This window comes from Peromyscus leucopus, chromosome 20 (assembly GCF_004664715.2).
Source record: "Peromyscus leucopus breed LL Stock chromosome 20, UCI_PerLeu_2.1, whole genome shotgun sequence".
Taxonomy (NCBI): Eukaryota; Metazoa; Chordata; class Mammalia; order Rodentia; family Cricetidae; genus Peromyscus; species Peromyscus leucopus.
Genome location: NC_051080.1, coordinates 1374577 through 1513321, shown reverse-complemented (window position 1 = coordinate 1513321; position 138745 = coordinate 1374577). Strand labels below are relative to the sequence as shown.

The window sequence follows — 138745 nt, the reverse complement described above, 5'->3', positions numbered from 1 at the left end:
CGCGCGACCCGGCGCGGACACTTGTGGAGCCGCAGGGCTCGGCGGGCGCGGACAACCTAACGACGCCGGGGCGGCCTCCCGAGCGGGGCCAACATGGCGGCGGGCGCCTTTTGGCACAGCCCGGTTCCCTCCTCACGATGGGCGGCCCCCGAAGCGCCCATTGGCCAAGCCAGAGGCGGTGCCAGGGCTCTCTCGTCCCCCCCATTGGCCCGAGTATCTGAGGGAGAAGCCAGGTCTCCTCTCCCCATTCCAAGTTCCAGCCCTCCCCTTCTACTCGGCGTTTAATTGGATGGTAGCGCATGTCAATATGAGTCCCGTTCCGGCTCTTTTCGGGGATGGCCCAATCACAACTTTCCTAACTGCCCGCCTGAATTCTGATTGGCTTAGATCGCTTGGTCCTATCCCATTCCGGCCTATTTCTTACTCGCCTCCTAAACGGACTTTGCCCAGGCATGCCCAAGATTCTAATTGGTCGTTGTCCTGCCATTCTTATCTAAGCTCACCCTATCCCCGCCGTTCACGGAGCCCGCCTGGCGGTTCACTGGTCTCTCCCCAAGTCGATCGTCCTCACGTCCCGCCCACCCTTACTTCCTGGATCTCCCATTGGCTGCTAAAACCGAGGGGGCGGCCTTTCTGGGCGGACACCAGACACGCAACTCGGCCTTACACGCCTTAGCGAGGGACCGGGTCTTCCCATTGGGTAGGCCGCCCGCCTTTCTCCCGCAAGTCCCGCCTTTCTCCCTCCCTCATTGGGCGGGGCGGCAGATAAGGGGCGGGGACTAGGCCGGGCTTGTGGCGCGCTGCTCCCTCCTCCTTACCCCCCCCTCCCTGTCCGGTCCGGGTTCGCTTGCCTCGTCAGCGTCCGCGTTTTTCCCGGCCCCCCCCAACCCCCCCGGACAGGACCCCCTTGAGCTCGCCCCTCAGCGGCCACCATGAGCGGTAAGGAGGAGTCCACTCCGAGTCTAGGGGTGGGACGGGAGTGAGGGGGCGCGCGCGAGGGCCGACCGGGCGGTCCCCGCTGTGAGGGGGGGCGGGCGGGAGGCGGCGGCGGCGGCCTTGGTCCCGCCCGGGGCGGAGGGAAGGGAGGGAGAAGGGGCAGTGGCGGGGCCTCGGAGGAGGAGGGGGATGGGCCACCCGCCCCGGGGGAGGGGGCAGCGTGGCCTCGCCCGCCCCCTGCCCGCCCCGGCCACGGGGGACGGGCCTTACCCCCACTCCTCGGCCGGCCGCCGGAGGCTCCTCCCGCCGGGGGCTGGCGCCGCGGGGGCGGCCCGACCAGTGCAGGCCCCGCCTGGGCCAACCGCCTCTCCGGTCCGCCCTCCGGTCGCCGCCTGCCCCGGGCCCTCCCCGCACCCCCGTACGCTTCCCTTCCCCCATCTGACCCGCCCTTTCCACGCCCCTCACCCCGATACCGCCCCTTCCTCCTAGGGCCCGCCCTCCCAGACCCAGACCTGCGTGCTGAGCCTAGACCACTGTAGACCCCTACCTGTGTGCTCAGATGTCTCCCCGTCGGCACTGACGGGGTACTCCTTTCCTCTCCCTCTCTGTTTTGTTATTTTTTTACACTTGCTCTTAACCCCATCTCTCTTAATCCTAATTTTAGCACATTTTCCATCCACCCACATTGTTGGGTCTCCTCTTCCTCCCAGAATGCTTTTTTTTTTCCCTTTAGAGACAGAGTCTGTGGTACTCGTTGGCTTGGAAGTTCCTATGAAGACCAGACTTGCCTCAAGCTTTCAGTTATCCTCCTGCCTCTTCTTCCTGAGTGATGGGATTACAGAGTGTGCCATCACTAAGGGCCACTTTTTATTATTATTCCTGAGACACTGCCCTCAAGTTCCCTTTCTCAGAAGTGCTATTAGTCTTGTTTAAGACCAGGTCTCACTCTGTAGCCTAGACAGACCTAGAACTGGTCAACCACCTACCTCATCCTTCCGAGTGCTGGGATTACCAGTGTGAGTCAACATGCCCGGCTCCCGAAGCCCTTTTTGAGTGATTTCTGACTTTAATTTTGTGCATGGGAAAATAGTGACCCATCTTGGACACCATTGAGCCATGTGCCTCTCCTGCATGCCTAGGGCGCTGGCATCCCAATATGTAGCTGAAAATTACTTTGAACTTTTGGGTCTGTTAATCTCTACTTCCAAATTCTAGGATTTCAGGCCTACCACAATATCTGGCCCCATTTTCTGTAATCTGCTTTTAACCATTCTGTTAGTCATTGCTGCTTGCCAAAGCCTTATTTTTTATTTTATGTTATTTTTTTTTTGATTTTTTGAGACAGGATTTCTCTGTGTAGCTTTGCGCCTTTCCTGGGACTCACTTGGTAGTCCAGGCTGGGCCTCGAACTCACAGAGATCCACCTGCCTCTGCCTCGCGAGTGCTGGGATTAAAGGCGTTCGCCACCACCGCCCGGCAGCCAAAGCCTTATTTTAAACCTTAGGGAGGTGTTGTGTTTTTTTTCCCCCAACTTAAATTATTGTTTTATAATTATTTTTAGACCAAGATCACTCCATGGATGAAGTTACAGCCGTGGTGAAGATTGAAAAAGGTGTTGGTGGCAATAATGGGGGTAACGGTAATGGTGGTGGTGCCGCCTTTTCTCAGACTCGAAGCAGCAGCACAGGCAGTAGCAGCAGCAGTGGTGGCGGAGGAGGGCAGGTGAGTGATCAATCAAAGATGGGGAAGGTGTTGAGAGGGTGTAAATATCCTTGGAAAATTCCTTAATCAAATATACTGGGGGAAAATACCATAGAGAAGTACACACAGACAGATAGGTGATCTAGAGGGTCCCCAAACATGAAAGTTGGAACAGTACACAGAGTCAGCATTTTGTTTCTGAATTTTGCTCTTCATACACCTGCCTTGTTGCTGTCTGTCTGTTGAATACTGCCCCCTAGGCCGGCTGTTGGGTGCCACTAACTCCTTTCCTCTCTTCTGGCCAGGAATCCCAGCCATCTCCTTTGGCTCTGCTGGCAGCAACCTGCAGCAGAATTGAGTCACCCAATGAGAACAGCAACAACTCCCAGGGTCCGAGTCAGTCAGGGGGCACAGGTGAACTTGACCTCACAGCCACACAACTTTCACAGGGTGCCAATGGCTGGCAGATCATCTCTTCCTCCTCTGGGGCTACCCCTACCTCAAAGGAACAGAGTGGCAACAGTACCAATGGCAGCAATGGCAGTGAGTCTTCCAAGAATCGCACAGTCTCTGGTGGGCAGTACGTTGTGGCTGCTACCCCCAACTTACAAAACCAGCAAGTTCTGACAGGTCTACCTGGAGTAATGCCTAACATTCAGTATCAAGTAATCCCACAGTTCCAGACTGTTGATGGGCAGCAGCTGCAGTTTGCTGCCACTGGGGCCCAAGTGCAGCAGGATGGTTCTGGTCAAATACAGATCATACCGGGTGCAAACCAACAGATCATCACAAACAGAGGAAGTGGGGGCAACATAATTGCTGCTATGCCAAATCTACTCCAGCAGGCTGTCCCCCTCCAAGGCCTTGCTAATAATGTGCTCTCAGGACAGACTCAGTATGTGACCAATGTACCAGTGGCCCTGAATGGGAACATCACCTTGCTACCTGTCAACAGCGTTTCTGCAGCTACCTTGACTCCCAGCTCTCAGGCAGTCACGATCAGCAGTTCTGGATCCCAGGAGAGCGGCTCACAGCCTGTCACCTCAGGGACTGCCATCAGTTCTGCCAGCTTGGTGTCATCACAAGCTAGTTCCAGCTCCTTTTTCACCAATGCCAATAGCTACTCAACAACTACTACCACCAGCAACATGGGAATTATGAACTTTACCACCAGCGGATCATCAGGGACCAGTTCTCAAGGCCAGACACCCCAGAGGGTTGGTGGGCTACAAGGCTCTGATTCTCTCAACATCCAGCAGAACCAGACATCAGGAGGCTCCCTGCAAGGAAGTCAGCAAAAAGAGGGAGAGCAGAGTCAGCAGACACAGCAACAACAAATTCTTATTCAGCCTCAGCTAGTTCAAGGGGGACAAGCTCTTCAGGCCCTCCAAGCAGCACCATTGTCAGGGCAGACCTTCACAACTCAAGCTATTTCCCAGGAAACCCTTCAGAACCTCCAGCTTCAGGCTGTCCAAAACTCTGGTCCCATCATTATTCGGACACCAACAGTGGGACCCAATGGACAGGTCAGCTGGCAGACCCTTCAGCTGCAGAATCTTCAAGTTCAGAACCCACAAGCCCAGACAATCACCTTGGCCCCGATGCAGGGCGTTTCACTGGGGCAGACCAGCAGCAGCAATACCACCCTAACACCTATTGCCTCAGCTTCCTCCATTCCTGCTGGCACAGTCACTGTGAATGCTGCTCAACTTTCCTCCATGCCAGGCCTCCAGACCATTAACCTCAGTGCATTGGGTACTTCAGGGATCCAGGTGCACCAGCTTCCAGGCCTGCCTTTGGCTATAACAAATGCCCCAGGTAAGATATCCATTCTTTTGTATTTATTACAAACTAACTCTAATACTTCCCTGAAACTGTTGAATCTGAAGGAGGAAGTAGAGCTTTCTGAGATGTTTCCTCAAGGACTAATCAGTCAGACAAGTGTAAAATGTTTTGTTCAAGACATTTTGAGCTGATTCAATAGCAATTTTTTTCCCCAGTTGATCTGATGAGAAAGGAGCATTTCTGAGTAATGTCCTGTGGTCTCTACTTCCCAGTGTCTTGGTACCACAAAATAAAGTTTGGTAAGCTTTCTGTATAGGGTCAGGTAGTAAATATTTAGGCTTTGAGATCCACATATTCTCAGTCATATTTCATATTCTTTTGGGTTTTCCCCTTACCCAGCAGTGATAGGGATTGAAAATATAGCCTCTGACTCGCCTGCATACTAGCCTGATATATCTCCAGCCCATGGTTTGCAATTTGTTTTTCAAAAACACCCTTTTAAGAATGTAAAACTAGCCGGGCGTTGGTGGCGCACGCCTTTAATCCCAGCACTCGGGAGGCAGAGCCAGGAGGATCTCTGTGAGTTCGAGGCCAGCCTGGGCTACCAAGTGAGCTCCAGGAAAGGCGCAAAGCTACACAGAGAAACCCTGTCTCGAAAAACCAAAAAAAAAAAAAAAAAAAAAAAAAAGAATGTAAAACTGAAAGCTGGGCAGTGGAGGCGCACGCCTTTAATCCCAACACTCGGGAGGCAGAGCCAGGCGGATCTCTGTGAGTTCGAGGCCAGCCTGGGCTACCAAGTAAGCTCCAGGAAAGGCGCAAAGCTATGCAGAGAAACCCTGTCTCAAAAAACCAAAAAAAAAAAAAAGAATGTAAAACTGAGGCAGTTGGACGGTGGTGGCTTATGTCTTTAATCCCAGCATTCGGGAGGCAGAGGCAGGCAGAGCTCTTCGAGTTGGAGGCCAGCCTGGTTTACAAAGGGAGTTCCAGGACAGCCAGAGCTGTTACACAGAAAAACTGTCTCAAAAACAAACAAAAAAGAATGTAAAACTGGATCCTGGCCTGAAGGTGTTCACTTTTAATCCCAGCACTCAGGAGGGAGAGGCAGGTGGATCTTTGTGAGCTCAAAGCCAGGCTGATCTACACAGTTCCAGGGATATGTAGAGAGACCCTATCTCAAAATAAACAAACAAACAAAGATTGTAAAACTGGGATTGGAGAGAAGGATGGTTCAGCAATTAAAAGCCCTGGCTGCTGTTAACAAAGGACCTGAGTTCAATTCCTAGCATCCATGTGATGGCTGACAACTGTGACTCCAGTCCCCAGGGATCCAACTCCCCCCTCTTCTGGCCTACTTCTAGCACTGTAGAATGTGGAGTCCAGACATTCACGCAAACACTAATACACACAAAATAAAAATAAAATTTAAGCTAAATAGAATGTGAAAGACTAAAATTTGCTAAGTGGTAGAGTGCTTGTTAACATGTGTCTGAACTCTGGATTCATCTCAGGTATGTAACCCTGGAATTGGGTCAGTCCTCCTGAAGGCTGGGATCACAGGCATATGCTGCCATGACCAGTCCTACCACAGAATCAAAAATTATAAAACTACTCTGTATTTCTAGGGTTGCTTTTCTTACCTCCATTTCATTTTTTTCTTTTGGTTTTTCGAGACAGGGTTTGTCTGTGTAGCTTTGTGCCTTTCCTGGAACTCGCTCTGTAGACCAGGCTGGTCTCGGTTTTTTGTTTGTTTGTTTGTTTTCTTTATTTTGTGAGTATGGGTGTTTTGCATGCATGTCCGTGGACCACATAAGTTTGTGGTGCTCTTGGAGTCCAGAAAAGGGAGTCATCAAATACCCTGGAATTAGAGTTAGCCTGCCAGGTGGGTTCTGGGAGTCAAACCCGGTTCCTCTGGAAGATCGGCCAGTGGTTTTTTTTTTTTCTTTTGGCTGTCCTGGAACTCACCTTGAACTCATGATCTACTTGCTTCTGTCCTTTAAAGAAGAGGTTTATTTTGGCTGACAGTTTTGTGTGATTAAATGTGTTGAATATACTACATTTTGGTGGAAAAGGCATGGTAACTGGGGTAGTAACTCCTTCCTTTAGTGACAAGAGCAGGAGGCAAGCAGCCTCACATCTTGGTTCAGGAAACTAACTCAATAGCCTTCTTTTGGTCTGTGGATCTCATAGGTTCCAGATTGTGATGATTCAACTTGAACAGTTTTCTCATGGGTTGTAACTCATAATTGAGGGGAAAATTACTTAATGGATTCCAGAAAGATTTTTCTTTTCTTTCTTTCTTTTTTTTTTAAATTTTACTTATGTATATGTGTTTCTGTCTGTCTGTATGTTTATGCAGTTTGAATGGGTGGGTGTCCCAGGAAGCTGGCAGGGGTCATCAGATTCCCTAGGACTGGAATTCTAGGTATTTGTGAGCCACCTGGTGTGGGTGCTGGGATCTAAACACTGGTCCCCCAGAAAGAGCAGCCAGTGCTCTTAACCACGGAGCCATCTCCAGCCCCTAGAAATTTTCCACCAAGAAGAGTTTCTTGGTTTTTATTGTATTGTTTTGTTTTGTTTGTTCATTTGTTTGAGGCAAGATCTTACTAAGTAACCTTGGCTGTCCTGGAACTCTAGGTAGACCAGGCTGACCTTGAACTCTGCCTCCTAGTGTTGGGATTAGCAGTGCACCAGCATACCTGACTTTCCTAGTTAGTCTTTAACATCCTACCTTCTGTGCAAACTGAGTAATCATTGGCCATATAGTTATGGTGACCCATTCTTGTAATTTCACTACTTGGGAGAATCCTGAGTTCAAAGGCCAGACAGTTGCCAGGCAGTGGTAGCACATGCCTTTCTTTATTCCCAGCACTTGGGAGGCAGAGGCAGGTGAATCTCTTGAGTTTGAGGCTAGCCTTGTTTACAGTGAGTTCCAGGACAGCCAGGGTTACACAGAAAAAAATCCTGCCTCAACAACACTTCCCTGCCAAAACGAACAAAAACAAAACACACACACAATCAATCAGTCAATCAGATCAGTCAATGAAAGACTATCGGCTGCTGGCTATATTGAGGCCCTGTCTCAAAAAACAATGCAAAAAAAAAAACCTATGAAAACCAACAAAATGATTTTAGAAAGCCAAAAATCAGAACCATTAAATAAAAATGAAGCCTTTTTAGAATTTGTTATTTTACAATACATTGTGAGTCTGGTGTGTATCCTTGTCAGGGGAGGTTGAGGCAAGAGGATCAGTGCCAATTTGAGCTACATAGTGATTCCTTGTCTCCCCGCAAAGTAAGTTTTTTTTTTTGTTGTTTTTTCTTCGAGACAGGGTTTCTCTGTGTAGCTTTGGAGCCTGTCCTGGATCTCACCTTGTAGCCCAGGCTGGCCTCGAACTCACAGAGATTCACCTGGCTCTGCCTCCCGAGTGCTGGGATTAAAGGCGTGTGCCACCACCGCCTGGCCCAAAATAAGTTTTTAAAAAGTTATCATATAGATTTTGGGGAAATAGGACTCAAGGTCTTTGGGGTTTGTTTTTGTTTTGTTTGTTTTTTCGAGACAGGGTTTTTCTGTGTAGCTCTGGCTGTCCTGGAACTTCCTTTGTAGAGGAGGTTGATCTCCAACTCACAGAGCTCTGCCTGCCTCTTGCTCCTTGGTGTTGGGATTAAAAGTGTGTGCCACCACCACTTAGCAGGGCACAGCGTCTTACTCTGTAACCCAGGCTAACATCATTCATTTATATGTGTGAGCTACTAACACTTAGAACTAATTTATAATAAAATACACACAAAAAAAAAGCCGAGCAGTGGTAGCGAACACCTTTAATCCCAGCACTTCGGGAGGCAGAGGCAGGCGGATCTCTGTGAGTTCAAGGCCAGCCTGGGCTGCAGTGTGAGTTCTCGGAAACGACCCCCCCCCCCAAAAAAAAAAGAAAAGAAAAGAAAAAGCGACAGTGCTGGCACACCTTTAATCCCGGCACTGGGGAGGCAGAGGCAGGTGATCTCTGTGAGTTCGAAGCCAGTCTGGTCTACAGAGTGAATTCCAGGACAGCCAAAGCTACAGAGAGAAAACCTTGTCTTGAACAACAAAGCGAGTGAGAGACAGACAATAGACTATAGTGTTCTTCACGCTCATTCATTTAGTCTGTTTACATTTAATGTAAAAGATATTTTTAAAATGCTTGCTTAAGGTTTCTTGTTGATTTTTACTCTTTGCTTTTGTGCTGAATACACAAGCAAAGGCATAAATCTAGAACCAAGATAAACCCCATACTTCTGTGTCCCATGTTTTTCAGGCTTTGCTCCTGGTGGGTGGTAGTGAGGGAAGGGACCACCCTGTTAACTGAGGTTAGTTTCCAAAAGTGAAATGATACATAAGTCCCTAGAGTTGTTTTTTGTTTTGTTTTGACTTGTTTTTAAATAATTCATATCCTTTTTCTATTTTAATCAACTCCTTTGTCTTTTTAGCAGTAACCTTTTCTCTCATTTTGTAGTCTTAATTTTCAAATTTCTTCCCCCCCAGCCTCTGTCAAACACTGAAAACTTGCTTTCTTGGGTGTGCATGGGGGCAGCTTTGAACAATTGGGTTTGGTTGACTCCTTGGGAGTTCTAATAGAGAATGCAGGGCTGGGCTTTGGCATGAGAATAGAACAGATTATCTTGATGTCTATAATTCACTCATGAAGAAAATTTCAGGCACTAAAAATAAAAATTCTACATCTGCTAAGTTTTATTGGGGTCAGGAAAATGTTTTGTCTTACAGTTAGGTTTAATGTGATACTGGGATTGGTTTACCAGCAGTCTCACTAAAGTTGGGGTCAGATTGCCGAGACCTAATATGTTAAAAAAAAAGTTGTGTTTTCGACTAGTGCATGTGAACATTAGAAGTCATTGTTTAGATTGGAAAAATGTCTTAAAAAAATTAGCTTTTTCTGCAAAAAGTCATGAGAAATATTTCTATTTTAAGATAATATAGTTTATCAAATGAAACTATATTTCAGATTGTTTCTGAATCTTTTCCTCTAATGGTACACTTTTTTTTTGTTTGTTTGTTTTTGTTTTTTTTTTTCCGAGACAGGGTTTCTTTGTGTAGTTTTGGTGCCTGTCCTGTATCTCGGTCTGTAGACCAGTCTGGTCTCAAACTCACAGAGAGCTGCTTGCCTCTGCCTCCCGAGTGCTGGGATTAAAGGCGTGCACCACCGCCACCACCTGGCTATTAGTGCTTTTTTAATGGTGACTTCAAAGAGAAGAGTTCTTTATTTTTTTATTTTTTATTTTTTTGGTTTTTTCAAGACAGGGTTTCTCTGTGTAGCTTTGCGCCTTTCCTGGAACTCGCTTTGGAGACCAGGCTGGCCTCGAACTCACAGAGATCCGCCTGCCTCTGCCTCCCGAGTGCTGGGATTAAAGGCGTGCGCCACCACCGCCCGGCTGAGAAGAGTTCTTTAAATCTGAGTACTTTTATTGCTTCGAAACTCAGTGGAATATGAGAAGACAGTCTTTATTTCAGTTGTTCCTATTTGTTCATTCCAATAGCTTTTTCTAAATGATGACATTGTTAAGTCATGCTGTCTTATGCATGCAGTGTGGCCATTTTAACTCAAGTAACTGAGTAGGGATATGATAGCACCAGCCTTCAATCCAAAGCACTTGGGAGGCAGGAGGATTTGGAGTTTAAAATCATCTTCAGCTGAGTTGTTAGTTAGAGACCAGCCGGTTTTCAACAAGAAAACTAAACAAAACCCTGCATAGAATTTTTCCCCTTTGAAGACCAGAAAATGTTCTTTCTGGTCTCCCCTCTCCCCTTCTAGTTCCAGGGTGTTATGTAACACAGGTTGGCCTCTAGCTGTGTAGTGAGAGGCTGAACTTCAAAGCTTGATCCTACAGCCTCTACTTCTCAAGTTGCTGTGATTATGGGTGTGACCTCAACACCCAATGAAAACTGTTTCTGTGTAAAGCTTTTTCTTCTTTAAAAAAAATGATTTACTTATTTTTACTTTATGTGCACAAGTGTTTTGTGTGTCTGTGTGAGGGTGTCAGATTCCCTGGAACTGGAGAGTTGCAGGGTTGTGAGCTGCTGCGTGGGTGCTGGGAACCCAGATCCTCTAGAAGAGCTGCCACTGCTCTTAACCATGGAGCTGTCTCTTCAACCCCCTTGTAGAAAGCTTTTAAGTGAACTTGGAGAATTGGTTGCAAATCTGGATTTTAACTTGTTTTTTTACATGTGCATCCCTGTTTTTTAGGCTGGGTGGTATTACTTGTTATACAAGTTTGGATTTGCATATCTAATTTTTGTGTGCTTGCCTTCTTACCTGTATGCAAAAGAAATGATAGCTGAACTACTTTGAAGTTGTTTTTTAAAACAGGAAATTCCTAGGCAACTTTTTTAAGATTTATTTTTATTATTTTATGTGTATGAGTGTTTTGCCTGCATGTGTGCCTATGTGCTACATACGTGTTTGGAACTCACTCTGTAGACCAGGATGGCCTCTAACTCAGTGATCTGCTTCCCTTTGTCTCCTGAGTGTTGGGATTAAATGGTGCACCACCACTATCTAGCTTTGCTTTGTTTTTTTAATGTATATGTGTGTGTTTTGCCTGCGTGTATGTCTGTGCACTTACATGCCTGGTGTGCACAGAAGCCAAAAGATGTCAGATCCTTCAGAACTGGAGTTTCAGATGGTTGTGAGCTGCCATGTGGGAGTTGGGAATTGAATCCAGGTCTTCTGGAAGAGCAGCCAGTATTTCTTAACTACTGAGCCATCTCTCTTGCTTTTGACTCTTTTTGTGTTATTTTATTTCTTTCACGTAGTCCAGAATAGCCTTAAACTCACTGTGTAGCTGATATGAACTTTGTGTATGTGTTAAGTGAACCTACATTCACGTGCCTGCATGCAGAGGTCCTAACAAGACCTCAGGTGTCTTTCTCTCTGTCAGCTCTATTGCCTTGAGATAGGGTCTCTCTCTGAACCAGAAGTTCATATTTTCAGCTAAGCTGGCTGGTCATTTTATTTCTAGGATCTGTCTGCCTCTGCCCGCCTCCCTCATTGCTGGGGCTATACAAATATTATGTAGTCAGGCACAGCTGTCATATGGGTACTGGAGATTTGAACTCAGTTACTTATGTTTATATAACAATCATTCTTACCTAATGAGCTATCTTTCTAGCACCGGGACCTTAAATTTCTGATATTCTTCTATTATTTACCCAGTGCTGAGTTTATAAATGCCTACTGCTGTACCCAATTTATGCAGTACTGAGGATCAAACGCAGGACTTAATGTATGCTAGGTAAGCTCTCTGCAGACCAACCTCTGACTGCCTTTCTTATTTTTTCTCTGAGAAGCTATTGTTAACAACAAACTTACCTTATTGTTCTTAATCTGTTCCATGTGATTCTGGATATTGCCTTCAGGTCTCCTTTTCCTAATTTTTGAGGCTGTCTCATAGTCTATGGTTGAGATATAACAAAGGATGACCTTGAATTCTTGATCTGCCTGCTCCTATCTCCCAGGTATATATCTCCACAGGTTATAGGTATATATCACCACACTGAGTGTTTATTGTTGTTTTTGAGACTGATATTATGCTATAGCCCAGACTAACTTAGAACTAACTATAGCCTGTCCTGAAACTAGCTCTGTAGACCAGGCTGGCCTCAAACTCACAGAGATCCACCTGCCTCTGCCTCCTGAGTGCTGGGATTAAAGGCGTGCACCAGTACCACATGGCAAAAAAGTTTTTAAAAATAATTTTAAAAAGATTTCATATTTTTTTTTTTTTTTTTTTGGTTTTTCGAGACAGGGTTTCTCTGTGTAGTTTTGCGCCTTTCCTGGAGCTCACTTGGTAGCCCAGGCTGGCCTCGAACTCACAGAGATCCGCCTGCCTCTGCCTCCCGAGTGCTGGGATTAAAGGCGTGCGCCACCACCGCCTGGCAAGATTTCATTTTTTAAAAAACATTTTATGTATGTCTCTGTACTGTGTGCTTATGTCCACAGAAGCCATAAGAGGTTGGCAGATCCCCTAAACTAGAGTTAAAAGAGTTATGAGACACTGTGTAGGTGCTTGAAATCTAGCCTGAGTCCTCTGGAAGAAAAGTCAGTGTTCTTTTTTTTTTTTTTTTGGTTTTTCGAGACAGGGTTTCTCTGTGTAGCTTTGCGCCTTTCCTGGGACTCACTTGGTAGCCCAGGCTGGCCTCGAACTCACAGAGATCTGCCTGCCTCTGCCTCCCAAGTGCTGGGATTAAAGGTGTGCGCCACCACCGCCCAGCTTTATTTTATTTTTTAAAATGTTTTTATTTTTATTTTATGTGCATTGGTGTTTTGCTTGCCTGTATGTCTGGGTGAGGGTGATAGGCCCCCTTGGAACTGGAGTTGCAGACAACTGTGAGCTGTTATGTGGGTACTGGGAATTGAACTTGGGATCCTCTCGAAGGACAGTCAGTGCTCTTAATCACTGAGCCATCTCTCCAGCTCCTGTGAATTCAATTTTGAGGCAGGATTTTATTATGTAGCCCAGACTGGCTCCAGTGGTTATCCTCTTGCTCTGTCTCTTTAGTAATGGAAATAGTTTATTTATTATTATTGTTGTTGTTGTTATTGTTTTTTTTTTTTTTTTTAGTTTTTTTTTTTTAAGATTTATTTATTATGTATACAGTGTTCTGCCTGTATGCCAGAAGAGGGTGTCAGATCTCATTACAGATAGTTGTGAGCTACCATGTGGTTGCTGGGAATTGAACTCAGGACCTCTGCAAGAACAGCCAGTGCTCTTAACCTCTGAGCCATCTCTCCAGCCCCCTCTTTAGTTTTTTGAGACAGGATTTCTCTGTGTAGTTTTTAGAGTTGTCTTGTATCTTGCTCTGTATACTAGGCTGGTTTGTTTGTTTTGAGGCAGGGTTTCTTTGGAGCACTGGCTGTCCAGAACTTGCTATGTAGTCAAGAGTGGTCTTGAACTCACAGAGATCCCACCTACCTCTGCCTCTTGAGTGCTGGGAGTAAAGGCGTGTGTCACCACCCCTGACTTTGAGTGCTGTTGTGGTTGAGAGTGAATCGGTGCTGAACGCACACAGTAGCCAGGAGTGGTGGCTAGTGCCTGTAGTCCTAGCAGTGGGGAAGTTGAGTCAGGGTTTGCTTTGTTTTCTTTTGTTTTGTTATGACACTATCTGTGTGTCTCAGGCTGTCATTGAATTCACTATGGGACAGAGACCTCAAGACTGACCATGTTCCTGCCACTGCACTGTCGTCTTTAGTGCTGGAATTATAGGCGTTCTGCATCATGACTTGCCTTACCCTTTGATTCATGATGAATGAGAAAATTGAAGCCTTAGTTGGGAACATAACCAAAATTGAAATTAATATTTAGATTTGATGGAGAGACTTCCAAAATTCTTTCTATATTCCTAAAATTTGTGCAGGCCCTTTCTCTTTTTTCCTTTTTGTCTTCAGCCTATAGAGAAGGGTAGTATAATAGTCACAGTGACATCTAGTGGGGAAAGCCATTAACACCGTTTTACTGATTGCTTAGCTCTATGGAAAACTACCCATTTTCAGGGGCAGTTTTAAATCTCTGGGGGTGGGGTGGGGTGGGATGGGGTGGGGTGGGGGAAGAAATGATAATATACCAAAGAGATAGTTACACAGTCTAAACTTTCGGTTCTGAAGATATTTTCACTGATAAAATTTTTTAACTACATACAGAAATCACAGAAAATATAAAGGGGAGAGGGAAAACAAGGCTTCTCATCACAGTCACCAATTAAATTATGTTTGTGTGCATGTGCATGACAGGCTCTTACTTTATAGCCCAGGCTGGCCTCGGTTTCCCCTGTCGTCCTGCATCTACCTGCTGGTGCTGAGATTACAGCCATGCTCCACTATTCTGTTCCCGGTGTGAATGGTTAGAGGTTTTCTTGGATAATTGGATTTTCTTTATCTTTTTTTGGGGGTCCGGGTTTCTCTCTCTAGTCCTGGCTGTCTTGGAACTCACTTTGTAGACTAGGTGAAAAGCCCAGAGATTCACCTGCCTCTGCCTCCAAAGTGTTGGAATTAAAGGCATTCACCACCACACCTGGCCAAGGGAACCAGTTTTAAGTAGATGTAAAATACATTTAAGTCTCTGCATCACATGCATGCCTGGTGCCTATAGAGATCAGAAGACAATGTCAAATCCCCTGGAACTGGAGTTACAGACAATGGTGAGCACTGATTACATTTATCTGCTGAGCCATCTTTTCAGCTTCCACGCCCAGCTTTTTTCTTCCTAGGATGCCCAGGGTTTTCTTCTTTGCTTTTCCCAGAGCTCTGTGCTTGCTCTGCCATATATCTTCAGCCCTCTTCACATTTTGGGGTTGTGGGGAGGGGAGAGGAGGTTCTCATTAAGTTGCCCATGTTATCTTCTGATTTCTCAGGCACCCCAAATGCATGCAATACACTTATACACATAAATGGATCTAAAATAAAAATAATCTTCATCTGATAGTTTGTAGATAAGTCTGTAGGCCATTTGCTTGATTAATTGTTTGATAGGAGGACCCAGCACACTGGGGGCTGGGTCTCTCTGAGGTAGGTTGTCCTAGATGGTATAAGAAACCAGGATAAGCAAGCCTTGGAGATTAAGCCAATTCTGCCCCTTGATTCTTGCCTCAAGTTCCTGCCTTGATTTCCCTCATGATGGAGTTTAACTGAAGAGTTGTAAGATGAAATAAACTCTTTGCTTCTCAAGTTGGTTGTTTTTATGCTTATCACAGCAAGATGACAGATAGGAAACCAAAAGCCCAAGCAGAGTCTTTGGAAATCTATGGAACTAGCCTTTGGACTGGTAAAACGTTTGTCCACTGTGTAGAGGCCCTGGGCTCAGTCCCTAGAATGATGATTTGTTTTGGTTTAGTTACTGACATTTTAATATCATCATGGCTTTAGTAATTCCCAAGGTTTTGACTCTGTGATCTTCTTGGAAGGCCATGGCTTTAGCCACACTTCTTTACTTTGAAGAAACTGAAAAGATCTAACATTTATAGTTGTTCAGAAATGGATGCTAGAGGCAACAACCGGGTTTGCCCAAGACTGTCATTAAACTGTGCCTCTGGTTTCCTAGTTATTTTCATCACAGGAAGGGCAATCTTTAATTTATCTCAGTGCATAACTATACCATGTTTCAAGATTAAACTGTTCTTTTCTAAAACCGTTATTAAAGGGTGTAGGGCACAAATTCCAATATGATGGTGATGTCATGTTGGCCTTTGTATTTGACATGGTCTTACTCTTTAGCCAAGGTTAACTTGGAACTACTGTGTAAACTTAAACCTGTAGTCCTTCGGGAGTCCCTCAGGTACTTATTTGAGAGGTTAAGTCAGAAGATTGCTTGAGCCTAGGAATTCAAGGCCAACCTGGGCAAATATAGCAAGACTTTATGTCAGAATTAAAAAAAGAGATCTTGAAGAAATCTTGCCACATGAGCTAGTGACATTGTATGTAAAGGTACTTGCTGTCAAGGCTGACAGCCTGAGATCGATTCCTGAAACTCATGTGGTGGAAGAGAACTGATTTCTAAAGGTTGTCATCTGGCTTGGACAAGTATACTACACACACCGCTCATGGAAGAAAGAACCGTAAATAAAAGTTGGTACTGTGAATGTGATGTGTCAGTGAGTTTGCTTTTTGCTTTTTGTTTTCAGGACAGGGTTTCTCTGTCTAACAGTCCTGGCTGTCCTGGAACTCATTCTGTAGATCAGGCTGGCTTCAAACTCACAGAGATCCGCCTGCCTCTGTGTCCCGAGTGCTGGGATTAAAGGTGTGCGCCACGACCACCCAGCTTCAGTGAGGTTTCTAGAGCTGCTCTGTCCTACTCACTGCCTTCTCCTTTTCTTTTTATTTTAGGTGATCATGGAGCTCAGCTTGGCCTCCATGGATCTGGTGGTGATGGGATGCATGATGAGACAGCAGGTGGAGAAGAAGGAGAGAACAGCCCTGATCCCCAACCCCAAGCTGGTCGGAGGACTCGGCGGGAAGCATGTACATGCCCCTACTGTAAAGACAGTGAAGGAAGGTGAGTTCATTTTCTTGAATATAGAACTTGTTTTGTTTTTTTAATATAAATAAGTAATGGACTTAGAAGTAAGAGGAAAAGGGTACGTTTTTATTATTTAAGACAGGAGGGAGACAAGCATGGTGGCTCGCGCCTTTAGTTCTAGCACTTGGAAGGCAGAGGCAGGTTTAGTCTACAAAGTGAGTTCTGGGATAGCCAGTGCTTTACACAGAGAAACACTGTTCACAAAACAACAACAACAGAAAATCAAACAAACACAGGAGGGCTGGGTGTATAGCTCATTTGGTAAAGGGCTTACCTAGCATTTATGGAGTTCCGAGTTTGAATCCTAGCACTGCATAGTCACACATCCTGTAATCCCATGTTGTGTGACAGACTCTTCCTGGGGAGATGCAACACATACACGTACCTACTTAACCCCAGAATGTGTAGAGAGTGCATAAAGTGAGGGTTTTGACACCAGATGTATTGAGTGAGGACATGACCACTCCAGTGTTGGAATGAAAGACATGTGTAACCATGCTCAGTAGCCCTTATTTATTTATTTATTTATTTTTTTGAGACAAGGTCTCTATATAGCCCTGGCTGTTCTAGAACTTTCTATTCAGACCTGACTGACCTCGAATTCGCGGAGATACTCCTGCCCCTGTTTCCCCAGTGTTTGTATTAAAGATGTGAGACACTCCACCTAGCTCCTTTTATTTTACATATCCTTGCTTGACCTTGAATTTTTGGTTCTTGTGTCTCGGTCTCCTAAGTAGCTGAGATTATAAGGATGAACCTCCATTCCTTTCTTTCACCCTTAAGATTTAGGTCCAGAATAATGGCTTAGGTTTTTTTTGTCTGTTTGAAGTTTTTTTTTTTTTTTTTTTTTTTTTTGAGATAGGATTTCTCTATGTAGTTTTGGCTATCCTGGAACTTGTTCTTGCACATAAAAATAAATAAAAAGAGAGCAAGTGCTGTGGGATATGCTCTTGTACAAATAAAAGCTCTTGTTAATAACATGTTGATTGGCCAGTAGCCAGATAGGAAGTAGAGGTGGAGCAAACAGAAGAGGAGAAGGCTGGGAAGAGGAAGAGCAGAGTCAGGAGTCACCAGCCAGACACAGAGGAAGCAAGATGACAAGGCAGAACTGAGAAAGGAAAGGGTACCAAGCCATGTGGTTAAACATAGATAAGAATTATAGGTTAATTTAAGTGTAAGAGCTGGTTAGTAATAAGCCTGAGCTAATGGCCGAGCAGTTATAATTAATATATGCTTCTGAATGGTTATTTTATTTTATTTTTTGGTTTTTTTCCAGACAGGGTATCTCTGTAGTTTTGGTGCCTGTCCTGGATCTCGCTCTGTAGCCCAGGCTGGCCTCACGGAGATTCACCTGACTCTGCCTCCCGAGTGGTGGGATTAAAGGCGTGAGCCACCACCACTCAGCTGAAGTTTCCACGAGTGGGGGTGGGGTGGGGGGGGTGGCGAGAGGGCAAGACCCGAGAAACATTCCAGCTGCAAACAAGGGCTAGTAAGGTACAGCTTCCTGGTACGGCACTTGCGTTTCAAAAAAGTATGTAAGAGAGTCAGTGAAGTCTGGTTTGTTAGTGATACACACCTGCTACCCTCGCACTTGGAAGGTATAGGTAGAAAATTGCAAATTTGAGGCCGATTTAGTGTAAAAGCCAGTTCAAGACCAGCATGAATTAAATAAAAGAGACTGTCTCAAAAAATAAACAAAAATCTCGTGGAGCCAGGCATGATGGTGCATATCTGTAATCCCCATCACTAAAGAGGCAGAGGCAGAAGGATAACCCTAAGTTTGAGGCCAGCCTGGTCTACATAGTGAGTTCCAGAGTAAGTTGGACTACACAATGAGACCTTATCTCAAAAATAGGTAAGCAAATAAACTCACAAGTTGGAGATTAACTCAGTAGTAGAACACTTGCCTAGCATTCAGAGTCAATAAGAAATCAGAGCTAGAAATAAGAGCTGCATAGTATGACCTACTCAGATATACTATATTAGCCCTTTGCAACATCTGACCCCATCTCCTGAGTGCTGGATTGTTGTGTAGCAATATTCCCAGGAATCAAAACACTCCCTCTCTTCCCTGAAACCAGCAGTGGTTCAATATTTAACAACGCTTGCTGCTCTTGTTGAGGTCCAAAGTGGCAGCTCATAGCCATCTGTAACTCCAGTTCCATAGGATCTGGAATCCTCTTCTAGCCTCTTTGGACACAAATATTTGTATAGGCAAAACATCCATACACTAAATAAATAAATCTTAGAAAAAGATTTCAGGCTGGCTAGGAATAGCGGCACATGCCTTTAATTCAAGAAGTGGGTGGAGCTTTATGAGTTCAAGGCCTGCCTGCCTGGTCTACATAGTTCTAGTTTAGCCAGAGATTACATGTTGGGATCCTTTCTCAAAAACAAACAAACAAACAAACAAACAAAAAACTCCAACAACAACAAAAAACCCAAAACGAAACATAGTATGTGTATATAGATTTAGGTATGTAATCTGTTCCTCTTTGGCCTAGAGAAATGGAAGTAAGATGGAACTAGCTAGCCTAATGAATACCACCAAATATCTGTTGTGATGGTTTTTATAAGATTGCTTGTAGCTGGGAGGTGGTGGCTCCCATCTTTAATTCCAGCACTCAGTTGGCAGAGGCAGGTGGATCTCTGTGAATCTGAGTTCAGCCTAGTCTACACATCAAGTTCCAGGAAAGCCAGGGTAACACAGAAAACCGTGTCTTGAAAGCAAAAAAGGGAAAAATTGCCGGGCGGTGGTGGCCACGCCTTTAATCCCAGCACTGGGAGGCAGAGGCAGGCAGATCTCTGTGAGTTCAAGTCCAGCCTGGTCTCCAAAGCGAGTCCCAGGAAAGGTGCAAAGCTACACAGAGAAACCCTGTCTCAAAAAAAAAAAAAAAGGGGAAAAATTGCTTGCTTAACATCAATGAATAGAAACCCACCTCTTGTAAATTTTTTTTACTGTATCTTTAGGAAAATTACATGTTTTCACATTTTCACAGTTCTGCTATCACTCAAAAGGAGAAATATACTTATTCCAGGCGGTTTTCTCTCTCTCTTGTTTTTTCTGTGTAGCCTTGGCTGTCCTGGAATTCACTCTATAGATCAGGCTGGTCTTGAACTCAGAGATTTGCCTGCCTCTTGCCTTTGCCTCCCAAGTGCTGGGATTAAAAGTGTGTGCCCCACGACCCATCTCTTACTCAAGATGTAATATTTTATCACGAGATTTTTCTTTCCTTTAAATTTGTTTTCTTAAAGATTTACTCATTTTACTTAGTTGGGAAGCTGTGTACCATGGTACACATGTAAAAAGGTGGAAGTCACTTGAGGGAGGGGTCCAGGGATTAAGTTTACCTGCCGAGCTCTCTTGTTGGCCTCTTGAATAGCTTTTTTCTTACTAGCAGCTGTTACTAGACTGTAACAGTTCTCTAAGTCTTACTCTTCCCCTTGTAGTCACTGTATCTAGAGTCATTTAGTCTTTACAAGTCCCTTTAAAAGATCTCTTAGGAGTTTTGTCCCAAAGTAGCTCATGCTTGTAATCTGAGCATTCAGGAGACTAGGATAAGAACATTACTGAGGAATCTGGATGCAGACATCCACGGTTAGGCCCCGGGTGGAGCGCTGGGAGTCTAATTAGTGAGAAAGAGGAGGGTTTATATGAGTGAGAATTGTTGAAACCAAGGTTGGATAAAGCACAGGGACAAATAACCAAATGAATGGAAACACATGAACTATGAACCAAAGGCTGAGGGGCCCCCAACTGGATCAGGCCCTCTGAATAGATGAGACAGTCGATTGGCTTGATCTGTTTGGGAGGCATCTAGGCAGTGGTACCAGGTCCTGGGCTCGTTGCATGAGTTAGCTGTTTGAAACCTGGGACTTATGCAGGGACGCTTGGCTCAGTCTGGGAAGAGAGGACTGGACCTGCCTGGACTGAGTCTATCAGGTCGATCCCAGTCCTGGGGGAGACCTTGACCTGGAGGAGGTGGAAATGGCGGGGGTGGGCTGGGGGGAAGGAGAGGGGGGCAGGAAGGGAGAGAACAAGGGAATCTGTAGCTATTATGTAGAACTGAATAGTATTGTAAAATAAAAAAAAATAAATAAAAGAGTAAAAAAAAAAAAAACCATTACTGAGAGTTCCAGGCTACCTTGGGTACCAGTGTGAGACTCGGCCTTAAACAACAAACAAATTTTATCCCGTTAAAATCAGTGTGCGCGCGCATGCGCGCGCACACATACATACCAAAACAAAATAACTTGTCTTCTGTAGCATAGCCTGTGTTCCAGGGAAAACAGCAGAGCAGCCGGGCGGTGGTGGCACACACCTTTAATCCCAGCACTCGGGAGGCAGAGGCAGGCGGATCTCTGTGAGTTCCAGGCCACCCTGGTCTACAGAGCAAGATCCAGGACAGGCACCAAAGCTACACAGAGAAACTCTGTCTCGAAAAACCAAAACAACAACAACAAAAAACAAAAAACAGCAGAGCAGGTATTTCTTGGTGTTGTTGGTTTGCTTGTTTTTTGAGATAGTATTTTGCTGTGTATCCCTGGCTGGTCTGGTACTATGTAATTCAGTCTGGCTTCAAGCCTGTTCTTTATGCCTTTACGTTTTGAGTACTGGAATTCCACGTATGCATCACCACATCTGGCTGACTTGTAGTAGTTTTTGGTGGTGTTGAAAGAAGATCTCACTGTAACTTTGGGTGGCCTGGAACTCATTATGTACTGGGCTGGATTCAAACACACAAGAGTTCCACCTTCCTCTACATCTTGATCACCATGGTTCCCAGCCTAAGTTGTAGTTTTCAAGGAAGTTCTCTGATTTATGTGTTCTTAAGACCCCCAAAATTTCCCTCTTAGAACTCTTCTTGGTACCCACAAATGGATCATATATAAAATAAACTTGGCTTAGCAAAGACATTATAGAACTTGGCTAGCATAATTTTGAGACTTGAAGACAGACAGGATCTTGCCGTGTTACCTGGTCTGGGCTGAAGTAGTCCTCCTTTAGTCCCCCAAATAGCTAGGATTACAGACGTGTACTGTTGCACCTGTCTGTCTGTTTCATTTCTTGTAAGTTTTATCCAACCCTTTCTCCGTTAAATTTCTGATACTGTGCTTGGCAGGCAGCTCAGTGGCTAAGAGTACTTGCTATGAAAAAAGAGGACCTGAGTTCAAGTCCTTATTACCTCTCACCCTTTTGGAGGAGTAAGTAGGGCAGGGTTTCTCTGTGTAGCCCTGCCTGTCCTGCAACTTACTGTGTTGACCAGACTAGCCTAGAATTGCACCACCACAACTGGCTAGTCCCCAACTTTTTTTTCCCCCTTCAAGACAGGGTTTCTTTTATGTAGCTTTGCACCTTTCCGGGAACTCACTCTGTAGCCCAGGTTGGTCTTGAACTCACAAAGATACACGCCTGTCTCTGCCTCCCGAGTGCTGGGATTAAAGGCGTGTACCACCACTGCCTGTCTAGCCCCCATTTTTTTTTTAAAGATTTATTTATTTATTATGTATACAGAAGAGGGAGCTGTAGATGTAACCATCCGTCTTATTAAAATAAGAAACACAGAACCACAGAGATTTTTTTCCACAGGGAGCCAGATCTCATTACAGATAGTTGTGAGACATCATGTGGGTGCTGGGAATTGAACTCAGGACCTCTGGAAGAACAGTCAGTGCTTTTAACCTCTGAGCCATCTCTCCAGCCCCACTAGCCCCCATTTTTAAAAACATCTCTGAGGAAGATAATCTATAAGTTGGATTTTGGAAGCTAAGAATTACAATCAGCTGAAGATTTATCATTGATGCCAAGTGTGGTGGTGGCTCGTACCTATATAATTCCCATGCTTGGAAGATAGAAAAAAGAAGATTAGGAGATCAAAGTTAGTCTTGGCTATCTGTATAGTAAGTTTGAGGCCAGCCTGAGCTATATGAGACCCAGCCTCAAAGCTCTTTTCCGTCCCTCCCCCCCCCCCAAAAAAAAAAAAAGCGTGTACAGGGTTGGAGGGGATGCAGCTTATAACTTAGTATAACAGATCCTGGGATAGATAGATGGCTCGGTGGTTAAGAACACTGACTGCTCTTCCAGAGGACCCAGGTTCAATTCCTAGCACCCACATGGCAGCACATAACTGTAACTCCAGTTCCAGGGGATCTAAAACCCATGGCAAGACACTAATGCACATAAAATAAAATAATAAAAAGAGCTTGCCTAACCTGCTTAATCAAGGTTTCAAAGGCAGCCTGTGTTACATAAGATATTTTCAAAAAACAAACAAAACAAAACCCCAAAGAAATAGGGGGCTGCAGAGATGGCAGTAGTTAAGAACTTGCTACCTGAGTTCAGTTCCTGGCACCCACATCAGGTAGCTCATAACTGCCTATGACTCCAGCTACACGGATCTGATGCCTCTGGCTTCTTCAGGCACCTGTACTCACATGCATACACCCACACACAGACAGATATTTTCTTTCTTTTTTAAAAGGTTTATTTGTGTATGTCCCTGCAGCTAATAGTCCAGAAGAGGGCTTTAGATTCTCTGAATCTGGATGTGTGAGCTACCTGGTGTAGTTTCTTCTTCTTCTTCTTCTTTTTCTTCTTCTTCTTCTTTTTTTTTCTTTTTTTTTTTTTTTTTGGTTTTTGGAGACAGGGTTTCTCTGTGTAGCTTTGCACCTTTTCTGGGACTCGCTTTGGAGACCAGGCTGGCCTCGAACTCACAGAGATCCGCCTGGCTCTGCCTCCCGAGTGCTGGGATTAAAGGCATGCGCCACCACCGCCCGGCCAAACCTCAGTTCTCTAGAAGAGCAAAAGCATCACTGGACCATCTCTCCAGCTCCCAATGAAAATAAATGTTTTAAGCTGGGCGGTGATGGCACATGCCTTTAATCCCAGCACTCAGAAGGCGGAGCCAGAAGGATCTCTGAGTTCGAGGCCTACCTGGTCTACAGAGCGAGATCCAGGGCAGGCAGCAAAACCCTATCTTGAAAAACAAAAACAAAAACAAACAAACAAAAAAAGCGCAAGCTGGATGTTGTAGAGCACACCTTTAATCCTAGTACTTGAAGCAGAGAGCTCTCTGAGTTCCAGGATAGCCAGAACTCCACAGAGAAACCCTGTCTAAAAACAAACAAACAAAAACTACAGGGTCTAGAACAATAGCTCATTGGCTAAGAGAACTGGCTGTTCTTCCAGAGGATTGGTTTCAATTTCCAGCACCCACATGGTAGCTCACAACCATCTCTAACTCCAGTTCCAGGAGATCTCACATTTTCTTCTGACCTGCTTCGGTACCAGTCATGCTGTGGTGTACATACATATGTGCAGACAAAATACTCATAAAATAAATAAAGGTTAAAAAATGTTTTTTAAAAAAGTAAATCTTAGTGGCACACACGCTTTTTTTTTTTCCCCCAAGACATAGTTTCTCTGTGTAGCTTTGGAGCCTATCCTGGAACTCACTCTGTAGACTAGGCTGGCCTGGAACTCAGAGAGATCTGCCCGCTTCTGCCTCCCAAGTGTTGGGATTAAAGGTGGGTGGCACACACATTTAATTCCAGCACTCAGCAAACAGAGGCAGGTGAATTTGTGAGTTCAAAGGCAGCCTGGTCAACTTAATGGAGTTCCAGGACAGCCAGAGCTACATAGCGACTCTGTATCCAAAACAAACAAAAGAGTGGGTTAGGTAATGCTGCTGACGATTCTAGGTTCCTTAATGTCTGTCTCCAGAGTGATCAATCACTATGTTTTCATTCTTAGAGGCTCTGGAGATCCTGGTAAAAAGAAGCAGCACATTTGTCACATCCAAGGATGTGGCAAAGTATATGGCAAGACCTCACATCTTCGTGCACACTTGCGCTGGCATACAGGGGAGAGGCCGTTCATGTGTAACTGGTCATACTGTGGGAAGCGCTTCACACGTTCAGATGAGCTTCAGAGACATAAACGCACACATACAGGTGAGTAAGACCCAAGGAAGAGAAGAAGAGAAATAGACAAAGGGAAGAGAGGATACACCTGTGAAGTGAGTGCAAATCCTGAACAACTTACATGTGAAACTGAGTGTGTCTCAAAGAGCACTTGGATTAATCCAGAAGGTTTTAAGAAGAAGCTCCATTTTAACTGGGATTTTTTTAAAGATTTATCTATTTATTATGTATACAGTGTTCTGCCTGCATGTACACATGCATGACAGAAGAGGGCACCAAGTGTCATTACAGATGGTTGTGAGCCATCTTGTAGGTGCTAGAAATTGAACTCAAGATCTCTGGAAAAGCAGCCTGTGCTCTTAACCACTGATCCATCCCTCCAGCCCCCCTTAAGTGAGATTTTGAAGGACATATATCAACCCCATCTTTGTTCTATTTTTCGGTTAAGTTATCTTTTGCTTTTTATCTAGGTGAGAAGAAATTTGCCTGCCCTGAGTGCCCTAAGCGTTTCATGAGGAGTGATCACCTGTCAAAGCATATCAAGACCCACCAGAACAAAAAGGGAGGCCCAGGGGTTGCCCTGAGTGTGGGCACTTTGCCCCTGGACAGTGGGGCAGGTTCAGAAGGCAGTGGCACTGCCACTCCTTCAGCCCTTATTACCACCAATATGGTAGCCATGGAGGCCATCTGTCCAGAGGGTATTGCCCGTCTTGCCAACAGTGGCATCAACGTCATGCAGGTGACAGAGCTACAGTCCATTAATATCAGTGGCAATGGTTTCTGAGATTAGACACCTAGGGCCAGAGACATATGGGCCAATACTCACCAAGCCTGGGATGCAAGATAGCATGGGTCCAAGAGACATGTGGAGGAGAGAGCCATGAGGCATTAATGTGCTTGGTGGTGGGAAGAATTGGGGGAGGGTACAAGAGAAGAGATGGGATTGTGGCACCCATCTGTCACTGGTGACTCCTTGAAAGCGGAAAATATTAGTGAAAATTCTGTTGGTGCCACCCTTTGATAAGCGTTTATTTCATCCCAGGTTCTTCTTACACTTCTTACCCCAGCCTCCCCTTCCTGCGTTTCCCCTCTGAGCTCTCCCATGATGGATCCCCACCCCACCCCCAAAGCCATCATGCCTTGATAAATATATATGATCATTGAAATACTTTTTAACAAAAACAGATTCTATATTATATATATATATATAAAAATATATAGAGATGCTTTCACAGGGGTTGGCTGGGAGGAGGAAAAAGACCAGTCTGTGACCAAAAATACCTTGGTCATTTTTTTTTTTTTTTTTTTTTTAAATATTGCCTTATTTCTCAATGGCTGAGCCTTATCATGACACATCAAGCTTTTCTATAAATGTTGTCCTGGCATCCCACCAGAGTAAGCATCGATATGCTCTGCTTTTAGTTCATATATACATATATAATGTGTCTTCTTTCTTAATTTTGTTGTTTTATTTGGGATCAGCTCCTTGCGCTCCTTTCCTGACTTTTTTTTCTCCCCTTCTCTCACATGATCACTTCCTGTGTTGTTTTTGACAGTGATCCCCGGATTAGGCACTTTGGTCAATATTTTAAAGAGCTTAGTTTCAACAGCAGAATGGAGAAGCCTTGAAGTGCAGTCTGATGCTTGAAGTAGCTATGGAGGGAGTTTCCAATTACTACTGACGCAGGCACCTTCTCAGTGCTGGAGAGTCAAAATCATCTCCCTCTCTTAGTAGCTCTAAACATCAGGAGTCAGAATTCTCTCTGTGGAATTGGATAAGAGACCCTTTGAGGGAGATAATCTGGGATTGTTGTATATAAACTGTCAAAAAATGGTCAAATAGTAGGCAGCAGCTTTCAGTTGGAAAAAGATGTTCTCAGAAAAGGAAATAACTCATAGTCTCGGTTAGTGGAATTATTTGGATTTCAGTATCGTTGTCTTCCAAATAGCTTTAAGCCTTAATGTATGGGCTTCTGAGTTCACACACTGAATGGAAGTACACTTCCTCTTTTGAACATTTCTGTAGTTCCTTCCTGTTAATGTTTTAATGTTAAGGAGCATCAGCCAGTGAATCTGTTCTGACTTTTCATTCTGTAGAATGCAAAACTTGTGCCGGTGGCAAAAGAGTAGTTCTTTAAAAAATTTCCCCTTAACTCTTCCTTGTATGTACTTGGGTGGTTCCTAAGGGAAAAGGAAGCACACAATCATGGGGACTATAGCCCAGAACAAAAAGAAATCTTGTCTTACCACTGTGGATTATAGGAGAGATTGGGAGAAATTATCCTGCTTTTTCCATGGCCTGATTCCAGAAGAGACTGATCCAAAAATTATATCGGCAGGGAAACTCAGTGCATTTGACACTGAGACTTAAATGCAACCAGAATTGTCCTCAAGGCCCAGCCATTAAAGCATTGTCTCTCTTGACCTTCTGGTATCTTGTCAGAGAGCTTTTCACTGTGAGGAAGTATGGAAGTGGTTGTGTGTATGTGTGTAATCTATTAGGTTGGGGATAGGTTTTCTGTTAGCCAATATTTAAAGAGATCTGCAATAAAAAATTACCCTGATCTGATAGAGAAAGTAAACTGTTTGTGTATGACTGTGCGTGTGAATGGGTGTTTATGCCTGTATATATCTACATGCAGATGAGAACTTATATTTGAAATTGTTGGAAAATAAATTCAGATTAAAATGCCTTTCAGGCCTGTTACCTAGAAATTGGTTATAAAACTTGGGTATGTTCCTGAGGTCAGTTCTCTGCTTATGCTAAGTCAGTTACAATTATGAATGGGGTGGGGGGATATCCTAGTGCACTTTCTAAAGAAGAAACTATTTTTGTGTTTGAAAATGAAATCAACATCCAAATCTATAGCGGAGTCCTTGTTCTAAACTTTCTTTATCTTGGCTACAAATAGATTATACTATTATACATTTTATGTAAATTCCATCTAAACTAGATTCTTGGTAAGTTTGTGGTGGTACTAGTCTGAAATACAAGAGCCTTTAATTCTCTAACATTAGTCTATTCCATTTGGTCCTTTCTGTGCTGACTTAATTCTGTTATCAAGACTCAGGAAATATTTCAAGGGATTTTCCCCAGATCACGTTATTAATGTTAAAGTAAAAGTTATCCGTCCTCAGTCACCATGACACCTTTTATTCTCACAGAAAAGCAGAACTCAAACCTTGTTACTTTATGTCTATAATCATGTACTATGGCATCTCTGGAGGAAGGGGCAGGATAACTCACTGGATTGTGCAGTATTTTGCTAGATCATTTCAAGGAATAGAATCTTCTTCAGTATGAGGTGATTAGATACAAGCTGACATAATGATGCCAAGGACTATAAGCCTTTAGATAAGTTATTTGGTGTTTTCTCTCTTGGGTAAAAAGCTGATGATTTACCCTCAACATCTGCTTCATTAACATTACCATGAATTCTTTCTGCTTTTCCTATTTCCTTCTCTAGTGTCTTATTTGACCCTAAAATGGAAGCAGTTTCTGCTTCTGTCTTCCTGTCTAGGAGCCACTTGGCCTTCTTCACAGATAGTCAAAAGACTACATTCCTCCAGTCAGGGTCTCATTACTGAAAAATAACCTTTCCCCAAACTTTTGGCCATCAGAATTTAACATAATTGACCCACGCATTGATTCTGAAATTCTTTTTTTTTTTTTTCTTCTGAAATTCTTTTCATTACCTTTTTGTTGTTCAGTTTGGAATTTGTTTTCTTTTTTTGAGACAGGGTTTTATTCTGTAGCTCAGGCTAGCCTGGAACTCACTATGTAACTCAGACTGGCCTTGAATTTTGGATAATTTTTGTGCCTCCTTAGTGCTGGAATTACAGGTATATGTCACCATGTCCAGCCTTCATGATCTTTTACTTATTTTTTTTTAAATGACTATACCTTGCAGGGTGGTGGGTGACCACATCTGTAGTAATCTTGTTAGGTCTGTCTGTATAACCTTGGCTGGTCTGAACTTATTATGTCCAGGCTGACTTTGAACTCTGAAATCTACCCACCTCTGCCTTTCAAGTGCTGGGGTTACAGATGTGTGCCACCATGCCCGGCAGAAACAGTAAAGTATTCATCCCCTTTTTCTGGGTTGCCCATTCATATTCATCTGCATAATATTTTTCCTAGAAAGGACCAACCCACCCTCTTGCTTTGGGGACCTCCTAGCAGGCACTCTTTTTGGGGGTGCTATTCAAAATGCAATATAATGGATATTTCTCAGTCTGGTTTCAGAATAAATAGAACCTTTAATTGCAGAAAGTATAGACTGAAGTATGGGGTGAAGGTGTTATAATTTGGGGAGGGTTGGAGACTAAAGCTGTAAATTACTATGGCTGATTTATTTCTACTATATACATATATATTTTTTGCTTTTGTATATCCTATATAGAAAACTAAGCATTGTATTTTTTTAACAAATCTGAGGAAGCACTATGAACTGCAGGTGTTTGACTTTCAGGATATATTTTGTATTGTTAATACTTCACATTATGTGAATACTGGAAGCTGCAGATCTTTGTTAGGCCGCAATAAATTTGGATACTTTTTGAGGGGTTCTTTTGGGGGTGCTAATCAGGCCTCTGTTATACTTTGAGGGAGCCCTGGTGCTACATGATTCAAGTTTTCATTCAGTTTTAAGTGCCCTAATGCCTTTTGGACCTTGGGATTAGATCAGAGTTGGTTTAGAGATTAGGTACCAAGGAAAGGAGGATAGTGTAGCTGCCTCAGTCTTTGCCTGGTTTTGCTTTCCCGATATAAAGTTGGGTAGCCTCTTGGGGTTGTAAGGAGAAATGTTTGAAATCTCAGAGTTTCGACTTCTCTTAGAAGAGCCAATAACTTACAAGGATAACGGTAGCAGCAGTTGCTTTGGGGAGAGGAGGGTATGGCACTTTTCCAATCCCGGAAAACACTGCTTTGAAAGCTGCTGATAAAACATGGGCAGGTTATTACTTTGGTGTAGAAGACTGTTCTCTTTAGTTCCTCTCTTGGCTCTGCTCCGGGGGTACAGATCTCATCTAGGAGGATGAGTAGCCCAGCTTTGAGGTTGACCTGTTTCTTTTCTTTGTCTGCCTTCCCTAAACACCATCCCCCAGAAAGACATTAAGCAGCCTTTAGCTTGAGTTCTTACTCCCTCTTCCAGACTTGGCTCATGTGCTATAGATGGAAGACTGGGAAGGGAGAAGAGGGGCAGTCCTTGGCTCCATTCCTTCCCTGAGTCATTTCTGTTCTGACTTCCTAAACCCAAAAGGATTTCTCCACAGCACTCATCTGAGAAAGTATTTTTTTTCTCATCTGCCCCTTCCTTATCAAACAACCCAACCTTCCTTCTCTTGGCTAAGAAAATACAGGGACTCATCTGTTCTTCAGCTCCTCTAAGTCCCAGCTCATGGGGGTTGAGCGTGACGAATTGGGCTGGGGCTTCAGGTAGAGAAGACTGTTGGTACATCGGCTTGGTTGTGTGCTTTCCTATTTCTTGCCTTCAGGAATCACACTGTGCCTTCTCCACTAGGGAATTGATTCTATCTACCCAGCTTTTCTAGTAACTACGCTTAAAAAATGTGGATAGTGGCAGTTCTTCATATTTCTGATGATTCATTTCTCCCAGTAACATCCTAATAGCCCTTACCTAGCTAAAGACTAGGCATGAAGTCTGAAGAGAATATGCTGATACTGATCTGAGGAAACCAAAGGCAGCTGTCCTAGGGCCTGCTTCCCTCTCCCAAGTCTGTCATCCTAGGGCAGAGGAGTAGTGCTCCAATTTGGTGCCTAAAACAAATATATCTTTCTTAATACTGGCAATAACCAGTCTCCATACCACTGTTGCCTTTAAACCTTAAGCTGTGTTTGTTGTGGGTTCCAATCCAATTACCACCAGGGCTGTGTAGGTAAATACTTCTAAACAGTCACTCACCTGTTCTCTACCCTCACTCTCGTGTATGTACGATGTTAATATCTTGTCTTCCTGCTCCTTTTGTATCTTCCTTATCTCTCTCCCCCTAACTTTGTCCCTGGGTGTTTTGGGGAATCTCAATATCTTTTTCTCTATATCTCTATCTTAATCTCTCTGCCTTTTGTACAAAGAGTAGTTTCAATGTAGTCTGTAGCTCCTTTGTAAACCAATTAAAATTTTTTTAATAAATCATGTCTCTGGTGTATTGAGAGGGTTGGGAATGGGGAGTTTGTGGTAACTTCCTATTTTGAATTCAACAAATGTTGTAGCTATACTACATTGTGCTCCCATACATTTTAATCAGTGCATTTACTCTACACTTTAATCTTAGATGAGGTTTCATGAGCAGATCAGTGTGCTTTGACTATATAGAAATATGGGAGACTTCCAGGTTTGGTAGTTCATGCCTATAATCCCAGCACTGGTAAAGCTGAGTAGGTTGGGTTAGTGTGAATTTGAGAGGCCAGACTGGTCTACATAGGGAGTTCTAGGTCAGGTTGGAAATCTTGTCTCAAAAAATTAAAAAATGGGGTCGGGGAGTTGACAACAACGGTTAGGCTTCATAGCTCAATGATGAAGTACTTTCATACCATGCATGACGCTCTAAGTATGGTATCCAGCACCCTAAAAAGATGACTGAAAGACCATGAGGAGTAGGGGCCGCCCCAACTTTTGTGATTTTTTTTTTTCCCTGCATTTGTGTTAGGTGGGACATATGTTTGCCACAATGCATGTAGAGGTCAGAGGGCAATTAGCAGGAGTTGATTCTTTCACCATGTGGTACCAGGGCTTAGACTCATGATTAGGCTGGGCAACAGACTCAGCACAAGCCATATCTCCATCAACACCACCCTTTTGTTTTTTGAGAAGAGTAGGTCTATGTAGCATTGGCTGTTTGGAACTCACTGTGTAGACCAGGCCGAGCTGTAAGGGATAGAGATCTACCTGCCTTCTGCTGGCCACTGCCTCCTCTAGGTGCTGGTACTTAAGATTTTTTTTTTTTTTTTTTTTTTTTTTTGGTTTTTCGAGACAGGGTTTCTCTGTGTAGCTTTGCGCCTTTCCTGGAGCTCACTTGGTAGCCCAGGCTGGCCTCGAACTCACAGAGATCCGCCTGGCTCTGCCTCCCGAGTGCTGGGATTAAAGGCGTGCACCACCAACGCCCGGCCTAAGATTTATTTTTATTTTAATGTGCATGGGTGTTTTGTCTGCATGCATGTCTGTACATCACTTCATGGAGGCTGGAGGGTTAGATTTTCCTGGAACTGGAGTTTCAGATGGTTGTAAGCTGCCATGTGTGTGCTGGGAAACAAACCTGGGTCCTGTGGACCAGTAGTCAGTGCTCTTAACTGCTGGCTGAACCATCCCTCCAGTTCCCAATGTGCCCACCACTACCACCGCACCCTGCATTTTAGATAGTCTCTAGCAGAGAGGGTGGGCTTCCAACCCCATATGTAGCTCAGGATCCTGAACTTTTGTATTTTTGCTTCCACTTTTTAGTGTGAGGTTTGCAAGTATGTACCTGTGGCCCTATGTGTAGGTAGGAAAGCACACTACCAACTGAACTATATATCTACCCGCCTTTGAAATAAGCTGCTTATTTTGGAATAGTGTCTTTTAGGGGGAAAAGATAATTTTAGATTTATAGAAAAGTTGCAAAGGATTTTTAGATAGCTAAGTTCCCTCCACTTTTCTTTTTAACATAAAGTCTCTGGCCCAGGTTGGCCTTGAACTCAAGGTAATCTTCCTGCCTCTGATTCCCAAGCATTCTCATTACAGGTCTGTACGTAGAAATCCATCTAAACAACTCTGCATGTGAATGCAGGTGCTCATGTGTCGGTGCACGTGGAGGTCATAGGACAACTTTGGGTGTCCAATTCTCATCCACCTTGTTTTGAGATGTGCACATACATATTTAACAAAATGCTTGGTGGTGGTGCATGTCTTTAATCCCAGCACTTGGGAGGCAGAGGCCTGTAGATCACCAAGTTCAAGGCAAGCCTGGTCTAAAGAGCCGAGTTTCAGGATAGCCAGGGCTACACAGAGAAACTCTGTCTCGAGAAACAAAACAAAAAAATGAAAAAATGTTAATACATTTATTTAATTTTGTATGTGTGTTTGTGGGTGAGTGAATATGCCATAGTGTGAACGTGGAGATAGAGAACAACTTGTAGAAGTGTGTTCTCTTACCTGTGTATTCCCAGGGATTGAGCTGGGGTTGTCAGGCTTGGTGGCAAGTGCCTATACCTACTAAGGTATCTCAGCAGCCTGCCATAACATTTTACATTTATGTGATACTAGCCTGCATCTAGCATTAAATATGGACTGTGGGTCTTTCTGAATAGATGTTACCTCCTTAATATTCTAACCCACTGGTTTTATTTCCTCTAAACCTTTCAAAGAAGTCTTTGGTCAGCTGTTTATACTATAGTTAGCAGCTTTCTAATTATCTTTCTTATTTGATTTCTTGTACCTACCTGCTTATCAATACTTAATCATGGGTTAACTCAGTCATTTTTATTGCCTCTTGTGTAACCATTAAAATATAACATTATTTTAACATTTGGCATTATTGGAAGTTTACCCCTCTGGGTATGCATGATACCTGTGTGCAGTGAATGCACGGTACACACTCATGCTTATTTTTGGAGATAGGGTTGCTGGACCTCAGTAACTCAGCAAGACTAGATGATAGAGCTCCAGATACCCTCCTGCCTCTGCCTTTCCAGCTTTGGGATTACAAGCGCATGCCACCACATCCAGCTTTTTAACTGGGTGCTGAAGAATTTTAAGTCAGTTCCTCATGTGGTGAGCACGTTGGTGACCTGTGGTGGTAATCTAATTGTACTTAAATATTATTTTGATTGTATGTTAATAAATAAAGTTGTCCGGGGGTCAGAGCTATTAGAGCCATAGCAAGAGTGTGGTGGTGGTGGCACACGCCTTTAATCTCATAAGATCTCTGTGTGTTCAGGGTCAGAGCTATTAGAGCCATAGCAAGAGTGTGGCGGTGGTGGCACACGCCTTTAATCCCATAAGATCTCTGTGTGTTCAGGGATACAGTCAGCATTGGAGACATATACCTTTAAGACCTAGGGGGCTGTACATTCAGACAGTGACGAGGCAGTCATGTGTTTGGGTTTACAACCAATGAGAAGGCAGAACAACATACTTTAAAAAAACGAACCGACAGGAGGTAGGTCTCTCTTTTTCGCGAAGCTGGGACAGCAGAAGGAAGGGTGAGATTTAGCTCTGAGCTCTGACCTCTTGGCTTTCTCTTTTACATTGTTTCTGTGTTTCTTATTTAATAAGACGGTTGGTTACATCAACATCTGGCGCCCAACGTGACAAGAATCCATTAAAAACTGCTTGGCTTGGCGGCAGGTCCGCTTTCCCGCAAGGGCGGCAGGCGGCCCGCGGCGGCGGCGGTGGCACGCGGCGGCCGGCGGCGATCGGCTTCTTAGTCCGAGCCTGGGTCTAGTTCTGCTTGACCTCAGGCTGGACTATCGGTGAGCTGCTTGCTTAAATCCTGCTTGCTTAAAGCCGGTGCTACAAACAACTCAGAGTTGCCCTGCCGAACAGAGCCTTGCCTGTAAAGCCAACGCACGTGGTCGGAGCTTAAGGAAGCCAGACCCAAGCCTTGATTCGGCACAAGAGGGAACACGTGGCTGCATTTAAACTTTAGCCAGCTACGCTTTCTTGCTCTCTCTCTCTCTCTCTCTCTCTCTCTCTCTCTCTCTCTCTCTCTCTCTTTTTCTCTTTGGATTTACACCTGGGACACTAGGTGGCTGTTTTGAAAATCCCCTCGGATTTCTACTGTTCTACGCAGATTTGGTAAGTCATAATATATCAGATATTTTAAAGGAAACTATCTAAAAGAGAATTTTTTTCCACGTTTAAAAAAGATATGGGTTTTATGTGTACATTGGAAGAAAATTGGTTTTTGTTCGAAATTTTAGGCAGTCTGGCAATGGAACAACTATATAATATTAGTATTGGTGGAATTATGCACCTTATCACTATAATAATCCACATTTTAATATTTAAAAAGATAGTCAATTTAAGTGCCAGGATAACAGCTTTAGAAGAACTTGCTAAACCTGTAAAAATTCAGACAGAAGAAATTAACAGTGAAGTTGTTTCAAGTCGGGATCATAAGGTTGCAGAAAGAAAGCCTGTTTTCACACAGTCACCCTTAATTTATCCTGTAACCGTACAGCAGATGCCTGATCAAATGGCTACACAAAATAATTGGGCTCCAATTGAAATGTTGGATTTAAAAAGGTTTAAGGAGGCAATAGTATCTTATGGCATTCCCCATATGTAAAGCAAATGTTAAACTCTTGGTCAACATATAATAGGATAGTACCACAGGACTGGCGGGACCTGGCACAAGGTGTTCTGGAACCCAGCCAGAGACTTCAATTTCTGACTTGGTTTAAGGAGGAGGCTAAAAACATAGAAAAACAATGGAGGGATAAAGGAATACAAGTTTGCCAGGATCAGCTTATGGGCGAAGGCCAATATGCTTCAGCACAAACACAATGTTTATATGATGTCCAAACCCTAATTTTATGTCGAACGGCAGCCTTGAATGCATGGGACAAAGTTGAGGAACCAGGAAAAAAATCTGAGTCATTTACAAAGGTGAAGCAAGGCCCAAAAGAGTCTTTTACAGATTTTTTACAAAGACTGGCTTCAGCAGTAAAGAGAATGGTCTCAGATTCAGAAGCTGGTAAGGCAATAATTGAAGCTTTGGCATTTGAGAATGCGAATGCAGCATGCAAAACAATAATCAGGCCATTAAGGGCAAGATCTGCACCTATGGAAGATTGGATTAGAGAAACAATTAATGTTGAAGCTGATGAGCATGATGATACATGGGTAGGAGAAGTAATTTCAAAAGGTTTGAGGAGTGTTAGATGTTTTGGATGTGGGAAGCAAGGACATTTGAAAAGGGACTGTAGACAGGTCATTCCCAGAAACAATGTTTCTTCAAGGAACAATGGCAACAGAAGGCCCCTTCCTTCTGGAGTATGCAGAAGGTGTGGTAAGGGAAAACACTGGACCAATGAATGTAGATCAACAAAGGACAGACAGGGTAATCCTTTGCCTCAGTCTTCGGGAAACTCCCAGAGGGGCCTCGTGCAGGCCCCCAGTGCAAATCCAGTTCAAACCTTTCCTGCAGCCATAGAGGAAATGCCTGCTCTGGAGAGCGATTAAATAACCAAATGCCTATTGGAATAAATCATGCTGATCAGGATGATGAAACAGAGAGAATAGAAAATTCAGGAGAAAACATAAAGAAAATTTTTTGGCAAACTTCTATTAATGAACAAAGACCAAAATTAACAATAAAAATAAATGGTGTTTTGTTGTCTGGTCTGGTAGACACAGGTGCGGACGTTACCATAATTGCACCAGAATTTTGGCATCCAACTTGGCCTCTTCAGGAGGTAAACGTTCAACTGTTAGGAATTGGGACATTATCTCAGGTGAAACAGAGTGCAAGATGGCTCGAATGTATAGGTCCAGAAGGACAGAGAGGAAAATTAAAACCATATGTGGCTAACATAACTATGAACCTGTGGGGTCGAGACTTGTTGCAACAATGGAATACTCAGATTAACATCCCTCCAATCTCAGAAACAAATCATAAATTAGCACATGTTACTGAGAGAAATATTAGAAGATATTGTTCTAATGAGTGGTCACCAGCCATCCATATTATACAAGAACAGGGCACAATAACTGATGATCTTCCAAAGACACCAACAGCTCTACCTTTAAAATGGTTAACAGACAAGCCTGTATGGGTCCAACAATGGCCTTTAACAACAGAGAAACTCCAGGCTTTAGAAGAGCTGGTAGAAGAACAGTTAAATGCTCAGCATATTGAAGAATCAACCAGCCCTTGGAATTCTCCTGTATTTGTTATTAAAAAGAAATCTGGTAAATGGAGAATGGTAACAGACCTTAGAGCAATTAACAAAGTAATTCAGCCAATGGGCTCTCTACAATCTGGGATGCCTTTGCCTACTCTGTTACCAAAAGGATGGCCTCTCATAGTTATTGATTTAAAAGACTGTTTCTTTTCAATACCCTTACAAGAAAAAGACAAAGAAAGATTTGCTTTTACAGTGCCTACTTATAATAATTCTCAACCGGTTAAAAGATTTCAATGGAGGGTCCTCCCACAGGGAATGTTGAATAGCCCAACTCTGTGCCAATATTTTGTACAACAGCCATTGGAAGTGATACGTAAAAAATTTCCTAAATCTATAATTTATCATTATATGGACGATATTTTACTAGCTGACTCAAATGCAGATACTTTAGAAATAATATTTGAAGAAGTAAAGAAAATTTTGCCTTGCTGGGGATTACAAATTGCTCCTGAAAAGATACAAAGAGGAGATTCTATTAATTATTTAGGATATAAAATAGAGCTACAAAAAATTAGACCCCAAAAGGTGCAAATTCGGAGAGATAGACTACAGACTCTTAATGACTTTCAAAGATTATTTGGAGACATTTCTCATCTACGAACTATTGTTGGGGTAAAAAATGATGAACTGACTAATTTGTTCAGAACCTTAGAAGGTGACAAGGACTTAAATAGTCCAAGAGAATTATCACCTGAAGCTGAGAAAGAATTGGCCTTGGTAGAAAAGAAAGTGCATGAAGGACACGTGGATCGTATTGATCCAAAGCTGGATTGCATTTTGGTTATCTTACCTTCTAGGCGTTCTCCTACTGGAATATTAATGCAGAGGGAAGATATTATATTGGAATGGATATTTTTACCAAATAAACCAAATAAAAAATTAAAAACTTATGTGGAAAAAATCTCTGACTTGATTTACAAAGGAAAATTGAGACTTCGTCAATTAGCAGGCATAGACCCAGCAGAAATTGTCGTACCATTAACTAAGGAGGACATTGAAAAATTATGGACAGAGAGTGAACCTTGGCAAAGAGCTTGCAGTAATTTTTTGGGAGAAATTAACAGCAAATATCCCAAAAGCAATAGAATTGATCTTATAAAGAGAGCTGAATGGATCTTGCCTCAAATTGTACGGCAAAAACCCATATCTGGAGTTCGTACATTTTATACAGATGCCAACAAAGAAGGAAAGGCTGGTTACAAATCAGAAAATTTAAGCAAAGTGGTTCAAAGTCCGTATAACTCAGTTCAAAAATCAGAATTGTATGCTATTCTATTGGTATTAATGGATTTTTCAGAACCTCTCAACATAGTAACTGACTCTCAGTATGCTGAAAGAGTGGTGTTACATATTGAGACTGCAGAATTTATCCCTGATGCTTCAGAATTAACTTCACTATTTATTCAATTACAAGATACAATCAGGAAAAGGGATCATCCTTTATATATAACTCACATTCGATCCCATACTGGTCTGCCAGGCCCTCTAGCACAAGGCAATGATGAGATTGATAAATTATTGATAGGAAATGTGCTGGAAGCCTCAGAATTTCATAAAAAACATCACGTCAATAGTAAAGGTTTAAAAAAAGATTTTTCCATAACCTGGCAACAAGCCAAAGAAATAGTAAAGAAATGTCCTACTTGTTCCGTCTACAATCAAACGCCATTACCAGCAGGATGTAACCCAAAGGGTACTCAGAGAAATGAAATCTGGCAGATGGACGTGTTTCACTTTGCAGAATTTGGAAAACTGAAATATGTACACCACACCATTGATACTTTTTCAGGATTTCAATGGGCAACTGCTTTGAGTTCTGAAAAGGCTGATTCTGCAATCACTCATTTGCTAGAAGTTATGGCCATCATGGGTATACCTGCACAAATCAAAACTGACAATGCTCCATCATATGTCTCTGTTAAAATGAAACAGTTTTTTGCTTATTACAATATAAAGCATATTACAGGCATACCACATAATCCTACAGGTCAAGCAGTTATAGAAAGATCAAACAGAACTCTAAAGGATATGCTAAATAAACAGAAATGGGTAACAAAAACCCCCAGAAATAGACTGCATAATGCTCTTCTAACTTTGAATTTTCTGAATGCCAATGAGAAAGGAACAACAGCTGCAGAGAGACATTGGATAATAGAAAAAACTACAGAATTAAATCAGCCTATATACTTTAAGGATGTGCTGACCTCAGAATGGAAACCAGGGTATGTATTACATTGGGGACGTGGTTTTGCTTTTGTTTCTACAGGAGAAGATAAGCTGTGGGTACCATCAAAATTGATAAAGGTTCGATTTGAACAAGAGAGACCTCTTAATTAGAGGAGGTGATAGTTCATCAACCAGCATGAACATCTAATTTAAACTAACTTGTATCAATAAAACATGCCTTTTCATTTAATCAGATAATAACTTGCCAAAAAGGAACATCCCCAAAAATTAGTCTTGGGGAAAGGTTTTTATTTTTGTCTTTTAGGAAAATGAAGGTTAAGGAATCTGAAGAACACTGGACAAATGAGACAACTGAAGAAAAGGGACAAATCATCTATCCCAAGAAACAGAGTGAAACGGTGTATGGGTATATATTATCTAAAAAAATTTTATGTCTTCCTAAATGTTTGTTTCTGCTTTTCTCTAAAGATTTAACACTATTGGTCTTCTAACAGTCCCAGTTCAATTAAAATTTAAAGCTGACTTTGGAGTTGGAGAATGGCTCTCTCCTTCTTTAAAATCAAGCAGGTTGTTAAAAGGTAAATGCAAACTCCCTGTATCATGCCAGAATAAGAGCCATCTTCTGCTATGGTACAGGACAAAAGCAAAATTAATTAAGGGACTATTCTATTACTAATCTCAACTCTTTGATTCTATTCTGATTCTTTAAACTTTTCTCAAAGTATAAATTTTATATCAAAATTTACAAGATTGATATATATATATACATTTTAAACTTGTTAAGATATGAATGGTCACATAGAGTACTAACTAATTCTAGAAAAAAGGCTAGCTGCATATATATGTTTTTGTGTTCGAGTCTCTTATCAGTTTTCTGCAGGAAATCAAGGCCAGGCCTAACATCAACTGAAGTCTCCAGAAAGAAGATGGGGCCCCACAACAACAACAATTCCACGTGGACAATAATAATATCATTAAGCTGACAAACATCATCCATAGATCAGCTTTGAACTACAAGGTGCTCAGAGCAAATTTGAGATGACTAGCTGAGATGATCCAGTCTCAAAGACTACTTGAATAAGGACTTGAGATAAACCCTGAACTTTGGCATTATACACAGACTGGATAATGAAGGATATAGTTACCTCTCCTAGAATTTGACAATTAACCTAAAATCTTTCTTTCAGGATAAAGAAAACTTCGCCCATACCCAGCAGGAAGCAATTTTAAGAATACGACGCCCACATTCCAAAGAGGTGGTGTGGGGCGGGTGGTTTTTTGGTCTTTTTAATGGGTTTTGGGTCTGGGATAATTTTCAGTATTTAGGGGGGTTGGTTACAAGTTATTGTCAAGGGTTAGGAAAAAGGCTAAGCAAAGGAGATTAGATTTAAGGTTCTTGTTTAAAAAAAAAAAAAAAAAAGAAAGAAAGAAAAGAAAAAGACAATTACTAATTTTAAATACTTTACATTGGATTGGATTGTTTTATATTGTATACAAATTTGAAACTGATATTGTTAGAAAATGCTATATGTATATTTCTAATTGTATTTATTCCATCCATTTAACAATGTAATGCAAATTTCTAATCCTTGAATGTTATTATTATCAACTATTAGGATATAAAGAAATGAAAGCTAGTAGTTAGACATTATCATAGAACTTGTAGTCATATTAGATATGTTTTAAAATTGAGCAGAGATGTTTTAGACAGGTCATCTTCAAACCCTTCAGAGATCTATAGAATATGGCATTTAAAATGTTTTAATAACTTAGAAAATTTTTCTTTTTTGAGACATGTCAGCTCCTGGCAGTACTAATCTACTTCAGAGAAAATATGGGCATTGAAGAAACTGCATATGGAGTCAACTTTCCTTGTGGCAAAAGTTAGCCACTGGACAACAAAGTATCCTCGAATCAACAGGACAAAATGGACAGACAGATCACGAAACAAGGGACTACTGATTCTTGCCAAAACAAGTGTGGTTATGGCTTTATCAAAAGGCATCTTCTGAGGCCAGGACAATATGGCCCCATCCCTGAAGTGGCCTTCGCATCCGGAAAAGGTACAGTGCCCTTTTCTTCAAAGGCAGCTTAACAGGCAGAGGACCGATGGATTCTGTTGTACAATGGAACAGCAGCTGAAGGCTCATGCCTCTCAAAAGTGGACTGGCATTTAAGTAGAGGGATGTGGAGAAGAAGGGGATGCTGAGAGGAAGCCATATATACACAGCCAAGAAGAATGGACAGCTGAATTAAAAAACTGTCAACAATTTCCAGAATTTAAAATCCTGAATCATGACAGGACACTAGTGGAATTCAGGTGTTTCTGGTACGTGGACTGCTCTCACCCAATGTGAGGTTGAACTGTTGACCTTGTGTACATCCTACTTCACAAATGAGTCTGTCAGATACACTAAGCCTATAGGCTGAAGATGATGCCCAACACTGCGGAGAAACCTCAGGTGACTGCCCAGGCAGCTGGCTGTTTCTGTCAACTCACAAAATTTTTTGGAAGTTGCTTGGATGCACTTCCTGTTTTTATTTTTGTTAGCTAATATTATTCCCTTCTTGGGTCTCTGAGGGAGTTGAAGATTAGTTAGTTATGGTTGAAGATTAGTTAGTTATAGTTGAAAATTAATTAGGATAGAAAATGCATTAGATACATCTTGGATTTACCAAAATAGGATAGAAAATGGAATTATTTTCTCTGATTTGTCAAATACCTGTTTAGGTATTTATTACTTGTATATATTGTATATAGTTATTGTACTTTTGTATATAGTTTTTCTTTTGTTAGTTATAACCTTTTGCTTTTTTTTCTTTTTATTAAAATAGAAAAGGGGAAATGTGGTGGTAATCTAATTGTACTTAAATATTATTTTGATTGTATGTTAATAAATAAAGTTGTCCGGGGGTCAGAGCTATTAGAGCCATAGCAAGAGTGTGGTGGTGGTGGCACACGCCTTTAATCTCATAAGATCTCTGTGTGTTCAGGGTCAGAGCTATTAGAGCCATAGCAAGAGTGTGGCGGTGGTGGCACACGCCTTTAATCCCATAAGATCTCTGTGTGTTCAGGGATACAGTCAGCATTGGAGACATATACCTTTAAGACCTAGGGGGCTGTACATTCAGACAGTGACGAGGCAGTCATGTGTTTGGGTTTACAACCAATGAGAAGGCAGAACAACATACTTTAAAAAAACGAACCGACAGGAGGTAGGTCTCTTTTTTCGCGAAGCTGGGACAGCAGAAGGAAGGGTGAGATTTAGCTCTGAGCTCTGACCTCTTGGCTTTCTCTTTTACATTGTTTCTGTGTTTCTTATTTAATAAGACGGTTGGTTACATCAACAGTGACCAAACCATCTTCTTAGATATGTGCTCTATTTATTTATTTACTTTACTATTTTTGAGGCAAGGTCTCCCTGTATAGCCCTGCCTAGCCTGGAACTCTTTGTAGACTAGGCTATAATCAACTCTCAGAGATCTGCCTGCCTCTGCCTCCTCCCCAGTGCTGAGATTAAAGGCGAGTGCCACCACTACCCAGCCAGGTGTGTGTTTTGACAGCCTGAAAACTGAGCTTAGAGTAGTGTCATCTGTTCATTCAATAAATGTTTTTTGAGCCTTTGCTATTTATCTGGTACTAAAGCAAAGGCAAAATGCTAAGAGACAGGCCTTCCCGCCAAGGCCTTTATGGTGGGGCACGTGAGACAGATGCCACCAGTTGCTGTTTCTTCCATCTTTACCTTATTTTCAGCTTTGTGCTTCATGGAAAAAATGGAAGCTGAAATTTCTTCAAACTGACTCTCACCTCATCACAAATGTATTTTTCCACCAGTTTGCCTCATCTCGTCTTCCTAGGAAAGAAATGCTGGGTTTTTTCCCCCCTGTTTGAGGAACACCCATTTTGCTCCCATTCGACTGCTCTTTGTTCTTTGTTTTGATGATTTTTTCCTTTCATCTTCAGGCTCCCTTTGGTTCCCTCCTTAGCTTATGAGCATGTTCCTGGTCTCCCTCTCCCCCAGCCCCGTTCTGAAAAAAATCTGCTTCCTTTTCAGGTTGCTGATCTAATTATTATCATTCCCAAAGTTAGTGGAAGCAATTTGCACCCATTTTCCTCTCCTTTATTCACCTCAGACCATTTTGTTAGCACCTATCCTTTCAGGAATTTTCAGGTTACTGTCAGCCACCTGGTTGCCGCAGCAGTGACCTCTCTCTGCAGCAGTGTGCTCCTGACTGGTGACTGCTGCATCTTTAAATGTTGTGGCAGAGTGTGATGCTGATGGGTCAGTGAGGTGCCTCAGGGGTGAAGGTCCTTGCTGCTGAGCCTGACAACTTGAGTTCAGCCCCTGGGACCCACGTGGTTGAAGGAGAGAAAAGACTCCTGCAAGTGGCTTTCCGACCTCCACAAATGCAATGCATAAATAGAATGCATGTCAAACAAACAAAAAAGGCCTTTAATCCCAGCACTCAGGAGGCAGAGCCAAAAGGTCTCTGAGTTCGAGGCCAGCCTGGTCTACAATCTACACAGAAACCCTCTCAAAAAGCCAAAAAAAGCCAAAGGTTTCGGTGAGGGATGAATGTGGACATGTACACCTTAATCACAGCACTCTGGAGGCAAAGGTAGGTAGATACTTGTGAATTCAAAGCCAGCTAGGGCTACACAGTGAGACCTTGCTTCAAACAAAACAAGCCACAAGAGGCCAGGGAGACAGTAGTTAAGAATGCTTGCTGCTCTTTCCGAGGACCCAAGTGTAGTTCCTAGCATCCACATCTGGCAGCTCACAACTGCCTATAACTCCAGCTCCAGATCAGTGCCCTCTTCTGGCCTCTGAAGACCCTGCGCACAGGAGGACATACACATATAAACATAATTTAAAAATGATATCTAAGGCTACATAGTGAGGCTGTCTCTAAATAATTTTAAAAAGTAAATAAAAGCCGGGCGGTGGTGGCACACACCTTTAATCCCAGCACTTGGGAGGCAGAGGCAGGCGGATCTCTGTGAGTTTGAGGCCAGCCTGGGCTACCAAGTAAGTTCCAGGAAAGGGACAAAGCTACACAGAAACCGTGTCTCGGAAAATAAATAAATAAATAAATAAATAAATAAATAAATAAAATGTAAAAAGGGTCTGGCAAGGCAGGGCCAAGGACACCATGGGAAAACGTGAACTGACCCTGGGTTCATGTGGCTCATGAAGGCCGAATTGCCAACCAGAGAATTTGCATGGGCTCTCTGCACATGAGTTACAGTTGTGTGACTTGGTCTTGTAGGACTCCTGGCAGAGGGATGGGTGGGCAGCTGTTGCCTGCTCTTAGGACCCTTTCCTGCTGGGTTGCCTCATCCAGCCTTACAGGAGAGGAGGTGCCTAGTCTTGTTGCAACTTGATATGCCTTGGCTGACTCACACGGGAAAGGGAAGGGAGAAGGAGTGGATGAGGTGGGGACAGAGGGTGTTGGGGGGAGGAAGGAGGGTAAACTGATTGGGCTGGGGAAAAGTTAATTGGTTAATAAAGTCAAAAAGACTTTGTGTTGGCTTAAAAAAAGGGTGTGTGTGTGTGTGGCTAGATACCTTAACAAATAAAGGTGCTTTCCCCGCTGGTGACAGTTTGAAACTGGTGACAGTTTGAAACTGGGATCCAAGTGGTGGAAAGAGACCCAGCTCCTGAGGGTTGGCGTCTGACTTCCACAAGTGTGCTCACCACAACATTCAAATGGTGTAAAGAATAAATATAAGACAAGTGTGACCGGGCAGTGGGGGCACAAGCCTTTACTCCTAGCACTGAGGAGGCAGAGACAAGCAGATCTCTGTGAGTTCCAGGACAGCTGGGACTACACAAATAAACCCTCTCTCAAAAAAATAGACAAAAAAGAGAAATGTATTGGCTCCCATTTGTAATCCTGGCACTCAGGAGGCAGAGGCAGTTGGACCTCTGTTAGAAGGCAACCTGGTCTACATAGTGGTTCTCTCTCTCTCTCTCTCTCTCTCTCTCTCTCTCTCTCTCTCTCTCTCTCTCTCTCTCTGTGTGTGTGTGTCATGGTGGAAAATTAAGGAAGTCGGCCAACACTGGAAGAACAAAGTGGCACTGACACACTCTTGTGTCTTCTCCAGCCTTTCTAGGCTCCATCAGAGACATTACTTTGACACTTAAGCATTGTGTTCCATCTTAGGCCCCTTCCATCTGTCTCCCCCACCCACCCACACACCTCTGTCTGTCTCCACAGGTAAACACACCCTTACTGCCTGTGCCTCCTAAATCCTGGGTTTACTGGTGTGTGCCACCATACCTGAATGCTCATTAGCTATTTCGTACATACTGATGACCCCCAAATATTTTGTGGGGGGGGAGGGGAGTATACATGCACATGGATGTGGAGAACACAGGAGGACATCAGTTATCTTTCTCTATCACAATGCCTTATTCTCTTAGGAAAGAATCTCGCAAAGCTGGAGAGATGGCTCAGCAGTTAAAAACACTGCTGCTCTTCCAGCAGACCCAGGTTGAATTCCCAGCACCCACATGGCAGCTCTCAATTGTCTGTAACTCCAGTTACAGGGGATCTCACAACCTAACACAGGCCATCTAGACAAAACACCCATGCATATGTAATAAGTAAATCATTAAAAATAAAAGGGTCTCCCACTGACCCAGAAGCTCACCATTTCAGTTGTGCAGGGCCACTGAGCTCCCAGATTCTGCCTGAGGAAGTGGAGCTCCCACAGTGCTGGGGTTACAGATGCAAACAGCCGTGTTCAGCTTTTTACATGCATGCTGCAGATTTAAAAGTCATGCTTGCACATCTTCAGCCTGAACTTTTCTTTTGACCTGGAAGCCTCTATGCTGGACAGTTTTATCTAAGTGTTCTGTAGATAAAGGGGAAATAACCCTTTGTGTTCTCTCTTTCCTTTCTTTTTTGTTTGGTTTTGGTTTTTGGAGACAGGGTTTCTTGTAGCTTTGAAGCCTGTCCTGGATCTCTGTACACCAGGCTGGTCTCAAACTCACAGAGATTTCCCCTGCCTCTGCCTGCCTCCTGAGTGCTGGAATCAAAGGTGTGTGCCACTGTATCTAGTTTTTTTTCCTCTAAATTGTATAGGATGGCCTTGAACTCTCTGTATCCCAGCAGACCTTGAGGTTGTAATCCTCCTGCCTCAGCCAAGTAACTGAGATTACAGGCCTGTGTCACCAGCCCAGACTCTACACACTACACACACACACACACACACACACACACACACACACACGCACACGCACGCGCACATGCGCACGCGCACGCACACACATGTATATGTGTGTGTGCATGCACAGGCATGCAGGTGTCTAAGGAGGCCAGAAGAAAGTGTTGGCTCCTTTGGAGCTATAGTTACAGGTGTTTGTGAACTGGAAACTGAACTGGGATCCTCTATAAAAGCAGTAAGCACCCTTACCCAATAAGCCTAGGTTCTGTGTGTTCACAGTCACACACTGTTTTCTCTGTTAGTGCTTGGGATTCCAACTCAGGCATCAGGTTTTGTCTCTCCGGGGGAGTGGGGGTGGGAGTGGGAACTTTCTCTTTGAGACAGTGTCTCAATCTGGTCCATGATGGCCTGGGATCGACAATATAGCCCAAGATGGCCTCAGACTTGCAGCAGACTTCCATATGCTGAGCCTACAGGAATGAGCCATCACTGACTTTTGGGTTATTTCTGTCTTTGAAAGAAGTAGTGACCCAAGACTTTGGCCGAGGATATGGCCTTGCTGCTGCTTCTGGAGGAAAGGGTCTCCAGAGACATTCCAGACAAAAGAAGCTACACAGATGCCCACTTACCTGGTCTAGGAGCTGGTAAAGGAAGACACCGGGAACTAAACAGTACCCCACCTTGCTAGCACAGCCTGCAGACTTCCAGAAGGGCCCAAGGAAGAGTGTGGGTCTGTGTCTAGCCCTGTCTTTTCTCTGGCTGCTGTTCGCAGCTATTGTCTCCTTTCATGTATGCTCCCCAGGAGAAAGGCCCTCCATGAGCTGGTACCTTCACGTCTGATCTAAGATTGGTCATTCTGAGCAAAGATTTCCAGTCAGGTACCACAGGCATAGGGGCCAGGGGACCAGGGGACCAGTCCCCTTCCACCAGTTTTCTCTGAAGCCAGCTGCTCACAGGTGCAGAAATGAAATGATTACTTATGACTGGTTTCCTACTCCGGGGAAAATGATACTGCATTCCTGTCTCTATTGCAACACAAGCCACAGACCTCTTTGTTTACACAGACATGGCCTCTACACACCCTATGGGCCTCCCTTTATACCTTATAGTATTGAAGTTTAGGACATTCTGGAGTGTACTGTGATTATTAGTCATCTGAGGAGGCCCTCTTGACAGGCACCAATTCCTCCTATGTCTGCTGACTCCCTTCCTAGTTGGTAGCCTGCTGACGTTATGCTGGTACACACTTTTCAGCAATCCAAATTCAAATATTGAAATATTGTAAACAGCATATCTATTTTCTGTGACACAGTCTGTATAACCATGACTATCCTGGAACTGGCTGGCCTTGAACTCACAGAGATCCACCTGCCTCTGCCTCCTGAGTGCTGGGATTAAAGGTTTGTGCCACCATGCCCAGTATGGAATCCAGTTGCTGAAGTTTGGATTTGTTTTAAGGCAACATTGTATAATGCAGAGAAGAGAGCCCTTGCTTTGGAGTCATACATACCTAGGTTCAAATCTCAGCTCTGCTCTATTTTTAATTTTATTTTTTACATCAGAATAATCACGGACAGCTCATCTGTGCTGAATTTTCTTACCTATAAAGTGGAGATAATATCTCAGCAAAAAAAAATTAGATGACTTAAAAGTGCATACCTCTAGCTTTTCTCTATAACATAGTAAATGCTCAATAAAAGTTATCTTCTCTGGGCTGGAGAGATGGCTCAGAGGTTAAAAGCACTGGCTGTTCTTTCAGAGGTCCTGAGTTCAATTCCCAGAAACCACATGGTGGCTCACAACCATCTGTAATGAGATCTGGTGCCCTCTTCTGGCCTGCAGTCATACATGCTGTATACATAATGAATAAATAAATCTTTAAAAAAAAAAGTTATCTTCTCCATGGTAGTTTCCTTAGTGTTTGAATCCTTAGGACTGTGTGCATGAGTACTTTGTACTCGTGATGCTCGGGCTCCCTGTGTACTCCAGGCAGCTGTCCACTTCCGCTATGTTGTCTGTTTTCTTGCTTCATTATGGCAAAATACAGAACAAAATTACCATTCTAACAATTTTTTTTTTTTTTGAGACAGAGTCTCTGGCTCACCAGGCTGTCCTCAGACTCAAAGCCACCTGCTTCTGCCTCCTGAGTGCTGGAATTCTAAAAATTTTCAATTTTGTTTTGTTTTTTGAGGCGGGGTTTCTCTGTGTAACAACTCTGGCAGTCCTGGAACTCCCTTTGTAGCCCAGGCTGTCCTCAAACTCACAGAGATCCGCCTGCCTCTGCCTCCCGAGTGCTGGGATTAAAGGTGTGTGCCACCACCACTGCCTGGCTATCATTTTCAATTTTAAAGCTTTATTTTGGATGGCTGGAGAGATGGCTCAGCAGTTAGGAGCACCTGCTGTTCTTGTTTTATTTTATCTGCCCGGGTGTTTTGGCTGCACGTGTGTCTGTGCACCACATGGATGCCTGGTGTCCATGGAGGACAGAAAAGGGTGTCAGGTCTTCTGGAACTAGTTACAGTTGTGAGCTACCATGTGGGTGCTGGTAACCAAACCTGGGTCTTCTACAAAAATGGCAAGTATTTTTGACCCCAGTGCCATCTCACCAACCCTACAATGTGATTTTGTTGTTGTTACTTGTTTGTTTTTCGAGACAGGGTTTCTCTGTGTAAGCCTCTGCCTCCCGAGTGCTGGGATCAAAGGTGTGTGCCACCACCACCCAGCCTGAGATTTTTTTTTTTTAACTCTGAAAATTTTCATATCCTTTCTGATTCTCAAGTTTGGAAAATGAGATCAACTGTAGTATGGACTGTGGAGTCTTCCTCTGTTCAGAATGCTACCGATCTGGCTCCCAATAATGGATTAGGAAGGATCTTGGGCATAGTGGAGTAGCTCTAAACACTTGACCTCTGTCTGAGAAAGGCTGGAGGTCCCACACCTTCTTCCAAGGTCAGCAATGGGTAGAGATTTTGTAGTTATCACAGGGTTCTCAGCCAGGCAGCCAAGGTCCCTTCCTCCCACTCTGCAGAGAAAAGAGGAGGTGGTTGAAGAAAGGATATGAGATTGGTTCTCTGCTCCTCCCTTTCTCTCCGTTTTCTCCCCCACAGCAGCCTTCTCCCCCACAGAGCCTGGGAGAGGATGGAGGGGGCGGGGTTGGGGCTTGAGGGCTTGGAAGCCCTGGTGCCCTGCATCTGTAGGAAGCCCTGGTGCCCTGCATCTGTAGGAAGCCCTGGTGCCCTGCGTCTGTAGGAAGCCCTGGTGCCCTGCATCTGTAGGAAGCCCTGGCTGGGCTGGCTGTGATGGTTTATGCCGTCCTGCTGCCATCCTTTAGCAGGATGCTGGGGACACTGGGGCTCTGGACACTGCTTCCTGCGGTTGCACAAGGTAAGTGTCTGCAGACAGGTCTTTACACTGCCCAGTAAGGGAAAAGGCATACCTGAAGCAGCAGCTACCCATTTGGAAGAGGAAGAGGTGAGTGGGCTGGATGGATGAAGATGAAGGGCAGAGCCACATGTTCCCAGGGTGGGGATCAGACCTCAGACCTCTCCTGACCCTGTGCCTCTGCCATACTGACCCTGGCATCATAGTTTGTTACTCCTTTCGGCTGCTGTGTGTCCTGCCTTCACTTGCCCCTTCTTGACTCCCCTTTCTTCACCGTGGACTTCAGTGTCCCCAGACAGGAGGACCTGTGTGTTCTTTGAGGCTCCTGGAGTTCGGGGAAGCACAAAGACACTGGGGGAAGTGCTGGATACAAGACCAGGCCCCTCCAAGAGCATCCGCTGCCTCTATAGTCATTGCTGCTTTGCCATCTGGAATCTGACCCATGGCCGGGCACACGTGGAGATGCAAGGTGAATGGCAAAATCTGTGGTGTGTGAGAGCTAGGGTGGGGGAGAGGCATGTCCAGGGAGACAGCCAAGAGGGAGAGGGAGAAGTGGAATGTGTAGAGGAGAAAAAAAGCATGTCAGATTCAAGGGATGCCTTTGAGAGAGAAGGGATTGTTCTCGGCCCCCAAACCTCATTGCTCTCTCTCTCTCTCTCCCTTCTCTCCTTCCCCTAACCCATCCTATCAGGATGCCGGGACAGTGATGAGCCAGGCTGTGAGTCCCTGCACTGTGACCCAGTCCCCCGAGCCCATCCAAGCCCCAGCTCCACTCTCTTCACATGCTCCTGCAGCGCTGATTTCTGCAATGCCAATTACAGCCTTCTGCCTCCTTCAGGGAACCAAGGGGCTCCTGGCCCCCAGGATCCCCAGCCTACCCCAGGTAGTTGCCCTCTCCAGGATACTAGAGCCCAGAGGGGGGCAGGAGCATAGGTCAGGATGAGAACCAGGGCCAGTTCTCAGCCCACCCCCACCCAAAGTTTTCCTCCTCTTGGCCTTGGGAAGTTGGTTGCCCTGGTGACTGGGAGATAAGGGGGCTTGTGACCAGCATGGGGGTGGTTTGGAAAGAATCTCTTGGAAGAGGGGAGAGGCTCAGTGCTCACCCACATGTCTTCTTGCCTTGCTGTCCAGGTGGGCCCATCTGGATGGCACTGCTGCTGCTGGGGATGTTCCTTGTGCTGCTGCTGGGCAGCATCATCTTGGGTACTAATCTCTCCCACCCCTCGCTTGTGACAGCAAGATGCTTCCCCAAAGCCCCAAGCCTACTCTAGGCTCTGTTGACCTCCCCAGTTCTGGGATCCCCACATAGGCCCCTGGCTGCCTCCATCCTGTGCGCCTTACCCCAAGGTTCTTCTCTGCTTCAGCCCTGCTACAACGAAAGGCCTGTGGGGTGCAGAGTGGGTCAGCCCCGGAGCCAGACTCAGGAGGCGACTGCAGCGAGGACCTGCCGGAGCTGGCTGGGCTATGCTTCTCCCAGGTGCTTCAGGGAAGGAGGGTGGGCTCCTCCGGTACTCCTGGAGGTTCCGCCGGGAAGGAAGCCTGGCTCTGAGGCTAGCTCAGAGGTTCACACTCAGTGCAGTGTTTCTGCCAGGTCATCCAAGAAGGAGGTCACGCAGTCGTGTGGGCCGGGAGGCTGCAGGGTGAGATGGTGGCCATCAAGGCCTTTCCCCCAAGGGCTGTGGCCCAGTTCCGAGCTGAGAGAGCTGTGTACCAGCTGCCCGGCCTGCAGCACGATCACGTTGTGCGCTTTATCACTGCTGGCCAGGGGGGCCCTGGCCCCCTGCCCTCTGTGCCTTTACTGGTACTGGAACTGTACCCTAAGGTGAGCACCAAGAAATGTCCATGATGTGTACTGTGCCTATGTGTGGGCTCATGGAGGTGCTATGTAATAGTGACCTCACCCATGCCTACTCTCCTGCTTCATACTTTCCTTAGAGCATTTTTTCTTTCTTTCTTTTCTTTTCCTTTGTGTGTGTGTGTGTGTGTGTGTGTGTGTGTGTGACTTTTTGAGACAGTTTCTCTGTGTGTCCCTGGCTGTCCTGGAACTTACTCTGTAGAGCAGACTGGCCTCAAACTTACGAAGATCTGCCTGATCCTCTTCCTCCTGAGTGCTGGGACTAAAGGTGTGCACCACCACCACCCAGCTGGAAGTGAGCCATTGTTCAATACGTATCCAGGCATAGCTGTCCAATTCGTTCATCTGTTCCTTTAACCAATATTTATAAACAATATGGCAAGTACTGCTACATGCTTTACCCTAATTTCACAGACTTTATAGACTAATGAATGGGTCTCAGACACGGGTAAACACAAAAGGAAGTACTGAATGTCAAGTGTGCTAAGAGTGAAAGGAAAGGGCGTTGGATACTATAAGAAATAATAATCTGGGGCTGGAGAGGTGGCTCAGAGGTTAAGAGCACTGACTGCTCTTCCAAAGGTCCTGAGTTCAATTCCCAGCACCCGCATGGTGGCTCACAACCATCTGTAATGAGATCTGGCGCCCTCTTCTGGCCTGCAGCCATACATGCAGGCAGAACACTGTATACATAATAAGTAAATCTTTAAAAAAGAAAAAAAAAAAGAGTGCAAAAAAAATTTAAAAAAAGAAATAATAATACGGGCCTGGAGAGATGGCTCAGAGGTTAAGAGCACTGGCTGTCCCCTCAGAGGTCCTGAGTTCAATTCCCAGCAACCACATGATGGCTCACAGCCATCTACAATGAGATCTGGTGCCCTCTTCTGGCCTGCAGGCAGAACACTCACTGTATACATAATAAATAAATAAATCTTTAAAAAAAATAATGAAAGAAAGAAATAATAATCCGATGTGACCCGAGGGGACGGTGGGATGGCTCAGCTGTAAAGATGCTTGCTGTGCAAGCCTTGGGGACCTGAGTTCAGTCCCCACCCCACTAAGCTGTCCTCTGACCTCCACATATGCAGCATGGCCTGTGCTCCCAAAGACTCCCCCTCCTATAATAATACTAACAATAAAAAATATGTATGCAGTTGTTTCGCCTGCATGCTTGTCTGTACACCAAGTGCATGCCTGGTGCCTGTGAAAGCCAGGCGAGGGCACTGGATCCTGGGTCTGGAGCTTCAGATGAGCTGCCGTGTGGGTGCTGGGGATTAAACCCCAGTCCTCTGGAAGGGCAGGCAGTGCGTCTGCTGAGCCATTGCTCCAGCCCCTTAGATTTTTTATTTTAATAAAAAGAGAGGATGTGTGTGGCCTGAGGTAGGAAACAAACAGCGTGAAGACAAGAAAGCACTTGGGAGGCTGAAACAGGAGGACAGAAGTGAATTCCAGGCTAGCCTGGGCTACAAAACCCTGACTCAAGAAAATAAAACAAGCCTGAGTGCAGTGGTACAACCCTAAATCCCAGTATCTGGGAGTCAGAGGCAGGTCGATCTATATGAGTTCGAGGCCAGCCAAGGTTACATAGTAAGACCCTATCCAAAAACAAACAAAAAAAACAAAACAGCCCCCCTCAAAAGAAAACAAACCCCAAAAATAGTGAAGAGGAAGAGGTAGGCAAAGGCGAGGGCACCTGGAGCCTGGGTCTGTGGAAGACATTTTAAATTCTATGCACTGCTCTAGGCACTTTGAACACATTTGCATGCTTTATCTTTACAAGCATACTGTGAGGTAGAAATTACTATCCACAGATGAGAACGGGAAAGTTGTTTGCCCAAGATCTGTGACTGGAGAGTCTGGCTCCTCACTGCAGCTACTGTCTCCTGTTTATCCCCTATCTGCACTGTCCGTCCGTCTGTCTCTTTAGGTGAGACCCCTTCCCATTCCTTTGCCCTAATTGTACTTCAGCTCCTAACCTGCTACAGCGCTTAAATCCAGCGATTTCCCCCCAGATTTTATCAACCTTTACAACTCATTGTTGAGTCCTTGAGGTCTGGAAAGTTCCCTTTTTTTATTTTTTATTTTTATTTTTTGTTTATTTCTAGCCAGGCCGTGAGGACTCATGACTTTAATCCTAGCACTTGGGAGGCAGAGGCAGGTGGATTTCTGAGTTCGAGATCATGCTGGTCTACAGAGCTAGCTCCAGAACAGTCAGGGCTACACAGAGAAACCCTGTCTTTTTTGTTTGTTTGTTTGTTTTTCGAGATAGGGTTTCTCTGTATAGTCCTGGCTGTCCTGGAACTCGCTTCATAAACCAGGCTGGCCTCGAACTCACAGAGATCCATCTGCTTCTGCCTCTCAAGTGCTGGGACTAAAGGTTTGCGCCACCACCACCCAGCAAAACCCTGTCTTGAAAAACAAAAACAAAATTATTTTTATTTATGGGTTTGTGTTCCTGTCTGCATGTGGGTATGTGAAAATGAATGCGGTTACTCTCAGAGATTAAAGGTATCAGATCCCCTGGAGCTGGAGTTATAGGCAGTTAACTGACTGATGTTGGTGCTGAGTTGAACTTAGGCTCACTAAAAGACCAGTCACTCTAGCCCAAAAGTAAAATACATTTTTGTTTGTTCCTTTGAGACAGGGTCTCTCTATGTAGCCCTGGCTGTCCTGGAACTCACTCTGTAGACCAGGCTGGCCTGGAACTCACAGAGATCCACCTGACTCTGCCTCTAGAGTGCTGGAATTAAAGGCGTGTGCCACCATGTCTGTCTGAAAGTAAAATAAATGTTAAAAAGGAAAGAAAAAGACAAAAGAAAAAAAAGACAAAAGAGAGCCAGGTGTGGTGCACACCTGTAATGCCAAGAAAAAGAAAAAGAAGAAGAAAAATCCTGGCATGGTGGTTTGTGCTTGTAATCACTGTACAAAGGAGATGGAGATAGCCAAGTCTCTGGGGCTTGTTATGGCCAGCTTGGCCTATTGAGTGAGCTCCAGTTAGTAAGAGAACCTGTTTCAAAAATACATGTACAGATATACAATTCCTTCTTGTTTGCTTCGCTTCCTCCGACTGCCATGAGCACTGCAGTCATGGTTGCTTTACAGCCATGGCATTTAGTTCATTGTTATATTGAGGCCTTTATTGTACTCTCTGCTTATGTCATAATCTCACTCCTGAGGCACGGAGCTGCCTGGGCACAGTCGTGGGCACACCCGCAGAAGCTCAGCATGCCAATGAATGGCCTGTTCCCCCTTGTTCCTCCTCCGTTAGCTCTACCCCCCCATGCCTATGCAGGCCTGATACTCTAGGCGGGAGGTTTGAGGGACGCCCTGCCCTTGACTACCTTTGTCCTGAATCCTCTGAGTCACCCATGACGGTGACTCCTGAGTCAGACTGCTTGCATGTGAACTCCACCCCTGTCTCACCATTTGACCTCAAGCAAGCTTGCTCAGCACCCTCTAAAGCTCCGACTCTAACCAGGTGTGGCAGTTTGTGCCTGTAATGCTGGCACTCGGGAGGTAGAGGCAGGAGGATCACTGCAAGCTCGATGGCAGGCAGCCTCATCCTCATAGTGACTTCCATGTCAGCCAGGGTTACAGACATACATAGTGAGACCTTGCCAAGAACAAAGTGGCCGGTAGGGGTGGGGGCTGGCGGGGAGGGACCGAGGGGAAGAAGTTAGAGATGGCCCGGTGGGTAAAGGCGCTTCCACCAAACCTGAAGACCCGAGTTCAGTCCCTGGAACCCATGAGGTGAAAGGAGAGAACCAACTTCAGGACCGTGTCTTCCACCCCCTCGGCATGTAGCATGTGGGTGCCCACGTACAGACACATACACCACACGCAAATAAGAAAGTGTCCTAGTATTTTAAAGAAAGGCGAGAGGAAAAAAGAAAAAAATATCCACAAAAATCAGGGTGATCAGAATTCCTTTGCGCCGGGGTCCTCATGAGGACTATAGAAAACCCTGTTCGAAGGACCCGTGCCATAGTGAGTATTCGGTACCCCTGAATTAAGTGACACACCCCCGGCCCCCCATTGGGCCTTCCTTAAATGTAGGAGCTTCCTGCTTCAGCCTCTTGAGTGCTGAGATTACATGCACACGCTACCATGTCTGGCTAAAATTATTATTATTATTATCATTATTATTATTATTATTATTGTGTGTGTGTGTGTGTGTGTGTGTGTGTGTGTGTGTGTCTGTCTGTCTGTCTGTCTTTGTGTGCTTTCGGGCAGGGTCTCCTGTAACCCGGACTGGCTTCTCTCTGATCCTCCTCCTTCTACTTCCCAGGCGCTGGGACGGCAGGCGTACAGTAGTATCACGCTCTGCTCGAGTTGCTCTATTTTTCCTTGTCACTTTGACGGATGCGTACTCTCCTGCCTCCGCTGTCTGCAGTGTCCTGACCTGGTTCTGTCAGGGTGTCTGTCTGCTGGGGAGGTGCGGGCTGGTGCGTGGGGGGTCCGTGAGTAGATCTCTGCCTCCCGGGGGTGATCTTCCCCTAGTTCCCTGTGCTCTGCTCTCCTTGGCTTTTCTGCAGGGCTCCCTGCGTCACTACCTGACGCAGTATACCAGCGACTGGGGGAGTTCCCTGAGGATGGCTCTGTCCCTGGCTGAGGGCCTGGCGTTCCTCCATGAAGAGCGCTGGCGGGATGGTGAGTGCCCGAGCTGGCAACAGGGAGGCAGGGCAGTCAGAAGGACAGCGTCAAGGGAAACTAGAAGACCTGTGTTCCTCAAGCCTTGGATTTCTCCACAGGCCAGTATAAACCAGGCATTGCTCACCGAGACCTGAGCAGCCAGAATGTGCTCATTCGGGAAGACAGGTCATGTGCCATTGGAGACCTGGGCCTTGCCTTGGTGCTCCCTGGCCTTGCTCGGCCCCCGGCCTCAGCACCCACCCAACCCCGAGGCCCAGCTGCCATTTTGGAGGTGAGTGTTTTTTGGTAAGTGTGAGGCCTGAGATGATGATGGTGCCAATGAGCACACAACCATTGCTGTGGTAACAGCGCAGCTTTGCCAGTCGGTGGGACGTGGCTGAGTCTGTAATTGGGGGGAACCGTGGGCCCGAGCTCAGAGCTGTAGGGCCAGTTTCCATAGAGGTAATTCTTGGCATTCCACATCTTATCCTCCAGGCCGGCACCCAGAGGTACATGGCTCCAGAGCTCTTGGACAAGACTCTAGACCTACAGGACTGGGGCACGGCCCTCCAGAGAGCAGATATTTACTCCCTGGCTCTGCTCCTGTGGGAGATCCTCAGCCGCTGTTCAGATCTGAGGCCTGGTAAAGTCTCCACCCGCAGTGTCCCACCTGCCGAAGGCTGACCTCCCCCCTGGCCTGACTGTAGAAGGCTATGACTATCCCTAGTTTTTCTACCTGGGAGCCCCCTAACCAGGGCAGGTTGACATAGTGCCTATCCTTTTCCCAGACGGCAGACCACCACCTTTTCAGTTGGCCTATGAGGCAGAACTGGGCAGCAATCCCAGTGCCTGTGAGCTCTGGGCCTTGGCAGTAGAGGAGAGGAGGCGCCCCAACATCCCATCCTCCTGGAGCGACTCTGCCACAGTAAGAGGCCACAGGCTCCCCAGCTGGGGACCAGGGGAGGGGGCTGGGTATGGATTTCAAGGACTTGCCTGCTACAACCAGACCCTTCTACTCCTGTACTTGCCCTCAGTTTACCTTTCCTTTCCTGAGACACAGGCCTGCCTTCCCCCTCACTCCCCCAGTCAGCTCTTTGTTCCGTGTCCCCCTCCGGGAAGTCCTCTCTGGCTTTTCTCCCACTTGGAGCTCTGCCCTGTGACAGTGCTTCTTCCAGTACCATGGGCCCCCAAATTCAATCCAGTGCCCAGTCATTTTGTACTATACAGCTGCGTTTCTGCTGTGGACCAATTAAAGCCAGTTCTAGGTATAACAAGGTTCTAGGTGTAACAAGGTTCTAGGTATAACAAGGTTCTAGGTATAACAAGGTTCTAGGTGTAACAAGGCCAGAAGAGTTGCCTGACAGTGGAAGTGCAGAGCTCTTCACAAATGATTTCCTGAGATACCCTTTCTCCTGCTGTCCTGCCTGAAATTTCTATCATACAGATGTCTGTTGGGTTAGCCAACGGAAGCCACACTGGTTGACTGAGAGGGAGGAGAGTAACTTTCGATTAGCAAAGCGTGTAAGTTGTCAGCCTGAATTATCCTCAGAGGAAAAGGTAGACCCTTTGGAAGGTGTCCAGGGATTCTGTCATAGGGAACAAACCTCTTGGGCCTGGACTTTGGGGGATGGGCCTGGGGGTGCTCCACAAGTGGAGTGTGGAGTCGGGGTGGTGGAGCTTGGCAGGGGCTCTGTGCCGAGTGAGGCGGGTGAGAGGTGGGAGAAGTGAACACTGAAGACATCCACTCTGGGCTGGGTCAGCTCTGCCGCTCCTCTTCCCTCCAGGACCCCGGGGGGCTGAAGGAGCTCCTGGAAGACTGCTGGGATGCAGACCCAGAAGCACGGCTAACGGCTGAGTGTGTGCAGCAGCGCCTGGCAGCCCTGGCTGACCCTCAGGTGGCTTCCTCCTTCCCAGAGAGCTGTCCACAGGCCTGCACCCCTCTCTGCCCAGAAAACTGTCCTTCAGCAAGTGCCTCTCCTACTGTCCCCTGCAGGCCTCAGCAGGGCTCCTGCTACCTCGGTGCTCAGCCTGTCAGTACCAGTGTTCGTGTATAAACGAGCAGTTGGTGTGAACTCTCTATACAGCTAACATACACGTGGCGATCACATGCCCGTTGCTGTCATTCTCTGTGGGGTTATACCCATGGGGTACATATGCTCAGGAAAGAGAGTAAAGATTTCCCACTGTTGGCCTTGGGCTTGTCTCTTTTTTTTTTCTTTCTTCTTTTTCACTAATGTATGTATGTATGTATGTATGTATGCATGCATGCATGCATGTATGTATGTATGTATGTATGTATGTATGTATGTATTCTTTGGTTTTTCGAGACAGGGTTTCTCTATGTAACAGTCCTGGTTGTCCTGGAACTCATTCTGTAGACCAGGCTGGCCTCGAACTCAGAGATCTGCCTGCCTCTGCCTCCTGAGTGCTGGGATTAAAGGTATGTGCCACCACCACCCAGATTATTTATTTATTTATTTTAAGATCTCTTTATTTGTAGTATGTGTGTCTGTGAGTTTATGTGCACCACATGCATGCAGGAGCCCTTGGAGGCCAGAAGAGGGCAATCAGATCCCCTGGGACTGGAGTTACAGGTAGTTAGTTGTGAGGCACCATGTGGATGCTGGGAACAGATCCTGTGTGAAAGCAGTAATTGTTCTAAGCCCCTAAGCCATCTCTTTAGCTCTTTATTTATTATATATTTTTTGAGGCAGAGTCTTGCCTTGGCTGAACTACTACTCAATATGTAGTCCAGGCTATTCTCAAACTTGCAAATATCCTCTTGCCTCAGTATCTCAAGTATTGGGATTACAGGTTTGAGGCACTAGCATTTATGTGTGTGCGTGTGTATATATGTATACATATATACACACACATATATAATATTACATACATGCACACATACATGCACACATACATACACGCATATGTATTAGACAAGGTCTCACTATGGCTGGCCTGGAACTCACTTTGTAGACCAAGTTGACCTTGAACTTACAGAAGTCCACTGCCTCTCTCTCTCAAGTGCTAGGATTAAAGGTGTGTGCCATCATGCCAGGCACCAACATACAAACAGACACACAAAGAGCACATATAATTGCTTCAACAGCACATATACTAAAATTACAGTGATACCGAGGTCACCATGGTCTTTGTGCAAGGATGACACACGAATTTGTGAAGCATTCCATATATTTTCAAAAGGGCCTCTTTTAAAATATACAAGTTTTCCTTCAGATTCTATACATTGAGAGTAAAATTTCCAACAGGTGGTGGTGGCAGCGCATGCTTTTAATCCCAGCACTCAGGAGGTAGAGGCAGAGGCAGGTGGATCTCTGTGAGTTTGAGGCCAGCCTGGGCTACAGAGTAAGTTCAAGGACAGCCAGGGATACACAGAGAAACCCTGTCTCAAAAAAAAAAAAAAAAAAAGGTAAAATTTCCTTTTACCCTAGTGTATTAGTCATGGTTCTGTAGTGTAGCAGGACTTATAGAATGAATCCATCCATCCATCTATCCATCCATCTATCCATCCATATCTATCTATCTATCTATCTATCTATCTATCTATCTATCTATCTATCTTTATCTATATATAAAACGAGAATTTATTAGAATGACTTACAGGCTACCATCCAGCTAATCCAACAATGGCTGGCTGTGAACAGAAAGTCTAAGAATCTAGTAGTTGCTCAGTCCACAAGGCTGGATGTCTCCACTGGTCTTCAGTACACACTGGAGTCCTGAATAACTAGGCTGTAATGCCAGGAAGAAATGAACTTGCTGGCAAGGTGAGGGCAAACAGGCAAAGAGCAAAAGCTCCCTTCCTTCTTCCATGTCCTTACCTGTTTCCAGCAGGTGTGACCCAGATTCAAGGTGTGTCTTCCCACCTCAAGATCTGGATTAGACATGGATCTACCTACTTCAAATGAAGCAAAACTCTCTCATAGGTGTGCCCTCCATTTATGGATTTTAGTTAATTCCAGATGTAGTTGTTGACAACCAAGAATAGTCACCTCACCCAATAAAATGCATTTTAAATATTTATAAAAGTTCAAGATCTCGGCCGGGCGGTGGTGGCGCACGCCTTTAATCCCAGCACTTGGGAGGCAGAGCCAGGCGGATCTCTGTGAGTTCAAGGCCAGCCTGGGCTACCAAGTGAGTTCCAGGAAAAGGCGCAAAGCTACACAGAGAAACCCTGTCTCGAAAAACCAAAAAAAAAAAAAAAAAAAAAAGTTCAAGATCTCCAGGACAGGCACCAAAACTACATAGAGAAACTCTGTCTCAAAAAACAAACAAACAAATAAATAAATAAATAAAAGTTCAAGGTCACCTTGGCTTCATAATAAGATTGAGGCCATTATTGTGAGATATCCAAGGGAGTCTGCTTAAGGGGTATAGGGAGTTTATTAGAACATAAATTAGAGAAAACAACTCTTTAGACAGAATAGGCAAATCCTTGCAGGGTCCTGGAAGGTTGATGTCCAGTCCCATGCTGCTCCTGCTGCCTGAGTCAGTCAGCACCATCCAAGCCCAGATGGGAGAGAAGGGGCCAGGTGTACGGGCCCCTCAGCTTACGCTAGCCCCAAGGCCACACCCTAGGGACTTGTACTTCAAGGCCATAGGTGGAACAGGTACCCACTACAGGGCATCCTAGGCTAAGTGTAAGGTCCTGTCTCAAAAAAAAAAAAAAGTATAGAAGGGGTAAGGTGACCGGGGGAGGGGGAGGGGCTTAATGGAGAACTGAGGGCCAGGCCTTGTTGTGAAGTGCTTCATTCATTTATCATTTTACTTATGGACAGGGTCTCATGATGTAGCCCAGGGTGGCCTCAGACTCCCTGTGTAGTCAAAGATGACTTTGAACTCCTCCTGATCCTTCAGCCTTTTCCTCCACAGTGCTGGGATTACAGGCTTGGGTCACGATACCGACTTTTCTTCTTCTTCTTCTTCTTCTTCTTCTTCTTCTTCTTCTTCTTCTCCTCCTCCTCCTCCTCCTCCTCCTCCTCCTCCTCCTCCTTCTCCTTTTTCTTCTTCTTTTCTTCTTCTCCTCCTCCTTCTCTTCCTCCTCCTTCTCTCTCTTCTTTCTCCTTCTTTTTGGTGATAGCTAGATAAATCCCGTTATTTCACTATTTTTCCTTTCCTAAGCTAAACACCACTTTGTTTTCTATTTATTTATTGTGAAGCAAAAACCTCACTCTGTAGCCTGGATTGCTGTGTGGTTCAGTGGTCCAGGTTGACCTCCACTTGAGCTTCCTGCCTTGGCCTTTCAAGCGCTGGAATTACAGGTGTGAGTGTGTCAGAGGAGGATTTTCAGGAGTCTGTTCTCTCCAATCCTGTGGGTCCCGGCGATTGGACTGAGGTTGTCTGGCTTGGCAGTACATGCCTTTACCTGCTAGACCATCTTGCCAGTCCCTTTCAGGATAATCTTTAAAATCTCATTATACCATGCCTCTGCTCCGTCTGCTTCTGTTTTCCATGGCAGTTCTCTTGGCCCCTGTACACAGGAGGAAACTAGACTGGAAAAGTTCAGAAGGTGTGTAAAGTTGAATAGCTTTTAAATAATGATGAAAGGTTTTCCATGGAAAGTGTTTACGGAGGCTGGAGTGATGGCCCAGCAGTTAAGAGCAACAGTTGCTCTCCCAGAGGACCCAGGTTTAATTCCAGTACCCACATGGCAACTCACAATTCCTGTCCCAGGGGAATCTGATGCCCTCTGTTGACTAATAGAACTACTACAGTGTGGTGGCCCGCGCCTTCACTTCCAGCTCTAAGCAGAGGCAGGTGGATCTCTGTGAGTTTGAGGCCAGCGTGGTCTAGGAGTGAGTTCCAGGACAGCTAGGGATACACAGAGAAACCTCTCTCGAAAAACCAAAACAATAAAATAATTCCTTCCTCTTTCCAGGCCCTAGTAATACTCTAGTCCAGGGTCAAAACCACAGGAATTCTATTCCCAGGGCCCCTCCCGCTTTCTCTACCCAAAAACCACACCTGGAAGCGACTAACTCTCCCCATCACTCATTTCCCTCTGCCTGGAAAGGAACTGGAGGTCTTTAACCATCCGCAGAGCCAGAGGGAACCTATAAACCACCTAAACTCTCTGCCAGCCCCAGGACACCCGGGGCACCGCACCTTAGAAAAGGACCCTGCCCTGGAGCAGCAAGAAGGAAGCTCTAGTTCCTCAAACTCATAGATAAGGACACACACACACACACACACACACACACACACACACACACGCACACGTACACGCACTCCCACACGCACACACGCACAAAAGTGCAAACCGAGTTACAAAGAGTCCCCTGGCCCCAGTTAAGAGCAAAGGAGGGAATGAGGGAGGCCAGGTACCCTGTCACCTTCCCAAGACCTCCGGACCTGCTGCTGTCCTCCTTTCCAGTCTGAGTTCGCACATGAAATCTTTTACATTGCTATGGATTTTAGTTTATTGATACAAATTTAAAGTTAATTTTTGTTATACTGTATGTATATTTCTACTCTTGTTTAAGGTATTGTTTGTGCAGCTCGTTTGAAATTATAATGTATAATGAAGAAATACAGATTAATAATTAGTCTTCTATGGTAGTCAAACTTATAGTCATGTTAGTTAAGTTTTCTAGGTATACATAGATATATTTCAATTAGATAGGTAATCTTCAAACACTTCAAAAACCTACAGAATATGGCATTTAAAATGTTTTAAAAACTTAAAACTTTCTGGACAGTGAGACACGTCTGCTCCTGGCAGCACTGATTTACTTCAAAGAGAAAGATGGGCATTGAAGACACTTTATATGGAGTTTATCTTCTTCTTGGCAAAAATAGCCATTTGGGCAAGAAACTGCTCTTACCTGAACTGCTGATAATATGTTATATAAACTGGAGAAGCGGGACCCATAGGAAGGTGACCACTGAACTTTGCAAAGCAAAATGATTCTTCGGGTTCCTGCTTCACAGAGGAGACTGCCAAACATTTTACAGGACACAGGGAGAAGCCACTAAAAACCTCTAGGCCTATGTGTTGCAGAGGAACTTTGGATGACTGTCCAGGCAGCTAGCTATCTCTGTCATTTTTGATTTTTGGAAGTGTGGGAGCCCGTTCTTGGGTTCCTCATGGCTTTACCCAGCAGGTCCGAATAGAGGATGATCAGGACCACGGGCCTGAGTGCAGGTGTCTGAGATGGTCTGCACTTGGCTGTGCTGGGGGATGAGGTCTTTTGCTCCACCCCTTGTCGTCTCTATAAAATCCCTGGGCCAGAGACAGCCGGGGCCCGTTGGAATAGGTTCCAGGCCCTCTCGAGGCTATCCTTTATTTTCTATCTGTTTATCTCCGTAAGATTCTCCACTATAAATCCTTCTATCTAATATTTCCTGCTGATTGCTCAAGAAAACTCTGGTAAACTGTGGGGGTGGTGGGTAAACGCCCCACATGGAAGTTGCTTACTATGCATTTCCTGTTTACTTAGGTAATATTATATCCTTCTGGAGTTTTTGATGTAGTTGAAGACTAGATAGTTATAATTTTCCTTGGTTATGATAAAAGATAAATTAGATATGAAACTTTAGACTCACAAATATAGAACAGATGATAGAATATTTTCTTTAATTTTGCCCAAATAGACTAGATATTGTAACTATAATTCTTGCCTGTTAACTGTTCTAGTATATGTAATTTTACTACATTAAAGTTAAAACCTTCCTTTTTGATTAGACAGAAAAGGGGAAATGCTGTGGGATAATACTCTTGTACACTGGCTTAATAAAACGCTGACTGGCCAGTAGCCAGGCAGGAAGTATAGGTGGGGTGAGCAGGTTCAAGCCACATGGCTAAACATAGTTAAGAATTATGGGTTAATTTGGGCCGGGCGGTGGTGGCGCACGCCTTTAATCCCAGCACTCGGGAGGCAGAGGCAGGCGGATCTTTGTGAGTTCAAGGCCAGCCTGGGCTACCAAGTGAGTTCCAGGAAAGGCGCAAAGCTACACAGAGAAACCCTGTCTCGAAAAACAAAAGCAAAAACAAAAACAAAAACAAAAACAAACAAAAAACAAAAAACAAAAACAAAAAAAAAGAATTATGGGTTAATTTAAGTGTAAGAGCTATCCCATAATAAGCCTGAGCTAATGGCCAAGCAGTTATAAATAATATTAAGCACCTGAGTGATCATTTTATAAGTGGCTGCAGGTCCACAGGGGGCCAGGTAGGACCTATGAAACCTTCTAACTACATCTCCCCTCCCCTATAAGGTCTCATATAGCCCAGGCTAATCTTGAACTTCAAGTGTAGTAGTAGACGAAGTGACTTTGAACCCCACATCCTTCCGCCTACACCTGCTTAACCCCTGTCAGGGTTACAGGAAAGTGCCACCATGTATGGCTCCGTAACTCATCTTAGAAACATTTCCAATATGCTTAAGAAAAGTGAGCGATCCTTAAATGTTGTGTGCTGCACAGGGTTCACGCAAACCAACCAGACAACAAAGCAACCACCAATCAAGAACGGGGCAACGGCGGCGGCAATCCAGGGGCTCATGGCAGGCCGGGCAGGGAAGACAGAAGTGGAGGCATTCCAGGTGTATCCAGGATGCAAACAGACAGCGAGTGTTGCACTGGGGTTAGGGTGGAAGGGAAAGGTGGAAGGGGGCATGGTGGGTGACCTAGAGCATAATGGGGTGGCTGAGTGAGGAGAGCTGCTGTGAGTTTGAGGCCGGCTAGCCTGGGCTACAGAGTGAAACCCAATCTCAACAACAACAACAGCAAAGACAACAGAAGGAAGACCTAGGTTTTTGTTTCAAGCCACCCCACAGGTGACAGCACAATGAAGCGGCAAGGAGAGGAGTTTTGTGAGAGATGGGGCATCTGTCTTTCCCTCAAGAATGTGTCTTTGCTTTTCACAGTCTGGGGATATTGAGGCTTGGGGCTGGGACACAGCAGCACCCTACCCTCACCCCTGTCCCTGAAGGAGTTTCTTTGTGTAGCCTGGGTGATCCTAGAACTTGAACTCTGAGGTCTGCCTGCCTCTGCCTCCAGAGTAAAGGTGTGGGCCACCACTGCTCCGCTTCTCTCTGTGGTTTCAAGCAGGCTTGGCTGGCCTCAAACTCCACCAGAAGCTACCCTTGGCCTTGAATTATGACAGGCAAGTGCCACGAGACGAGGCTTGCACCGCCTTTTTTTTTTTTTAACACCTAATATACTCACTGACTTGTAACCTCAAACCAATGACAGGGACTGGAGAGATGGCTCAACAGTTAAGAGCACTTGCTTCTCATTCATAGTACCTGGGTTCAGTTCCCAACACCCAGGTAGCCGCTCACAACCATCAGCAGTTCCAGGGAATTTGGTGACCTCTTCTGACCTCCGCTGTCATCAAGCAGGCACTTGGTGCACATACATACATTCCGGCAAAATACTCATATGCATGAAAAAATAAATTAAAAAATTTTAAAATAAATCAGTAACCCAGTGAGAGTTTATCTCGGTGGTTCCGGGTCTTTGCTTGCCGCTGGCCCTGCTCGGGCTCCGCCCTAAGGAGCGTTTCTGCTGTGTTTGTGAAATACACCTGCGTGTCCGTATTTCATCACGCAATGCTTCCCCAAAAGGCTCCGCCTGGCGGCTAGAGCGACCGTTTCCTCCTAGTTTAGTTGGACCACAGCGATTGACAAGTCAGTTCTCCAATCATCACGCCGAGGGACCACATAGTTGTCAACTAGGTCACAGGGCGGTGCGGAAGCATAGAATGAATAGGGGTGACCAGGAAGTGCGAACTCAGACTGGAAAGGAGGACGGCAGCAGGTCCGGCGGTCTTGGGAAGGTGACAGGGTACCTGGCCTCCCTGATTCCCTCCTTTCCTCTTAACTGGGGCCAGGGGACTCTTTGTAACTCGGTTTGCACTTTTGTGCGTGCGTGCGTGTGTGTGTGTGTGTGTGTGTGTGTGTGTGTGTGTGTGTGTGTCCGTCCGTCCTTATCTAAGAGTTTGAGGAACTGGAGCTTCCTTCTTGCTGCTCCAGGGCGGGGTCCTTTTCTAAGGTGCGGTGCGCCGGGTGTCCTGGGGCTGGCGGAGAGTTTAGGTGGTTTATAGGTTCCCTCTGGCTCTGCGGATGGTTAAAGACCTCCAGTTCCTTTCCAGGCAGAGGGAAATGAGTGATGGGGAGAGTTAGTCGCCTCCAGGTGTGGTTTTGGGTAGAGAAAGCGGGAGGGGCCCTGGGAATAGAATTCCTGTGGTTTTGACCCTGGACTAGAGTATTACTAGGGCCTGGAAAGAGGAAGGAATTATTTATTTTATTGTTTTGGTTTTTCGCGACTAAAGGCGTGGGCCACCACACCTAGTAGTGTTCTATTAGTCAGAACCTTTGTTTTTTTTTTTTTTTGTTTGTTTGTTTGTTTGTTTTTCGAGACAGGGTTTCTCTGCGTAGCTTTGCGCCTTTCCTGGAGCTCACTTGGTAGCCCAAGCTGGCCTGGCTCTGCCTCCCGAGTGCTGGGATTAAAGGCGTGCGCTACCACCGCCGGGCTAGTCAGAACCTTTGTAAGGCAGAGGCTAGAGGGTGGGGCTCAGACTCTAGAAAGTCCTCTTCCCCTCCTGGGACCTTCAGATTTCTGCCTCTTTTCCTTCTTAGGCTGGAGCTCACTAACATCTAGACATGTGGAATCCTAATGCTGGTAAGTACCCGGGGCTCTCCTCTGCCCACCCCCGACCCCCCAGCCCATTTTGCAATGGAACAGTCAGTCAGTTTCTGTATCTACAAGCAAAAAGTTTCTCTCCCACAAGCAAAAGCGAAGTCTTGGACCACTGCTACCAAGTTTTCCCTTTCCCCAAGTGTTAATAAAAGTAGCAAGGCTGGGTGGCGGTGGCGCACGCCTTTAATCCTAGCACTGGGGAGGCAGAGCTAGGCGGATCTTTGTGAGTTCGAGGCCAGCCTGGTCTACAGCGCGAGATCCAGGACAGGCCAAAACTACTCGGAGAAACGTTATCTCGAAAAACCAAAAAAAAAAAAAAAAAAAAAGAAAAAGAAAAAGAAAAAGAAAAGCAGCAATTTTTGTTATTTGTTGACAGAGGTTTCTAATCTTTATTTGCTGGTTCTTTCTCCAGGGCCTAATCCATATCCACCCCATGCCGTGTGCCCAGGAGGTCCCAATCCCGCCTGTCCACCGCCTGTCAATCATCCTGCCTTTCCTCCTGGCCCCTGTCCTCCAGGAGTTCCCCAGGGAAACCCAGCCTTCCCTCCGTGTCGACCCCCTTATCCTGTACCTCAACCAGGATGTCCAGGATACCCACCCTCAGGTCCCTACCCTCCCCCATGCCCACCACCTGCTCCTGGCATGTGCCCTGTGAATCCTCTGGCTCCTGGCACGGTATACCCGGGAACAGTGGTAGACAAGAAAATGCGGAAGAAGATGAAGAAAGCTCATAAAAAGATGCACAAACACCACAAGCATGGAAAGGTCGGTGTCCTCTGGAGCCTGGCTGGGGAAGGAGTGTCCATCAGAGGGACTGGGGGCAGGGGCAGGGAGGGGCTCATGGTTTATGGGCGTGGGAGATGGCAATCACGTTATTTTGGCTTTTGGCGGGTGACTTTTCCTTCATGTGAAGGAATCCTTCTGAGAGGAATTTAATAATATCAAGGCATCAGATTTCTCCTGTTTTCTGAAAAGGAAAAGTGAACCATTGGAGGGTATCAGAGCCCAAAGCCCCTCCCTTCTCTGCCTGATTCTTTCCCAGACCACCCCCCCAACCCGAGCCCCTGCAGGTGTATCCTTTGGCAAGTTGGACACACCCCCTGAGGTTGTCTAATTGTCAACTGAGTCAGTCTTTTGACAAAACCACATATAATAATTAACAGAATGGTAAACATGGCCTTAGTCCCAGGGTTTCCTTTATCTCCTTCAGCATTCCCAGGATGTTGTTAGTTACCTAGGAGTTCCTTCTGTGACTCAGCCTCCAGCAAAGCCTGGGGTAAAAGGGGATTTTTAATCTTCCTTCCACGGAATGCTAATTATTATTAGGGAGGGTGGGAGTTTCCTTAAGGACCTAGGTCTCCAAGCTTCAGTTAGATTTTTATGCCCAATGTTGTGGATTGGGGCTCCAGTTCCTGATTCTAGGTCTTTGGTAGAAATGCTTGGAGTAAAGAAAGGAAAGGAGAGACTGGATGAAGGAGAGAACCTTGGAGAGTCTAAAAGTGTTTTTAGTTGGTGGAGGTATGTCTGTATGGATCCTTGGATGGGATTTCTCCAGCCATCTGCATCTTCACCTTCCCCACTTTTCCCCCTCGTGGGGCTTAGAGGTACCACATCACCCACACAGGCGCCCTGAGGTGCATAGATTCTAATTTGTGATTGTCCTTACTTGCAGCTAATAAACAGGGATTTATAAGGCAATATAAATTTTGTTTTCCAAAAGCTGTGCTATGTTTATGTATTCCATATTCCTGGCCTTGCCTAGGTGTGGATAGGGAGAAACTCCATCTGAAGAAAACATGTTCAGTTCTGTGCAGTGGTTGAGGACACTTTAATCCATTCCTGTATGCTCACTGCTGAAGGAAACCCTTGATTTTGTTGGTCATGAAGCAGGAGGGGATAAGACTCCTGCCCAAACCGGATACTTTGGGTGGAAGGGTGGGGCATCAAGAATGGCCCTTGGAGTGACCGAAGGTCGTTTGGATCTGATGCTATGTCCTTTCCCCTTGCAGCATTCTTCCTCTTCCTCCTCCTCTTCCAGCAGTGACTCTGACTGAACGCAGGGCCCGGACCCTCCTCCCCTCAAGTCTCATCAGCTCCGCCCTCCGATCAGGCTCCCGCTGTCACCTGAGGGAGCTTAGCCCTCTGCCCCCAATCCTGCCTGTGCCTCCCCCGCTCTTCAGCCCTGGCTGTCTGGGGAGAATGGGAAGAAGATTGCCATGGGCTAAGCAAAGGCTGCCCTTCTCCCTGCGGGATGTGGTCATAGTTGATGAGTCAGCAGGGTGAGACTCCTGGGCTCAGTGGTGAAGATCTGCACCCTGCGATCTTTTTCATCTTTTGTAATGCTGTACTTTTGTCATGATGGCGCGTTAGGGGATACGGTGGGGACTGTGTCCCCGGCAGTATTCCCTCTCATTGATCGCAGTAACAGCTAAGCTGCTGGGAAGTAGGGTCCCCTTACTTGATGAGCTCTTTAGAGCTCTTAGATCAAAATGTTATCTCAGATGGCTCTAAGTCCAAATAAAAGCTACTCTCCCAGCTCACCTGTGCCATTACCTTGACTGGGCTCAGGACCTTGGGTTGCTTTTGCTGCTCTTGGTCACATCCTTTGAAGTGTGTCGCTCTTTTTTTCTTCCTCTGAGAGTCTCACACCACCCAGGCTTCGCTATGTAGTCAAAGATCACCTTGATGTACTGATCCTCCTGTTTCTACCTTTGGAGTGCTGGGATCATAAGTTCGAGCCCCCACCCCCTGCTTCTGGGCTACAGTTCGGCCTGTGCCTGATGGGCAGGCACTTGGCCAACTGAGTTACATCCCCAGCTTGGTGCCATTTTAGAAAGGAGCCAGCACACAAGTGAGGACACTACACTCATCTTTTTTTTTTTTTTTTTGGATACATGCTTTCTCTATGTAGCCCTGACTGTCTTGGAACTTGTTCTGTACCACCAGGCTGGCCTCAGATTCAGAGATTTGCCTGCCTCTCTGCCTCCCCAGTGTTGGAATTATAGGTGTGTCCCACTACCGCCCAACAATAGCATGTATTTTCATTTGCTACAGAGGTTTTCTTCAAGACAGGGTCTCAGTATGTATCCATGGCTGGCCTGAACTCAACAATGTGTATACCAGGCTAAACTTGAACACACAGAGATCTACCTGTTTCTGCTTTCCAAGGCTGGGATTAAAGGGGTATGCCACCATGCCCAGATCCTAGCACTCCAAAGGTAGAAACAGGAGGATCAGTACATCAAGGTGATCTTGTTCTATAGACCAGATTCAGAGTATGCCACCATGCCCAGACTGCTACAGAGGTCTTCGATCTTCGGCTGCTCATCAACTTTAAGGGAACAATTTGTAATTCTGCTCTTGATCTACTGAATCAGGAACTTTCAAAATTATATGTATATAAATTTAATGTGTACAGGTGTTGGGTCTTCGTGTGTGTGTGTGTGTGTGTGTGTGTGTGTGTGTGTGTGTGTGTGTACCATGTGCATGCAGTTCCTCTGGCGGCCAGAAGAGGGCATGGGATTCCCCTGGAGTTACAGACCATTGTGAGTCTCTGGGAATCAAATTTAGACCCTTTGGAAGAGCAGCCTGTGCTCTTAACCACAGAGCCATCTCTCCATCACCACACTTTTTGTTTTGTTTTTGAGACAGGGTTTCTCTGTGTAGCCCTGGCTGTCTTGGAACTTGTTCTATAGACCAGATGCAGAGATTCACCTGCCTCTGCCTCCTGAGTGGTGGGATTAGAGGCTTGCATCAACTCTGGCTGGCTTAATTTTCAACAACAAAAAAGAAACAACAAAAAAATCTAGTTTATGGTCCCATGTAGCCCAGACCTCAAACTCACTCTGTAGCTAGACTGACTGACGTCTTCCTGGCCTTCCTGCATCCACTCAGGGCTGGGATTACAGATGTGTGCCAGCATGCCTGGTTTTATGGAGTGCTGGGGTCTAAGCCTAGGGCCTGTGCATGGTAGGTCAACATTCTAATAACTGGGCTACATGCTCAGCCTAGGTTGGTTGGTTTGTTTTCTTTTTGTTTAGAAAATATTTTATAGAGAAGAGAGATGGCTCAGTGGTTAAGAGCAGTGACAGATGTTCCAGAGGACCCAGGTTCAATTCCCAGGTCGTCCGGTGTCTGATCATGCCAGGATATAGAAAAAGAAGAAGAAGAAAGTATTTTATTAGTGTATTAGTCAGGGTTTGCTAGACGAACAGAACTTACAGAAAAAAATATGACATATATGGAATTTATTAGATTGGCTTATAGGCTGTGGTCCAGCTAGTCTGTAGCCCAACAGTGGCTACCTACCAACAGAAGATCCCAAGAATCCAGTAGTTGTTCAGTCCATGAGGCTGGATGGTCTTCAGTATACACCAAAATCCCTAAGAAGTAGGCTCTGATGCCAGTGAAGGAATGGACTTGACGGAGAGACCTTCCTTGTTCCATGTCCTGTCTGTAGCCTGCTACCAGAAGGTGTGGCCCAGATTAAAAGTGGATCTTTCTGCCTCAAAATATCTAGATTAGGGGCTGGAGATTTAGCTCCATGCCTAGCAAGCACAAGGCCCTGGGCTCAGTCCTCAGCTCCAGGGGAGAAAAAAAAAAAAGATCTAGATTAAAAGTGGGTCTTGCTGGGGATGGAGCTGGTAACATAAAGCTTTTATCCCAGCACTTGGGAGGCAGAGGCAGGTTGGATCTCTGAGTTTGAGGCCTTCCTGGGGCAGAAAAAAAATAAGTCTTCCCATTTCCAATGATTTAATTAAAAAAAAAAAATCCCTTATAGGTGTACCCAACTGCTTGGGTTTTAGTTAATCCCAGACATAGTAAAGTTGACAACCAATAGGCATCACATACAAGGAGCTTAAGAGAGAGAAGGCAGCCGGGCAGTGGTGGCTCACGCCTTTAATCCCAGCACTCTAGATCTCTGTGAGTTCGAGGCCAGCCTGGGCTGCAGAGTGACAGCCAGGACAGGCACCAAAACTACACAGAGAAATCCTGTCTCAAAAAAGGAAAATAAAAAGAAAAAAAAGAGAGAGAGAGAGAAGACAGTGTTCCTGTTTGGCAGGAAATGAGGCTACTTGTTTTTATTTTTCTAATGGTCTATGTCGCTCTTGGTGGTCTTGAACTCACTATGTAGGCCAGGCAGGACTCAAACAGATTGAGGGTTTCTCTGTGTAGCTTTGCGCCTTTCTTGGATCTCATTCTGTAGACCAGGCTGGCCTCGAACTCACAGAGATCTGCCTGCCTCTGCCTCCCGAGTGCTGGGATTAAAGGCGTACGCCAACAATGCCCTGCCAGGATCCAAATGTTTTTGGTCCAGGGGATTTGAAGCTAAGTCTTTATGTGTATTAGGCAGCAGACATGCTGAATACATTCCCAGGACTGTTTTTTTTTTTTTTTTTTTTTTTTTTTTTTTGGTGTGTGTGTGTGTGTGTGTTTGTTTTTTTAAACACAGCTACAGAACATTTTTTATTTTTCACTAAGACTTTCTGTTTTTGTTTTTGAGATGGGTCTATTATGTGTGTCGGGCTCTCCTGGAACTCACTATGTAGACTAGGCTGGCCTCAGTTCCTCCAGCCTCTGCCTCTGGAGTGTTGGGATTGCAGGTGTGGGACACCACCTACTGGCTCATTTTGTTTTCTTGAGAGAGGGTCTCTTTTAGGTGCTTAAGGCTGGCCCGGAACTTGCTGGGTAGCCATGCTAGCTCCAGGGTTTTGGTTTTCCTGCTTCTGCCTCCAGTCTTAGTATATAAGTAACTACTATAGTGAACGGATGTTGAAAAATTGGGAGCCACAGGCTGTATCTGGCTGAGGCGTTAGGAAGGACCACTGTCTTGTTAAAATGTCAGTCATTTCCTGAAGATTTAGATTTCCAGCCGGAACTGAAGATGTACGGTTGCCCCAGCTCTAGTCTTCCTCACTCTCTGCTGGCGTCTCCCGGTTCCGTTAGCGGCCTGGCTCCGGAAGGCGCTGGGTTTGTACCTCTGTGCCTCAGCACCTGCTTCCCACGGTGATGCAGTTCTCAAGGGTTTTCTTTCTCCTCTTTTTTTTTTTAAATTTTTATTTATTTATTTATTTATATTTATTTATTTATTTATTTATTTATTTATTTATTTATTTATTTATTTTTTCGAGACAGGGTTTCTCTGTGTAGTTTTGGTGCCTGTTCTGTTCTGGATCTCACTCTGTAGCCCAGGCTGGCCTCAAACTCGCAGAGATCCGCCTGGCTCTGCCTCCCAAGTGTTGGGATTAAAGGCGTGCGCCACTATTGCCCAGCATGTTTTCATTTTTTAAAATAAGATTTATTTCAGTTTTCAGTTTCAAATCGTGTGTGTGTGTGTGTGTGCGCGCATGAATTCAGGTGCCCTTGGAGGCCATAGGCATCAGATCCCCTAGAGTTGGAGCTACAGGTAATTGTGAATCACCTGATGTGGTTGCTGAGAATTGAACTATGATCCTCTGCAGACATAGTATGAGCTCTTAACTGCTAAGCCATCTTTAGCCTCTGAACTTGTATTTTTAGATCTTGTGAGTTTCTTATCCTTTTTCATATTCATTTAGTGTAAATCTTACTATACTTACTGTCTAGTAAGAAGACTACAGCAAGAACTTTTATTAAAACCAGCACACTGTATCCATAGGCAGGTGGATCTCTGTGAGTTTAAGGCCAGCCTGGTCTACAGAGTGAGTTCCAGGACAGCCAGGGCTACACTATCCTATCACAAAACAAACAACAAAATCAATATCAGAGTCTCTGATGGTCTTGTAGGCACAAGGCATGCAGTACACACACACACACACACACACACACACACACACACACACACACAGCTAAAGATTCATGTACATAAAAGAAAATAAAATCTTAAAAATGATACAAGATGACAATTTAGTTTTTTTTTTTATTTGTTTGTTTGTTTGTTTTTTCGAGACAGGGTTTCTCTGTGTAGCTTTGCGCCTTTCTGACAATTTAGTTTTAGGGACCATGAGTAATGGTATAAATCTTCAGTTTGCTAGCTTGTTGAAATTTTATCTATCCATAGATAAAAATATTTTGTGATTCTAGGCAAATTTATTCATTTCTGCTTTGGAGAATTTCTTGATCCACAATCAGACACTGCTATGAGGTTCTCTTTTCTCTTGCTCCCTCTCTTTATCACTTTCCCCCCCTATCTCTCTTACTTTAAATGTATTTTGTTCATGGGCCTGCATAAATTTATGTACACCCCTTGCATGCAAGTGACCTCAAAGGCCAAAAGGCATTAGATCCCCTAGAACTGAGTCACAGGTGATTTGTAGCCTGCCTGATGTCTAAGGACAGAAACTGGGACCTGTGCAAGAGCAGTAAGTACTCTTTCAAAAGAAAAAATAACACTTTTTATTATTTTGTTTGTATGGGTGTTTTGCCTGCATGTATTTCTGTGTACTGTATACATCCTTGGTGCCTACAGAGTCCAGAAAAACGTGTATGATCCTCTGATACTGTAGTTATAGATGATTATGAGCCTCCATGTGGGTGCTGGGGATGGAAACCTGGTCCTCTGGAAGAGCAGCCAATGCTTTTAACCATGGAACTGTCTTTCCATCCCATTCCCCTCTTTAAAAAATTACATTTATTTTTATTTCATTATTGTGTGTGTATGCATGCCGTGGTGCAAGTGTGGCAGTCAGTATAAGTGGTAGCTGGTTCTCTCACTCTACTGTGTAGGACACAGGAATCAAACCTAAGCCTTCAGGCTTGGCAGCAAGTATATTTACCAGCTGAGCCATATTGTCAGCCCTGTCTCCCTGTTCTGTGTCTGGGATTATACCTAGGACCTTGCATGCTTAGCAGGGTTCTTCCTCCAACCCCAGGCCTCCACCTCAAAGCCCTGATTCGGCTGTTTGATTTTTGTTTTGCCCTCTGCAATGCCGATGTCCTCATGGACAGCACTGGAGTTGTTGGACCCACCAGGTTGACTGGTCCACCTGCAAAATCTTGAGGCTGAGCTTCCAGTTTAAGTCTGACAGTAAACTTGCTCCTTAATTGACCTTTTTTTCTGGATTTTTTTTAAACATTTCCCTACTTCCTTTCTGCCCTTAACCCTTGGCCAAATGGCAAGTTTCCACCTATTTATTTATTTATTTATTTATTTATTTATTTATTTATTCTGTTTGTTTTGAGACAGGGTCTCTCCCTACAGAGCTCTGTTCTGGAACTGTAGACAAAGTTGGTCTTGAACTCACAGAGATCCACCTGCCTTTGCCTCCTGAGTGCTAGGATTAAAGGTGTGCACCACCATGCCTGGCTTTTATTTATTTGTTGTTTAATGTGCATTAGTGTTTTGCCGTGGATGTCAGGTCCCCTGGAGCTGGAATTACAGACTGTTGTGAGCTGCCCTGTGGGTGGTGGGACTTGAACCTGAGTCCTCCAAAAGAGCAGTCAGTGCTCTTAGCCACTGAGCCATCTCTCCAGCCCCTTATTTATTTTTTTTAAAAGCGGGGTTTCACTATGTAGCCCTGGCTGGCCTGGAACTCCATGTGTAGACCACACTGGCCTTGAACTCACAGATCTGCCTTCCTCTGCCTCGAAAATGCTGGGACTAAAAGCCACTTTAGAAGTGGCAAAAGCCAGGGCTGGAGAGATGGCTCAGCAGTTAAGAGCACTGACTGCAGCCTGGCGGCGGCAGCGACAGCGGCAGCGGCGGTGGCAGCAGCAGCGGCCTTGGCGCACGCCTTTAATCCCAGCACTCGGGAGGCAGAGCCAGGCGGATCTCTGTGAGTTCGAGGCCAGCCTGGTCTCCAAAGCGAGTTCCAGGAAAGGCGCAAAGCTACACAGAGAAACCCTGTCTCAAAAAACCAAAACAAACAAACAAACAAACAAACAAAAAGAGCACTGACTGCCCTTCCAGAGGTCCTGAGTTCAATTCCCAGCTACTACATGCTGGCTCACAGCCATCTATTAATGAGATTTGGTGCCCTCTTCAGGCCCGCAGGCAGAACAACATTGTATACATTAAAAAAAAAAAAATAGGGTGGGGGTTGGGCATTTAGCTCAGTGGTAGAGCGTGCTTGCCTAGCAAGCACAAACCCCTCCCCCCCCCCAAAAAAAAAAAAAAAAAAAAAGAGGAAGCATAGGGTGGCGGTAAGGGTTTGAACCTGAAATTAAAAAAAAAAAAGTTGATCTCAGTACTCGGGAGGCAGAGGTAGGCGGATCTTTGGGTTCAAGTCCAGCCTGGTCTACAGGGTGAGTTTCAGGACAGCCAGGGCTACACAGAGAAACCCTGCCTCAAAAAAAGAAAAAGATATTCAAATTTGTGTGTGTGTGTGTGTGTGTGTGTGTGTCTGTCTGTCTGGTGGTTATGCACCACACAGTAGAGTATAGGTACCCGAGGAGTCCAGAAGAGGGCGTCAGAACCCTGAAGTTGGGAGTTTCAGGGAATTGTGAGCCATCTATTGGAAACCTAACTTATTTTTGTTTGTTTTGTTTTGGTTTTTTTTCGAGACAGGGTTTCTCTGTGTAGCTTTGCACCTTTCCTGGGACTCACTCTGTAGCCCAGGCTGGCCTGGAACTCACAGAGATCCACCTGGCTCTGCCTCCCCGAGTGCTCGCGGGCCACCACCATCGGCTTTTGTTTGCTTTGTGAGAGTGGACCTCACTATGTTCCTCTGACTGTCCTCAAACTTGCTCTGTAGACCAGGCTGACTTCAAACAGATCTGCCTGCCTCTGCCTCCAGAGTGCTGAATTAAAGGCGTGTGCCTGCACTCTTGACAGATCTTTTTTTTTTTTTTTTTTTTTTTTTATTGTGTGTGTGTGTTTTGCCTGCCTTGTATGTGTATCACTTGCATGCAGTGCCTGTGGGGTCTGGAAGAGGGCACTGTATTCTATGTAATTGGAGTTATAGACAGTGTTGATTTTGGAGATGGATCCCTGATCCTGTGGAAGAACAGTCAGTGCTTTTAACTACTGAGGTATCTCTCCAGCCCTAAGGGCCAATGAGACGCCTCATCAACATCTGTCATTAAGCCAGATGTCTTGACTCTGATCTCCAGGACCCACCTGGTTGAAGGGGAACAGACTCTTCCTGAAAGTCACCCTTTGACTCCCTCATGCCTGTTGTGGTGGACACACAAACACACACACACACACACACACACTCCGTTTGTATATACACACACAAGGTAACGTTTTTTATTAAAATAATTTATCTAACTTTATTTTATGTGTATTGGTGTGAAGGGGTCAAATCGCCTGGAACTGGAGTTACAGACAGCAGTGAGCTGCCATGTGTGTGCTGGGAATTGAATCCAGATCCTCTGGAAGAGCAGCCAGTGCTCCTAACCCCTGAGCCATCTCTCCAGCCCCCCATACAGCTCTTGCAGAAGACCCAAGTTCAGTTCCCAGCTCCCACATGACAACTCACACTGATCTGTAACTCCAGTGCTGGGGCTTTGACTCCCTCCTCTGGAAGGCCCATATGTGGTAGGCAGACAAACATCCATACATATGAGTTAAAATAAACACTTAAACACATTTTAAAAAGTTTACTGCCTTTTTAAAGAAACCAGGGTAGTTGTCTTGTGGAGTGTGCAACATTATGGGTTTTCAAAAAACAAAAATAAAGCAACAACAATAAAACAGTATTGCTATGCATTCTAGGATGTCCTGGGGGTCATCATTGTCTCCCTAACTTCCCCAGCACGAGGATTATGGGCTTTCAATACTTATTGTGCTTGGCAGTAGACTTCTTCTTCTTCTTCTTCTTCTTCTTCTTCTTCTTCTTCTTCTTCTTCTTCTTCTTCTTCTTCTCCTTCTTCTTCTTTTTCTTCTTTGGAGACATGGTTTGGGCCTCCAAATCACAGATATCCCCCTGCCTCTGCCTCACAAATTCTGGGATTAAAGGCGTGTGCAATACCACTCAGCCAGAATATCTTCTTGTACTGATGTTTAACTTGTTCCTTTGTCCATGCAAATGGCTAATTAGATCTAATACTGAAATGAACTTTTTTTGGCAGGAATTTTATTCAAGACATATAGTGTAATAGTTACTTCTTGTATTTCATTAAGGATCTCACGTTATCAAAGTTGACATAATACTAGTGATGAATTTTGATTGCTTAACTTGGTTAAGGTGGTAATTTGTTAGACCTCTCCATTTAAAGTTACTTTATTGTTCAGTTTGAAAATAGTCTTTGTGGTGACATTTAGCACTACCATCACACTCTATTCCCTAAGAACATGCAAGAACATCACCCTCCTCTTCTTTTTTTCTCTTCTTTTTAAAGACAGGGTTTTTGTGTAGCCTTGGCTGTCCTGGAACTTGCTCTGCAGACCAGGCTGGCCTCGAACTCAAGAGGTCGGCCTGCCTGTGCCGCTCCAGTGCTGGGATCAAATGCGTGCACCACCACTGCCTGGTTTAAGAACATTCATCTTAAGTCCAATTCTTCATTATAATTCTTATTGCCTGACTCAGTATTCTGGGCTGCAGAATAGTGATGCTTTCATTTCTTCTGATTAAACGGGATCATTGTTTTTAGAGTAAGAAATCTGTGTGATACTCTCAGCCTGGCGGTTAGTGTTTTTAGACAACTTGATTTTCCTTTCTTTCCCTCCCACCCTTTTCCTCCTCTGTTCTTGATCCATGGTGAAGGCCACCTCAATTCCTACTTAGGCCTGAGCTTTCCCGCTCGCCCGCTAGAGGCCACTAGCTTTCTCCGCACCCCTACGCTGCCGCTCTATCATCCACTTCACCGTTGGTTACCGGCCGTTGTCTCGCTGGTGCCGACGCTGTCCAAGGAGCCGCTCTAGGCTCCGGGAAGGCCGTCCGCATTGCGTGGGGAAAGTGTGGACGACGCAGTCGACTCGCCGGCCCCCGGGGCGGTTAGCGCTTCCGGGGTCGAAGGGTGCGCGGGGTTGAAAGCGGCCCGCTCCGCCCCGTCCCCCTCCCAGACCAGCAGAGGCAGCAGCCGGAGCAGCCGCAGCCTGCGCCCTCTCCCGCCCGCCCGCCCTCCGCCCGCCCGCCCGCCCTCCGCCGCCCTCCACCCGCCCCGGGTCTCTTTCCCCTCTCCTCCTCCTCCACCCCCTCCTCCGCCCGCTCGCGGGGCCCCCCTCGCCTTCCCGCCCGCCCCTATTGTTCCGCCCCCGGCCTCCCGCCCTTCCCCTTCCCGCCCGCTCCCCTTTTCCCCTCAGTCGACTCGCGCCTCCAGGTAAGCTTAAAAATTCCCCCTCCGCCCCCGACCGTAGCTTCTGCTTCCACTCCTGTCATCTTCCTCGGAGCACTCCGGTCGTAGTCCGGAGCCTCGGCCTTTCGTACTCCCGCCTGAGCGTCCACTACTTCTCTCTTCCTGGCCGTCCATTCACGCGAGGCCCTGGCTCTGGCGCGGCCTAGTAGGCCTCGCGCAAAGCCTGCCCCCCTCCCCCCCGCCTCTTCCCGGTGGCGGCTGCGCAGGAGTCAGGGAGGGCGCGCGCGCGGCAGGGGGGGCGGCGGTGGATTTGTTGGTTGAGGGGGGTGGGGGAGGCGATGGCCGGCCTGCTGGCCGGGCGGGTGAGCGCGGCTCCCCGCGGGGGTCAGGCGCTGGCGCAGCCACACGAGGAGGCGCCTCTGGCCCGGCCCCTCCCCCTGGGTCGCAGCGCCCCCCCCTGACCGAACCGTTTATTTCCTCCCCCCTTCTAGTCAAGGGAAGGGGGGGCTTTTTCTTTTTCTTTTTTTTTCTAAAGTGGAAAATGCTTGGATGACCGGGGCGGGGGAGGGGAGTGGGGGGCTGCAGAGTTAAAGGGTAGGCGGACTCCCCGTTACCGAGTTACTCTGACGTTCTCTCGGGTAACGAATTTTGAAATTACAAAATGCCTGCCGCTATAAACCAGACCGAGCTATTTATAGAGGGGTAATTGACTGCAGGATTAGCAGCTGGATTCCCGGGATGGGGTACACTTAGCTTGACCTACTCAGGAGAGGAAGAGACAGAGGTTTCTCGGATTAGAGGGCTTGGAGTTTAAAAAAAAAATGCATCTTCGTGTTTAACTTAAATGACTTTGTAGATAGGTTTTCAGTTTTCTTGTCCCTTTGAACTTCTATTACTGTATTTGAAAAATGATTAATACATTTGAATAGGGATACGGAATTAAAGCTACCAGGTTTATACCGTATGTTTGAGGGCAAAAAAATTAGTCTTACAGACCTAATCAATCGGTAAGCATTGTTTTCCCATAAATGAGATGTTGATTTGTGGGATTTTTGGCAGCAAGTAACTGGAAGTAGGGAACTGCTGTGCTTTGGGATGCATTTATATAATCAGTTAACATCCTGAAGTAACCAGAAGACACTTACCATGTAGAGTGGTGTGACAGCTACTTTTTAAAGTTCTTTAAAAATGTTTAGGACTTGAGATGCAGAGGCAGATGGGTCTTCGAGTTTTGGAGGCCATCCTGGTGTTAATAGACAGTTCCATTCGGTCTTGAGCTACATAGTGAGAACCTGTCTCAAAAAAAGACCCCCCCCCAAAAAAAAAAACCAAAAACTTAACGTTATGGGGGATTGTGTATACACAGCAAAGTGAAAACTGGTGTTTTGAAGGGACAAAATTAAGAGAAATCATAGATACTGATTTGAAGGGATGAATACTTGACATGCTATTGGTGAAATTTCAGTACTATTGAAAACTTGAGACTCTTGAAACTATTAGTGTTTGGTGCTAAATGAGAAGGTTATTAAAAGCAAAAACATCAAATCCAAATTTTCAAAGTTGTTTCAGAGGATGAGTACACAGGCCATCCTGGTAACCTGTCACTGATTCTTAAAGCAAATATGAAGTAAAATTTTACTACTATCAGTTTCTTTTTTATTGTTGTATTTGAAAGAAAATTTGAGTTTTAAAAGATTTTGGAAGTGTGTGAGTTGCACGCCTTCAATCCCAGCACTCGGCAGGCAGAGCCAGGTGGATCTTTGTGAGTTCGTGGCCAGCCTGGTCTACAGAGGGAGATCCAGGACAGGCACCAAAACTACACAGAAACCCTGTCTCAGAAAAGAAAAGAAAAAAGTGTGTGGTAGTCATAGTTTCAAAGTCAACATTCAAGGACAAGGAACATTTCTCAAATTGATTAGAGAGAAAGAATAATGTGCAGAATCAAATTTCAAAGGAAGAATATGGAATCACATCAGTTGTGGAATGTGTCTTGTATATGCTTTTTTTCAGTGAGACTCCTGAAATGAATTATTTTTCTTGTTATTTTGTGACTGTCCCAATGTGTAGTCCTGGCAGCTGACTTGGCTCTCAATACCTTGCTCAAGGTGGCCTTGAATTTACAGCAAACTTGTCAGAACCTCGAAAGTGCTGAGATTATACAGTAATGTATTACCATACACAGATCTGAATTAAATCATTTTAAAATCATTTGGTATCATCCATCAACATTTGAGATTTAGAAATTGTCAACACTAAGGAAATTTACATATGTACTCTACCTTCACTTCCAACTGCTGCCCAGTAGGAAGCAAGTTGAATTTGCCCTCACTGTAGTAAAGTTTGTCCAGCTGTTCTTGAAACTGTTTCAAAACGTACTTAGCTGAAATACAACTTAAGCAGTTCCCTTAGAACCATTGCCAGTGGAAGGAATGAATCTTTCTCATCCCAATTATCAGTGGAAACCCTATCATTAATGAGCCTGAGCAAACTGGAAACAAAACCTTATCTGTAAGTGTTATGCAGTTGTGCTGGATGTGTTTACAAGTCTGATAGGATAACACTTAAGGAAAAAAGTCAGTTAGATAAAAGTGGAAATGTCAAAGTGAAAATCACTGGAAAAGAATTACTTTTTATTCCTCCCCCCTTATTTTGGACATTCTTACATTTCAGTTTTGGCTTTCACTCCCACCAGTGACCAAAGACTTGACCACTCAAAGTCCAGCTCCCTGTAACTACTAGACATGGATACCGGTGTGATTGAAGGTGGATTAAATGTCACTCTCACCATCAGGCTACTTATGCATGGAAAGGTATGCACCAGCTTGGAAAATTGGGTCATAGTAGCTGCTACTGGAGGGGCCAGGAAAAGCAGACAAGCATCTTGGAGCTCATCAGATTAGCACTGTGGGACATCTGGCTTTAGCACTCTCTCTAATGGAGTGTGGTAAAAAAATGGACAGCTTTTACTAGGAAGCCTCAGTGAGCAAGAAAGATTTAAGCAGTTGAAGCCAAAAAACAGTCCTCGCTGGCTGGTAAAACATTCTGATGTGTGTTGTTGTAGCCTATAATTTCAGTAAGGAAGATTTTTTGTTTTTTATTTTGGTAGTATGGGAGATTGAACTGAGGACCTCTAGGCAAACACTACCATTGAGTTATATCCTCAGGCCTTATTTTGCATATTACACAGGTGTGGTATTTAATCACTCTCATGATTCTCAACACTTTGGTAGCTTCAGTATGAAATTTTGTGCAAGGAAATGAAAAGTGCCTCCCTCCCATGAATTTTAAGATCTTTTTATTTCTTTGGGTTGGTAATTACCATAGTTAGCAGTTGGTTAGCTTAGAATTTTCTTTTCATAATGATGAACTCTGAGTTTCCTGTTACCAATACTTAGTTTTCTTCATTGCAGGAAGTTGGCAGTATCATTGGAAAGGTAAGATTGTTCCATTTCAATGCTAATTACTATTTAGTCAGTCTGGGCTGAAATAGTTGGAGCTCATGCTTGACTTTTCCTCTTACAGAAAGGAGAATCTGTTAAGAAGATGCGCGAGGAGGTAAGTTACAAGGAACATTGGGATTTGCTAACCTTGGAAAAACGCTGAAAAAGTTGTGTATGAGAGAAGCAGGGTAGAGCTCAAAGGGGGAAACATTTTTTGGTTAATTTGTAATGACAGATAGTATAATAGGAAATGAGTTTTGTGAAAAGTCCCCAAAACATAAGATACAGTAAGTTGTTTGAAGACAAGTGGATTAGTATTTCAAATTCTGTTATGTAGGCAGCTTCTTGCCTGTGTTATCTAGGACAGGCTATCCTGTACAATTTCAGTTCTTTTTATCTATTATAACTACTTGTTTCTTTCTTCTTCTTTTTTTTTATCCAGAGTGGTGCACGTATCAACATCTCAGAAGGGAATTGTCCTGAGAGAATTATCACTTTGGCTGGACCGACTAATGCCATCTTCAAAGCCTTTGCTATGATCATTGACAAACTGGAAGAGGTTTGTTGTTCTTTTAGGATTGCCTCTCCTGCCCCATATCAGACATAAAACAAAACCAAGGTCAAAAATCTTGTTAAATAATTTGGCTATACTCTCAGTTACTGCCCTTTTTTCTTTTTTCTTTTTTTTTTGTATGTATATATATATATATATTTATTTATTTATTTATTTATGTTCATTGATGTTTTGCCCAAGTTTACATCTGTTTGAGGGTGTCAGAAGCCTTGTATCTGGAGTTACAGATAGGTGTGAGCTGTCAATGTGGGCTCTGGAAATTTAACCGGAGTCCTCTGGAAGAGCAGCCAGTGCTCTTAACTGCTGAGCCATCTCTCCAGCCTCCCTTCCCCTTTGGAGGATTTTATTTTGGTATTTTTATTTATTGAGATAAGTGTCTAGTTTTGTAAGTCTGGCACTACTAGTAGTCCAAGATGCCATTCAGCACTGAGTCACCTTCCTGAGTGTTGGGATTACATAGAAATGTGTATCACCCTTTCCACCTCTGTCATTTAAATTTTCCCACTAATTGTTTTGAAGGTGTGCCTTTGCTTCCTTGAGAGGTTTACAGCTGAATGAACTTAATGTGATTTTTATTAGGGTCCTGCCAAACACCGGTACATTTTTATTTTAAACAGGCAGATACTGATAATATTGTATTAAAAGTTAGAGATAAAGCTCTAGGTTTCTTTTTTTTCCCCCCTTGGTTTTTCGAGACAGGGTTTTTTCTCTGTGTAGTTTTGGAGCCTGTCCTGGAACTCGCTCTATAGACCAGGCTGAACTCGAACTCAGAGATCCACTTGGCTCTGCCTCCTGAGTGCTGGGTTAAAGGCGTGCGCCACCACTGCCCAGCCAAGCCCTAGGTTTCTAAAAGCAAAATAAGGATTACTGATTTTGTTGGAAGGAAGTTCTTTTTCCTTACTAACCTTCAGGGGCTGAACAACTGCTATCCTAGGTCATGTGTTCAGCTTCCTCCTCCTCCTTGGCAGTAATGCCACTTCATTGTGCATTTTCTGCCATAGGCAGAAGAGTGCTGTTTGTTTGCTACTTAATGCTCCTCGAAATCTTCCCTTGCCCAGGTCAGAAATGTCGTATTTTGAACTGCAGGACCCTGTTCTGTTACTCCAGAACTTGCAGCTTAAAAGAGTGTTTAGAAATACATGCTGTTATTCTTAAAGTAATAGGCTCTTAGCTTGCTGTGGTGGTATATACCTTTTAATTCCACCAGTACTGGGAAGGCAAATGACCAGCTCTGGCTTCATATTTGAGACCCTGTGTCAAAAGAAAAAAAAAAAAGATTCTTGACTTCATAGGCTTGTATAAAAATAAGCAATATATACAGCTCATTGGTTGGTACATGTAGATTAGACAGAGAAGTGCCTTTTTAAAAAAATTTTATTTACATTTTATGCATGAGTGCTCTTCATGTATACTTGCATGCCAGAAGAGAGCTTCTGATCCTATTGTAGATGGTTGTGAGTCACTGTAGTTGCTGGGAATTGAACTCAGGACCTTTGGAAGAGCAACCAGTGACTGCTGAGATTTAGAGCCCCTGATTAGTGTCCTTTTTTTTTTTTTTTTTTTTAAAGATTTATTTATTATGCATGTATGCCTGCAGGCCAGAAGAGGACACCAGATCTCATTACAGATGTTTGTGAGCCACCATGTGGTTGCTGGGAATTGAACTCAGGACCTCTGGATTAGCAGTCAGTGCTCTTAACCACTGAACCATCTCTCCAGCCCCTGATTAGTGTCTTAACGCACTGATTTCATCAGAAAGCTAAACTGCCTCATGTACATAGTGAGGCCAGTCTGGACTACATAGTGAGACCCTGTCTTTATAGAAATTTTGAAGCTTGGTGGTGGTGGTGGTGGTGGTGCACCTTTAATCCCAGCACAGGAGGCAGAAGCAGGCTAATCTCTTGAGTTCGAGGCCAGCCTCAGAGTGAATTCCAGGACAGCCAGGGCTACACAGAGAAACTGTCTCAAAATATTTTTAAAAGTGAAAAAAAATTTTTTTTTGGGGGGGGTTGGTGAGCTGGCTCAACAGGTAAAGGCACTTGCCCCCACACCTGATAGTATTTGTTTAGTCCCTGGGACCCACATTGTGGAAGGAGAGAACCAATTTCCACAAACTGTTCTTTGACCTGCACATACACTCACTGTAAACTAAAGGTGATAACAATAGACAATCCTGTGGTTTGGGATACAGTGTATTGGGAAGCCTTTGATCAATACAGGTTTTTTGTTTTGTTTTGCTTTGTTTGTTGAATAGAACCAAAGAACTGTGCTTATTATGGACAGGTTCTTTTTTTCTTTGTTTTTGAGACAGAATTTTTTCTCTGTGTAGCCCTGGCTGTCCTGGAACTTGCTCTGTAGACCAGGCTGGCCTCAAATTCAAGAGATCCGCTTGCCTGTGTCCCCCAGCGTTGGGATTAAAGGTGTGCACCACAGTGCCTGGCAAAGCATGGACTCCTCCTATAATAATTGGTCTCTTACCAACCCCCAAATGCCATTTCAAAGCATTTTAGATATACTTGGTTTCATTGTTTTTATTTTCAATAAATAAAATGGCTGTGGGAGTAGTTGAAATCTGAGATTGGGTGTAGCTCATGGCAGAGTGTTTGGTAAGCATATAGGAGCCCTAGCTATGAAAAGAACAAAATACCTTAATCATTTTAACTTTCTAGTATTGATTTTGTAAGAAGACATTCCGTTTGCATTTGGTTGTATTGTTTCATGTATTCATATTTGATTTAATTTTGACAATTTCCCCCTCTTGCTTTTTGGGTATATGTATATGCACGTGAGTGTGATTGTGCATGCTGCGGGCCAAAGAAGGATATCCTTACAGCTTTGATATATGCTCTCACTGAACTGGAATCTTGTCAGCTTTCCAGTTTCTTGGATACTTCAGTTTCCATACCCAATGGTGGGATTACAGGCATACACAGCCATACCCAGCATTTTATGTGGGTGCTGGGGATCTGAACTGATTGGGGTCCTTATTGCTTGTACAGCAAGCTTTCTCTACCCGATGAGCCATCGCCCCAGTCCCTTTGGTTTCATGCATACTAGACAGATGCTTTCCCACTAAGTTACATTTGTAGGCCAAATGGAAGGAAGGTCTGCTTGGCTTGTTAGAAGTGTTGCTTTTCTCTGTACCCTTGTGGTAAAGAAAAACAGGGTTATGGTTGCTTCTGCAGTTCTTTTTCTGTTTTGTGTTGCTGCAAGGGATCCATACCAGGGTAAGCACTCTATCAATGACAGGTTCCTCAGTCCTGTTTGATTTGGAAAGATGGGTGAACATGTTCTGGTTTTGAGTCTCCTGCTGGCCTGTAACTCTGGCTCTTACCTTTTCTTTTGGAGTGTTGGATTATAGGCAGTGCTACCACATTGGGCTCAGAAATTGTAATCTTCACTTAGTTTGGTATAGTTATGATACATGTATGTCCCTTACAAGTCTGGGAGTGATTCTTCTATGTACTTTCAACTGTGTTTATATGCTTATTTATCTTTTTTTTTTTTACAGGACATAAGCAGCTCTATGACCAATAGCACAGCTGCCAGTAGACCCCCAGTCACCTTACGACTGGTGGTCCCTGCTAGTCAGTGTGGCTCTCTCATTGGAAAAGGGGGTTGCAAGATCAAGGAAATAAGAGAGGTTGGTGCCCCTCCCCCCATGTCTGTTAACTTTTTTTTTTTAAGTCTTGTTTGGATCTCTGAGAGCCTCCAGCCTCTGTCTCCTGAATGGGTGCGTCATCATACCCATACCAGATTGTGTTATAACTAGAAAAGGTTAGCATTTGCTATGAAGATTTAAGCTGGGCTTGGTGGTGGTTCAGGTCTGTAATCTCAGCTACATAGGAGACTGCAAGTTCAGGTCTTGTTTTTGCTGTAAAGTCCAAGGCCAGCTTACTGGGGCAATTTAGGAGAGATGATCTAAAAATTACAAGATGGAGGCAGGTATGGTGGTGCTTGCCTTTAATCCCAGCACTTGGGAATGAATCAAGGCAAAAGGGTCTGCTTGAAATTAGCATGATCTACATAATAAGTTCCAGGTCAGCCTGGGATACATGGTGAGACTCTCAGTTCAAAAAAAGTGGGATTAAAAAGGGGTGTTGGATTTGGGTCTAGTGGTATAGTAGTTGCTTAGCATGTCTGTGGCCCTAGGTTTAACCCCTGATACTGATTCCCCATCATGATTAGCAGTCCATGAAGACTGTAAAGTGATAATACTTTTTTAAAAAATACAATCCTTATATTTTTGTGGTGTCCAAGGTAGATACCCAGGGCCTCACAAATGCTAGGTGGATGCTGTCCTGTTGAGCTACCTCCTAGTGTACTATTCCCCGCTCGCTTATTTTTTTATGTTTTTTTTTTTTTATTTTTGTTTTTTTCAAGACAGGGTTTCTCTGTGTAGCTTTGGAGCCTGTCCTGGATCTCACACTGTAGACCATGCTGGCCTCGAACTCACAGAGATCCTTCTGCTTCCTGAGTGCTGGTATTAAAGGGGTGTGCCACCATCAGCTGGCACCCCCCGTTATTTTTAACATAGTAACTCCTATGTTAGTAGCCTGGAACTTTCAAATTTACCAGTAATCTTGCCTAAGCCTCCCAAGTACCTTGGACTACCATACAGCCTTTGCCTCGTTCAGTAATGAGATTATGAGAATGTTAATTAGATTTTCTAACTTTTTGCATATAACATTTTATTTTTTGTGTTTTTTTTGTTGTTGGGGGAGGAAGCTTTGAGATAGTGTTTCTCTGTATAGCCCTGGCTGTCCTGGAACTTAATCTGTTGACCAGGCTAACTTCGAACCCAAGGAGATCTGTCTGCCACTGCCTCCCGAGTGCTGGGATTAAAAGCATGTGCCACCAAGCATGGCTCATTCATTATTTTTTGAGATAAGGTCTGTCTATCTGTGATTTGTCTGGAATTGAGGGATCTGTCTGTTTCTGTTTTTTGATTGCTAGGATTAAAAATGGATGTCACCGCAGAGCGAGATCCAGGATAGGCACCAAAGCTACACAGAGAAACCCTGTTTCAACCTGCTACCCAAAAAATGGGTGTTACCACATCCCATTTAATGCGCCACTATCTCCCCCGCCCCCCACTTTTCCCCATGAGACAGATTTTTCTGGCCCAGCTGTTGAGTTAAGCCTCCAAGGATTCTCCTGTCCCATCTCCCTAGCTTTTTTTTATCTGTGTTCTTGGGGTTCCTCCCCATCCAAGACAGTGTTTCTCTGTGTAGCTTTGGAACCTGTCCTGGATCTTGCACTATAGACCAGGCTGGTCTGGAACTCACAGAGATCCTCCTGCCTCTGCCTCCCGAGTGCTGGGATTAATGGCGTGTGCCACCACTGCCCAGCATGTTCTTGGTTTTGTGCTGGAAAGCACTTTTATAGACTGAGCCATTTTCCTTAGGCTATCCCCCACCCCCATTACTTGTAGTTAGTACATAAGTTCACATGCGTGCATACTGGTCTGAGGACATGAGGTGAGGGGTCAGTTCTTTTTATTCTGCCGTGTGGGTTCACTGGGATAGATAGGTTCATAGATTTAGTGGCAATTGCCTTGACCTACTGAACCACTAAACTGTTTTTTTATAGATTATTTATTTTGATTTATTTTTTTATTTTTTGAGGCAAGGTTCCTGGAACTCACTCTGTAGACCAGGATGACCTCGAATTTAGACCCTCCTACCTCTGCCTCCTGAGTGTTGAGATTAAAGTTACAAGCCCACTGAGCCTGGGTTGTAGATTTATTTTAATTATGTGTATACGTCTCTGTGTGACTATTTATTTGAAAGTGCAGGTGCCCTGGAGCCTAGAGGACAGTTCTGCATTCCTTAAGGCTAGAGTTTCATTTGGTTGTGAACAGACTTACATGGGTGTTAGGAACTGAATTCAGATTATCTGTAAAAACAATAAGCCGGGTGGTGCACGCCTTTAATCCCAGCACTCGGAATGCAGAGGCAGGCGGATCTCTGAGTTGGAGGCCAGCCTGGACTCCAAAGGGAGTTCCAAGAAAGGCGCAAAGCTGCACAGAGAAGCCCTGTCTCAAAAAACCAAACCAAACAAACAAACAAACAAACAAAAAAAAGAATAGAAGCCGTGAACAGCAGAGCCATTTCTCTAGTCCTGAGATAATAATAATAAAAAAGATTTATATGTATGAGGCTTTTGCTTGCATGTATGTATGTATGTGGCATTGTCAGTGGAATTCAGAAAAGAGTAGAATCTCTTGAAATGGAGTTACAGATAGTTGTGACTGACATGGTGATGGGACCTAAATCCAGGTCCTCATCAAGAGCAATAGATACTCTTAACCATTCAGCCATTTTTCTAGCCCCTTAAAACAATAATAGAGTTTTTCAGACTAGGTCTTACTGTGTATCTCTGGCTGTCCTGGAACTCACTGTGTAGACCAGGCTGGTCTTGAACTCAGATATCCACCTGCTTCTGCCTCTCGTGCTAGTACTAAAGGTGTGCACAAATACACCTGGCTAAAACAATTTTAAAAATCACATTTTATCTATTTGTGTTTGTGTATGTTCATGTGTGCTTTCAGAGGACAACTTGTAGGTCTCGGTTCTCTTTTTCTACCAAGTGAGTTCCCCAGGGATTGATTTTAGGTTGTTAGGCTTGGCAGCAGGCATTTTTTGCCTCCTGAGCCATCTTGCTGGCCTCTTCTAGTTTTGTTTTTTTTTTTTTTTTTTTTAATATACTCTCTATTTCCCATTTCTTTATCAATTTTTTCTTTTTGTTGGGGAGGGGAATGCTCTTGAGACAATTTCTCTGTGTCTGGCTCTGCTGAAACTCACTCTGTAGATCAGTCTGGTCTTGAACTCACAGAGATCTATCTACCTCTGCCTCCCAAGTACTGGGATTAAAGGGGCGTACCACCAACATCTGGCTTTTATTATTATTATTATTATTCCTCCCCAAAATTATTTATTATTTATGTGTATTGGTGTTTTTCCTGCACGTATATCTGTATGAGGGAGCCAGATCCCCTAGAATGGAGTTACAGACAGTTGTGAGCTGCCATGTGGGTGCTGGGACTTGAACCTGGTTCCAGTAGAAGAGCCGCCAGTGCTCTCAGTCTCTAAGCCATGTCTCCAGTCCCCACCCGGCTTCTTTGTCAACTTTTCATGAAATTTTTTCATGTCTAAATGAAATGTTACTAAATAGTTCCAAAAGGGAAACTAGTTTGAATTTTTTTGAGTCTTTATAAAGGATGGTAGGAGTTTTAGGTGCAGGAACATGTGTTTTTGTAGGTTATGGGAAGTGGTTTTGGTTTAAGTTTTTTTTGTGATAGTGTCTTGCTGTATCTCAGGCTGGCAACAGACATGTCAGATGGTTCTCCTGTTTTAGCTTCAGAGACTAGGTATGAGCAGCCAGTTTGAGGTTTTGTTTTGATGATATATTTTAAATACTTGGAATGGTACCTGACACACAATAGGATTGATGAAAATATTTGTTCAGTAAGAATATGAAAGGTGAGTGTATTTATGAGAATTTTGTTTGGCCCACATAGTTGTCATTATTAGGTAAGAGGAAATTGTTTCAAAGGGACTTTTTCCTGAGTGCAGGTTAAATGTAGGCCATTACTCAGTTTTATTCTTGTCTTTCAGAGGTAATTTATTTTTAACTTTACTAAGCAATTGTGTCTGGAATAAGGGAAGAATGGGAAAAGAGAAAAAAGGGGGTAATAAGTGTCGACTGAACATCACATTCTAAAGTTGCTGTTGTGAAGGTTTTAAGAGCATAGTTCTTCTCTGATTTTTAATTTCCTTTTACTTTAAAGAGTACAGGGGCTCAGGTCCAGGTGGCAGGGGATATGCTCCCCAACTCAACTGAGCGGGCAATCACTATTGCTGGCATTCCGCAATCCATCATTGAGTGTGTCAAACAGATCTGCGTGGTCATGTTGGAGGTAAGCCCTCAGGCTCATGCTGGAGGTGGGGCTGATTCTGGGGACAGGAACTGATCTATATTTAGTGAGACTAGAATTAGGTGAAGCTGGGAGGCTATCAGTGGGGGTGGGTAAGAAGTTCTCTTGAGTTCATACTTTCCTTTTCCCAGTTTTGACTTATCTGTGGGCAAAAACAGGATCTATTAAGTAGTCTTGTGGTTCAGAACAATTCTAGTATCATGGGTAGGATAAGATAGACTACAAGGACTTCAGATTTCTGAAACGCTAACTGACCTTTTTAATTGCCTGACATTGACACATCCTTTTATTTTTCATTTTGAAACAGGATATAGTCAAAACAATAGTTATGTATCATAGAAAAAGTATCAATGGTGGTGTTTCTGAGTGAATTATGAAGTCCTGCTATATATTCTGTTGCAAAAAGAAAAAATGGAAATTAAATTTTTTTTTGAGTTACATGGAGTTGAATCAGAAAAGAAAATGATCTTGCTTGTGTCTTTGAACCATATATAAATAACATTTAGAAATTTCATATCCAACTTTGGTTTTATTATTTATACAAAAATGTGAGGTCCTAAAAATTATCAGCTAAAGTATATCTACAGATTGTGTGTCAGTTAAATTTATTTAAAAGTGTGGAAATCATGACTAAAATTATTTCAGGACATTTTTGGTGAGAATTAGTATGAGCCATAATGCATGAAGTTTTTTGTTGCTTTAAAGACAATGTCAGATATTTGAGATTATGTCTAATCATATACAATTTGATAATGGAGGGGGTGGAAATACTTTTATTTAACTGACCTGTGTGTGCTATAGCCACACAGCTGAAGCAGCTTTGAAACCTTATCTCTTTTTGTTTTTTTCCCCTCTGACTCTCTCCCAGTCCCCCCCGAAGGGCGTGACCATCCCGTACCGGCCCAAGCCCTCGAGTTCTCCAGTCATCTTTGCAGGTGGTCAGGTAAGAGAATTCTTATTGGTGGGCTAGAACAAACAGATTATATTTTAAAAATCTACTTTGCCAGCAGCACACCAAGCTACTTTGCATGCTTGCTGAAAACCTGTACTTTTGGCCATAGTTTGATTTGCTTTTTTTTTTTTTTTTTTTTGTACTGGTGAAAATTTTGAATGCCAACACCTTTTTTTAGCAGGCAGTGGAAGTTTTGTAGACACTCAGACGAGTAATTTAATTGATTTGGTAACCTAAGGTGGTTTGGGTTAGATTAAATTCCTTCAGTGTCATTTCTCCCTATATCATCCTCCCATCCATGCTTTCGTATGTGTGGGATGTTAGAGGTCTGAGTAATGATAGCAAAGAAGGTAGACCTCTGGAGATTCTGGATGCTAGTCTCCAATGGCATGGGGGCATGAGGTGGTAGGGTCCTGAATTTGAGTGTCCTACAAACTTTCCCTCCCCTTCACCTCACCTCCCCTACTCCTACCCTTTCACCCCCAAACTCCAGTGTGTTATCCCCTAGACTCTTAACCTCATAAACACTGGTTTGAAACCCCATGGCGTAATTGAAATCAACTGGAGTAAGAGGAGCATACAAGGAGAGGATGGGGAGAGCATGCTGGGCTCAAGTATGAGAACACCACCAGAGCATTCTCTTGGTGCCTCTTCCTCACCAACCTTTGACACATGGTTTCTTCTAAAGTTAGGCTGTGTGAGAAGACCACTGATAATGTCATGGTACTAGTGTATTTTGGTGGTTAGTGTTTACTTTGAGTAATAGGCTTTTAGAATACTAGAATTCAGGTTGAAACAGTCACCTTCATTTTGGCAGTGAAGGTACGTTGCTTAAAGTACCTTTCCCACTTGGAGCTGTCCTATTTAAAAACATCTACATTTAGCTATTACATTTATTTGTATTTGGTCTGAAAGCCATTTGAGAGGGGAAAATGTCAACTTGGAGTCCATCTCACATTTTATTGAATAATAAAAGTGAACAAGTTAATGTCTTGCTGAGAGCTTTCACAAGTAGTTATACTTCAGTGTTACCTTGATGTGTTAGAACTTTGTTTTCCCATTAGCTTTGTTTAAACAGGTTTGTCACAGGGCTTTCAATACAAATAGTTGGGCAGGATAAGCAAGAGCTCAGTCATTGTAGCCAGGAGCGTTAGTCTCAGGAGGTCTCCCTTTTCCCATGGGACGCTAGGTTCCCCAGTGCTGTGTCACCCGTCCTCTACTGCAATGTCTCCTTCCTCCTCGTCTTTGCTCCTTGTCACTCCTCTCCCTTTGGACCTCTCTGCTTCCCCTCCCTCCTTCCCTCCCTCCCCTTACTCAGTTAACTGCCATCTAAAAGCTTGCAGCTTCTTCCATGAGTTGCCCTGTCATGGGTCATTCCCAAGGGCCTTTTTATAATGGACCAGTTCATAGTGTCCACAGATGGACTCTGTCTTTGGTGGCAAAGTGGGCTCTGTAGGGTCCAACTTCATCCTACAGTGACCACGACCTGGCATCAGCTGTTTCCTCACCCCTCACCTTACTGAAAGGAACCCAATTGTGCAGTGTCATCTGCCACTAGGTAACCTTTTTTTTTTTTTTTTTTTTTTTTAATTCACTGATTACAGCTCGTTTCAAATCTGTGTTGTGAGCTCCCATTTAAGGAAAAAAGAAAAAAATAAACAACTTTTTTTTTTTTTTTTTTTTGGTGTGAATTTCATGCTGGTGACAAGGTGCCGGATTGACAGCCCTGGAGACTGAAACCCTCTATTTATCCACAGGACAGGTACAGCACAGGCAGCGACAGTGCGAGCTTTCCCCACACCACCCCGTCCATGTGCCTCAACCCTGACCTGGAGGGACCACCTCTAGAGGTGAGAGGGGATGTTCAGTCTCCAAGGCTCACTCAATCCTTCCGCCTCAGCCGAGACTGCCAACACACGGGGGCCAGTGGCGCTGGTGATTTTTGTGCTGTGGACACCACCTGTCCACGGGGACCTGGACTGACCTCCCCACCTCATTTCACACAGGCCGCGTAGCCCACCAGATGGTAACACCAACTTTTTTTTTTTTTTTTTTTTTTAATTTTTTTTTTGTTGTTCAATCCCTCTTTTCCCTCTCCCACTCCTCCCATCCCATTATCACCTTCCCACCCCCACCTGGATGTGCTTTTGGGGGTACTGGCCACTGTGACTGATGTGAGAAACTTCACATTCTATTAAGACACCAGCCACTCCTTCCTTCCATCCCTTTTTTCCTTTCCTCCTTGTCCCCCTCCCCCTCCCCATTACCTTGAAGACCCAGCTCCCTTTTGGGAGGATATGGTGTGGGGAGGAGGGCATAGTGGGGGCTGCAAGTGCCTTCATGCAGGGTGGGGGAGGGGAGACAGGACTAGCAAATTGACCCCCCACCCCCACCCCCCAGTGCTTCTGTGGTCAGATCCCTAGTGTTAGACCTAGCTAGCTTATAGTGAACTTAAAGGTCTTAGGCAGTGTTTGAATACATGTGGTGCAGGTTTGTGTAGGTACAAATCCTTCGTATTAGCACAATTTATCTTGAATTGAATACATGGGGTGGGGGGATTGGTCAGTTGAGTCATTGCTTTTATTTCATTTTCCATATTTTTGTTAAAAAATAGATATGTATATTTTGCCTTAATCAAAGAAAACTTGTATACCCTTTTAAGAGGATCCCTGGAATAAAGTTACTGTGTTTAGGCTTTAAAGAAGGCCAGCTCAGGTCTGACCATTTGTGAGATTCCCTTTACTGCCTCAATCTGCCTCCCCTTCTCTAGTTCAACTCTGGCTTCCTGGCTAGTTGAAAACTTGTCGTCCCCACCACACTGGGTGGCTGTCCGTGATTGGTTTTTAATAGGAATTGTTTTCCTCCTTTTGTAGGCCTATACCATTCAAGGACAGTATGCCATTCCACAGCCAGATGTAAGTTTTGAATTCACTTCTTGTTTGAAAAACTCCCTCTCCATCCAAAATTGTCTTGATTCGTTTCTCCCTAGTAGACAGGAGTAAGTTGGGTCTTGAACATTTGCAGTGTTGTTACGGCTTACAAGGTGAACCACACATTATCAACTTGTTTGCCTTTGACTGTAACCCCTAGAAATGATCAGATTATTAGTTTCTTTCCCATGTTTCAGATTACTCTAAAAGAAATGTTCCGTGGTGCACTACAATATCTTGGACCAATTCAAACTGTCAGTAAAGTGTGCTTCCCATTGGGGGAGCGGGAGGTTGGGTTTGCCTTTAGACACTCCTCAGTCTGAGGTTACAAATTAGAAAAAGCGTTGAGGGTTTATTTACATAAGGAAGCTAGAAAACTGATTTTTGGAATTCAATTCAAACTTTACAAAGAACCTTCTACTTAAAAGTACTGGTATTTAGATTTTTGTCCAATGACATTTTTTTCCTGCATGTTTCTTTCATCCTTACAAAAATCCTTTCAGGTGCTGAGATTAGACTTGGAAAGTTGAGTTTGGTTGTTGGTTAGTGGTAGCCCCTAGGAGAGGTGTGAAGTAGACTGGAAGAGCGATTATTTTGTCACCAGCTAGGACAATTATCTATGTGTATTAAAAATAAGATAGTTGGGAAAATATTTGCTGTGGATGAAGCCCAGTTTGGTTTCTTGTGAAGCTTCTCTCCTCCTTGCAGTCTTCCTGCCCCCCTCGTCTCCTTCCCTTTTCCCGGTTCTGGTAGCCCCTGCATGGTGTGTTTCCCTTAGCACCACTGCACAGTTTGTTTATCTAGCCTGTCTGTGCTTGTCCCTGGGGGAAACCGTTGGCAATGGCTGCGTACACCTTCATTAAACAGTCCACAGGGGATGGTCAATGGTGTGGTGTTACTGTTTTCCTTTCCATATACCCCAAATGCATTCATTCTTGTATACTGACGTCCTTTCTATTTCTAACCCTTACCTGTCATACTCTGCCTCTCTTTTGGATTGTACTGTAAGCCCCAATCTTATCCTGTGTTACAGTTGGAATACTAGAGTCAACTTTGGGAGTCAGGAGCTGTGTACATTTTCACATCTGGATGTACTTATGTGCTGACTAAGTTACCCTTCTAATGCTAGTCTCTCCTGTTTTCCTTCCTGTAGTTGACCAAGCTGCACCAGTTGGCAATGCAACAGTCTCATTTTCCCATGACCCATGGCAACACTGGATTCAGTGGTATGGATATCTCAGTGTTTATTTTTGTAAGGTGTAGTACAAGATAGAGGCCAGTCCCAAGGTCTCAGCTTGACAAGTGTTTAAAACTTCATTATCGTCCAGCATCTGCTGGTATAAACTTGATCTACTAAGGCTAAAGGAGGTAATGTGTTTGTTAACAAGATTTTCATTTTGGGTGATTTAATTACAAAAGAATAAAAAGCCCTGGAAGATTTGGGGTGAGGTCTGGGGATGCTAGTCAGGAAAGGGGTAGGCTGATATTTCTAGTAACCCTTCCTGAGAGTGGCCACCTTGATCTGATTAGCATCCCCTTTCTCTCCACCAGGTGTTCACAAGACTTGGGTAGAGACAATCCATTTGTTCCAAATTATGTAGTGTATTTTTGTTTTTGTTTTTGTTTTGTTTTGGGGCTTTTTTTTCTGTATAAGGAATAACTTGTCCGATAGGGTTAGAATGAGACCACCAAACTCATTTTCACTTGTATCTTAACAGGCATTGAATCCAGCTCTCCAGAGGTGAAAGGCTATTGGGGTAATGATTAAAAAAAAAATCTGTAGTATTCTACTGTTATATTAATAAACTGGTGGGAGTCATGTTTCACTGCCCATAAACCATACCAGCAACATGCACATGGCAGAGAGGAGCTGAGAGAGCAAAGGGGTGGGCATGGTGCCCCTGAGGGTCCCTTGATGGATCTGGCCAACCACCTTCTAAAAATGTAGTTGAGAGCAGGACTAGAACTGTTAAGGGTTAGCCAGTTGGAATGGCCCAATCCTGATGTTCTTATGGATGGGTAGGGGTGTTTATGATGGGATTTTTTTTTTTCTTTTTCTTTTTCTCTTTGGAAAACCAAATAAAAGCCAGAACAATTAGAACAAAAGACAGAATAAATCTGGAGAAATAAACTTCCCTCAAACTGATTGCCATTTTATCTATTTGATCTTTAAGTCTAGCTTGGTAGGATAGAGGTGGAGGGTGTTACTCTGATAAAGGTATAATTAAAGCAACTCTGTATGTGCCAAGAGTCTATGATACCCGGTAACAGGAGTGAAATTGGCACTGATTCTAGTGAGCATTGGATGAAATAAAATCAGGACACAGCAGTAATCTTAATCAGAACAGAGGTAGATGTATAGAAGCTTTGGTGTTTAGATTTTGCTCCTGTTTAAGAATACCACTCTTTGCCCCTTGTTATCTCCCTACCTGTTAGTCTGGGCTTTGCAGGAAATGGCATGAAATCAGCTCTTCTGATTGTGTAGAAGAATCTTTCCAGCATTATTCCAATACCCGCTCCCATCTTTCCTCCTTGGAGGCTTCAGAGTTAGTGATGAAACCCAACAGCCAATGCTGTGTTTCCAGTTTATTTCCTTCTGTTAGTTTAATGTGCAAATCACTGATTCTGAATTCTGTGCATTAAACTTTCTTGCTCTTTTCTGTCTTTTAGCAGGTTTGGATGCATCTGCCCAAACTACTTCTCATGAACTCACCATTCCAAACGATGTAAGTATGAAGTATGTTAGAGTTCTGAGGAAAACCTTGCTAGAGAGAATTGATACAATTAACGTTTACAGTTTTAAAACGCAGAATCTCTTACTATCCTGTAGAAATTATTTGCCTTTTTCTTAAAGCATCTCGAGACCTGTTTCCCCCAAAAGAGCACCCAATTTAACTTTGTGCTTTGGAAGGAGAGATGATGTCAGGATGAATTCATGAATTTTGACGACCCAACACTTTTATTTATTCCTAGCTATCTCGTTAGATTCATTATCAGTATTGTTCTGGTTAATTTTTCTTTGGAGTGGAGGCAGTACTATGGGAATAGAAACAAAAACTAATGGTTGGGCTGAGAAATTGGCTTGGAGTTGACCTTGATTTGTACTTAATCACACGAATGATTCAGGAATTGAAGTGGGAACCAGTAATTGAAGGTTTTGATAACAGTATATCAGGAGATCACAGAGTGCAATTATAGGTACAAAGTGTAGAAATTGGTTGGTATGTAGACTTGTGTGTACCTGTTCAACTCTTAATTTGGTGTGCTTTTTTGTTGTTTGTTTCTCAAGTTAATTGGCTGCATAATCGGGCGTCAGGGCGCCAAAATCAATGAGATCCGTCAGATGTCTGGGGCGCAGATCAAAATTGCAAACCCAGTGGAAGGATCTACTGATAGGCAGGTCACCATCACTGGATCTGCTGCCAGCATTAGCCTGGCTCAGTATCTAATCAATGTCAGGTAAGTTAGACCTATATTTTCCTTCATTAATGCCAACACAGTAGTGAGGGAGGTTGTTGCCATCTAGAAATAAGTGTGGGTTTACTTGAGTTGTCTACAGATTGCAAAAGTTACCCCCCTCCCTTTTTTTTTTCTCTTCAGCTCTGCTTCTGTCTTTAGCAGAGAAAAATAGCCAGATTGGGGTTTTATAGATTGCTTGCTTTTTGCTTTTGATGTTTTGGACAGTGGAAAGGGTGGTAGTATATGTTTTTGCTGAATAGGACAGTGCCCTAGCAATAGCAGATACACTGAAACACAGTTGCATCTTGTTTCACAAATCATGTAGACAGGTCATTTCTTTTATGGATTTGGAGTCCAAAGCACCTTGAATTTTAGGGATAATGAGGCATCTAAATAGCTTCTTGGAGGTAGCTGTTACCATTTACTCTGCAGACATTTCTCAGGTGACAAGCGTGTTCCATCATTTGTGGGGAAACAGTAAGCGCAGGCTCCAGATACTGCAGGCATGTTTTTATCTCCTGCTCCTCACCCCATTCTCCTACATCTGCAAGTGACCTCCTAAGGTTTTATCTCCCTATTTGTGGGTACTGTTGATGCTCTTTCAGTTGTAGGGCAATTGTGTGTAGTCAAATGAGCATCTTTTCCTTTCCTCAACTCTGCGTCAGTCACATTGTTAATAGCAGCCCATTTCCAAAGGGACTTAGTCTATTTTTTTTTTGGGAAGAAGGCTTTCTCTCTCTTGTATTTATTCTTTTGCACATTAAAATTAACAATTCTTGAATCTAGTATTTGAGAAAGGAATTCATGAATATGGAGTCTATATTCATGTTATACATGTGCCTGTGTATTTATACCAACCAGAGTTTTCAACCCTAGTTGAAAACATTGTCAATTCCCCTTGAGCTACTGCAGTTCTTCATATAGAAAGGACTATATCTAGACATACTTTGTTTTACTACCACACCAAGTTTTTATGTTGAGTAAAATAGTAGTTAATCTTATATAGACCCTGTTAAAGACTTTTGTTTCTAGTTCCTATTGGAGGGAAATTTTATATGGCAAAAACAATGCTCTTGGAATCTAGAAATTGTTAGCTTCTGCTTTGGGTTAGCTTACTTTGAATGAGATAGTTCAAATTACAACTCTAAATTTGACCTTCCTGAGTGGTGTTTTTAATAAATTCATGTCTACATTGTAAGGAAGCAGAACTTCACTACTTGAAGTAACTGCAGAATTGTTTTAAATTAAACTGGTGAGTGAAACTATCTGAACTATGGATTTGGATCAGAACTTTTTAAAGCCTTATCACCAGTGCCAGGATACGTACAAATTTTATTTATTTATTTAAACTTCTCTTCTTGGCTCAGTTTGAATGAAAAAAAAAAAAAAAACCATACTGATTTTGTTTTCATTATTGGCTCCAAAGCATTTCTGCTGGGCCGGCTGAGCTGTCTCCATAGGGTTCTTTGTCTTTGTGGCTCATTGCTGTGATAATTCCTTACTGACTGCAATGGCCCTGAACAAGGTAGACAGAAGGGAATTAGGAGGAGGTTCCTGCCCTTGGGGGGGACGGACGAATGAACACTGTAGGAATAGCAGTGCATTATTTTTGTTTTTAAACACAAAGGATGGTAGTACTTGGGTTTTTACAACTTTAAAGTCTAGGAATGATCTTTTAAAATGAGGAGACAACTCCCCACCAGAAAAGTTTCCCTGAATCTTATCCACAGTTGTTTTTAGGCTTTTTTTTTGAAAATGCTACATTCTTTCAGTTAGTCTAGGCAGTGACCTGCTTTGGACTCTGCCTCCTTCCATTGCAATAATTTGGTTCATTGCTGTGAAGATATAAATAGACTTTAATATTTAATAACTACAGGAAAAAATGTTCTTTTTGGGCATGCATGTGGATTCTTACCAGCAATCCTAGCACTGAGGAGGCTGAGGCGAGAGGCTCTAGTTCTAAGCCAGTCTGAGCTACACAGGAAGACCCTGTTTGAAATTTTTTCAATAGCTACAATGTAACATGTAATGTTTCTTAAGTAATTGTTGAATAATTGATCCTTCACTTAAACTGAAAACTAGTAATTTGGTTGTATGAAATGATTTTTTTGTTTACAAGGTTAACTCTTTGAAATTACAGGTTTTTTTTTTTCTTTTTTTAAATTAAACACTTCTAGGGGATGAACTTTGTGTATGTTAGGTAATTCCCAGCCATCTTGGTCTTCTTTTCTTTTGAAAGAGGGTCTTAAAGTTGCCCTTTAAACTCACTTTGTAGCCCAGGCAAGCTGTTTCCCCCAGCCTCCATAGTTAGCTGGGCCATGAGGCCTGGCCCCTTGATTCTGGTTTCTGGGTTGGGTCAGTAGATCACACTTGAAGTGTGTGCTCTATATGATTCCTTTTCTCAGTCTTGTCAGCTGGGTCTTTACCAAAGTAGTTTTAAATAGCAGTGTATGTGGGAGGGAAGGTGATAGACAGATATTTAGAGGGGTGGGCCACAAACTAAAAGAGGTTGTTTAAATTGATATTAGATTTCCTAATTGGCAGCCAAAGGCACTTACTGATAGAACTGAAGCGGATTTGTCCTGTACTTTGTCCCTATTGTGGTCTTCCCTTCCACCCACCCTTTTTTTTGTTCCTTTTTTCCTCTGTTACAGTTTAGAAAACGCTAAACCCTCCTCCCAGGCAGCCTCCGTCACGATCCCTGATCACCTCAGCATCAACCTCTCTCAACCCTCCACCCCTTCTTCTTCTTCTTCCTCCTCCACCACCACCCCCTCGCTCGCCACAGCGGGGACTTCCGACGCACCCTCCAGCCTCCCCAACCCTCTTCCGACCGCCCCTTGTGTCTCCAGTCTGCTTGGCATGAAACCCATCCCTCTCCTGGCTCTAAATGTTGTGTCTGCTGCTAAGGGTACCGGGGCTTCAGCTACAACCACCACCACCTCTACTGTGCCATGTGTAACTAACAAACTGAAAGGCGAGAAACAGAGATTCTCACCCTACTGAGTGCATATCTTGGCACCTCCTCAAATGTTGGTTCATTTTGTTTTTCTTTGTTAACATTGATGAGAACCAAACTATTGTGAGCTTGTGACCTTTTTCTTTTTACTACTTTGGGGGATAACTGGGTGGGGGTGGGGTGGGTAATTCTTGTTTAGGTTTAGGTCTTTACAGCTCAGTGCCTGTTTGAGAGTCTGATTGTTGATTGAAATCTTTATCTAGAGCCACAGTTCTTTCTCTCTCTCTCATTCTGTTACACTTTTTTGTAGCTTTATTCTGCCTTGCAATATATAAACAATGTGTTAGGCTCTGTGTTGATGAATAAAAGCTTCTCCGTTAATCCTTTCTTTTTTTTTTTTTTTTTTTAAGCCTTTAAATAATTTAATGGTTAAGCTGTCAGCTGGCCTTCTTGGCCAGATCTGTGTCTCTAGTTATAATAAAGTTGCCACAGTAAGAACCGTAGCTCACCGTGTGATGTGACGGGTGAGGGGGTGGGGACTTGTGATCTGTGCGTTGTAGGCTTGGATGGCTGTGCAGCCTACTTGGGCCTTTTTGTATCCCACATGAATTTCGTAACCCATTGTCCATATTCCCAAATAGAAGGAAGGTCCTTCAGTAGTTTCATTATTGCTGAGTCTTCATGATTGCCCAGAAGCTTTTAGTCTAGCACAGCTTTCTTTATACTGATAAAACCAGTCAGGAACAAGGGTGTCCTTGCCTAGCTCTTTTCCTCTGGTGAGTGGTTATTTCAAAGGCATACATAGAATTTACTTCTGTACCTATAATAATGGGCAATAGTCAGTGTCAAAAGTTTGTTAACTTTAATGGGTTCATTAAATACCCTTCAGTGATATTAGGAAGGACTAATAGATCTGAGTGTGTTGAATCAACTACTAATTGGTTGGTCAAGTTTGCTTATCTTTTATTTCTGGCCTACCCTTCTCTCTCACTAGTAACACTATCACGAGTGAGGAATAATATGCTTAGATTTGAATAATAAAACTGTTCTGTATCAGGAAAGAGAAAAGAAGCCCCAAGAGAATATAAACTTTATGACATGGGTGATTAGCCGGGACTAATTGTGCTGTGCTGTGCTTTTACACAGTGGTATACTTAGTTCCTGATGTTTAACCTTCTCCTTTTTTATTGGGGCTTGATCCCAGGACCTTGTACGGTAAATCCCCACCATTTGTTTTGTTTTTTAATCAAAATGAGCTACAGATCTTTTTCACAAAAGAGAAAAATGATGTGCTAGGGCTGAGGATTCCAGCTTTTAGGCAGTGGTAGAATATTTCCTAGACCCTGAGTTTGTTCTCTACCACTAAAGAACAAAAAAGAAGAGAAATGTATTTCATATAGTGAAGTCATATTTTATTCTTTCCCAGTCAACCAAGGTTCATATCTTTACTGGTAGGCAGTGGAGATTTTATATATATTTTTTTTCCCCTGATGGCCTTTTCCAACATCCTTAGAGTGAAATTGAACAGCATCAACATCATCAGAAAGACATTGCTGCTCGTGCTTATTACATTACCTTTCAGTCTCTATAGAGTTATTGTGGCTGCTTTATTCCAGATTGGCCTTACACATTTGTGTTCACCACACCCAGAGCTGGGTCTGGGTGTTAGCTGTGTCCTATGTCTTGTGGTTCAACTCTTTGTATAGTTGAAATTTACCATGCTGATAACTGTCTCCGTAGGGATTTCATTTTTAACTTTATCTTGTCTGTTGGAAGGCCTCTTTTTGAGACAGGGTTTCTCTCTGTAACAGCCCCTGGCTGGCCTAGAACTGGCTCATACTCTATAGACCAGGCTGGCCTTGAACTTACAGACATCCGCCTGCATCTGAGTGCTGGGATTAAAGGCATGTGCCACCACCACTGGACTGGAAGGCCCTTTAATCTAACAAATATCTCTGATAAAGAATTGCTGTGGGGTTGGGGATTTAGCTCAGTGGTAGAGAGCTTGCATAGCAAGCTCAAGGCCCTGGGTTCGATTCTCAGCTCCAAAAAAAAAAATTGCTGGGAAGGAATCCAGATGTTTAAGGGGCTTGACTACCATGAGTCAGATGTGTTTCTGTTCAGATTTCCCTTCTGTGCCTCATTCACTGCATCTTGCCCTTTATAAAGTTTTGCTTAGGCTTTATAGTGAATATTGGACAGTTCTTAAGCTGTTTATATGGCCACAGTGCTACCACCCTATATGGTGGGGATTTTTTTTTGTTGTTGAAGATACTAGTTTTAAACTAACCACTTCCTTTGAACCATTGTTTCTACTGAGTACTATCATTCAGAGTTTATTGTTTTACTTATTTGTATGAGTGTTTTATGTGTGTATGCTTGTGTTCTATGCTTGTACAGGGCCCTCGGGGGCCTGAAAATGTCATATTTCATGGAACTGGTGTCACAGACATTTGTGAACCAAATCCAGGTTCCCTGCAAGAGTAGCAAGCACTTCTACCCGTGAGCCGTCTCTTGAGTCCCTAAAGCTCGTTGTTTACATTACCCTAGGGTCATCCTATTTTGAGATTGTCAAGAATCTGTGTGCGTATGTGTGTGTCCGTGTGTGTTCGTCCGTCCGTGTGTCCGTCTGTCCGTGTGTCCTTGTGGTGTGCACAGGTGCAGGTTATTGTCTTCCACCCTGTTTCAGATGGTATTGTTGATTCTTGCTAAGAGCTGCCTTTCCAGCTTCTGGGGATTCTTCTTTCTTGCTTCTCATCTGTATGTGTGCTGGGACTACATAGAGATGCACTCGACTGTCTGCTGTGTCTATTTTAACATGGCTACGGAGGGCAGGGGCGTTAAAGTCAGGTCTTTATGCTTGTATGACAAACACTGTATCCACTGAGCCATCTCCACAGCCCCTGTGTTCCTGTTTTGTGGTGTGTACATCATGTGAATGCATGTGGACATGTATGCAGGTATATGGAGGTCAAAACATGTTTGTTTTCCTCGTTCTCCAACTTAGGTTTTGAGATGGGATCCTTGACTGAACTCTGGCCCCCTGATTGGGCTAGACTGCCTACCTAGAGAGCACCACAGAGGTGTCCTCCTGTCTGACTCCCTTGCACTGGTATTACGGGTGTCATGGGAGCTAGGTTCTCACTGCTTGATCAGGGAACACACTTGGCCATCTCTAGCCCCTTACTCCTTTTTCTTTTTGTTTTTTCGAGACGGGGTTTCTCTGTGTAGTTTTGGTGCCTGGCTGATCTTGCCCTGTAGACCAGGCTGACTCGAATTCAACAGAGATCCGCCACTCTGCTCTCCTTTTTCAAAGAATGCAATATTCCCCTTCATGCTGAATTTCACCTATGTAGTTTCAGAGATCTCACATCTGTAATGTTTAGGCATATTCGGGGTAGTAAAGTAGACGGAGAAATCATTTCTGACTTTAAAGAAAACATAATCTTTAATTGAAGGATGACCTTTGTGGTTTCTGGGAAAACCCCCTCCCTTTACGATATTTGTATGTTAGTGCACACAGTGCTACTCAAACACCACAAGTGGATGTCATTCAGCTCTTAAAAGAACTTAAGCTTATTATATGGAACTGAGACTAAACCATTAGTTATCTTCAGAATGAAGTATTTTGCTGCCTACCTAATTTCAGTGAAGTGTACTGGATGTCTTTCCCTCAAAGTTTAATTGGTCCCAGGACCTCAGATGACCCATTTATAACAGAAGTATAAAGACACTGTAGCTAGGTAGGATTTGGCACAGTAAGAAGGCTTTGGGTTTTCAAGAGTGAGCTAAAGAACTGAAGCCTGCTGCTTGTTTTCTTGTTCATTTTTGTACTGAAATGTGAGCTTTAAAACAATAATTGAATTCTTCACTGCAGTTTCTAAAGTTGGTTCCTCCCTTTAACATCCGTTAATATTTAAAATTACTTTGTAATTCCTTCACATTAATAGAGCTACATAGGCTGTAAGCACATGATAGTATTAACTTTCCAAAGGCTCGTGTTCTCCCCAGACTTGTATTTGTGTCTGAAGGAGCTAAGGGAAACAATAAAGCAGCAGCTTGTCCTCCCAACAAGTGTTGTGACCTCACCTCCCAACAGTGGTGAGTGGTGTGTCTCTAGAAACACTTCAGTTTCCAAAGTATAAAACATGAAGAGACAGTGTCACCAGCATGACATGCTTTGTTAAACCTCTCCTGAGAATGCTTCAGGAAGCTTGGTTGTACTGGTATTACACAACCATACAACAGATCATAATACTACTTTAAGAAACCTTGAAATGCCCTGTTAGTAAACTTCTGGTATAACTAGGTAAACTGACTTACTCTTGTTTCTGTTTTACAGGCTTTCCTCGGAGACAGGTGGCATGGGGAGCAGCTAGAACAGTGCAGATTCATCCACATCCCTTTCTGCTGTTCACCACCACCCATGATCCATCTGTGTAGTTTCTGAACAGTCAGCGATTCCAGGTTTTAAATAGTTTGTAAATTTTCAGTTTCTACACACTTTATCATCCACTCATGATTTTTTAATTAAAAGCGTTTTAATTCCTTTCTCTGTTCAGCAGTTACGCTGAGATATCCATATTTAGTTTTATAAGCTTCTCCCCTTTTTTCCATTTTTTTGGGTTTTTTTTTTTTTGGCTCATGAATTTTTGTTTGTCATGGAAATGTAAGAGTGGAATATTAATACATTTCAGTTTAGTTCTGTAATGTCAGGAATTTTTCAAAAAAAAAAATTAAAAGATGGACTGGAGCTTTTTCTTTGTGAATAGAAACTGGATGCCACAGTGACTTATGTGGGTGTTATTCCTGTCTTGATGTTATTTTTATACCTTTAAACCTTCACAGAGCCCTGGCTGGGTTTCAATAGAATTAAGATATTTTCTTGTGTTTTACCACTCCATGTTTTTTTCTGTTATTTTGCTTTTTTAATTGCCCTTGATCTTTCCCCGCCATGATTTTGGGTGGCCTTTAGAAGATTTGTTTGTGAAGAATGGCAATTACACTGCACTAGGATTGTAGAGCAACAGATGTGTCTATGGAGCTGGGTCAGGAAGATGTGTGCACATGTATTTTACACACATACATACACAACATGTATCTGGTGATAGTAAGTTTGGGGGTGACTGCCCCTTATTCTCTAGCTCATACTTTAATCTTATGTTCTAGTGACTGTTTACTGATAGCCTTTTCCCTGGATGTTTTGAAACCCATTTATATTCTTGTCCTGAAATAATTTAGAAAAGTTTACTTAGTTGGAGTTTGACATGTTTAGAAAAAATAGAAAGTAACCTGTCCAAATTCCTCAGACAAACTCTTAACCGTGTATCCACTCCATTCATTCACCAAGAAAACCCTCGACAGCTGGGCCTGCATGGAGTGGTTATATTTCAAGGTTGTTCACAGGGGTTACAACATGACAAGTCCCCACCCCTACCAGGCACCAGGATAACAGTAGGGACTTAAACAGCACCCCAGTTCTCCAGCTCTTCAGCCTGAGCCATCACATGCTATCAGTCTTCTAACTTGCCTCTGGGCCCTAAGCCAGGGCTTGGGCAGAAAGACAGAGGGACAAAGAAATGGGTTACATTGCCACCTGAGAAACCTCAGAGGGGAGGACCCAGCCCCAGTTTCCCTCTTCTCAAGTGCAAAATGTGTAAACAGTGAACGGAAAATAAAAGTGCAGTCTTAGGTGGATCCTCTCCTGCCCCCCAGTGTTCAGGGGAGACAGTGCAGAGACAAGCCTGGCTTTTCTATTGCCTAGTTGCTTGCTGAACATAAGGAATGGGGTGAAGCAAGAAGGGACCAATTTCCTTTCCTCGTAGCTCTAGGGTAGAACTTGGAATCATTTGTTTCCACAGCTGCCAGTGTCCCTAGAACTTATTCGGGAATTGGTCAGGGGGTCCTTCACTCTCAAGCCTGACTTAAGGCTAAGAAAGCCCCATCTATCTGTTGATTATGTGGCGCATATATATTATTTATATAAATATTTCTCTATGTACAAGGAATAAGAGTGTCTTTCATGGAGGAAGGAAGGCTGGGGGCCGCAAGGCATCAATGCTGTTGGAGTTGTCCAGTTCAGTGCTGTCACAGTCTGAGTCCTCGGGATTGAGGCCCTGTGAGGAAGAGTAGAAATGCAGTGAGGTGAGGGAGCTCAGCAACTCAGCGTTACAGATTCCTTCAGGGCCCCTCAGTGGGGTGCTTTTAACTAACACTGGAGGTTTTTATACTACTGCTTATAGGTTCAGATCCTGCTCCAAGGCACTACTAGCTAGACAGGCTCTTTCGAGATACTTTGCCGACAGGAGTTCATAGCTGCCTTCAAGTTGAACAATATTGGATGCTCTGGAACTGTAGGCCTCAAATCCCATTTACATGGATATCTTTTTCATTGCTATGGAAGAAACTGGCTTCGAAACTTGAGTGGCTTGAAGGCTAAATACTAAATGTGTCTTGCAAGCCTGTCTTCCTAACAGATTCTCAAATGACTGGGTATTTGTTCCCAGTTTGTCAGTGTCTGGCAGCTTTGCTTCACTCACCTGCTCACCTCTAAGGAGATCCTGGTGTTGCATGGGCAAGGAGCTGGTTTCGGGGTCAGGACCCACCTCTGAAGCAGGTGGGTCCAGTGAGATTTCTGAGCCCTGGGAGCACATGTCATCAGACCTTTCATCTGGCCGCTCATCAGTGTTGGTACTGCCAACTTCTGGTGTGCCACTGGGGGAAGGCTCACTAGCTGTACCTTCCTCCACATCTGATGGGTTCTCTGAGCTGAAGGTAGATAGTGACTGACGCATGTTCGGGCCCTGAGGCCACCTAAACGTTGAGGCATGGTTACAGCTTCTGTGGTCCTTTACAGTTCCCAAAGCAAAAGATGCCATTATCCCACCACTTACCTCTGACTTGGGGGCAGCTCTACTTCACTATCAACCTCTCCTTCCTCCTCTTCAGATGAGATACCACGTTTCTACAGTAGAGATGGGTGTGTGTATGTGTGTGTGTATAAACCAGTCAAAAACGGCAAGAAGTCATTAAGAATTGGGGAAGGGTACATAGTTGGGTGGATTATAGCACTCGGACCCCCTAGGGAGATTGAGGAGAAGGGGAAGGAGAGAGGACCCCCCCCATACTTTACCTGACTCCGAGTCACTGCAGCCCTGTACAGCAGTGCAGCTGGGGTCAAGTGCTGGGACCCAGCCCGACTTCCTCCCCGGCCTGCAGTCCCTTCCCTTCCAGTTCCCAGCAGCAGCCCCACGCCTTCACCAGGTCCTACTGGTGGAGGTGGTTCCCCTTTGGCCCCCCCAGGTGAATCTGGGCTGGTGGAACCAGGAGCTGATCCCTCACTTGGAGGAGTATCGCCCTGGGGTGGAGGAGGTGAGCCAGGATCCCGAACTCCCCCGGTGGCTCCTCGGCCTCTGGCTCCCAGTGCTGCTGACAGTAGGTCTGGGGAGGAGGACGACATCTTTCGCAGTAGAAGGTCATGGTGGAGTCCGCGGAGAGCAGGGGGGCAGGCATCCCAAGCTGGAGGGCCCACTCCCAGACCCCCTGGGCTTCCTAGTCCTCCAGGCTCGTGGGGGGGCAGTGCTGCTCGAAGCCCAGGCAGGTCTCCACAGCTGCCCTTGGCACTGGCCTTTCGGTGTCGGGTCTTGCCACGACGACTCCTTCCTGGCGAGGGGGGACCCTTAGGACACCCAGGAAGCCCCACCCCACTTAGGGCTGCATCTAGTTTAGGTAGCAAAGACTCTGTCTTGAGAATATCTGGCCTGGAAGGGGAGGGAAAGTACAAGGTTGAGATGAGCGTTACAAACCGTCCCCCACTAAAGACACACGTTGCCTCGCCAGTGTCCCTCCTGCTATGTGCAGGCCTCAGTCCTCAGAACCCCACCTTTTGCTGTGGGGTGACAGTTTCTGTGGCACATTCCTTTTCTTGATGAGCTTCTCCATGGTGTTTCCGTGTAGGAGGCCGCGGGATGGGTGTGACTTCAGGAGACCTGGGCACCTCCTTTCTAAAGCCTGCTCTCGCCTAAAAATTGGGACAGTTTGTTGGGTCTCCCAAGTTGAATAGCTTCTTGGAAAGCAGGGATGTAGTGCAGAAGGGAGTTAGGTACCTGAGCAGTTCCCGTTCTTTGAGCTCTAGCTGCAGCATGAGGGCGTTCAGTTCCATGTACAGGTTGTTGGCTCTCTCCAGCTTCCGCTCATAGTGCTCCCTGATGTCCAGGGCGTGTCTGAAAGAACAGAGGACTTTCCTGGGTTCACCTGCTGCCGTGATGGGCCCTGCTGTTTAAAGATTCCCTCCTGAGTGGGCACATACCTTAGCTCCTCCCTTCTGCGCATCACCAGCTCCTCTTCTAGGCGGTGCAGACATGTCCCTTCTGACTTGATCTTTTCAAAGTGCAGTTTTACTTCTTCCCGCCACTCTGCCTAGGGATGGAGAGACATGGGGTGAGGACCATGTCCCTGTCACCTCACAGACCTGTGCTCTTGGAAGGTTGCCCGCGTCACTGTTAGAGTTGGAGTAAGAGGGAATGGGACACATCAAAGGCTCTGCCATGTCTAAGAGTCAGGGATTCATTGTTTTTCCACCCACAGCACACCTGAGACTTAAAGTAGGTCTCCTGGGGTGTGGAGAGCACGTCAGCTGAGGCGATGTCCAGGTGCAGCAAGATCTGTCGGAATGAAGGACGGTTTCGTGGTTTGCTGTTCCTATAAGGAATGGAGTTGGTAAAATTTCAGGGGTGGGGAGGGATTAGAAAGTGGAGCTCCTTTCCCAGTGAGTCATGTCACCACCACCACCTGTCAACATCCAAATACTAAGGGAACCTATTTGACCTAATACTTTGTGTATGCACAAACAAACCTTTTGATGACAGAGGGTGGTGGCATACATCTTTAATTCTGGTCTATATAGCAACTTCCAGACCAGCAAGGTATGCACCTCCAAAAATAAGCCCACAAGTTTTAAATTACCCCATCAAGAAACATTTCGGAAATGGCACTGGCCAGTCTTCTCGCTATCCCAAGGTCCACTTGATGCTGAGCTAGTTCTGCTCAGTGATGATGCCTTTCTGCTTTACAGCAACCTGGCATGATAGACACTGCTCATATTTTATCAGCTAGGAAACAGGTTCAAAGAGGACACCATGATGCAACTCTTTGAATCTAATGTTTCTTGTTTGTCCATGGATCCTGTTCTCACTTGTAGTTCCCTTGGTACACATCCTGGGTCCTGGACCTTGGAGAGATTGGGGAGTTTTGGCTTGCTTTTGCAATGGATTCCAAGCCTAGATATCTGGGTTCTTTGTAGATGCTGGCTTTCCTTCGGTTGCTAGCTCCTTGAGTTTGTCAGTCTAGTCTGCCAGCTAGGCATCCTTACCAGCACTGGCGAAGCAGAATTTTAAAGCCATCTGGGCAGCTGGAGGGCACAGGCAAGTGGAGACTGTTGCTTCCTACACCCCAGATGATGGCTGAGGAATCTACGTCTTTGTAGGGAATTTCGCCAGTCAGTAGTTCCCATAGCACCACCCCAAAGGACCTGAGGACAAAAAGAGGACATCCTTTGGGAGGGTTCCCTTCAGAGGTCCTGGTTGCTGCAGACCTACATGACCTCTGTATAAGTCCTACAAGTACCACCCAGGTGCTTACCAGATGTCGACCTTCTCAGACACAGGCTCATTGCGTATCACCTCAGGGGCCATCCAGGCCACTGTCCCTGCAAAGGACATCTTGGTGCTCTTGTCACTCAGCTCCTTGGAAGTGCCAAAATCTGATATCTTCACCACATCGTCATAGGTGATTAGCATGCTGGTAAAGAATGCAGTCAGCCAGGATCCATACCCCTCCACACCCCCATTTCACTGCTCTCGGTGTCTTCAGGATACTGTTGGGAACACCTCATGTTGAGAGGCTCACCACAGTCCTCTGAAGGACTGTCAGGTGGACTTAGGGTGGGACCTAAAATGCAGGGATGTGCTCACTGCCAGGGGTAGGTCACCCGTATGCACATCAGCGTGCTTGCCTACTCACTTGGGAGATTTAAGGTCTCTGTGGATGATCTTGTGCAGGTGCAGGTAATTCATGCCACCAGCAATGCCCATGGACCAGTCAACCAGCAAGGAAGGGGTGACAGGACGGCCAGCCCTCAGCACCTCGTAGAGCTGGCCTTGGGCGCAGAACTCCATCAGTATGCAGTAGCAGGGAGCCTGTGTGCAGACACCCCTGAGCCAGACAGGGGTAAAGCCCTTGATTAGTTTACCATCTACCTTAACGTACCTGGGACCTACATTCCCACCCAGACCATGGGGGTCTCCTTTGAGAAAGAATGGGAGATCTATTCCCAGGTGAGTGGAATCCTGGGGCTTAGTATGGTGTTCCCAGTCCCTGCCCTGGACCTCACTTGAATGTGATGATGTTGGGGTGCTTCAGCTTTCGCAGATGCTTGATGTCGGTTTCCTTGAGGTCTCGAACCTTCTTCACAGCTACTTCCTCCCCGTGGAAGCGTCCCAGGAAAACAGCACCCTGAGCTCCTGAGCCTACCCACTGCAGGTCCAGGATCTCCTCAAAGGGGACTTCCCAAAGGTCTGTGGGTAGGAGGCACAGTGCCACAGGCTAGAAAGGTCTGCACTGAAGGCCCTGTGAGACACTCAAGGGTTGGGTGGATATGTCAGGGATGAGACAATGCAGGCCGGAAAGGAAATAATTGGGGTGGCCTTGTAGGAAGCTGGGTGGACCTAGGGGTGTAGCTCATTTGTAGAGCACTTGGTTAGCACGTTCTGTAAAACCTAAATTCCTGGGTTCACTCTCTCAGCACTGGGAGAAAGTAATGTACTGAGGATTCCGCTGTGCAGTAAAGCACTTGTCTGGCATGTAGTGTTTGTTTAATCCCAGCACTGGAGAAAAGTGGGAAGGGAAATAAAGCGGATGAGGTGGGTAGGGGAGAAGGTAAGGGTGGTTGCTAAGTTTGGTAGTTCTGCTGAAGGAAATAGAGGGTGTTCCTACAGGGGTCTGGCCTACCTTCCTGCTGTTGCTTATGTTCTGTGGAGTAGGCTTTGCCAATCATTGTCCAGACAGGGCGCAGGCAGCCAAAGAGACCTTCAAGGAAGCCACTGCCACTCTGGCACTGCAGTCGCACCTCATCAGCACGAACTCTGGATGCTCGACTCTCCGGGGACCCAGTGGCTCCCCCTGGCCCACCGGCGTCTGGCTCATGTAGCTGCAGGACACTATTGGCGAAAGGCTCTGGGGGAGGCTCTCCACCTGGGGAGGGGCTGGGTCCTCCCCCGCCCTGCCCACCCAGAGGCACAACATCTCGAAGTACACATTGGGTAGGTGTTAGGTCCTTCTCAGGGGTGCAGTCGGAAGTGTCTGGATCCAGCTTTCGCATGGAAGCCTCACTTAGAGTAGACACAAAACCCCCAAAGGAAGGGGAGGGTGTTCGGGTCTCATGGAGGCAAGCCATGGCCTCTGGAGCCAGGTGTGCTGAGCAGCGGGCCCTGTGGGGGATTAAGGAGGGAGGGGCCATCAGCCACAGTCACTGGGAAGAGCTCACAGTACCTAGCTGGAGCTGGCCTGTGTGTCACTCTCAGTACCCTACCGGAAACCTGATTCAGCTGAGCTTCCTCTTGGTATCTATTAGTGATGCAAGCAATACTCTGGTATACAAGTAATATACTTGAGTATCATCAGGCAAAGAGAAGTAACAAACCCACTCAGGTGCTGATTAAAGAAAGTTAAAGAAATGGTTCAGTAGGAAAAAGTATTAGCTGTGCAAGCCTGGAAACCTAAGATAAATCACTGAATTCGTCAGTGGAAGGAGACAACTCCCAAAAGGACCTGGCTCCCACTTTTTTAAATATTAAACTCAAGTGCAAAGGCTACAGTAATAGAATATAAAGACCTCAGCATGTGCAAGGCTCTGGACCCGACTCACTACTGCAAAAGGGTAGGTGGCGGTGGTGGAATCAGGTTTCATCATATGAAATTTAACTACGTACTTGAATCCCTGGGGTTCATGCCCAGCATGGCAAAATCAAAAACAAAAGCCAGGGCTGGAGAGATGGCTCAGCAGTGAAGAACACGTGCTGGTCTTATAGAGGATCTACCTTTGGTTCTCAGAACCTACGCCATGGCTCACAATCATCTGAAATTCCAGTTCCAGGGGATCCAACACCCTCTAGTGGCCTCCCTGGTCATTCACTGTACACACATGGTGCACTCATGTATATGCACACATTACCCCAGTACAATAATTAATGAAAAAAACGGGGCCTGGTGTGGTGCACACCTTTATCCCAGCACTGGGGAGGCGGGGCTGGTGGGTCTGAACACCCGGTCTGTACAGTGAGACCTTGCCTTAGAGCAGCTGCAGTGGGTTCCTCTTTGTTGTGTGACTGTTGTCATTAACCCCTGCAGCACCCATTCTTGTCAGCTGAGGTTCAGTTACAGATGTCCTGAGTCACTTTTTCCCCACCGCGTTTGGATACAGTGTTTCTCAATGTAGGTCTGGCTGTCCTGGAACTCTATGTAGACCAACCTGGCCTTGAACTTACAGAGATGTGCCCACCTCTGTCTCCCTAGTGCTAAGATTAAAGTTGTACACTACTAAAACCAGCCTGGGTGTCAGACACTTTTACCTGGATCTCAATCTCAGGCACACTCCTTCATGTTGAATCATACATGGTACTAGCGGGCTTTTCCACTCAGACACTCAGATAATGTTCCTGGGCTTCCCCAGTCAGCAGTCACTGAAGCCTTCTCAGGAACAGTCAGTTCAGGACTTACATCTGGGCCCTTCTCTCTGTGCTTATAGGTAAGTGATCATGTCCAGAACCATAACCACAGAGCTGCGCTATCCCCTCATCATAGTTGGCAAAAGGGGGTGGGGCTTATCCAATGGGGTTGGTGTGAAGCTCTGACCCTCAGCTTCATTCTCCTGAGGTCTCCCTTCATCTTCTGCTTTCTGGAGGTCAAAAGAGGATTCATCTCTTTTTTTTTTTTTCTTTTCCTTATCATCCCACCCCTAGCTCCCCAAACCAAGATTTCCAGACAATAGAAATATGTCCCAGTTCATAGCTGTGTGCTACTTAAAGTTCACTATTAAAATGACAAGTCTAGGCCAGGCGATGGCGCACACCTTTAATCTTAGCACTTGGGAGGCAGAGGCAGGTGGATCTCTGAGTTCAAGGCCAGCCTGGTCTACAGAGCGAGTTCCAGGACAGCCAGGGCTACACAGAGAAATCCTGTCTCAAAAAAGCAAACAAATGGACTGAGGATGTGACTTAGTTTGGTAGAGTGCTTGCATATAATGCAAAAGACTCTGGACTGCATAAACCTGGGCATGGTACACAGGTCTGGAACTCTTAGCACTTGGTGAGTAGAGGCATTAGATCAGACATTCAAGGTCATCCTTGGCTAAGTAGTGAATCTGAGGCTAGCCTAAGCTACATAAGCTTCTCTCTCCAAAAATACATAACCACAAATCCAGCTGGGCCTAGTGGTACATACCCTATATTCCAGCAGTTGAGAGGCAGAGGCAAGAGGATCCTGAACTTGAAGTCAACATGGGCTACACTAGACCCTACCTCAGAGAAAGAAAGGAACAAACAAAAAACAGCCATATAAACAGGTCCTGGGTCTGGTCCCTAGCTGGCACTACAAAAGCAATAGCAACAAACTCTAAATTTTACATTAGATTCAGGCAAATTATAGTTCAGTGCCAATTTCCCCAGGTATACCAAGCCAACTAGTCAGCAGTCAGGCACAGCACACTCTCCCCGCTCTTCAGACTTAACTTCAGAACTTGATAGCAAGAGTCGTACTATTTTTGGGCTGGAGAGATGGCTCAGTGGTTAAGAGCACTGACTGCTCTTCCAGAGGACCCAGGTTCAATTCCCAGCAACTACATGACAGCTCACAGCCGTCTGTAACTTCTGTTCCATGGGATCTGATGCCCTCATACAGACATACCTGCGGGCAAGACACCAATGTACATAAAATAGAAAATGTGCGAGTGTGTGTGTTCTGGATTTAAAAAAAAGAGTCATACTATTCTCCCAGCCCCATGTTTTGTTGGGTATCAAAGAATAAGATATGGTGTTTCCTGATAATGATCCCTCTGAGGCAAGTCCTTCTTCAGCCCCTGAAGTCATCTGGGAATGAACTACAGTGTGTAGGGGGATGCTGTGGAGGTTTATGCTCAGAGCATGATGTAGAAATAAAAGACATTTGGGAAACAGACTATCTCAACTCGCTTAATACCATTTGCAGCCCTTTTTCTTGAAGACTCTCACTGGGTATGGGATAGGTTCAGGATCTGCATAGGTAACAAGAACTTCCGTTTATCCGTGACTAGCACATCCAAAAATCCTACCTACCGGGCTGGGCTCAGGGGTTAAGAGTTGCTAATTGCTCATGAAGACGATCTGGGTTCAATTCCCACATCCACATGGTGGCTCACAACCATCTGTAACCCTAGTTCCAGGGAATCCAACAGGCACCCACATAGTGCACAGACATGCATGTAGGTAAAACAGTCATACACATGAAGTACAATAAATAAAAAAAATTTAAAAATTAAATATTACACACCATCATTCTGTTTTCTCTAGTCCTGCCACTGCCTTAGCTGAGGCCTCATTAGCTGTCACAACCTGGCCTAGGACAAACGCCTCTTAAGTTCTCTTAATTTTCCATTCAGCTTCTGAAAGATCCAAAACATAAAACTCACCAGCCCTGTTTGCTTCAGATCCTTTGTGGTTCCCTTAAGTTGACAGCTAAGGCACCCTGAGCACCAAGCTCTATCAAGGTTCTGAATTAGGATGTCCAAAGACAATGCGAGCCTTTCCAAAGGTTATTCTGTATGTCAGCCTTTAGTATGAATGGACTGCTGCCATGAACCCTGAATACAATGTAAGCCTGTCAGGAAGGAGGGCCGGGGATTCCAGCTCAGCCAGTGGACTGCGTGCACAGTCAGTCTCCAACAGCACATCAACTGGGCATAACAACACATACCGGTAGTCCTAGTGTGGAATGGAGGTGACGGGGTCAGAAGTTCAAGGTCATCTCTGGTTTCTTAGTGAGTTTCAGGCTAGCTTGGGCTACAGAGTGAAACTGTCTTAAAATAAACTAACAGCTTGGGTGGGCATGGTGGCATACTCCTTTAATGCCCGCACTTGGGAGGCAGAGGTGGGCAGTTATCTGTGATTTTGAAGCCAGCCTGGTCTACAAACTGAGTTCCAGGGCAGCCAGGACTGTTACACAGAGAAACTTTCTGTCTAGAAAAACAAAACCCAAAACAAAAGCAAACAAAAAAATCCATAAACTATAGGGATATTGTGATTGATTATTAGCATAAGACCAGCACAATATTGGATATGTCAACATGCAGTCCTGGGGTACGGAGGGCTCACCACCACTTTCCTTCCCGCTAGCCCTCTTTTACTGAGACTACAAATGCAGCCAACGGTTGCTGGGGAGGGGAAAGACATTTTCTTTGATGGTACAGCCACGGATAAGGTGCCCATGCTACTGCAAATTAACCCGAATTCAGGCTCCTATTAGCAAACCTAATGAAACTCTGTGGATCACAAAAAAATGTGACAATGGGTATTGGTTGGGAAGGGGATAAGTAGGATGTGGGGGATATGAGTGATCAAATACATTATATACAAATATTGAAATGTCATAATGAAACCCATTATTATGTATAATTAATATATGCCAAGGGGCTGGAGAGATGGCTGGGGTTAAGAGTGCTTTCTGTTGTTGTAGATGATCGGCGTTCCGTCCCCAGCATCCATATGGTGGCTCACAACCCCCTGTAACTCCAGTTCCAGGGGATCCAAGGCCCTGCACACTCGAAGTGTCATAAGCTCATACAGGCTCCCACATACACATTTAAAAATATGAAATTAAGAAACTAAAAATTATACAAATACAGTTGGCATTATTAGCCCTACAAAAGCGCAGTCACAGATGTATTTACCTATCGGTGGCGCCACGGCCACCCAGGTTACCCCTGGGTGTGCTGTTTATTCCTTCTTGTCTTCCAAGACTCACTTCTACCCGTCAGTCAGTCTTCCGGGAAGTACCAACCCTGTCTGGTTAATGCCCTTCTAAGTGGACAGGACCTGGGCCACCTGAGTTGGAAACACTGCTCTACCCACCCAGGGCCGCACATGCCCCGTGCATCTCTCAGTTCCCTGAATCCTCAGAACAGCCTAGCAAATAAGGCATTATTGGTCCTCTTATGGTCTAGAGAAAACCGAGGTCAAGAAATCAGGAACCACAGCCTCTGAATTGCCAACATATCCCACGAAATCTGCGGCTTCGAGAGCGAAGGTGTCTATGATAACGCAAATTACAAACACAGACCAGCCTGCCAACGCACAGGAGAATTTCCTGCAAACGACCCCAAGGCTTCCGCCTCCCTCACCGCGGCCTCCCGGCTGGGGCTCTCGCATGCTCTCGGCCCACCTGCTGGACCGCCCGGCCACCACGGCCCACGGCCGAGGGCCGCAGGCGGAGTGGAAGGGGTTACGGCCACAGCTCCCCCTCCCCTGCCGACCTCCTTCCCGACAGTCACGTGGTGCGGGGCTGGGGGCGCGGCTGTGGGAGGGGTCCAGGAGGGGAGAAGGGAGCAGAGCCGGCTGGGGGGAGGGCTGGGCGCTGCGGCGTAACCATGACGACTGGGCCCGTGAAGTCACCGGGACAAGATTAGCCTAGGGTCACGTGAACGCGAGGCGGGGGCGGGGCTCCACCGGCGTCCGCCTCTGACCTGGGCAGGCTCAGGAGTGGAGGCTCTGTCGGCTGCCCGCCCGCAGGCAGGTGCGGACCCCGCAGAGGGTCCCACCCGGGTCCCCTGAGGCCCACCTTCCTCCGACCCCCGCATGCCAGATACTTGGGCTGGGCATCTGGTGGAGGGAGAGGGAGCGGGAGGGAGGACTCGCAGGGTTGCCTGGGGTACAGGTACCACACAGAAGTTAAGAAATGGAGATGGAGACTGGGTGCAGAGACTGGACAACCAGCGCCAAACCTGGAGGATGGCCTGAAAAGATGGTTCTGAAAAACAGAGAACCCTGGGGAGATGGAGACGGAGAACACAGACCACTTTTCCCTTTCCTAGTTTGTTTCCTATCTAGAAGCTGAGTTTTAGGTATCAAACCACACACCATCAGGTTTTTAAAATGGTTTTGGCATCAGCCGGCCTGCAAACCAGGTACAGTCATCCTCAGAACCAGTCTGTAGTTCTTCCTCCCTGGGATCACACAGGCAGCCCCAGAGGGCCCTGTGGTATCCAGGGCCAGCAGCTGGGGAGAGCCGAGAAGCCAGCCATCCCACCTGCTCGCCTCTTAGGGAGGAGCTGAGAAAGCAGGAGATGAGACCCAGGGAAAGGTAGGGCATTTAGCCATGCTCTGGGTACTCTACCACCCCTCAGGCTAATGACAGCTCTTCTAGACTGACCTGAGAGAAGACAGGGAGAGCTGAGGGTCCCCAGGGAGAGTCCTCTTTCCCGGCAAATGTCCCCCTTTCTTTCCCGCACCAGCTGTGTCTCAAGGTCCCCCCAGCTGGGTCTTGGCGCCGGAGCTTTGGGGGTGGCAGACTAGAAGCCCCAGGCCCAGACATTCGGTCACCCTGGGGGGGGGGACCTGTCTCCCTGGCCATCAATTATGCAGTGCCTGGGGGGGCACAGAGGAGGGGTTTCTGTCAGTCACTGTAAACCACAGGACCAAAGGTGGGCTGTGCATGTGTTCAGTTCATTCAGGGCTCCACAGGAAGGCTATAGAGTTGGGACCTGGAAGTCGCCTTCACCGATTCCTGATTCCTCCTAGGCTTTCCTGCCTGAGGAGACTGCAAGGCTTGTCTGGTAGCCAGTCCTGGAGATTCTGCTCAGAGGTGTGGCCATCTGTCTGCCTTGAGTTCTCACACTGAACTCTCTTCCTGCCTGACCCTCATCTTCCTCTCAAGCTGAGAGGTTCCACTTTTGAGCAGAGGGGTGCAGAGGGAAGAGTGACCATGACTTGGGAATCCTGGTTCTCTACCTCGCAGGCTTTGCGACCCTTGAAGGATGGATGTTTTTGATGGAGTGCAGTTGTGCCTCTGGCCGGCCTACAGTTTACTGTTCCTTTTGACAGGACCCACGGCCCCTACCTCAGAGTCCTTCCAAGATGGAAAGGATTCCCACTCTTTCAGGGTCCTTGAGAAGGGAGATGCCTTTTGAGAACTGGGGGATCACAGACCCTCAGGTTCTTGCCAGTCAGGCCCTGAGGCCCCCTTTTATCATCCTTCTGCTGGTAAGGTAGGAAGTGAAGGGTCTGGGTTCAGTGCTCTGTAGGGAAAGAGTCACTGTAACAGCCCTGCCCTGGGCCCTTGAAGGTTGAGTCTCACAGAGACTCCTACCTGGCCTTAAGGGCTGAGGAGGGGTAGGAAGAGGAGGTAGGGGACAGTGAACCATGCCTACTGCCTCCCTTCCTCTGCTGTCTTCCCACCCAGCTAAACACCAGGTCTGTCTCTGTGGATTCCAGGGAGGCCAGCTCTCCTTTCCAACCAGAAAAAACCTAAGACTTGGTCTCGGATCTTCTGCTACCCCAGTTCCAACGATGATTCCAGGTTTCAGTGGCCACATGACAGGGGGCATTCTGGAGGCCCCAGACCTGCTGTCTTGCCTCTGCAAACATCAGGGGAGGCCCGGAGCCCTGCACCTCATCCTTATCTGCTGGGGTCTGCTCAACTAACAGAGATCCCTCTCCCGATCGGCCTTGCTCAGGAGATAGCAGGAGCAGCATCGCATGGGCCACAGGGTCTCCCCACAGTAAGTCAGGCCTGAAAGAAGCTGCATGTAGTGAATACATAGCACTGCATTTGCATTTTAAAAATATCTGAAAGGAACTGTGTGAACTGTAAACTCAGAGGCTAAGACCAACGACCAACCTAAGCTACACAGGGAGACCCTGTCTTAAAAAGGTGACAGGTGAAAGTATGGATATTTCAACTTTTTTCTTTTTTAAATAAGGCAAGGTCTCATATAGCCCAAGCTGGACTTGAATTCCTGTCTCTCCCAAGTGCTGGGATTATAGGCATGCATCAGCACACATAGTATATCACTCTTCTTTTGGCTTATCTATATTACTTCAGTAATACTTTTGAGTTTCCTTAATATAAAATGTGATGGTTTTGTTTTTTACATGATTTTTTTAATTGCAAAAAATAAAACTTGTGTAATACCCATCCATTGCTGTCCCGGCCTAGGCATGGGGGACTCAGAGGCCTCAGGACCAGCAGAGGTTGGGATGCCATCTCTGCTTCTGATCGACTGGGTGACCTACAGTATGAGATCTGCTAACAAAGCTGCTTCTGTATCTAAGGGGCAATGGCACTCATGTCAGCCTTACATGGTGTGTGTGGGTAAGACACAGGCCAGCGGGGCAGGCCTGGCTTCCAGTCCTAGGTCTAGTCACATGATGACTATTTGTTGTTGTTGTTGTTTTCTGAGAGAGATAGGCTCTCACCATGTAGCCCTGGCTAGCCTGGAGCTCGCTGTGTAGACCAGGCTATTCATAAACTTAGAGATCTGCCAACCTCTGCATCCTGAGTCCTAGGATTAACGGTGTTTGCGTTCATGCTGTACTTGGCCTCAAACTCTCAATCTTCCTTGCACTATTGATTATTTAGCTCATTGATTACTGAAATGTGCCACCAAGACTGGCCAACTAGTCTTGAATATCTAACTCATTTCAGTCTCCTTATACCTAAAGCTGAGATGATGACAAAGTAACTTAATGATGTTATATGAATTACTGAGGTAACCAAAAGTTCTTGGCCCAGTACCTGGTACACAGGATGCTCTCTATAAATAGCAGTCATGATGTTTCACACAAAGTACCAAGAAAAATTTTTCTTATGTCACCCAGACTAGCCTTGAACTTGCTATGTAGTTAAATATGACTATGAACTCCTAATACTCCTGCCTCTGCTACCCCAGTGTAAGGTAAGTGAAGTGAACCACCACATCAAGCTTTATACAGCAATCGGCATCAAACCCAGGGCTCTGTTCATGGCTTCTTGCAAGCATGTTTGTTAGGCACCAGACCAACCGAGCCACACCCTCAGACACAAAGTTGTTTTTTCTTTTTAGTTTTTTGAGACAGACTCTATATGTAGCCTTCGCTGCCCTGAAACTTGCTATGTAGACCAGGCTGGTTTTGAACTGACAAAGATCCACTTGTCTCCACTGTGCTGAGGTTAAAGGCATGCACCAGCCACCATACTTGCTTCTTGCTTCCTTTACCTCCTCAAAACGAGAGGCAATACTGAGACACAGGAAGGAAGGGAGGTGGAGAAAAGAAGCTGAAAAAAAATAGCAGAAAAAATGCAGTCTGCCAGGCCTCCTGGTACAGGCCTTAAAGGTCCAGCTATTTAGGAGGTCTAGGCAGGAGGATTTAAAGTTCAAGCCCTGCCTGGGCAACTTAGTGGTACTGTGTCTCAAAATAAAATTTATAAAAAAAGAAGTTGAAGCTGGGCAGTGGTGGCGCACACCTTTAATCCCAGCACTTGGGAGGCAGAGGCAGGTGGATCTCTGTGAATTCCAGGCCGGCCTGGGCTACAGAGTGAGTTCCAGGGAAGGTGCAAAGCTACACAGAGAAACCCTGTCTCGAAAAACCAAAAAAATAAATAAAATAAAATAAATTAAAAAAAAAAAAAGTTGATGATGTAGTTTGGTGGTAGAGAGCTTGCCCAGAATGTGTAAGGCCCTGGGATCAATTCCTAATACCATAAATAAATAAAATGAAGGGCAGGGGTTCTTCCCTGGAGCTCCTCAGAACAGTGTTGCCATTCTCCTAACGCACACATGACCAGGCTTTCTGGGGGCAAGTGGACAGACTCTCCTAAACCCAGCACGTCCTCTGCTGGCATCCTTTCAACACATTACTTGCACCCATTCAAGGACTCCCAGAAAAGCTGCACCCCAATTCTCTTACTCTTTAGGCATGGACAGGAAAGAGGCAGAAGTGGATGCTAGAATTTAGGGTCCTCTCTCACCATTCCTCCTCCTCCCAGAACCTCAGAGCAGTAACTGCCATTTAGAGGGTTTTCGATACTGTGAAGACGTCTAGGAAATCCTGACCCACACCTTCCACCTCTGCCCACCGATGATGGGGGATTTCATGAGTGTTGGACCTTGGGGTCTTCCTGAAGCCAACAGTTGGCTGGGGCTTAGCTTGGGGCCCAGATCCATTCTCCTCCTTAAATGTGAGACAAGAGGGGGCAGGGCTCTTGAACCTGGAAACTTCAGTGTCTGGACGGCAAGACCCAGAGGGCACTTGGGCTCTTTCTTTCCCAAATGCTTGCTGCTGGTGAGCTTGGGTGACCCTTTGGCTGGAAACCAAAGCTTCCAGAACCATGGAGGCAACCCGGAGGATTGGAAGAGAGAGGAGGTTTAGAGTGAGACACCCACTGTGGGTGCAGGGCCTGTGGTGTGTGAGACCTCATGTGCATGCTCTCCTGGTTGAAAGCCAAAGAGGCAGCAAACCGAGAGCGGCAAGGCTCCTCCCTCCATTCCTACCACTGCCTATGGAGCCCACCATCAGCCAAAGCCTTGACTATCAAGGTTGTAAGCCAAGGAGTTTGGTGAGTGTGTGAGAAACGGGAGGGGTTTTCTGGAGCGCATGACCTGGGAAATGGGTTAGGGAAGCCAGGGGAGAGAGGGCTGGAGAGAGAGAAAGCCACATACAAATGGGGGAAGGGTGCAACAGCTGGATGATAGGGAATGCCACAGCTGGAGATTAGAGGCATTACAGATGGAAGGGGAGAGAAACCCCGCCAGGGCATGCAGGAATAGGTGCAGCCTAATTTTCAGGTGGAGCCTGATAGGTGCAGGTGTGGGGGAGGGGGTAGTGGGTACATTAGGCCTTGCCCTTCCTTCCCTTCCCTGGAGAGGGCCACAACTCTCCCTTCTCCTCTCTTGGTCTTGAGGATGAGGAGAAAAGAGGACGCGCTCTTGCCCGCTGTCCTTTAGTCTTTCCCTGGCCACCTTCACCCGCACATAATCCACCACAGCTCTGGAGGCTCTTGGTCTCCAAGCTTGGCCGCCGCATCCCTCAGCTGCGCCCCGCTCCTTCCTATCTCCAGGCGTCGGGTCCAGGTCCCCAGTTCCTCCATCCCACGTCCTCAGCATCCTCGAGTCACCTCCTCCTCCACCACGGAAAAATTGTATCCCGACCCTCCCTCCACACCAGGATCCCAAGACCCGAACCCATTTCTGCCCCCCACCCCCACAACTCGCCCAGGCTCTCACCTCGGGGGCTCCGCGGCCGCAGCACAAAAGGCGGCGCTGCTGCAGCTCCGCTCCGGATGCTGCTCCCGCCTCCTCCTCCTCCTTCCCTCCTCCCCCCGTTGCCCTCCACCGGACCCGGGGCGCTGTCACCGGCGATGCTCGTGCGGAGCTCAGGTGCACGGGTGTCAGCCCCAGCCTTTGGCCCCCACCCCCTACTCTAAGCCCCGTCCCCACTCGACTTGAACTCCCGCTCCTTCCAAGGCCCCCGCCCCTGGCCCCCCGGGACGGACACGCCCTGAGCGGGGGATGCTGCGCTGGAGCCGCCGGCCTCTTAAAGGAGCCTGCGGCTGCCATCCGGCGCGCTCCAGCTCGCTCCTGGCTCGCCGAGGCTCTGAGCCTCCTTCCTGGAGGTGTCCTACGGCAGCCCCACTTTGGGCCTCATGCGGATTCTGTAGGGGCCCCTGTGACCTGTCTACAGACTTTCCTACACCCCGAGAGCAGCTCCCCAGACCGCACGCACAACGCTCTGGCGTTGGCCCCTTCTCATACCAGTCTCGCCAGCTGGTCTTCTCGTCACTGCTCCAGTTTCACCCAATGGGAATCCACCCTGTCGGAGGTCCTTTCCCACTTCACAGCTCCTGGATGACCCCTCGTTATCATTCCAAGATTCCTCTACCTCCACCCTCATTCCCTTCTTGGCAAGACATCGCTTCCTAGACCCATCCTTAAAACACTCTTTGAATCACGTTTTTCGGGGTGTCTCTTTCTTCCTCTGTCCAAGGTCACAAGATTTCCCCTACATCCTCCACCAGGGTGGCATCAAGACGTTGGGGATCCGAAAGAACTTGTTCAGGCCTGCGGGCATTTTAGTTCGTTAATTGCTCTCGTGTTTTGTTTTCAGTGGGGACTAAAGAAGACTAGAGCAGAAGGTCCATGTAACGATCTCGGGCCCCCGATTCCCGCACAGTTAAAGGAAGGTTCACTCGGACCTGTCTAAAGAGTCGCCAACCCTGCCAGGCTGCTGCGTGCCGTTCATGAAGCGAGGCAAAGGACGAGCCACAAAAAAGCAGGGTTTAGATACGGAGGCCCGGGGCGCTAAGGGACTCATACTGTGGCTGGGGAGGCAGTTCCTGAAAAAAACTTACAACCCAGAGCCCTGGGGTGGAGGCGGCCAGGTGAGGCCCACCCTCTGGGGCAGCAAGAGAACCACGCCAGCGGCCTCCTCGGCCAATCACAGCCCTCCCTGCAGGTGACCAATCGGCACGCGCCTAGAAGAGGTCGCTCGCAACGTAGCCAATGGAGCCGCCCAGCCCGCAGCGGCGACCGGGTGGCGCGCGGGCACCTGGGCTTTGTAGTTCCGCGCGGGACGCGTCCCTTACCGCCCCGCCCCTAGCCGCCTTCACCCCGCCAGTGCGCATGCCCGCGGCCTCGGCCTGGGAGGAGGCCGTGCGCAGGGAAGAAGGCGGGACGACGTTAGAAAACAAAAACCACTGGTAGGTTGGGGAGCTTCCGCGGAGGGTCCGCTCCTCCCAGAGGGCGGCGCAGGCGCCCGGGCGAGCCACGCGGAGAGTTGTGGGGCGGGTAGCTCGGCTCCCGACGAAGACACCAGGAGTCGGATGGGTGGGGGACTCCAGATCCCAGCATGCCCCGCGGCGGGCCCTACCGGCCGCGACTCCGGGCTCGGCCCCGGCCCTAGCTCGTCGGCGGTGTACTGGGGCGCGTGGAGGCTGTAGTCACGGTGGCGCCCGCGGGGACGGAGGAGGGAATGAGTGAAGAGGAGCAGGGCTCCGGCACCACCACAGGCTGCGGGCTGCCCAGGTGAGCGGCCTCGTCTCGATCCCTGCGGGACGAAAAGTGCGAGGCGGTGCGGAGGGAGAGCGGCGCAGCCCCAGCATGCACCTGGCCTGAGGGTTGTTCCCAGCAAGCACTGGGGTAGTGGGCAGAGGTTCCCGGCATGCACTGGGTCAGTGGCCACCGCCTCCAGCTCCAGTTTGGGGTTGGCTTGATTCCCAGACTGCACTGGAGCCTTAGGCTTTATGCCCCGATGTTCAGTGCACTTGGTGGGTACTGGGTTCCCGAATTGCGTTGTGCCAGGGGGTAATGCACGTCCAGCCAGCACGAGGGCACAGTACATTCTCCACCTGCCTTGGGATAGAGGACCTTGCTTTCCCTCTGTACCCTAACTCTTAACCCAGTCAATGGATGCTATGCTGCCTGGGGATCCATGGACTCTGTAATGTGGCTAGGTCTAATGTGACAGTGCTTGGTCAGGTGGGTGCCGAAAGGGGAAGTGTGATATTGGTCTGTGCCCCTCCCTCCCAGCATAGAGCAAATGCTGGCCGCCAACCCGGGCAAGACCCCGATCAGCCTTCTTCAGGAGTATGGGACCAGAATAGGAAAGACGCCCGTGTACGACCTTCTCAAAGCCGAGGGCCAAGCCCATCAGCCTAATTTCACCTTCCGGGTCACCGTTGGCGACACCAGCTGCACTGGTGAGGAAGGCTTGGGCAGCCTGGCTGGGGTGTGCATTCACGGGCCTGTGGTTTGATATCGTGAAATCGCTTCACAGTCCTCTTCCTTAAAGGCCAGGGAGGGATGGAGAGATTTCAAGGGGAAAGCCATCGTCTGGATTGGAAGAACAGGACTGTGAGAAGGTGGATAGGACTTGAGAGACTCACTAGTGAGAACAAGAAGTGTCACAGAGATCTGCTGCTCTTATCACCTTGGAGGAAAAGTAGATGAGACACTAAACTCCCTGCGGGAGGAAGCACACACTCTGCTGGCCTTCATGTCCCATGTTGAACATGAAGAGCTTAGTATCAGAAGTTAAACGACTGACACACGATCAAATGCCTAGTGGCAGAGGAGAGAGCTTTGACTTCGAACCAATCCTTTGTTGTCTATTGCCTATTTACTGAGGGAAAAGGAAGTGCTTTTGCAGAGGAAAGGAAACTCCCCCCACCCCCCAGTGTTGGAGCTCAGAAGTCCTCCCTGGCATGGCTTAATTATGGGAGCTAATTGAAAGATAAGGTTCGTCCTAGGCCTATTTATATTGTTGTGATAAAACTCCTTAACTAAAAGCAGCTGAGGGGAGGAGAGGGTCGATTTACAGTCATCATTGTGGGGAAGGTAGAAACTCACATCCACTTTCAAGAGAAAAGGAATGAACTCATCCTTGCTGCCTGCTTGCTGTTCTACACCATCACATCTGACCCAGGAACTCACTCCAAAGCCACAGAAGCACAGCAGGAACCATGGCAGAAACTCCACGTTCCACATTCAGGACCACCTGCCTAGGGATGGTACCACAGAAGTGGGCTGGGCATTTCTACCTCAGTTAGCAAAAAAGACCCCCCCCCCTCATGTCCACAGGCCAGTCTGATCCAGGCAGTTCCTCAAGTGAGGCTCTTCCTTTAGATGATCCTAGGTTGTGCCAAGTTGACAGTCAACTAGGTCAAAGGCTATTCCAGCAATCATCAGAACCCTTCCAGTCTTGGCAGGGAGGTTGGTCCGAGGGCTGTTCGCTCCCTCGGGCTGTGAGGAGAGAGGCTGTGGGGGCTGGTTTCTCTGCTGTCCTGCTGGTGACCTCCAGTATTGCCCACACCCCTTTTCTTAGGTCAGGGCCCCAGCAAGAAGGCAGCCAAGCACAAGGCAGCTGAGGTGGCCCTCAGACACCTCAAAGGGGGGAGCGTGCTGGAGCCAGCCCTGGAGGACAGCAGGTGAGGGCGGAGCAGCCAAGGCACACTAGACACCCTGCTGAGAACCCAGCCCCTCACTTCTCTCCCTGAGCCCAGCCTGGTGACTCTGGTGGCCTTGACCTGGCCCCTTCCTGAGAATTTCCTCTAGAGCGTTGGAACAGGGTGTTTCTAGGGTGCCTCAGGGTAACAACCCCTTTGATGGGTGGTGGCTGCTCTGGGGGGGGGGTAGGGCATGGGGTGGAGGCTAAGGCTGGTAAGTTGGTCTCAACCTGCCCCTTTCTAGCAGCATGACTTTGCCTCTTCCACATTCAGGCTGCAGCTGCTTGTTGGGTAGGAAGGGACTCTTTTCTGAGCCCCTACCCCAGCCTCGGTGTTTTTGAGCCATTGTGGGTCAGCAGAGGCTCTCTGGAGTCTGGATTAGGGGGAAGGAATTCTCTCGGGATGGAAAGGTCAGAAGGACCTCTCACCCCCATTCCCTTCTACATGGGTGTGAATCCAAGGCTCCCTTCCCCTCGGGAAGTCCTTTCTCTCTCCTAGACTCTTCACTGCCTGAGGACTCGCCTGCCATCGCTGCAGAAGTTGCTGCCCCTGTTCCATCTGCTGTACTAACCAGGTATCTTGAGTTCCCTGACATCTCAGAGAGGGAGGTGTTAGCCGCTTAGCCCTTGTACCCAGGCAGATTCAGTAAATACATATTGGAATAATCGGGAAATTTGCACCAGCTCGTTGGTAAACTTGAGATAGGAGGTAATTTATGATGTTTAAATGGCCCTGTAAAGGATCTTAGATTTCACAGGCTCCATTTTCTGAGGTGGCCACAGCAGGTACCATGTTTGAGACCCAGAAGGTACTTCCAGGACTGGCTGTGTGGCCTTTCCTTCCATCATAAGGTTGCTGCTGAAGTATTTCCATATCGAAATGCTCCTGGGAATTATTAGCAGAGGCTAGTGTGATGGGGGTGGGTGGGAAGCAAGGCTGGATGTTTGGACAGAGAGCTGCATGCTTGATGAGAAACTGAGAGATGGCAGCAGTGGCTGGTACTGAGCCCATGACCAGCCCAGAGGAACCATTTTCCTCAACATTGTCTGGGCCCTTTTTTCTTCAGGAGCCCTCCCATGGAGATGCAGCCCCCTGCCTCCCCTCCGCAGTCTGAGTGCAACCCTGTTGGAGCTCTGCAGGTGTGGCCCATCTTCATTTTCACGTGTGCTGTGAGGCAGGGGTGTGTGTGCTGAGGCTCCTGGGTAGAAGGCCACGTGGCTAAGGGGCCCCTCCTTCACTCATCCTTGGGCTCCCTGTGTCTCCTTTTCAAGGAACTTGTGGTGCAAAAAGGCTGGCGTTTGCCAGAGTACATGGTGACCCAGGAGTCTGGGCCTGCTCATCGCAAAGAATTCACCATGACCTGCCGGGTGGAGCGCTTCATTGAGATTGGTAACGGGGAAGGGGGTTCACTCATCCCGTTTCTGCCCCACTCTGACCCTGGGCACAGGTGGCTCTTTGCCTGGCTGTGCTCTGTCCCAGCTTGAGTTGCTTTTGGCCCCTTGCTCAGCTCTTACCCGTGCCTTCCTTGCCCCTGCCCATCTTTCTCCCTCTCTTCTTGCACACCAGCTGCTCAGTTAAAAGGACAGACCTTCAGCTCTGCTTTGCAATGATATCCCATTGAGGGACCCTCAATTCAAGTATAATCTGGAGGGAAAGTATTGGCCTTTTAGAAATCCCCAAATCCAGAAATCTCTTCCTCACGATCAGGCAGTGGCACTTCCAAAAAGCTGGCAAAGCGTAATGCAGCAGCTAAGATGCTGCTTCGAGTGCACACAGTTCCTCTGGATGCCCGGGATGGCAACGAGGCAGAACCCGATGACGATCATTTCTCCATTGTGAGTAGCCTGTGTGGGCTTGCCATGTGGTTCTCACTGCAGGACATCCTGGGGATTGGGTTGGAAGTGAGTCTGGACCTGCTTCTCTCCCAGTTTTCTTACCGAACCCCAGGGCTTCCTGAACTCGTGAGCCCAGCAGCCCCTCAGCCTGTGCTGTGCTCACTGGTGAAAAGCTCACCTAGGGAAAAGCCCCTGTAGGCAGCTTTTACGGGGGTGAGGAAGGCTGCCTGGCCACCAGACCAGGTCCAGAAGGTAGGGCACGCCAGAGGCTTAGGCCCCAGTCACCCGTGGTCTCACTCTCATCTCATTAGGGTGTGAGCTCCCGCCTGGATGGACTTCGGAACCGGGGGCCAGGCTGCACCTGGGATTCCCTGCGCAATTCTGTGGGAGAAAAGATCCTGTCCCTTCGAAGTTGCTCCGTGGGTTCTCTGGGGACTCTGGGCTCTGCCTGCTGCAATGTCCTCAGTGAGCTCTCTGAGGAGCAGGCTTTCCATGTCAGCTACCTGGACATTGGTATGGCCAGCTAAGGGAATGGGGGTGAGGGGACAGGACCAGAGCAAGTATAAAGGGGTCAGATGGGTGACACAAACCCTATTTGGTACCCTCCCTGCCACTGCCTCCCTTCTCTTGTTTGGTTTCTAGAAGAACTGAGCCTGAGTGGGCTCTGCCAGTGCCTAGTGGAACTGTCCACCCAGCCAGCCACTGTGTGTCATGGCTCTGCAACTACCAGGGAGGCAGCCCGAGGCGATGCTGCTCGCCGCGCCCTACAGTACCTCAGGATCATGGCGGGTAGCAAGTAGTACCCTGGCTGCAGTGATGGATGTCACATTTTACTTCTTGCTCCTCCTGACCATGTATCACCCTAGCTCTGGAACCCTCCAGAGGTGCCATCTCTACCTCTGGCACAGACTGCCTGCCTTGAGACTGAGGAAGGTATAGGCAAGCAAGGAGCCATGAACCACAGGGCCCCACCCAGCACAGGATTTGCTCTCATTCTATGGATGATGAATGAAAAGGAAATTGGAATTCTATTGGAATCCAGAATGAACGCTGCTCTTTGGCTTCCGAAACCCTGCTTTCTTTGGCCATGGGTCATGTAGTTGTCAGAGGAATAAACATGGTGTGTTTATTCTTCTGCTGAACTCCCTGTTGTTTTTGCTGCGGGCAGGAGGCTAGGTGCAGTTAGCTGGGGGCCCTTTCAGCAGAATGGCTGGAGTCGGACTGAGTGGAGGTGAAGGGGCTATGCTTTTCATCCTTGCTCCACCCATTCCCTCAAAGTCTTGTCCAAACACATGGATTCAGAAGCGAGACCATTTTATTGGGGGGCACCTGTGGCACATGGGGTGGTGACTTTGCATGCAGACATCACAGGGATGATGCTGTTACTTCTTCCCAAAGCGCTGAGGGGCAGCCAAGCTCCAGAACGCTCTAGCCGGGGGACTTAGCTGCTCTTTGCTCCAGGACCCCCAGGCATTTCTGCCAAACCTTTGGAGAGATTCATCTTCAGTTGAAGCTACCTCTGTCTCACCTTCCTTCACCTCTTCCTCTGCCCTCCGCCCTTCCCAGCCTCTGCCTGCTGAAACTCACCTTTGGGGATGAAATAGGAAGGCTGGGCTCCTGCCAGGTCTCTCCATGGCCTGGAGCAGAAAACGCAAGAGGGACCCAGGAGTCTGGGTATACTGTACTGGGTGGGGTCCCCCATCTTCTTCCTGTGATGAGAGGGTGACAGGGAGGGGAAAAGGCAACGTCCTCCTGGACACTGAAGACACAAGGAAAAAATGGCTTCTAGGGGCAACTTGCATAGGCTAAGGAGCCCTTTCCCTTAGAAGACAGACCTCAGGAGGACCTCAGCAGCCTGGGAGCACCAAACCCTATCACAAGTTTCAGCTGAGGGGAAATGGTTCGAAGGTGCTTACTCACTGCAAAGACTCCGTCCCGGCTCCCTGGCTCTCGAGTGTGGCCCCAGTCCAGCAGCAGCAGCAGCAGCAGCAGCAGCAGAGCAGCCCGCTTGGAGTCCATGCTGCCATCCACCTCCCCCGGCACACCATCCTCTTATACCTGCTGTCCCCACCCCCACCTCAGCAGCAGCCCGAGGGGAAATCTAGACAGGCAATAGAAATGCATGGCTCTATTAAGAGCCACCTGGGACCCCCTCCCAGACCCCCCTGGGGACTTTCTGCTCTCAGCTTCCTACCCCCAGCCTAAGCCTGGAGTTATAGACTTTATTAGATGCATAAATCCTGTCTCCAGAGCTCAGGAAGCATCATTAATTGCAGATGGTTTGTCAGAGCTAGGCCCTGGGGGAGTCTTATAAGAACCCCTAATCCTTCAACAGGTTGGAGAGCTTCAATTGATCAACTCTTGGTCCTGACTGGAGAAACTCCTGTCGGGATTGAGTGTTATTTCCTAGATGGGAAGGATGACCCAGCTTGGTCCCTCCCCATGCCCAAGATGGGCAGTCAGGATCGCAGCCTATTCTAATCCCCCCACTCATTCTTATGAGGTTAAATGTGGAATCCCTTCTTTTAAGATTTACCTATGGACAGTAAAAAGATACAGGTGATTTTTGGAGTCTTACTGAGTATAGGTGGCTGGTAAATTCTGTCGACCCGCCCATCTTTCCTAGAGAACCAGGGAATGTGACGCCACAGCTGAAGCTCTGCTGCCACCTTGTGGCCACTAATCTTTACTGTCAGGTCCAACCATTTCCTTTTACAAGCCTATCGAGGAGGATTTAAGGACAGTTCTTTCCACTCCCCTCTGGTCAGCACTGCCTCTGCCTGGCTCTGGTTCTAATGGTACTACTGGAGCTAGTGACTAGGGTCCTGCTTCAGGGAAAGACGGAACCACTCCAGGTCAGAAGGGCCCTTCAAAGGAGCTAGTCCTAGCCTCACCTGCTGTGCAGGTGCTAGGGTGCCACGTCTCTAGCCTAAACCAAAGGCGGCCCATGTCACGGTTCTGACTTAGCCATGAGCAAAGCAAGCCACCCACACTCAGCCTCACTTTCCTCACTTACATACAGGAACAATAAATGAATTACTTCCTAGGAGTAGCATTATTTGGGATGCCTTTTATAGCAAAGCACAGAGCTGGTATTTTCCAAATGTCAACTGTGATTACCTTTGCCTTCCTCCTCCACACCAGTCTTGGGGAACACACCATCTCCAGAGACTTTCTTTGGACACACTTCTCCCTGTGCTGAGCTTGGTGGCTCCCATCAGAGGTCTTAGCCGGTTTCATGGAGTCTCAGAACACCTCTCACCCCATGTGTAAAAACCCTCTATGCATTCCATCCTGTCCTTTTTGCTCAAGGGGAAGTACTTTATTGTAACTTACATTTAGGCTTGCAGATAAGAGGTGTTTTTTAGCCGGGCGGTGGTGGCGCACGCCTTTAATCCCAGCACTCGGGAGGCAGAGCCAGGCGGATCTCTGTGAGTTCGAGGCCAGCCTGGGCTACCAAGTGAGTCCCAGGAAAGGCGCAAAGCTACACAGAGAAACCCTGTCTCGAAAAACCAAAAAAAAAAAAAAAAAAAAAAAAAAAAAGAAAGAGGTGTTTTTTAAAATTATTTAGTTAGTTTTGGGGTGTTGGGGATCAAATCCAAATCCAGGGCCTTGTGTATGCTAGGCAAGTGCTCTACTGCAAAGGGAGCACCTCAGTTCTAGACTGGGTTTCCATCTGGAGGTTCTAGATACAATGCATCTCTGTATCAGTGCAGCCTAGGTTCGAGAACCTTCTGTGAGCTCTGTCTCACAGTTTTCCCAGAGCCTGTCACATTCATTACAGTCTTAACAGCTCACTGCTGCTTTTTGTTTTGGGTTTTCTGTCTGTCTGTCTGTCTGTCTGAAACAGGGTCTCACTATTTAGCCTTGGCTGGCCTAGACCTTGCTGTGTAGTCTGCCTGTCTCTGGCTCCCTAGTGCTGGGACTGACGGTATGTGCCACCATACCCAGCTTGTTCGTGGTTTTCTAAGATATGCTGGCCTCTGTTCTCAGCCTCCCAAGTGCTGGGATACAGTTGTGTGCCACCAACCCCTGGCAGGAGTTCAGGTTTTTTTTTGTTTTTTGTTTTTTCCCCTCAGGACAGGGTCTCACTATGTATCCCTGGCTGTCTTAGAACTCATTATGTAGACCATGCTGAACTTGAACTTACAGAGACTGGCCTGCCTCTATCTCCCCAGTGCTGGGATTAAAGGTGTGTGCCACCACAGCCAAACAGGAATTCAGCATGTTCTCTTTGCTCTTGTAATTCCTCTGTGACTTCTGTAAACTTCAATTCATCCTCAATAAAACGAACAGCTTGTATGCGGGAGGCCTGAAGTACAATCATGAGCATTCAAACAACACACCACTGCTTCTGTCATCAGAGGCTGCTGTGAGCAGTAAATGGAGTGAATGCACAGCAGTGCCACTGGACCACAACAGAGCAGCACTCTGTCTCCCACACTGCTGGAGTACAGGGCAGGAAGCTGCATCCAGAAAGAAGCTAGCTGACTTCTAACTGGAGCAAGCACCTCCACTACAACATAAGTTAATCCTTCTACCCTGTTACATTGTCTTGCCTTAGGATTCCCAACTCCCAGGCTTGCTTGCTTGCTTGATTTATTTAAATACAGGCTCTCAGCTGGGTAGTAGTGGCACATGCTTTCAGTCCCAGCACTGAGGAGGCAAAGGCAGGCAGATCTCTGAGTTTGACGTCAGCCTGGTCTACAGAGTGAGTTCCAGGACAGCCAAGGATACACAGAGAAACCCTGTCTGGAAAAAGCAACCAACCAACAAACAAATAAATAAACACAAGGTCTCACTTTGTAGCTCTGGCCTGGAACTTAATATGTAGACCAGACTGGCTTATGGCTTTTTTCAAAACTTATTTTTAATTTTAGTTGTGTGGATGTCTGCACTCATGTATGTGAGTGCAGGTATCTGGGGAGTCCAGTCCAGAATCAGACCCCCTGGACTAGGAGTTCCAGACAATTGTGAGCAGCCTGATCCTCTAGAAGAGCAGCACCTAACCACTGAGCCATCTCTTGAGCTCCTCTTCCAAATGTTCTTGAACCCCTACATGCTCCCTCCCTTTTTTCCCCCACTTTATTCATTTACTTGGGTGGGTTGGGGAGACACATGCCCCACAGAGCATTATGTGGTGGTCAGAGAACACCCTGTCCTCTCCTTCTACCACATGGGTCCAGAGATCAAACTCAGGCCTTGAGGCTTGGCAGTAAGGACCTTCACTGCTGAGCCATCTTGCTAGCCCTACACAGTGAAGGCCAACAAGAGTGTTTCCACTCCCAAAGGAGGCTCCGATCCCTCCCCAAACACCAACCTGGTGGACCTGTCCCACCAGGAGCCTCAGAGGTTCTTGTTCTGTCTTTTGTCAAGTTCTTCAGTCTGTCTCACCGTTCTCACTTTCAGTGGTAATTATAAAAGAATATACAGACACAAGAATCAGTGGCTCACCTGTCCCTTGAGCATTGCTTGTTTTCCTATCAACTTTTACCTGCTTTTAAACAAAGTCTGCTTCATAGTTCCAGGCTTTTCCTCTTTTTCATTTCTTTCTTTCCTTTTTAATTGTGTGTGTGTGTGTGTGTGTGTGTGTGTGTGTGTGTGTGTGTGTGTTGGGGAGGGGGTTGTGCAGGTAAGTGTAGTGCTTGTGGAGGCCAGAAGAGGGCATCAGATCCCCTGGTGCTGGAGTTATAGGTATCTATGAGGCAACCAACATGGATATGGGAACCAAACTTGGATCTTCTGCAAGAGCAGTGTGTGTTCCTAACCACTGAGTCATCTCTCCAGCTCTTCCTCCCTTCTATAGAAAGCTTGACTTTGTCTCTGTGTACACTCCCTGGTCTCTTTCTTTTCAATTGTTGGAAGGGGGTGAGGACAAAACACTGAAAGAGAAGAGGTTCCTGGTCTTCAGGCAGTCCCACTCCCCATTTAAAGGAAGCACACATTAAGTTCTCCAGTCAGTACTCTGGTGATGCCTTGTCTCTGAGGCAGTTCAAAGATCTGAACTCTGTGCCTTCTGTAACACCATGTTACTTACAGAAAGCAGAGACGAGAACCCTGTTCTTTCTGCCCTAAGAAATGGAAGGGAGAGGATGATCAAACATCAAAGTCCAGTGGGTCTCTTGGGTCTGAGTAGGGAAGCACCAAACATACCAGTGATTCTCTTGATAGTTTTAATGTTATATTTGCAGCATAAATAAGGCACAGTATATGTCAGGGCACAGGACGGAGCGGGAAGGCAAGGCTGGGTGATGACTACTAAATGGCATAGGGGAAATAAGAAGGGACGGTTAGGGATGAGCTCAAAGCCCCTGCCTCAGTCCCGCCCCAGGAGATTGTGAGAGCCTGCTCACAGGGGTCATGCTGAACTGGGTGGAGGGAAAAGAGAAAAGACAGTTTTGTAACAAAACAGCCCATAGCACTGTATCCTCCCACCTGTCAGGGTCTACCACTGGAGCCTGGGGAGACCCAGACTGGGTTGAGTTCCTTGAGGATGGAGAGGTATTGCTACATGTCAAAAATATATAGGTGAACAGAGATATATTCATAGATACACATTTCTTTCTTCTCAACAGATACTCTCTCAGGATGTAGCAGGCCCCACTGTGGGAGGGAGGCCAATCTCCCTGCCTGCAAGAGGTGTGTGTCTGTGCACAAGGAGAAACTGGACAACTATGGCTCCCGATGATTTGGTTGTTTGTTTTGAGACAGGGTCTCATTGTGTAGCTTTGAACTCCCTATGTAGACCAGGTTGGCCCTGAACTTACAGAGATCTACCTGCCTTTGCCTCCCAAGTGCTGGGATCAAAGGTGCGCGCCACCACTCCCGGCTTTCCTGCTGGTTCTTAATGTAACCAAAAATGCAGAGTGAGAAGCCTGCAAGGAAATATGGGTAAGTCCTGCCCAGAACAACGCAGGAAAAGGTTTTAGAACTAAGACTAGAAGGAAGAGAAGCCTAGAGTTTGAGATGAGTGATGTGGTGGTGGCTGTTTTAATGGGAGTGGAGGAAGGGACTGGGGGAATAAAAAAGTCAATGCTAAGGCAGAGTACACATTTAAAGTAATCCTTGTCATCCCAGAGCTAAGATGCTCCCAGCCTGTCCCCCAGGGACTCATGCATTAGTGTGTACTAGAAGCACAGAGTGCTTCTTAAAGCTCACCTTCAGGGTGTCCAACTCGGGAGGTTGGAATGGCCAAGAGTGTGCATTTCCAGCAAGCTCCAGATGATGGTGCTGCTGACGCTGCTCTTGGACCATGTTCTGAGAACCACTGCCCTGAGGTAAGTCAATGAAACTAGTGCTCACAGCCACTTACCAGCTAAACCCTTACTCTCCAGTAGCTGGAGTATAGGGTAGCCTACCAGGTCCACATTAAAAAACAATAAAAAAAAAACAAAAAAAAAACAAAGAAAACACCTAGTAGCTAAAATAGAAACTTTGCATCTACAAGGACATAAGCTGCCTTAACCCGCCCTACCCTCACCAGCCTTTGTTCGTTCTGGAGTGGGATTTTACCTCACAGTGACAGTGCAGAAGGTGGAAATGTTGGCCAGTAGGCACTGTGCTGTGGGGTCCCCACTCTGGTCGGAGTAGGAGGATCTGTCTATGCACATGCATGTGTACTGAGAGAAACAGAATTTGTAAGAAGAATGTCTAGCTGGACTGTAGTGGGGTGGGGTCTTCTAATAGGCCTTCGGGTCCTCGTCTGTCCTGCTCCTCCACACCTCTAACTCTGGACAGACACGTCTAAAGAAAGTGGGAGGAGCTCGTCCACAAAGGCACGTGAGACACGGCAGGAAGACTGGAGTGTAAACAGACTGAGGGTAACGTCCTTATTTTTTGTGGATATAATAGACAACATTAATGAAAATGTGATCTGGGGATGGGAAGAAAGTTATGAAAGGGACAAAGTGGGGAGAGCAATCTCAGGAGTTAGCACCTTTTCGGAGCCTCTCAGGAGCCAGAGGAAGAGAGAGAGAGAGAGAGAGAGAGAGAGAGAGAGAGAGAGAGAGAGAGAGAGAGTGAGAGAGTGAGAGTGTGTCTTTCTCGTGTGGTTCAGGCTGTCAATAGGAAGGTTTCAGTGAAGCACTCCATCTCTCAGGATGATGGTGCTGGAGGGCAGGTCCCTGAGGAGATGGGAGAAGTGAATCAAGAAAAGGAGTCAAGAGCTACAGAATGGAGAGGGAAGGCAGGCAGCAAGGGGAGGTCTGCCAGCACAGCTCCCTTTAGTACGTCCGTGCTTACAGCATGGACAGGAGTGGAGGAAGGAGGCAGGCAGATTTAGGGTGTTCAACCAACGGAAAAGAAGTAAGGAGCCATGTCTTTTCTAGTTCTCTTGGGTGCTAGGAGGCTTCTCTTTGTTATGTGGGAGTGGGACAGCTAGGACACAGAGCAGGTTGTGATCGCTCAGAAGAGTCCTCAGACATCACATTCTCAGCTCCTTTCTGAGAGGTTCTTAAGAAGGGCTCAGTGGACTTACATAAAACAAAACAGTTGGAAAAAGATGAGTTAAAGCCAGAGGACCTATCCATCTCGACCGATGCATAAAATGCCACAGAGAGACACAAGACTGTGAGTCAACAACCCACCAGGACACACTCCAGACCTCTCCTTAATGGAAACCGAAAGTACTGAGATGGCTGAAATGTCTGAGAAAGAATTCAGAGTCTCAGTTTAAAAAAGGATGCATGACTGTATAGAAATCTCAAATACACATGAATGAACTAAGAAATTATATACAAAACCTCCAAAGTGAACTAAATAGTGGGTAAGCTGGAGGAGAAAGTCAGAAATGGAGGGAAATTTTAGTGAGGGCATTCAAACATGGAAAAGGAACCAAATAGAAATTAACATGAAAGAAACCATCAAGTAAAAAACCTCACCAGAAAGCATCACCAAGAGATAAGATCAAGCAGTTTGGGAATGGAGGACAAAGTTGAGACAATAATACACACACACACACACACACACACACACAGACACACATATATAAATTAACATGAGCAGCATTTCCAAAAAGCTTGGGATATACTTAAAAGATCAAACAAACCTCAGAACCCATGGGGTAGAAGGAGGACCTGAGATAAATTCAAAAGTAATAGTCAAATTATTTAATGAAATTTTAGCACAAAATTTCCTAGACCTAGCAACAGAAATTGATATCCAAATACAAGAAGCATTCAGAACCCCAAATAGCCATGATCAGAGACTCCTCTATGACACATCATAGGATGTCAAGAAGGGTTTATTGACACCCTCTATGACATCTGGTTCTAGTTCAAGGTAAGTCTGGAAGACAAAGTTCAGGGCAGTGACCACTGGCAGCGATAATGTAAGTGACACCCTGGACTACAAGACAAGTGTCCCTGTAAGCAGCTGCTCTGCTTTCTTAGCTAGAACTGGGGACCGACTACAGAGGTATCGGGCTGTCCTGCCCCATAGTTTCAGTGCTGCTTCCCTACGCCGCTCCGATGGTGCCCTGCATCACTCAGGTCCCCAACACTAACTTCCTGCTAGGAAAACAAAGACTCAAGAGAAGCAGACACGAGAGTCAGAAAGTGACAAAGCAGCTCCACATACACAGACATCCACACAGGGCAGACTGCTCGGGTACTTACGAAGTGACACGATTTGTAACTTTAAAAACCCTCGACTGATGGAGGAAGAAAAACAGCCAAGGGTCTGTGAAGGCTCCTCAGGAGCCATAAACTCTTTCATGCTTTAGTGCAAGGCTGCTAGTGGGAAGTTAAGACAAAAAAAAAAAAGATGCCGGGCGGTGGTGGCTCACACCTTTAATCCCAGCACTCGGGGAGGCAGAGGCAGGTGGGTCTCTGAGTTCAAGGTCAGTCTGGTCTACAGAGTGAGTTCCAGGACAGCCAGGGCTACACAGAGAAATCCCAACTTGAAAAGCCATTAAAAAAAAGAAAAAAGAAAGAAAGAAACAAAATTTATAAATAGGAAAAAACAAAACAACAACAACAAAAAACCAGGAAGCAGCCACCTGAATAAGTCCTGAGCACAAACTATGGCTGTGAAGTTCTGAAGCCAAGTGAAATCCCTGGAGATGGTGGCCTGCCCTGACCGTCTGGTGACATCTGCTAGCCTTGTCACCTCAGGGGCCGATCCTGGTGGTAGAAGAGGAGGGAAAACTGACATAAACATGTCACAGGATGGGCTCACTAGTCTAAACTGAAGAGATAATCATGTAAGACAGAACATTTTCTCATTCCTCCATGACAACGAGTTTTGGAAGATAAAATAAAAAAGAACGCAAGCAGTTATTCTGTACATTTA

The 138745-nt window shown here is 45.8% G+C and overlaps 8 protein-coding genes and 1 pseudogene across 48 annotated transcripts in view; 6 read left to right on the top strand and 3 right to left on the bottom strand.

Moving 5' to 3' along the window:
• The first annotated feature begins 820 nt into the window (after positions 1-820).
• Sp1 (Sp1 transcription factor) lies at positions 821-30557 on the top strand. Of its 2 annotated transcripts, none has more exons than XM_037197325.1 (6): positions 821-939; positions 2498-2658; positions 3087-4455; positions 16290-16458; positions 24236-24435; positions 24876-27098. In XM_037197325.1, the coding sequence occupies exons 1-6, from the start codon at positions 933-935 to the stop codon at positions 25187-25189; spliced, it is 2220 nt and encodes a 739-aa protein (XP_037053220.1). In that variant the 5' UTR covers positions 821-932; the 3' UTR covers positions 25190-27098. The 2 variants fall into 2 exon arrangements, with proteins under 2 accessions (XP_037053220.1, XP_028730307.1); XM_028874474.2 differs by having other exon boundaries at positions 822-939; positions 2943-4455; positions 24876-30557.
• A 17885-nt stretch (positions 30558-48442) lies between these two features.
• On the top strand, positions 48443-57731 carry Amhr2 (anti-Mullerian hormone receptor type 2). Its single transcript, XM_028874473.2, has 11 exons — positions 48443-49058; positions 49342-49524; positions 49747-49938; positions 50187-50258; positions 50420-50532; positions 50647-50877; positions 55446-55560; positions 55662-55834; positions 56038-56185; positions 56331-56467; positions 57327-57731. The coding sequence occupies exons 1-11, from the start codon at positions 48974-48976 to the stop codon at positions 57594-57596; spliced, it is 1719 nt and encodes a 572-aa protein (XP_028730306.1). The 5' UTR covers positions 48443-48973; the 3' UTR covers positions 57597-57731.
• A 908-nt stretch (positions 57732-58639) lies between these two features.
• Positions 58640-58739, top strand: LOC114696699 (annotated as a pseudogene).
• Positions 58740-65257: 6518 nt separating this feature from the next.
• On the top strand, positions 65258-68747 carry Prr13 (proline rich 13). 4 transcript variants are annotated; one of them, XM_028874470.2, is made up of 4 exons: positions 65258-65325; positions 66147-66189; positions 66620-66972; positions 68217-68747. In XM_028874470.2, the coding sequence occupies exons 2-4, from the start codon at positions 66171-66173 to the stop codon at positions 68259-68261; spliced, it is 417 nt and encodes a 138-aa protein (XP_028730303.1). In that variant the 5' UTR covers positions 65258-65325; positions 66147-66170; the 3' UTR covers positions 68262-68747. The 4 variants fall into 4 exon arrangements, with proteins under 4 accessions (XP_028730303.1, XP_028730302.1, XP_028730304.1 ...); XM_028874469.2 differs by having other exon boundaries at positions 65264-65352; XM_028874471.2 differs by having other exon boundaries at positions 65278-65344.
• A 9386-nt stretch (positions 68748-78133) lies between these two features.
• On the top strand, positions 78134-105394 carry Pcbp2 (poly(rC) binding protein 2). 24 transcript variants are annotated; one of them, XM_028874458.2, is made up of 15 exons: positions 78134-78390; positions 81037-81176; positions 81777-81800; positions 81889-81921; positions 82249-82365; positions 85892-86023; positions 90173-90301; positions 91188-91262; positions 93029-93121; positions 94145-94186; positions 95355-95427; positions 95920-95958; positions 96875-96927; positions 97491-97660; positions 104962-105394. In XM_028874458.2, the coding sequence occupies exons 2-15, from the start codon at positions 81108-81110 to the stop codon at positions 104996-104998; spliced, it is 1086 nt and encodes a 361-aa protein (XP_028730291.1). In that variant the 5' UTR covers positions 78134-78390; positions 81037-81107; the 3' UTR covers positions 104999-105394. The 24 variants fall into 24 exon arrangements, with proteins under 24 accessions (XP_028730291.1, XP_028730290.1, XP_028730277.1 ...); XM_028874457.2 differs by having other exon boundaries at positions 96872-96927; XM_028874444.2 differs by lacking the exon at positions 104962-105394 and adding an exon at positions 100315-101000.
• Positions 105395-105852: 458 nt separating this feature from the next.
• Map3k12 (mitogen-activated protein kinase kinase kinase 12) lies at positions 105853-124088 on the bottom strand. Of its 6 annotated transcripts, none has more exons than XM_028874430.2 (14): positions 123433-124088; positions 111627-112105; positions 111010-111193; positions 110640-110831; positions 110259-110417; positions 109990-110148; positions 109211-109319; positions 108928-109037; positions 108725-108841; positions 108502-108639; positions 107752-108379; positions 107513-107583; positions 107159-107432; positions 105985-106735 (listed from the first exon to the last, which is right to left on the bottom strand). In XM_028874430.2, exons 2-14 carry the CDS (start codon positions 112069-112071, stop codon positions 106640-106642), a joined length of 2682 nt encoding a protein of 893 aa, XP_028730263.1. In that variant the 5' UTR covers positions 112072-112105; positions 123433-124088; the 3' UTR covers positions 105985-106639. The 6 variants fall into 6 exon arrangements, with proteins under 6 accessions (XP_028730265.2, XP_028730263.1, XP_028730262.1 ...); XM_028874429.2 differs by lacking the exon at positions 123433-124088 and adding an exon at positions 122905-123037; XM_037197319.1 differs by lacking the exon at positions 123433-124088 and adding an exon at positions 117046-120782.
• A 196-nt stretch (positions 124089-124284) lies between these two features.
• Positions 124285-129597, top strand: Tarbp2 (TARBP2 subunit of RISC loading complex). 4 transcript variants are annotated; one of them, XM_037197324.1, is made up of 9 exons: positions 124285-124376; positions 125206-125375; positions 126500-126602; positions 127102-127194; positions 127687-127759; positions 127892-128009; positions 128328-128455; positions 128767-128968; positions 129101-129597. In XM_037197324.1, exons 1-9 carry the CDS (start codon positions 124300-124302, stop codon positions 129253-129255), a joined length of 1119 nt encoding a protein of 372 aa, XP_037053219.1. In that variant the 5' UTR covers positions 124285-124299; the 3' UTR covers positions 129256-129597. The 4 variants fall into 4 exon arrangements, with proteins under 4 accessions (XP_037053219.1, XP_037053218.1, XP_028730299.1 ...); XM_037197323.1 differs by having other exon boundaries at positions 124288-124376; positions 129098-129597; XM_028874466.2 differs by having other exon boundaries at positions 124320-124701; positions 129098-129597.
• A 155-nt stretch (positions 129598-129752) lies between these two features.
• Npff (neuropeptide FF-amide peptide precursor) lies at positions 129753-131892 on the bottom strand. Its single transcript, XM_028874468.2, has 3 exons — positions 130376-131892; positions 130043-130164; positions 129753-129940 (listed from the first exon to the last, which is right to left on the bottom strand). The coding sequence occupies exons 1-3, from the start codon at positions 130472-130474 to the stop codon at positions 129838-129840; spliced, it is 324 nt and encodes a 107-aa protein (XP_028730301.1). The 5' UTR covers positions 130475-131892; the 3' UTR covers positions 129753-129837.
• A 6475-nt stretch (positions 131893-138367) lies between these two features.
• LOC114696617 (cyclic AMP-dependent transcription factor ATF-7) overlaps positions 138368-138745 on the bottom strand; it is a 102962-nt gene continuing 102584 nt past the window's right edge. For all 6 annotated transcript variants that reach the window (XM_028874434.2, XM_028874436.2, XM_037197322.1 and 3 more), the window contains one exon: positions 138368-138745. This exon is cut by the window's right edge and continues 1894 nt beyond it. The gene's annotated coding sequence lies outside the window, so the exon portion shown is untranslated.

Bases quoted from the DNA above. Each gene is read 5' to 3' on its own strand.
- Sp1 (XM_028874474.2), top strand. The intron at 2,659-2,942 runs GTGAGTGATCAA...TCTTCTGGCCAG, and splicing joins GTGGTGGCGGAGGAGGGCAG to GAATCCCAGCCATCTCCTTT. The intron at 24,436-24,875 runs GTGAGTAAGACC...CTTTTTATCTAG, and splicing joins ACATAAACGCACACATACAG to GTGAGAAGAAATTTGCCTGC.
- Amhr2 (XM_028874473.2), top strand. From the start codon at position 48,974: ATGGTTTATGCCGTCCTGCTGCCATCCTTTAGCAGGATGCTGGGGACA. The intron at 50,878-55,445 runs GTGAGCACCAAG...GCTTTTCTGCAG, and splicing joins TACTGGAACTGTACCCTAAG to GGCTCCCTGCGTCACTACCT. The intron at 55,561-55,661 runs GTGAGTGCCCGA...ATTTCTCCACAG, and splicing joins TGAAGAGCGCTGGCGGGATG to GCCAGTATAAACCAGGCATT.
- Prr13 (XM_028874470.2), top strand. The intron at 66,973-68,216 runs GTCGGTGTCCTC...TTCCCCTTGCAG, and splicing joins AACACCACAAGCATGGAAAG to CATTCTTCCTCTTCCTCCTC.
- Pcbp2 (XM_028874440.2), top strand. From the start codon at position 81,108: ATGGATACCGGTGTGATTGAAGGTGGATTAAATGTCACTCTCACCATC. The intron at 86,024-90,172 runs GTTGGTGCCCCT...TTTACTTTAAAG, and splicing joins AGATCAAGGAAATAAGAGAG to AGTACAGGGGCTCAGGTCCA. The intron at 95,428-95,919 runs GTATGGATATCT...GTATCTTAACAG, and splicing joins TGGCAACACTGGATTCAGTG to GCATTGAATCCAGCTCTCCA.
- Map3k12 (XM_028874428.2), bottom strand. From the start codon at position 112,134: ATGGCCCCTCCCTCCTTAATCCCCCACAGGGCCCGCTGCTCAGCACAC. The intron at 109,320-109,989 runs GTAAGGATGCCT...CATTCCTTATAG, and splicing joins ATTCTGCTTCGCCAGTGCTG to GAACAGCAAACCACGAAACC. The intron at 106,736-107,158 runs GTGAGTGAAGCA...TCTTCCTCACAG, and splicing joins ATCTCCTTAGAGGTGAGCAG to GGCCTCAATCCCGAGGACTC.
- Tarbp2 (XM_037197323.1), top strand. From the start codon at position 124,300: ATGCCCGCGGCCTCGGCCTGGGAGGAGGCCGTGCGCAGGGAAGAAGGC. The intron at 124,377-125,205 runs GTAGGTTGGGGA...CCTCCCTCCCAG, and splicing joins TTAGAAAACAAAAACCACTG to CATAGAGCAAATGCTGGCCG. The intron at 126,603-127,101 runs GTGAGGGCGGAG...CCCCTCGGGAAG, and splicing joins CCAGCCCTGGAGGACAGCAG to TCCTTTCTCTCTCCTAGACT.
- Npff (XM_028874468.2), bottom strand. From the start codon at position 130,474: ATGGACTCCAAGCGGGCTGCTCTGCTGCTGCTGCTGCTGCTGCTGCTG. The intron at 130,165-130,375 runs GTGAGTAAGCAC...CTCTCATCACAG, and splicing joins GCCGGGACGGAGTCTTTGCA to GAAGAAGATGGGGGACCCCA. The intron at 129,941-130,042 runs GTGAGTTTCAGC...ATCTCTCCAAAG, and splicing joins TTCCTATTTCATCCCCAAAG to GTTTGGCAGAAATGCCTGGG.